This window comes from Dromiciops gliroides, chromosome 1 (genome assembly GCF_019393635.1).
Source record: "Dromiciops gliroides isolate mDroGli1 chromosome 1, mDroGli1.pri, whole genome shotgun sequence".
Lineage (NCBI taxonomy): Eukaryota > Metazoa > Chordata > Mammalia > Microbiotheria > Microbiotheriidae > Dromiciops > Dromiciops gliroides.
In genome coordinates this window covers 31,241,216-31,358,284 of record NC_057861.1, presented here as the reverse complement: position 1 = coordinate 31,358,284, position 117,069 = coordinate 31,241,216, and the positions used below count along the sequence as shown (strand labels likewise).

General features: G+C 43.6%; 1 protein-coding gene across 1 annotated transcript; it reads right to left on the bottom strand.

The window, feature by feature from the left end:
• Nucleotides 1-7,165: 7,165 nt before the first annotated feature.
• LOC122731595 (MLX interacting protein) lies at nucleotides 7,166-90,246 on the bottom strand. Its single transcript, XM_043971817.1, has 17 exons — nucleotides 89,718-90,246; nucleotides 39,378-39,484; nucleotides 38,853-38,938; nucleotides 37,841-37,930; nucleotides 37,264-37,305; nucleotides 36,524-36,695; nucleotides 35,402-35,491; nucleotides 34,707-34,798; nucleotides 33,363-33,999; nucleotides 32,884-32,990; nucleotides 32,432-32,615; nucleotides 18,488-18,612; nucleotides 17,406-17,507; nucleotides 17,171-17,298; nucleotides 16,911-17,034; nucleotides 13,530-13,659; nucleotides 7,166-13,366 (listed from the first exon to the last, which is right to left on the bottom strand). The coding sequence occupies exons 1-17, from the start codon at nucleotides 90,194-90,196 to the stop codon at nucleotides 13,236-13,238; spliced, it is 2,826 nt and encodes a 941-aa protein (XP_043827752.1). The 5' UTR covers nucleotides 90,197-90,246; the 3' UTR covers nucleotides 7,166-13,235.
• Nucleotides 90,247-117,069: the final 26,823 nt, after the last annotated feature.

The window sequence follows — 117,069 nt, the reverse complement described above, 5'->3', positions numbered from 1 at the left end:
AATGGTGGCCTTATTAAGTTATTATGAACTGACAGCCTTTTTTCTAAGGGGAGAACAAGGTTTATAGGTTAGGTTTGGGTTTTTTTTTTAATGTCATGCTTTTATTGTATTGTTATTGATCTTTATATAAAAATACTAAGGTAACGAATTTGTATTTAGAAAGGCAATGGAAAATCCAATGGACTTGGAACCCAGAAAGGTCTAGGTTTAAATCCCTTCTCTGACTTTTATTAGTTATGTGACTGTGGGCTATTCACTCATCAATCTGAGCCCATCTCCTCACTTGTAAAATAAGGATAATAATAGTGCCTACCTCCCAGGGTTATTGAGAGAATCAAGGGAGATAATGGATAGGAAGTTCTTTGCCAACTTTAAATCACTTACAAATTCCAGTTGTTATTATTATTATTATTATTAATCAACTTGCATTTCCCATATGGACCTACTATGTGAGGAAGTTTTCCACATCTGGGAATTCCCTTTATCAGTGGATTCACAGGTCCAGTTCCCTATCCCTTGTCCTACTGTGTGTCTTACAACATGGAGAGAACATTCCTTTTAATTTATTGATATTTATTTTACTTGCTGTACTTTATTTATGTATTTTATATATGTTTTACTTATTGGATGGTGAAGATTTTTGCAGAGCCCTTTGGGGATATTTAATAAATTATGACTTTTGACATGTGTGATCTATTCTGAATGGAGATACTCTGGGAATGGGTTTATGCCTCAATGGAAATCTTGGCCAGCTGGTTCCAGGGACTGAGGGAGGGGGGATGGGGAAAGACGGGACAGAAAGACCAACTAAAGGGGAAAGCCCAATCTTATCACTGTTATTCCCAACCACTGGAGACACCTTGTACCCAATTCCCTCTCCCAAATAGGGTCATGACTTCATACTCATTTGGACTCTTTTTTTCCCAATTAAATTTCCAGATTCTTCCATTCCTACAAAGCTTTGCTCCCTTGAGTTTTTCCAATTTTCTTCAAAAGCCTATTAAAGGGGCAGCTAGGTGGCACAGTGGATGAAGCACCGGCCCTGGAGTCAGGAGGACCTGAGTTCAAATCCGACCTCAGACACTTAACACTTAACTAGCTGTGTGACCCTAGGCAAGTCACTTAACCCCAATTGCCTCACCAAAAAAAAAAAAAAGCCTATTAAAATAGACCAATTTAGGGCTGGACAGTGGCTTAGAGATGTCCTAATAAATCCCTACCATTTTATAGATGAGGAAATATATAGCTAATTAGTGGTAGAGTTGAGACTAAAAGCTAAATGTGGCTGGGAATCAGGACTGGCTTTTCATCCCAAACCAAATCAAGAATTATCTGCTTTCAGGATGACTTCCAGGCCTGGAAAGACATGTATGAAATGATACATTTTGAAGTAAGCAGAACCAAGAGAACGTTGTGCACAGAGACAGCCATATTTGATGAAGAACTGTGAATGACAGATCCAAGACAATTCCAAAGGACTGATGATGAAACATACTATCCACCTCCAGAGAAAGAACTGATAGTGATGGAACAGACTGAAGCAGGCTATTTTTCACTTTCATTTTTTCTTTTATTCAAGTTTTCTTATACAAAATGACAAATATGGTAAGGTTTTAGATAATCATACATGTATAACTCATATCTGATTGCTGCCTCAGGGAGGGGGGAAGGGAAGAGAGGGATAAAAATTGGAACCCCAAACTATAAATAAAATGTCTATTATTTTAAAAAAAGAATTATCTGCTTTTACTTTTTTTTTTTAAGTGAGGCAATTGGGGTTAAGTGACTTGCCCAGGGTCACACAGCTAGTAAGTGTTAAGTGTCTGAGGCCACATTTGAACTTAAGTACTCCTGACTCCAGGGCCGGTGCTCTACCCACTGCGCCACCTAGCTACCCCTTATCTGCTTTTACTTCTATAGTCCTCCATACTATACAATACAACAGGCTGCCTTTTTCCTTATTAAGATCCAGCCTCTCTTGGCTTCCCGTGACTCTCCTCATGTCCTTTTCTTCTGTCAAATTCTCTAGGGCCCTCAGAATCCCCTCTGGCCCCACCACAGTCTTCCTCTTCATCAAGCTGGGAGAGTTCATCCATTCATTCCCAAAAGACCCAGTCACCTTCGATAAGATCATCACATTTGTCTCCTCGGGGAGAGCAACAAACCCAAACTCATATAGTTTGGTTCAGAAGCTCTCACAAGGTAGGCAGGAGCTTCTATTTCTTTCTGTGCTTAAAAACATGGTGTTCAACAGAGGCTTCCCAGAGCTCTGAAATGGAACAAAGGCATGAGGATAGATGTGTGTCCTTGAATAATCTGGTAGGTGGGCAATATGGATTCTCAAGTGGGAGTATTTTTCTGGATGCACTCAGCTTTCCCCAAAGGCAGACGGCAGCCAAATATTGGGGATTTAGGGTTGTCTTGTAGGAGTTTTAAACTTCTTTAGCATATCTTGGGATCAAGTATGCATTTAATCCAAGCTCCTAGACCCTACACTATGATGGTCAAAGGCCATGGATAGGAGACTGGGAGAGGAAGAGAAGAGGAGAAGTTGAGGGGTGAATAGAAATAAAAAGCATTTTAATCTGGTTACTTAGAGAGCGGGTTTTTTTGGGGGGGTTAGGGTTAAATTCAAAACAGCAAAACTACTCAATAAATGTAACAAATATTTAAAATATAATTCATTTAGGGAAAGCTAGATGGCGTAGTGGATAAAGCACTGGCCCTGGATTCAGGAGGACCTGAGTTCAAATCTGGTTTCAGACACTTAACACTTACTAGCTGTGTGACCCTGGGCAAGTCACTTAACCCCAACTGCCTCACCAAAAAAAAAAAATTCATTTATATGAGAGAAAGATTTATTATTATTATTTTATAAGCATCTCCCACAACAGCTGAAACAATATCCCTAAAACACAGGTCTGATCATGTGTGATTACTCTACTGGAGAATCTTCAATGGTATCACCCAAGGAGATTATAAACTACTTGAAGGCAGGGACCATAATTAAATCTTTACATCTATCTCCATCATCTTACAACAGGGGGTAGTTTTAATAAATGTTTGTTAATAGACAATTGGCTGGATAGATATATGATAGATAGAAGCTTGTTGAATTGCTTTTATGAGTACTAGTTCTCAAGCTGCACTATAAAGCAGTGATCATTAACATGATTTGATGCTGCCCCCCCCCAAAAAAAGTTGATTAGTGGAACAAGTTAAGTATACAACATACAAAAGCAAAGAAATAGTATAGCATTTGATGCACTCAATGATCCTAGTTACTGAGGGAAAGTTTCACTATCTGACAAAAACTGCTGGCAAAACTGGATAGCAGTCTGGCAGAATTTAGGTTTAGACCAAACCCACAAAAAGATTAAGTTCCAAATGGATACATGACCGATATATAAAAGCCACATCATGGGGGGCAGCTAGGTGGCGCAGTGGATAAAGCACTGGCCCTGGATTCAGGAGTTCCTGAGTTCAAATCCGGCCTCAGACACTTGACACTTACTAGCTGTGTGACCCTGGGCAAGTCACTTAACCCCCATTGCCCCACAAAACAAAAAACAAACAAACAAAAGCCACATCATAAGCAAATTTGAGGAACAAGGAAGTTATTACCTTTTGGCTCTATGGAAGAGAAAGAGTTTGTGACTAAATAAACAAAAGAGAGTATCACACAATATATAAAATTAAAAATATTTTGCACAAACAAATCTAATGTCGTCAAAACTAGAAGGGAATCAGATGACTGGGAGAAAAAAATCTTTGCAATAAGTTTCTCTGCTAAAAGTCTTGTTCCCAAGAGATATAAAGAACCGATCCAGATGTATAAGATGAAGAGGCCTTCCTCAAGAGATAGTCAACGGTAGTTTTCAAAGGAAGAGATCTAAGCTATCAACAACCATATGAAAAATGCTCTAAATCGTGAATAATTAGGGAAAATCAGATTAAAGCAACATTGCTGTTCCACCTCACATCAATCAGTTTGGAAAGATGACAAGAAGAAAATGACAAATGTCTTGGGACTGTGAGAAAATAAGATACACTCATGTACTGTTGGTGGGGCTGTGAAGTGGTCCAGATATTATAGAAAGCAATTTGGATCTATGCCCAGAAACCCTAGACCCGAGTTCAAATCCAGCCTGGGCAAGTCACTTAATCCTGTTTGCCTCAGTTTCCTCACCTGTAAAATGAGCTGGAGAAGGGAATGGCTAACTACCCCAGTATCTTTGTCACAAAAGCTCCAAATGGGGCCAAAGAGTTGGAAATGACTGAAAAATGGCTAAACAACAAAACATTATAGAGAAAACAACTTTGAGAGATTTTAGAACTCTGATTAACAATGAAAATGACATACTATAAGTCCAAAATAATGAAGAAACACTTACCCTCCTGACAGAGCGGTGATGAACTTAGAAAAAAAAATATACATTTTTGGATATGTCTAATTTGAGAATTTGTCTTTGCTGGATTATGAAACTGTGTTGAGGGACTTGTTTTTTAGTTTTAATTTTTAAAAAATTTGTTCAGTGTATTGTGAGGATGGGGGGAAGTGTGAGGGACAGAGTAATAATAACAATTAAAAATGCCTGATACTTTTTTTTAAAAAGAAATAATTTCTTTTATATATATGGTCTGACTTATGTAAATTTGATTTAATTTAAAAACTAAACATGGACTTTATAAAGGTCTTCTGTTTAAAAAAAAAATCTACCATGAATGCAAAGGTCACAGAATTCAACATTCATTAACAAACATATACATGTATATATCTATACATACATATGTGTACACATATGTATATGGGATTCATTACTACAACGACAACTGCTCAACCTATGGGAGTTAATAAGGTTACTTAGAATGTAGAGAAGAGAGTCTAGGATCAAACCTTAGGGAATTAACCATTCATTTAACAAACCTTGACTAAATACCAATATGATTCTGGGACATGAAACCCTAACCTTCTAACCCATCCATTTGTGTCCATTCTGTATGAATCTTGTCTGTGGTCTCTCTTAAATTAGCTGTGGTCACAATGTTCCCAGTTCTGCACTTCCTCCTCACATTGTGGAGAACATGAGGAGATAGATGTCCACCAGTAAATGTATGATATGAAAACAGGGGCTGGTCACATGTGGATGGTAAAGGATGATGGATGGATGGATGGGCTGAGGGCTTCCTTGGTACCTTTATTACCTCATAAGAAACTAAGATACACGTACCTCCTGCACACTGGGTGGACCCTCTGGCAAACTCCCATCCCTCTCCCACTAATGACCTCCCTGGCTTCCAACCAAAATTTCACCTCCTATGGGAAGTCTTTCACAACCCCTCCATTCCCTTTGTTAATTATTTCCTATTTATCCTGTACATAGCTGGCTTCAAATATATTTGCATGTTGTCTCCCCCATTAGACTGTAAGCTCCTTGAGTTCAGGCACTGTCTTTTGTCTCTTTTGTATCTCTAGGGATTAGCACAGTGCCTGCCACAGAGTAAGTGCCTCATAAATGTTTACTGATTGATTGACTTCTGGGAGCAAATGGACAAGAGTCCCATGGGATTGACAGGTGGAAATGAATTTCTATCTACATTCACTTCATCTTGTCCTATCCAAAGGCCATCACGTTGTATTCTCCCAGCCCTGCTGCCTGCATTCCAGCTACCCCTTAGTCTTCTCTGGGCTATGATTGGTAGCACCTTGTCCTGCCTGACCCCAGGCCCACCAGTTCACTTCCGACATTTCTGAACCAAGTTACCCCAAGCATTACCCCTCCCCCTAACTTCTTTCAGCTCTAAGGTCCCTTTACATGGTTGTCTTTCTCTGTTAGATTTTAAGCTCCCAGAGGAAGGACTGTCTCACTTACTTGTTTTTGTATCCAAGCAGTGACTAGCACATAGAAAATATTTAATAGACCTTGACTCAAAGGCAAAAAGGGCCCAGTCCTCACAGCAGAGGTACCTGCTTACAGAATGCTCTCACCTCTTCTTCCAATTTCAAGTATTTTTTCCCCACAAAGACTCCTGTTTCTTTATAGTCTCTCTGCTCTTGTTAGTCAGCTTGGGTTCATCCCATCCTTCTTCGCCCCTATCTCTCAAGAACACATTATTTTAAATTCCTCCTCTGCCCTCCTACCCCAGACTTACTATCGCTAGGTAAACTGTTGCCCCCCAATGTATCTAAACTCTCAATGACCCCCAAATTTAGTCCATTACCAAAACAAAGCCAAGAGCAGAAAGGGGCACCCAAAGGAGTCCATGATTCTTCATTTTTCTCTCTAGAGGACCATGGTCTAGACTTTTGTATGAGTGAAAACTTTTTCCACTTAAGATAAACACATTTTCCCTTGAATCAGATGAGTAGATTTGATCAGACAAGGGCCTATATTTCACCCTAGCATTCTTAGTCAACAGATTTGGATCTGACAGGACCAAGCTGTCTGATCACAGGATTGGGGGGCCCCAGAAGGGGCCTCCTCCTACTGGAGGAGCATTTCGGCATCAAGAGTGTGGGGTGAAGTTGCAGATGGCATTCTGGGAACCGTGCCTCCCTGCTTAGAGGCAACATCTCTGAATGCCAAGGGCCCAGGCGAGGATGAAAAAAAAAAAACAACCCGCACCTCTACTTTAAATGTAGAAATCCATCAAAATCGCTCTAAATCCCAGCAGTGTCCACAAGGCTAACTACTGTGTCACATGAGCAGTCACCAAAGGCAGCACCTAGAGTGACCCAGGAGTCACTTGCCCAGGTAGATTCCTGAAAGCATTGCCTCATGACAGAGGAGCAAAGTGGGGGGTGGTCAAAGCTGGGGTCAAGTGGCAAGAGCCTGGGCTCTTGACCTCTGACATGCTTGGCATCTCTTTTGCCTTTTCTGTCATGGAACAGCCTTAGCGGTGGCGAGGTGGTGTGGCGGATAGAGCATTACCCTTGGGTCTGGACGACTTCAGTTCAAATCCTGCCTGCTATCCCTACCTATCCGACCCTGGGCAAGTCGCTGACCGTTTCTCATGCGGCATTCTTGTCAGGAGAATATAGTCCAACAGACTGTTGTGAGGCTTGAAGGACAGGCTATCTGTGCAGTGCCACAGGGGTGGCAGCCTCCAGGTCAGGTCTTTCAGTGGAGTCCAGGGGACTTCTTCACAAGGCCCGTTACTGCCTCTCTCAGGATCTGGGCACCTTTATTTTCCCCTCCCCCAATCAACCACTGAAGGAGGGTTTTTCTCATTCGTTCTAGCATGCCTCTCTATTATCACCACACAGGCCGCATTTCAGAGTCACACACCTTACAGCACAGGCTCTTCCAAAAAATAAGTTTTTATTGTTTTGGCTGCAAATATAAAAAAAAAATGCATTGTAGTGTTGAATACAGCTGGTGGAAATGTGCTTTGGGAGAGCAGAAAAATGGAGGGGGTGATGAATGGTGCAGTGGGTCTTCCACACAAAGACAAAGGGATGGAAAGGTTATTTTCTGAGGTTCTATCACAAAACAAATTTACTTACTGAAATGAACCCTGAAACAAACAAAAAAACAAATGACAAAACTCACAAAACCATTTATGCAACAAACTGAAACTAGAAAAGTGACAGTTTGTCACACTGTGTGCTACAGTAAAAGCCACTGAATTCAGTTTTCCTTTTGCTGAGAAATGTAAAGAACCATCAACAGCATGGGGAGGTGTGCTGGGTAAGGCTCTGCAGTCACCAGGAGCCCTTCTCACTGCTGACAGCTGCTCATTCATCCTGGTTTATTAGCTGATAGATAGTCTACTGGTATAGATGACCCAGGTTCGGTTTTCAGGTCTGGCACTTATTGTGTAACTCTGGGTAAGTCACTTAATCTCGCTGGACCTCAGTTTCCTCAAATGTAAAATGAGGAGGTTGGACTAAAAGGCCTCTGAGGTGCCTTTTAACTATAATCTTAATATTGAAATATTTAAAACTCCAGCTTCTCCTAAGCCCCTTAAATCTCTTACATCCAGAGATGTCCTAATCTCTACTAAAAAAAAAAAACCAAGCCCAGAGGAGAATATTTCAAATTTCTCATGCTTTGATTTCAGACTCATCAATCTAAGATTAAGCTGGAGACTAAATGTTGTTGTATGGTGCTCATAGAGAGGTGAGAGTCACACAAAAATAAAATCCCATTTAGGTAAACTACACAAAAACAAAAATGAAGACATTCAAGACAAACCCCCCCCCCCCAAGTTGATTTTCGTGAGCACCAGCAAAAGCCCTATTTGGTAAGAGCTCGGTAGGGTAGCCCCTCCACGGGGCTGAGTCTTACCCACTCCCCTCATCTTTCCTCAATACAGGCAAGCACCGAAGTGGCCTAAATGCTATGAGTTTTGAGAGTTCTTGACCAGGGCTTTAACAGACACCACGTGGGCCACGTGGCTTATTCAATACTTCAAATACGCAGCCAGACTTCCTCTCTCTTCCTTTTGGATAAGGTAAAAACCGTACTCAATTAGCTGGAATCCTGAACCAATGCCACAGTGAGGAGGATCCTTCACTTTCTAAAATCAGGCCATGCCCCCAATGTCATCTGTAAAATGGGAATCATACTTGCTGGGCACTTCTGACAGGGCTGCCCTGAGGATGCAAGGAGCTCCTGGAGGTGAAGGTGCTGGCACAAGCTTAGAAAGGGCTCCTCTTCTAAGGTATAGGATTGGGACATACATATGCTGCTTTTCTCCAGGCCTTGCTGGAAAGCCCCTAACAGAAAAGCACAGGTATTTTTCTGCACACTCAAAGGAACTAAGAGCTTTTAAGGAAAAAGCCGGGGCCTCTGAGCACTCTAAAGTTGTGTCGGCCCAAGGAGAGGTAGGTCATTAGCATCGCCCTCCGTTTGCCAGTGGGTGTACATTCACAGTGGTGGTCTTGCCTGTGAAGCAAGGCCTGTCTTGGTGGCAAATGAGATACGAAAGACCAAGAGTAGTGAGACAGACAGCTTCGCAACAGCTCATGGCCTCTTCTAAAGCCAGAAAACAATTTGGCTGACAACAGAACAGGTCTACAGATATCAGTGCAAATTCAATCCGTCTTTTTTACCTTCTAGACACAGAGCTGGGCTCTAGTCACATGGAAGAAGTCTTGCTGGATCAAGGTAACACCCAAGGCAGGAAATTAAAGAAATCTGGAGTCCCTGAAGTGTGTTCTTTGGTATCTCTACCCTGTCTCCAGCCCTGCCCCTTGGAGAAGAAGGGAGGAAAGGCCTGCAGGTGATGAGCCAATGTGATCACCAGAGGTATCTTAGCCTTACAAAAGCAGGCTGCTTTCTTACCCCTGAAGCTCCCTAGCAATCCCCACAGGGCCCCATCACTAAGCAGGGAGACCACCAACTTTTTACCTGAGTCCAGAAGACTCTTATAGAGAAAACAAAGGGCTAAGTTGGCACCTTCAGAGAACAGAAAGATTTCATGACACGTGGACCAGTCTTTTTCTGGGGGCTATCTATGAGCATTGGGTATCTGAGGAAAGTAGCTGATATTCCTTTCCCTGCCCAGCTGGACACAAGACCAGCCTTGACAAAGCCCTGAATTATGGCGATTTCTAAAGGGGATCCAGAAACTCCCACATCGCTGGTCTCAGAAAGGGAGAAAATGGCTGTGGTCTCAAGGGGATGGAAGGAGCTCAGCAGAGAGAGCTCTCCTGGACAGGACTGACAACCATCCACAGCCTGGCTTGGGGGTCCGGTTGGCATTAGGCATATTTGGCACCCCTGGGCATTCCTCTCCTCAAACATGCCTTATTTTCTAGCACTTCTCTCCACCCCCAGGTTTTCTATCAGTGAAATTCTCTTCTCATGAACATTTATTTGTACTGTGGAAAACAAGAACCTGGCCACCATTCTGCAGCATGATGAAGACAATAAAACATCATTCAGGTTATGTAAACCCATGTGGAAAGGATGTGGGAAGGGGTTGGGTTGGGAGGGAGTCAGAAAAGTTAGAATGCTCAGAAAACCCCACTGGGCGCCCATCTGCTTTGGCCGACATTTTCACGCTTCCGATGCTCATCATGAAACAAGAACTGAGAATGCTGATCAAAGAGATGGCGTTAGAAAAACACTCTCTGAGATTTGTGCGGCAGAGGGGAGTTTTCTGAGCTGATTTTTTTTCCCCTCAAAAGACGCAGCAGAAAAGGAGAGAAAGGGGAAAAGTGAGTGTAAACATATCATAGATAGAAAGTTGGAGTTCCCTTCTGTCTATTTTCCTAGGCAGCTGGCTAAAATAACCCCAGATTTTCCCCAAACTTGTACTGAAGCAGATCCAAACTCTAGAACTTTCAACCATTCCCTGCCTGGCAAGTTGGCAAGAGAAGACAAATTCAGACCCAGTAAGAGATGAACTCCAAAGGAAAATCTCAGTAATCCCAGGTAGAACCCTGCTTCCCGATCACCATGGTTACGCACCAGGATAAATGAATTTAAGTAAATGGGTAAACAATGAAAACATGCACCTCAGTACACAATTTTTGAGTATTCACATACACATACACCTAGCCTACTTACTGCCTTAAATAGTTCAACAACACTGATTAACAGAAGGGAAGGGCAGACCGGAAAAGCCAGGTGCCAATTTCACAGTCTAAGAAGGTTTAAAGTCAGCTTCCCTGTCCCTCACTTCTGGAGCATTCCTGGCACTGTTCGAGAGCAAAGGTACAGAAAGGCTCAGGGCACTAGTTGGTACTGATGAGAACAACTCTGCTCAGGGTCCTTCCCCAGTAGCCCCAGAGCAGGATGAGCTGGAGAGACAAAAACCAAGGACATGATCCACTTCTCCTCTTGTTTTCTGCTGCCCCGGTGCCCAAGGCGTGTTCATTTTCACCCTGGCTAACTAGCAGTAGGCTGTGAGGCACAGGGGTCTGATCCTGTGACCTATGGGTTTAACAGCAAAAACTTCCAGGAGCAGCTCAAGTCTCACTTGTGTGCTTGTTCTGAGGGGCACAACAAAATCTGGAAAGGTGGGTGGCTGGATTCCCTTATGATCTACTGCTGACTTGAATGAAGGTTATTGGAAGAGAAACATCCCCCCCACACCCACACATAGACCCTTATCTGAGGGGTGAGCCTTCTTTCAGCACACTAAGTGTGAACTCCTCTGGGAACTGGGCTCAGTACTGTGAACAGGACCCACCTTTCAGAAAAGCCCTTTCCTTCCCCTCTGCCCCTTGCCCCTTGCAGACCCAAGGGTGGATAACTCCCAAAAAACCTTGCACCCTTGCTGCTGCTGCAGCCCACCTACAAGTTCTCAATCAGGCAGCAAGGCCAGAGATGGAGGTGTTCCTAGGCCTGGAATAGGATGCCCCATTTGTCAGAGAAACAACAGGCAGCAAGTACCTTCTACATAAACCAGGCCCCAAAATGGTGGAAATAAAAAACGCTCTCAGTTCTACCTATATTCCAATGGAAATGTAGAGGTGAGAAGAGGCTGATCCACTGTGAGCTTAGAAGACCACCCCGAACTTCTTGAGTCTATGCTTACTGCCTAATCAGTGCAGAGAGGCTGGATAGAGAGAGAAGCAGCCTCTTATCTATCACCTTCCTGACACAATTACAGCCAAGTGCTTCTGGCCTACTTTTTTTTAAAGGGGGAGAAATGGGGCACTTTCCCAGGGATGGTCAAATTGTCTTATTTACTTCTCCAGGCAAAAGGAGGGAGCAGCAGGAGCCCCATCTAGAAAGGCAGTGACTCACCACCGGAGAGCTCTGTGACCTGGATGGAAGGCCCTCCCAACCTACAGCTGCCACAGATGGAGGGGTGACCGCCTGGGAAGCCAGCTTCTGCACCTGGCACATTTCCAATCCTTTCAGTCCTAAGGAGGGCTTTTCTCTGCACTCCAAAAGACCCAATCTACCAAGCTGGGCTAGTTCACTTGCAAATGGGCCAATTTCTACAGGTGGGACCTAACATGTGCAATAAGTGCAACATTCGTTATTAAAGGACAAGGACCCCTGACCTTCCTTTCCTTGGCCCTCCCCTTCACTTGGATCAGGTACTTAGAATTATCTCCTGATCCATGGGGCCGATAAGAAATGGTTTCAGAGAACTATCCAATCTAAGAATTTCTAGTTCCCACAACCTCAATCACTTCAACAGGGGACTAGACAGGTTCCCTTTCTTCAGACTTTGCTCACAGGAATTTCTTTGGTCCAAAAATCTAGGGTTTAGGGCTCCCAGAAGATGAGTTCTGGATAGAGGCTAGGCTGAGAATGAAGACAACTGCAGTAATATTGTAACCTGGCTTTTCAAATGCTCTACTTAAGAAGAGTGGCTTCTCACAGAAACACATTTTTACGAAATGCTCTCCATCCCTTTAGGAAGTGTAGCTTGGAAACCAAGGGAGGGAAACACTGGGTCCCAGCTGCCAGGTGAGGGCCAAAGGGCCCTGTTCTTGTTCACGTCCATGATGCTACATGCATCTCTCTGTGGCATGCTGCCTCTCCCAAACCACCATCTTCCAGCCTGGTTTCGCAGCTTCTCACATCTTGTAGCTACATGTTCTTGAGGCCCAGTCTGAGAGTTCCCAAAGGCACTCCCCTCTCCCCCCACTTCCTACCAGCAACTTACGCCATTGCAGTAACAACAGGGGCCCTGCAGCAGCATCCACCTGCACATAAGTCTAAGTGTATTTACAAGCTACAGAGGAGTGTCAAAGTCACTACCTCGATGTTGCAGGCAGACAGACCTCTTCCAAATGCTACATCGGGAGAGGTGGAGTCAGAGAAGAGGAACCTTCCCTATCACCATAAACAAAGACGAGAGAAAAGCCACACCCCAAGTCTGGAAATGGGGGCGGCTGCTTTCCCTTCCGTTGTCCTGAAAATATTCCCCATCACAGCTCCTGCAGGCACCATCAGCCGTCTGGAGAAGCCAGTCTGGAGGAAGCAGGGTCAGCAGCGAGGCAAAGGCTGATCAAGAACAGACATTTCCCTTTTTCTGTGCCAGCTCTCACTGTCTGAATCCCAGGGAGGCTGACGTCTGAGGTTACTAAGCACAGGGACCCAATCATGCAGCGTTCCAGCAGATGGGCTATTGCCGTTGGCAGGACCTGCACCTGCTACAAACCTGAGCTGGGTATTTCTGCTGAAACAGCACACCGTTATCAGAGGGAAGTCCTAAGGGACGCAAAGAAGCTGGGCTTTGGGAGAAGTCGAGGACCCCTGGCTTTGAGCCAGGCACCCTCAACAGGGAGGGATCCCTGAGCTAACAGCAGGGGCACGTGCTCAAGGCTGCTGCGACTTCCCTGCCCTCTTGCCGATTCTGGAGACGGCCTCCAGTGCTTGCTCTGGTAACCGAGACGGGTCCGAGAGGATGGAGGTTGTTGTGCTCAGCTGGCGCAGGGTGAGCAAAACCACTAGGAGAGAGAGGCGGGGAATTAGCTCTGTGACCTTTCCCCCAGCACTTCTTTCTTTACCTAGGCCTATCCTGGCAAGCCCTCCCACCCAGCCTGGGGGGCAGGGCCATGGGACACCCGGGCTCTCCATTCTCTTGGGCAGAAACCAGGTCCACACACTCACTTGGCCTGAGGACAGGGAGAGAGCAGTGCTGGTCCAGCCAGGAGAGAGCGCTCTGATGGAGCTCGTGCAAGTTGGTGGTCGACACCATGCTCTTGAATGACTCAAACAATGGTTTGATGATGATGCTGAACTGCCCAGCACATGGGTTAAGGGAAAAATGAGAAAACACAAGGGTTAAGGGACCATCTATCACACTTTCTCCTATCTCCAGGTACATCTCCCTCTAATCCATTACTGAGTGCTCCTGGGATGGCAGCCAATGTTATGCAAGAGAGGGTTAGAGAGGTCTTGGGTTTGGGACCAGAGGGTTACACCCAGGACTGGAAGGGCCCTTATAGGTCAACTAGTCTTGAGTCCCTCGTTTTAAAAGTGAAAAAGCTGAGACCCGGAGAGATGAGATAGTAAGAAATAGGACTTGAACTCAGGCCCCAGAGATCCAACTTATCCCACTGTAACACACTACCTTCTATGTAAACAAAGCCAATGCTTAAGTAAAATGCCTTCCTCCATTTGGTTTCTAAACATCTTAGATTCTGTAAGTGATGAGCAGAGGCCATGAAATTAATGGAAGGTAGTTGTTGGCATAAACAAAAATAATAAAAAATGCCCCTTCTCTACTGGTACCTTGCCCACTGACTACAAAGATGCTCAGACCTTCCTTTACCTAAAACAAAAACCTTTCCCTTGATTCTGCTATTCTTTCAAGCCATCATCCCCTTCCTCTTTAACTGCTAAATTTCTAGAGTCTGCTACACCCTCTGCCTTACACCTTGCCTCAATTCTCCACTCCTTGCGATATGGCTTCGAAAGCCACCACTCCACTGAGACTGGTTTCTCTAAGGTTACCAGACTCCTCATTCTTGCCAAATCAAATGACTTTTTCTCACTCGCTGTTCTTGGCTTTCCTCCGGCCATCTGAATGCTGAGCGTTCCTTCCTTTTGGTTTTGTTTTCTTTTTGCAGGGAAATGAGGGTTAAGTGACTTGCCCAGGGTCACACAGTGAGTAAGTGTCAAGTGTCTGACTCCAGGACCAGTGCTTTATCCACTACACCACCTAGCTGCCTCCCCACCCCACCCCTTTTGGTTTTCTAAGACACTGCTCTCACCTGGTTTCTGCCTACCCAACCACTGGTCATCCTTGTCCGGTTCCTTAAATGTAGGTATCCTTGAAAGCTGTTCTCCTGGGTCCTTCTCCTCTTCTTTTTCAATACTTTCCATTATCACTTAACTCACTGCTATGGAACTAATTATGACTTCTCGGCAGGTGACGTCTGAATTCATGTATCTCGCTCCATTCTCTTCCCTCAACTCCAGTCCCGTACCTCCAAATGATGGCTGGATACCTCCACCTAGATGCCTACTGACATTGTAGACACGCTGTGCTCAGAACTGATCTTGTCATCGCTACTTTCTCTTCAGAATAATCTCGGGATCAGTCTTAATGGCCTATAGCTTCTATCTTTATCATCTTTATCCTGGGTCATCTTCTCATCGTTCACATTGCCACCGGCCCCCTAGTCCATATACTCATCATCTTCCCATGGTCTCTCCTAACAGCCTTCTAATTGGTGTCCCTGCCTCTCTCCAGCCTCTCCCCCTGGAATCCATCTTTAACATAGGTGGCCAAGAAAGCTTCTAAGGTGCAAGTGTGACAATGTCCTGACCTTGCTCCAAAATACCAAGAAGCTCCCCCCAAATCACAAAATTTTAGAATTAGAAGAGCATCCCATGTCATGTGTGTCTCAGCAGGCATGTCTAACCCACCTTAGAAAAACAGTCCCTACTCCAACATACTGTGAGTGGCTCTACTGCCTCTGCTCAGTCGTTTGCATGATGTCCCCCCATTACATGGTAAGCTCCTTGAAAGCAGGGACTGTTTCTTGACTCTTTGTATCCCCGAGTGCTTGGCACATAACAAGTGCTTAATGGATGCTTACTGATGGAACTCTGCTTAAGGAATTCCAATGAGGGAGGACTCACTACCTCCACTAGTGGTAACAGCACTTCCCTGATGTGCCCAGCTGAAAAGAAATCTTTCCTACCTCAAAGTTACCCCAAGAACTTCATTTAGATCGATTCTATTCTACTTGTATACCTATTAAAATATTTGTCAAGGGGCAGCTAGGTGGTGCACCAGCTAGGTAAAGCACCAGCCCTGGATTTAGGAGTACCTGAGTTCAAATCCAGCCTCAGACATTTGACACTTACTAGCTGTGTGACCCTGGGCAAGTCACTTATCCCTCATTGCCCCACAATTAATTAATTAATTAAATATATGTCAGAGCATCCTCCATTTGATATAAACCTCAGGATCGTGTCACCTTTTTAAAAAATTAGGCACACACACATTTGTTGATTTGAACTGAGAAAGGACAGTCAAAACTTAAGAGGACACCTGTCAACTAGTCTGACTTTTATTTCTGACACAAAATCTATCTGGGGCACTTATACCTATGAAGCTGTGTAACTAATTTTGTATGACCCCTGTAGAATGTCAGTTCTGTGAGGGGAGGGTTGGTTTTGTTTCCAACATAAGAATTTAGACTAACGAAATGTAGAAAGGCTGTGCTGGTTTACTGAAGAGAATACTGACTCATTTTGATGGCTTGATGACTAAAACAACAGCATGAGGTGCCCCATGAATAAACTAAAGTGAACTGAAGTAGTGAAACTAAAGTTGGCATTTATCTGTTCTTTCAAATTGCCTTCTGTATGTAAGTTGCCCATAAAGATGAGTACAGATTAAGTCTCTCTGGAGGCCTATCACCTCAGAGGATCAGCACCAAAAGCATTTGAAGACTGCTCTCATTACTAGTTCTGCAGACACCTTTGCAGAGCCGAAGTGGCCCCGGAGATGTCTGGTGGTCCCAGTCATCTCCCTATAGCCTGGCCCCCACCTCCCCACCCAAGCCGCAGAGTCTCTAAGTGGGGTGTGATGACTATGGCCCACCTGCCCAGAACCCTGCTCTGCCAATGGACTCAGGCAGCCCCTAGTGGGTCACCCACGCTTGTGGCTGGAGTCAGCTTGTGTGTCTCTAAAATGAAGGAGATGGACTACGTGATCCCTTTGATCCTCTAAGGTGAGCTTCGTGATGGTCAACATTCTTTAAAAAAGATGATTTCAGACTAACCCCCATCACTGAACATGGAAATCAAGGACCGTGTCACCAAACCCCAGGCCAGGCCTCTATACTCTTTGTCCAACAGGGACAATGGAAGTAACTATCTCGATAAGCTCAAGGAAAACCCAACAACCACAAACAATTCTTGGGAATGCTTCTCAAGGAAATGAATTGTCATGTTTCTGTCCCTGTTTCCTGCCTCCCCCTAAGTAGATTTATAGGGCCCGGGGCTTGGGCCCAGGATGAAAACAAAAGATACAATCCAGAACTTCCAATTCTGCAGAGTCCGGCTTTTCACATAATCGTCAAACATGTCCCGCAGATGATCATACTGGTGACGAGTAACAGGGACCCCGGTGGCCGGGAGCTGCTGTAGACAGGAGCTGAAATGACAAGATCAGAAGCACGGTAAACATTCTGAGCAGGACACCTGAGCTCAAGTGCCCTCCCAGGTGATGGAGGCGGGAAAGACCCCAGACGGTCTTCCTGCTCTCTGGTCCATCCTGCCCGGCAGCTCACACGATGGTGGCGTTGATCTCTTCAATCTCCTCCCGGAGGCGCCGAGTTTCCTCCTGCATCTGGCCCCTCTCCTGCTGAAGCTTGGCAATGTACTCCACTGTTTTCTGCAGGGTGATGGCGTGGCTGTTCTACAAAGGCCAAAGTCAGAAGGAGGGGCAAAAAGCTCACTCCTGTCCACATATGAGATTCCCCCTCTACAGGCCAAGAGCTGCCCGTATACTCTCAGTCAACTTACCAGTTTGCAGTTGTTGGAGATCAAACTGTTTAAGGTTCCAAAGCCAATCTTAATATTGCACCGTCTCTTCTGTTCAGCTGAAATGTGCTTCATCCTTCGGTTCTGATTGAAGAAGCAAATGGGTCACATCTGGCCACACTGGGCCCTCTTTGGGGCTTCAGCTTATACTTACTGCTTCATATTTGAATGTGATCAACCCTACATAGGAGTCAGTTGCAAATGTTACCAAACCCTCTTGCAAGCCCTTGGCTGGTAATAATACAGGATCTGAGAGGAAATTAGGAGAAAATGCCACCCACGGACATCAGGAGGAAGGCAGGCCGCAGTTTATAAACACTACAAGAGACTGGAGCAGGTCAGAGCTGGTCGGTGTGTGACTCTTTCCAAAAGAAAGTGTCATCAAGCAGGGCAGTTTTGGAGCATCGATGGACAGGCATTTCCTGGTTGTTTCCTGCGTGCCCGGCGCAGTGCTAAAGCGCCAAGAGGCCACAATCCAGCCCCGGCTCTCCAGCGCGAGAGAACATGAACAATGACGTACAAGGTGCACGGGAGGCAAAGCTAGAGGGAAGGAACTAACGGACGGGTGGGCAGAGAAAGGCTCTTGCAGAGACTGGGAAGCAGAGTCCTGAAGGAAGCCAGGAGGCTTAGGTGAGGGGGAGAAGCAGCCAAACCACCCAGAGAGCCAGAGGGAGGGTTAAATGGGAGCACTGCCCGGGGCCTGGGCAGAGCGGGAGAAGATTGCACGGTGAAAGCCGAGGGGGCATTTCCCATCGCACTGTGGCTCCACTGAGGCTCACACAGTAGGGGGTGACAGTCAAGCCTGCTGGTCACCACCAGTTAAGGTGGATTGGAGAACCTTCTCGAGAGTTGGCAGAAGTTCTTCTGACAGATGAAAGGGCTGGTCCAGGGACACAGGGAGGCTAGGGTGTTTTAGCTTTCAAGACTTGATGAAGTTGTTCCAGCTCTCCTCCCTAGTCTGACCCTAGTGTGCGGATCTAGGACAAGACAGTGCCTCACGGGCTCCTAGCTGCCCTGTCCCTTCCACCATCTCCAAAGGGACCCCAAAGTAGAGAAAGAGATACCTTGAATGCAGCCACATTTGGGGGGTCTGTAGTGGATTTCCCTGAGCAGTTCTGGGGAGACTGAGGACTGGGACTTTGTTCTGATGCACAAGGAGAGGCCTGACCAGAGTTCGGACAGTCTCGGCCTGAAAAGGAAGAATACAAATTCCTCTTAGAAGTGGAACCCAATATACTGATCCAACCATTCTGATCAGCAATTTGGAACTATGTCCAAAGGGCTATAAAACCATGCATACCCTTTGACCAAGCAATACCACTACTAGGTTTGTGTCCCAAAGAGATAAAAAACAAAAAGGAAAAGGACCTATATGTACTATATGTAAAAAAAATATTTATAGCAGTTCTTTTCATAGTAGCAAGGAATGGGAAATTATGGGGACGTCTAGCAATTGGGGAATAACTAAACAAGTTGTAGATGATTGTGACGGGATTCCAATGTGTTATAAGAAATGATGATCAGGATAGTCTTTTTTTTGCAGGGCAATGAGGATTAAGTGACTTGCCCAGGGTCACACAGCTAGTAAGTATCAAGTATCTGAGGTCAAATTTGAACTCAGGTCCTCCTGAATCCAGGGGCAGTGCTTCATTCACTGTGCCACCTAGCTGCCCATGATCAGGATATTTTAGAATGGGGTAAGAATGTTGCACACGGATTTCATTGTATACTCCCTGACAAGAGTATGAACATACAAGTAATAGCTAACATTTATGTACCACTTACAGTCATAAAGCAACATAGAGACATTGTCTCATTTCACGCCACAATATCCTTGAGAGGTAATAAGTATTTGTCTGTAGGAACAATTTAGGCTTTCTAGATCCTTTTCTGGCTTATACCTGAGCATTGATAACATATCATTTTGGATGTATGCTGTGGAAGGTTCTTCCTCAAATGTATTAAATTATACTCGTCCACAATGAAATCCATGTGCAACATTCTTACTCCATTTGTACAACCCTAAGAACTTTCTCCAGTTTGATTACCAGCTTGGCACTCACTACTCCAAAAGTCCCATTAGGGAAAAACACAAATATAGAAAATTAAACTCCTGGTCAAGGATAGAGTGTGCCAAGGCTGGTAAAAACACCCCCCCACCCCAAAAACGTGTGTGTGTTTTTGTCTGGAGCTTTGCAAATTAGTTAAAAGAAAGTGCTTTAGACTGAAAAAGAATGAAGGAGAAAAGAACATAAATGTATGTATGTATGTATGTGTGTGTAGGCATGAATGCATACACACACACATTTCCACTGAGCTAAATTCCAGCGAGTAGCTACAGTGTAGGAAGCAAGAACAGTAAAAGTATGAAGAAGCTGATAGGAGACCAAAACCCATAATCTCAGTTATGTGTGTGTGTGTGTGTGTGTGTGTGTGTGTGTATAAAATACACAAACATGGGGAACTAGAGATTCTAACAATAAATCTGACCTCACAGGTATCACAGAAAATTGATGGGGTAAGACTCATTATTACAACACTGGAAAGGTAGACCGCCTTCAAATAAAACAGGACACATAAAAAGAAGGGTGTATTAAGAAGATGCACTAATGTGAGGAAAGCTAGGAACCAGAGGGCGGAAGCTTGGGGGAGAGTATTTAAGTGAAGATAAAGAAAGGCACCAATAGAAATGATGTTGTCATAAGGGCACAGTGGAAACCACCTGGACAGAAAGAGGAAATAGACAAACAGATGAGTTTGGGGAAATGATGACAAGCGTAAAACAGAAGTGATATAATCATGATAGGGATTCAATTATCAGGATGCCGGGTGAGGGGCAAAAAGCAGAGGACTTTAAAATTTCTTGCTCTGCTTTAAAAATGTCAGCCTTGAAAAAATGGAGGAATGACTGAGGGGACTGCTATTTTGGATCCGAGTGTCGCCCTCAAGGAAAGCTAACTGCTTAGGTGAAATGATAGGAACATTAAGGAGATATGACTACTCCACCCTGAGATCTGTTACAGAGAAGAAGATAGACAGACCTTTAAAGTTTTTTTTCAATTATCAAGCATTTATTTTCCCCCCCTTGATACCCTCCCCTACTTAAAAAAAAAGACAAAACAAGTATAGTTAAGAAAAACACATTGGCCATATCCAAAATTGCATTTCTCACTTCGCATATTAAGTCCATCACCTTCAGACCATCAGGGGATACTCAGAATTCTTCAACAGTACTTGAAAGAAGAGACTTTGAGAGGGTCAGAGAAAGTGTAAGTAGGATTCCACAACCTAAAACCTTTCAGAGGGAAGCCAGGCCAGTGAGGGATGGTAAGCTATCAAGAATGAAATTCTGAATCAAGAACAAAATTCTGAAAAGACAAAATGAATCAACTGTGATAAGGGAGGGGGGACTTGCATAAAGAGACTGAGGGGATGATGATAACACAAAACATAGAGAAGGCAGAAATAGTCAACTTTTTTTTTTTTTTGCTTCTGTTTTATCTGTTAAGGAAAATGACTTTAGGGCTGGAAAGGTTAGAATAAGAATGACCGATTGGGAACTAAAGCCCAATACAAATACATAAAAAAAGCACACCACCAAGCTACTCTTGATTAGTCCAACCCTGAAAGAACTGGCAAATGGAAATGATGAGCTCTAAAAGACTGTGAAGAGAGCAGGGCAGGAACAAGGGAATGACAAATGTCCCAGGTCCAAAGAAGGTAAGAAAGCAGAGTCTGAAAACTATGGGCCACTGAGAGCTTTGACTTCAATTTCTGGTAAAATTCTATGATATATAAAATTAAAGAGAAAGCTAGCAGCTTCAAAAGGAAAAAGCAATTCCAAGGAGCTGGCAAGACATCACCAAGAGCAAATCTTTCCACTTTCATTGCTTTTCTGACAGGGCTACTAGACTGATAGATCAAGGGCAGTTTTGTAAATAGGTTTACCTAGATTGTAGAAAATCACTCAACAAAGTCTATTATGCTCTTGTTACGATGACAGAAATGTGGGTTAGAAAATGGTACAATTAGGTGAAATATGAGCTGGTTGAATAGCTCCCTGGATACGAGTGGGCAAAGGGACATATTTGGAGATAAAAGTGATGTAAAAATAGAAAATCCCCATAAAAATTTTTTTAAACCCAATTTGATGACACCTTGGAAGTAGGTCCCTAGTGAGTTTCCCTATGAATCTATCCTTGGCCTTCTGATATCTGTGTTAGGATTTAATATGTGCTTTTAAAAATATGCAAATCATAAATAGTAAGTTCATGTTTTCATATATAGTCATCTTATGTTGTTTATATACTGAAATGTACATGTCTGTTGATGATTAAGTTCACAATAAAAAATAAATTTTAAATAAAAAAAAATCAATCCTCTTATGACGCAAAAGTAGGAGAAAGGGCTAATATACTATTTCTTTTTCTTTTTTTTTTTTTTTCGGTAAGGCAATTGGGGTTAAGTGACTTGCCCAGGGTCACACAGCTAGTAAGTGTTAAGTGTCTGAGGCCGGATTTGAACTCAGGTACTCCTGACTCCAAGGCCGGTGCTCTATCCACTGTGCCACCTAGCTGCCCCCTAATATACTATTAAGATGATTGAATCAAGAATTTAAAACTTCTTCACAGACTAGAAGAGAGATTAAGTTAAATAAGAAGGAATTTAATAGGCACCAAGTCTTAGACTTCCAAAAATGACTTTACCCAGACAAAATGGATAAGGGACATGGGTAGATGGAGTTCATCAGAAAAAGATCTGGGAATTTTAATGGCCTACAGGATGACTGAGTTGGCTAAAAATGCCAATGCAATCTTAGGTTGCATTAAGACAAGCAGCAAAAAAAAAAAAAAAGAGAGAGGCAGCAGGAGAAAATGCTAAGACAACTTTAAGTCCCCTTGGCCAGAGGCTAATTAATTTCAGGTGAAAGTGACAAAAAGCCTTCAGAGTTACAAAGGCCGATGAATGCAGAAAAGAGAAAAGGGAAAGATCGAGGGATTCCAATTCCATTTGCTAAAAACCATAATTACAACAAATGATGCTGTAACGGAAGAGTTTAAAGAGATAGCAACTGCGGTAGGGTAGCTGTCTAAAGAAGTCAAAAAGAAAACAGACTGATCAAAGATCAAGATGATGACTCATATGTGGAAGGATATAGTAAAAGGAACCCAAAAAAGGGGTTTAGATCAGTAGTGTAAGACTCAAAGAGAAACAGATCCCTGCAGGCCACAGCAGAGCAATATAGAAAACCACCTCAAATTAGCATTATCTACATTGTATTTTAAAAAATTTATTTAAGGGGCAGCTAGGTGGCGCAGTGGATAAAGCACTGGCCTTGGATTCAGGAGGACCTGAGTTCAAATCCAGCCTCAGACACTTGACACTAGCTGTGTGACCCTGGGCAAGTCACTTAACCCTCATTACCCCACAAAACAAAACAAAAACAAACAAACAAAAAATTTATTTTAAAAAATATTTTTCAGTGACATTTTAATCTGGTTCAGGCTGCACTTTAGTTGAGTTTGACATCTCTGGTTTCCACCAACAGCAGGTACCAGGGAAAGAGCACTGGCTCTGAAGGCAGAGGAACTGGGTTCAAATCCCACCTCTGATGCCGAGTACTTGGGTGGCCAGAGAAGTGGCTCAACCAGCCCAGGCTTCAGTTTTCTCATCTGCAAGATGAGGGCGTTGGCCTCTGAAGTCTTTTCTAGCTCTGAATCTATGCTCATATGACTATTCTGTTGGGATGAATCTAAAGCTAAGGAAATAATTAAAGGCAAAATGGAAGTAAGGAAAAAGCAAAATAAAGGGTTTGGCCTGGAAATACTTTTGGGGGGGTGGTTTATTATTACATTTTTTTTCCATGAACAAAAATCAATTTTCTATAAATCCCACCCTTCCCCCAACACCGAGAGGGGGAAAAATATAAAACCCTTATAAACAGTAAGCAGAGTCAAACAAAACAAACCCCCACGTTAGCCATGTCCAAAAAAAATCTGTTTCACTTTGTTTGCAGGATCTGGAGTCAGAAGACCTGAGTTCAAATCCAGCATCAGACACTAGTAGTAGAAGTCACTTCACCTGTTTTGCCTCAGTTTTCTCATCTATAAAACAAAGATAATAAGAGCATCCTACCTCCCAGGGTTGTTGCTAGGATCAAATGAGATTCAAAATGATAAAGCACTTATCACAGTGCCTAGCACACCGTAAGTGCTACATAAATGTTAGCTGTGGTTGCTGTTGTTGCTGTCCATCACCTCTTTGTCAGGGGGTGAGAAGCACATTTCATCTTCAGTCCTCTAGACTCATGGTGAGTCATTGCATTGATGAGTGTTCTTAAGGCTTCCAAGGTTGTTTTAACAGTGTTGTTCTAATTGTTCTCCTTGTTCTCCTCACTTCTTTCTGCATCAGTTTATAAAAGTCTTCCCAAGTTTCGATGAAACTGACCCTGTCATCATTTCTTCTGGCACAATAGAATTCCATTACATTCATATGCCATAATATGCTCAGCCAGTCCCCAACTGATGCACATCTCTTTAGTTTCTAGTTCTTTGCTAAAACAAAAAAAGCTACCAATACTTTTGGACACATGGCTCCCTTTCTTCTTCAAGTCCTGGCAGACTCTTAAGAACTAGAAAAAAAACAACCGGCCATAGTCATATTTGTCAGAATATGTACTTTGAGCTGAGTGGAAAGCAGACCACCTAGTTCCAACTTATCCACTCCAACAAAACCCTGAAGTTTGCACCAGACCAAAGAGTGATCAAGAAATCTACTGAGAAACCATACTAAGTGATTTCTTCCACCCCTAAATTTCAAAAGAGGTCAGCTAGAAGTGGACATGGGAAATGGGCTCCCTAAAGCAAAGCCAGGGCCAGTATGACAGAGATAGGATATGTCAACTGAAAGGCTTTGTGTCAAGAGGCAGCAAGAATGGAAGGCTTCCAGGGGCAGCTAGGTAGCGCAGTGGAGAAAGCACCGGCCTGGATTCAGGAGGACGTGAGTTCAAATCTGGCCTCAGACACTTGACACCTATTAGCTGTGTGACCCTGGGCAAGTCACTTAACCCTCACTGCTCTGCCAAAAAAAAAAAAAAAAAAGGAAAGAAAGAATGGAGGGCTTCTGTGAGAAAACCCCAGGATGGTCCACAGAGGGGGCCCTCTGAAGCTTCAGGGAATGGAAGCAGTGCCACAATTCTCAGACTTGTAGAAACCAGGCACAGGGGCTCTGAAGTCCTTAATATTCTGTCCTGAGATGCCAAAGAGGGTTCTGAAGATCTAGAGCTCTGAATTTCAAAGATCCAGGAGACCCTAAGTACAGTAGGTAGAGGTAAGAATCAGAACCCAGGATGAGACCACTCAAGGCCAATCCTCCCACCCTGCTAAGTGTCATAAGAAGCAGAGACTGGCTCTAGCACAAAGTCTCAATTCAAGAACTAAAGAGAGAAATAAATCAAAGAGAACAGTGATAAATATAGAAAGTTATTACAAATCTGAATATCCTCCCAAAGAAGATAGCAATTCTAATATCTGTAAGCAGAGTCAAAAGGGAAAATGAATGTTCCAGAAGGGTAGTGTGAACCTTGAAGGAACAAAGGGAGAAATAAAGAAATGAAAGCTCTAAAGGAAAAAAACACACAGGAGAACAATAGCTTAGAGAGAGGGGATGAACCTTACCCCAAAAAGGTACTCACTGGAAATGAGAGTAGGCCAAACAAGCTGATGCCATAAGATGACTAGAAAGAGTGAAACAGAACCAAAAGATGAAGGTGACTAGCCCTTAAAATAGTTTAATTGTATGGGGAATAGATTATTAAGAGAGGGGTTTTTTTGGGAAAATGTTGGATGTTGGAGGGGAGGTGGGAAAGCTGGGATACTAGTCCACTGTTGCTGGAGTTGTGAAAAAATCCAACCATTCTGGAGAGCAATTTGGAACTATGCCCAAAGGGCTATAGAATTGTGCATAGCTTTGATCCAGCAATACCACTGCTAGGTTTATATCCCAAAGACATCCCCAAAAAGAGAAAAAGACCTATATGTACAAAAATATTTATAGCAGCTCTTTTTATGGTGGCTAAGAATTGGACATCAAAAGAATGTCCATCAATTGGGGAACGGCTAAACAAGCTGTGGTATGCGACGGTGATGAAATATTATTGTGCTATAAGAAATGACAAGCAGAATGACTTCAGAAATGCCTGGAGAGACATGTATGAATGGATGTATAGTGAAGTGAGCAGAACCAACAGAACATTGTGCACAGAGACAGCAATATTGTTTGATGAAGAACTGTGAATGACTTGACTAGTAGTAGGTCTCCACCAGTCATGGACAACCATGGATCAGCACCTTGAAGAGCCACAGGCCACAGTGTGGCTGTGCAATCTGATAGGGGAGCCACAGCTCCTGAGTGACTTATAACTGGTAACTGCCGCATCCCGTGTTGTATCTACCCCATGAGGAGTAGCTGGAGTGTTCTCTCCAGGGCGCTGGCCTGGGCGGATCAATTGGAAAACAAGCTGTTGCCCATGCAGCAGGTTTTCCCTCTCCGCGACACTGGTGGATCCAAAGGAGAGGCAGAGCCAATACAGTCTGGCACCAGTGCCGCAGCAGGAATTGCCAGAGGGATGTGATGTCCAACATCCAACTGCCTAAGGGACTCCAACTCCTGATTTTTCCTCGGGGTTAACTCCTGAAGCCTTTCCCATATATGGGTATAGCTGTAAGGCAACAAAGGTTTAAAATCAGAGATTCCTTCCCCTAGGCAGCTTGCCTGCCAAGGCTAACGAGCCCCACCTGCCTGAAGTGACTGATTTTAAGGCTCCAGTGACTCGCCTTTGCCCCTTCTCCTGTTAGTGGAAACAGTTCCGCCACGAGAAGGCCAGGAGTTGGGCTTCTGTTGTCAGAGGCTATTTGAGACACATGTTATTGGAGCATTTTATAGAGAGTGGGAGCTTATCCCTACTCCCACCCCAGCATGACAAACCTTGACTATTCTCAACAATACAATGATCCAAGACAGTCCCAAAGGACTAATAATGAAACATACATTCCACCTCCAAAGAAAGAACTGATGTTGATGGAACACAGACTGAAGCAGGCTATTTTTCACTTTCTTTCATTTTTTACTTTTAATCAAGTTCTCTCACAAAATGACAAATGTGGCTAATGTTTTACATAATCATACATACATAACCCATATCTGATTGCTTGCTGCATCAGGGAGGGGAGGAGGGAGGGAAGGCGGAATAAACAACTGGAACCCCAAACTATAAATAAAAATGTTTATTACATTTTAAATAAATGGATAAATTTTTTTTAAAAAAAGAGATAAGGTTTTTTGATCATCTCTAACAGAAAGGTACAAGTTGATCAGAAGCACTGAGATATCCAGAGATCCTTAGACAGGTAAACTTACAGTGTGTGATATAAAAAGCTTCCATACTCAGTTTTAGGAGAGTTCGTGGTTGAAGTAGGCTCATGGTGGAGGACTTGAGGAAGAATCCAACCAGGCTGGAACTCTAGGCTAGATAGGCCTTTTCTTAACTTTCTGAACTCCACGTGAATCCCTGCTATGCTTTAATAAATGCTTAATGCCCAAAGACTGGTGCTAAAGCTTCTACTTTAAGGTGACCACACAATTTAGATTTTAAACATCACAAGTGGAAGCACCCAGCTGTGTGCTGAGGCAGTGCTAACACAATGGGGGAGGAAGAACCCTTGGAACCTTCACCTCTTCCCCCCCCCCCCCCGGGGCAATGGGGTTTAAGTGACTTGCCCAGGGTCACACAGCTAGTAAGTGTCAAGTGTCTGAGGCCAGATTTGAACTCAGGTACTCCTGAATCCAGGGCCGGTGCTTTACCACTGCGCCACCTAGCTGCCCCGGAACCTTCACCTCTTCATAGGGGATTGGAGGAGGTAGGTCTTGGTGTTGCGGCTGGCTCTGTTTTTAGAGTTAAAAGGGAGGAAGAAATTCACTGGTGTGGAAGGGAGGAAGAAGGGGGTAGAACTTGTTATTTCTCATGATTTCAGGTGTAATAAGAGCACACAGGCATGGAGTAAGGCGGAAAAGGAGTGGGGTGGTCAGAGGAACCTCACTTTTATCTGAAATGGACACATATAAACAGGGAAACTCAAGCTCAACAGGAAAATGAGTGGAGATTGGAGGCAGGGAGGGAAAGAATGAGAACAATAACAGGGAGCCAACAACTAAAAGCCAAACAAACTACCTGATCCTGAAAAGTTGGGGATGGGGTGGGTGTGGAGGTGAGAAAAGAACTAGAATCTACGGGGGTGCCTTGGATTGCCTCTTAAAGATGGCTGGGGGAATGTCTGAACAAACTGGTAGAAGAAGGTAATAGAATGTTATTTTGTTTCTGTGAAGCTCCTGAGAGCATTGTGAAGAATGTCCAGAAACACATTTTTTGGGCAAGGCTAATGTTCTGACCATGCTTATTTGTTACAAAGATTTTTTTCCCCCTACATTTGTAAATGGGGAGAAGGGAGAAGAATGTTGAAGAGAGGGAGCTAAGGCCAAAAAATGGGACAGTAACATTTTTTAACTGCACAAAAGAGAACAAAAGGTTGTTTGGAAGGGAGAACAGAAAAAGAGCATAGTTTGAAAGTAATGTACAGAATTCACTATATTCTTTTGTTTGTTTTGGGTTGGGTTTTTGTTGTTGTCGTTGTTGTTGTTTTTTTGGTGGGGCAATGAGGGGTGACTTGTCCAGGGTCACACAGCTAATAAGTGTCAAGTGTCTGAGGCCAGATTTGAACTCAGGTCCTCCTGACTCCAGGGCTGGTGCTCTATCCACTGCACCACCTAGCTGCTCCCCGCCCCCGTGCCACCTGGCTGCCCCCCACACTATATTCTTTTAAAAAGAAAGTAAGAGGTATATGTAGGAGAGATTCACATTTTCACACAGATCTACCTTTGGTGCTCTGCTATACATACGGGAATGTTCTTTTTTGATGTTTCAGTTCAGAATCTAAGTGCCTTAGCCACTTACTTTAACTGAAACACAAATCTATATTCCCCAGGGCTTCCTTTAGGAAAGACTTCATTTTTTGTTTGTAGGAAATGAGAGAGCCAGCTGCTCTTTCATTTGATTTAGTAAATTATCAGCATTTTGTCTGTAGAATATCATTCCAAGCAGAGGAATATAGGCTTCCTGAGATTTCAAGAGGGGTACACAAAACAAAAAAAGTGTTATGAAGTCCTGGTTTAGAAGAAGGCTAACAAGATAATGAAGAGTCAGAGGATCATGCTATCTAAGGATCTGTGGAAAGAACTGGAAATGTGTAACTTAGGGAAAAGAAGACATAGGAAACAAGATGGCTGTCTTCCAAAGTACTGGAAGAGAAACAGCCCCATATCTCAGACTCACTCTGCTTGGCCCCAGAAGGCAGACTAGTCACAGAGAGTTAGGGATTTCAAAGAGGCAGATTTAGGCTTGGTATACAAAACAGCTTCCTGACAATTCAAGGTGTCCAAAAATGGAATAGACTCCTTCAGGAGGTAGCTACAGAGATCTTAAAGCCAAAGCTATATGATCACGTCAGGTACACTGTAGAGGAAATTATTCAGGATGGACAATAGCCTCCTAAAATAAAGCTTCCTCTCTCCAATAAATCAGCCAATCTACTACGTGCCACCCCTGTGCTGCTATAAGCAGTGGGGATACAAAAAGAGGCAAAGACAGGCCCTACCCTCAAGGAGCTTACAATCTCATGGGGGAAACAACATGCAAATAAATATACACAAAGCAAGCTATAGCCATGAGAAATAGGAAATATTTAACAGAGGGAAGGCACTAAAATTGAGAGGGGTTAGAAAAGGCTTTCTAGAGAAGGTAGGATTTTAGGGAGCCAAGCTGGTGGAGAGAGAAGCCAGGAAGTTGACCAAACTCTCCCAAGTTTCCCTCAAAAACAACATTAAATCAAGCCTCTAAACAGATTCTGAAATTACAGAACCTACAAAAAGACAGAGAGATACAATCTTCCAACTTGAGATAATTTAGAAGCCTTCAGGAAAAGTCAGTCTCACTCAGGCAAAAGGGAAGCGCAGCACAGCTCAGACAGCACGGCACAGCACGGAGGGTGTCTGGCCAAGTCAGCAGGAAGCTCTCAGCCACAGTGGAGCAACTGAGGCCCCTTGATCCTGACTCAACAAGGTGGTGGCGCAGCGGGCTAGTTGTGATATCCACCAGCACCAGCTGAGAGGGCCACCCAAGGGACAGGCGCAACCAGGCCTGGCCATCCCAGTGTGCTGGGAGCAAACACAGGGAACAAGCTTAGGGCGGTGAGAAATCCACAAGCCATAGAGGCCTCAGAGTAGAAAGCCAGTAACACAGCCTCTATCCCCCAGCACAAGAAACTTAAAACAGTGACCCTTGTGCCCCAGGAGCAGACCTCAACTTTAAAAAAATAAGCTGCAATATGAATAAGAAACAGAAAAGGGCTCTTACCATTGAGAGCTTCTGTGTTGACAGGAAAGAGCTAAACACAAACTCAGATGAGGACAATACTCTCAAACTGCCTATATGTGAAGCCTCAAGAGGGAAGATAAATTGGTCTCAAGACCAAAAAGCCTTCTTGGAAAAGCTCAAGAAGGATTTTAAAAATCAATTGAGGGGCAGCTAGGTGGCACAGTGGATAGAGCACCGGCCCTGGATTCAGGAGTACCTGAGTTCAAATCCAGCCTCAGACACTTATCACGTACTAGCTGTGTGACCCTGGGCAAGTCACTTAACCCCAACTGCCCTGCAAAAAAAAAAAAAAATCAATTGAGAGAGGTAGAAGAAAAAATGGGGAGAGAAATGAAAGCAACACAAGAAAATTATGAAAAAAAGAATCAGCAGCTTGGAAAAGGAAGCACAAAGAATCAGCAGCTTGAAAAAGGAAGCACAAAGATTGACCAAAGAAAACAATTCCTTAAAAAATTCATTTGGCCAAATGGCAAAGGAGGTGCAAAAGCTTACTGAAGAAAACAATGCCTTAAAAATTTGAATTGGACAGATGGAAGCTAATGACTCCACGAGACACCAGGAATCAGTCAAACAGTATCAAAAGAATGAAAAAATAGAAGAAAATATGAAATACTAGAAAATAGATCCAGGAGAGACAATTTGAGAATTATTGGACTGCCTGAAAGCCATGATCAGAAAAAGAGTTTAGACACCATATTCCAGGAAATTATCAAGGAGAACTGCCCTAATATTACAGAATCAGAGGATAAAATCATCATTGAAAGAATACACCCATCACCTCCTGAAAGAGACCCCAAAAGGAAAACTCCAAGGAATGTTGTGGCCAAATTCCAGAATTATCAGATGAAGCAGAAAATATTCCAAGCAGCCAGAAAGAAGCAATTTATATATTATGGAGCCACAATGAGGATTGTACAGGACCTGGCAGCTTCAACATTAAAAGATAAGCAAGGCTTGGAATATGATATTCTGGAAGGCAAAGGAGCTTGGATTGCAGCCAAGAATCAACTACCCAGCAAAACTGTGCATTCTCTTTCAGGGGAAAAGATGGACATTCAATGAAATGGGGGGGGCAGCTAGGTGGCACAGTGGATAGAGCACCGGTCCTGGAGTCAGGAGGACCTGAGTTAAATCTGGCTAGCTGTGTGACCCTGGACAAGTCACTTAACCCCAATTGCCTCACTAAAAAACAAACAAACAATGAAATAGGGGACTTTCAAGGTTTCCTGATAAAAAGACCAGAACTGAATAGAAAATTCGATCTTAACATACAAGACTCAAGAGAAGTTTAAAAAAGTAAACGGGGAAAAAAAGTTATCCAATAAGGTTAAACTGTTTATATCCCTACACTTTTAATTCTTAGGAACTGTATCTCTATTTGGGCAGACAGAAGGAATATACACAGAGGGTATAAATATAAATTGTCTTTGATGTGATGATATAAAGAAAATTAAGGGGTGAAAAAAAAGTTTATGAAGAGAAGAGGAAAGGGGAGGTAGAATGTGGTTAATTATATCATATGAAGAGGTGCAAAAAACCTATTACAATAGAGGAAAAGAAGGGAGGGTGAGCATGGTTTCAACCTTACTCTCATCAGATTTGGTTCAAAGAGGGAATAACACATACGTTCATTTGGATAAAGAAATTGAGCTTATTCTTTAGGGAAGGTGGGATTTTAGCTGACCTTTGAAGGAAGCGAGGGAAGCATTATAGGCATGAGGAATAACCAGAGAACCAAGAGATGAAGTGTCTTGTTCATGGAACAGCAAGGAGGTCAATGACATAGGAATAAGGACTATGTGGTGGGGTGGAAGAGTAAGACTGGAGAGATAAGAGGAGGGGCGGCACTAATCATCCTTATTCTTAGATCTGATCATTATGCCCCTGCTCAGAAGGGTCCAATGGCTCCCTATATTCTCCCCACTAACTTGCCTGGCACTGAAAGCCCTGCACAATCTAGACCCGCCTTTCCAGCCTTATTTTAGTGTCTTAAAATCAAAGATCTCAAGCTCATCAGGACCTCAGAGAACATGCAGTCCAATCCCCCTCCTTCACAAACAGAAAAGTGAAATGATTTGCCCAAGGTCACAGAGGTTTCCTGATGCACCAAGGTAGGGAACATGTGCCATCCCCTATGCCTAGAATGTCTTACTTCACTAAGGCTTCACTCGTCAGCTACCTCCTGATCCTGCCCCCTCCACCTCCACCAAGAAGGACTAACGAGGCACCATACCAGAGGTGTGGCTTTTCTTATCTCGTGGCAATTTGGCACTTCCTTTACCAGGACCCCTTAGACTTCATAAAGTACTTCTCTACCTCTCTAATGCACTGATTATATACTACTGTACTGAGTATTATTATGTATTAGGACTAAACACCTTGAGGGTAAGACTTGTATCCTCTCTCAATGTCCAGAGAAGTCAGTGTTGGACATTGTCAAGCAGAGAAACAAATGTTCGTTTCTTTTATTGATAGAAGTCTTTCCCCCTAAAGTGTCTCCTCCCCCAAACGAAATACTCACTGGAAGATGGAGAGGCAATCTGGGAACTGCTTGTATGCAGTGGGATCTTCTCACCCTTCACCAGGGACTCTTGAACAGCACTTGGGGAGAAGAGCCGGGAGGCGGGGGAGGGCTGACTACTGGCAGCATGGCTAAGGTCTGCAGCAACCAGGATGCCACTATGGAACTCAGTGACACCAGGAGCCTGGGAAAACAGGGAGATGGACGTTACTTAACTAAGGGCTTAATCTCCAGACAAGCTTTCTGCCTGCTGACAACTGCAGGCCAGAGAGGGGAAGACTGGTTAGACCTAATGGCAAGGGACCCAGTGACTCTGGAGTGGGACTGGATGGGAGGTTTCCTTGGAAAAGGGATACTTTAGAGTAACAAGGGGTCAAAAAAGGAGGGGCTCCGCTAGCATCCAATGCCCACTGCCCTCCTCTCCCATAACAAGGAGGACCTCCTTTCCTCACCCTGGCGATGACCACATTGGTCTGGGACATGGTAGAGGTCAATACCCCTTCTCTCTTCAGAGGGCCAGGGGTCACAATCACTGCTTGGGGTTGTCCTGAAAAGGCAGCTGAAGAACAAGGAGATTAGTGTGAAGGCCCTTGGAGGACAACAGGAACAGCAAGGACTAGCATGGGCAGATCACAACAGCCTCACTACCAAGTGCCACCATGCCACTTCAGTCAATGCCCATACCAAGGGCACAAAACAAACAATTCCCACCAATCCCCCACATCTGAGGGATCCCTTCCCAAGACAAAATTCAGGAAGATAGCTCCCAGGACCCTAAAATTTCTTATACCTTTACCCTGCGCTCCCACAAGCACCTCACAAACCCAAAGAACTAGAAAAGGAAGAACAAAGAAGGATCAAAACAATACTTCTCCTTGCTTCATTCATGGGGGTCAAGAATATCACACATTAGTGTATCTCCCTTACTCACCTGGGGTGATATAAGCATTCTTTAACAGCAAGGACACAGGCTCACGTTTTGGAGCAGGCACTATTTTAGGAGGTTGTTTGGCCCGCCTACTAGCCAGGGGCACAGATTTAGGGTGGACAAAAGTCAGGCGAGATGGGGTCGGCCCAACTGCTGGAGGCACTGTCAGGCTACAGGGCGGTCCTGGTGGGGCTGGCTGCTGTGCAGTTAGCACAAGGCCCTGGCTCTGGCTGAAAGTAGTTGCAGAGGCATCGTGGGTGAGTGTGGCCGAGGCTGTGTGGGTGATGACTGAGGATGACTTGCCAACTCCAAATTTCTGTGACTGCAGAAAAGTAGATGGAGCCTGGGCACTCAGAGCAGCCCCTGGAGAGGGCACTAATGGCATTGCAGGTGAAGGTGGTGTTGGTGCCGGGCTGGGGGAGAGCAGGGAACCTGGGAACACTGGGAGGAAAGTCTGGGGAGCACTCAGTGGTGGCTCAGGACTACCAAAGTCTGTGGGCTGGATGAAAGGGCCCCCAAGGCGTGGCCCACGCTCACAGCTCCGCCTTTCAGTGGGGCTTAGGGAGGCTGGCCCTGGTGGGACGATGAGGCTGTCAGGGAGGCTCACAGTGGGCAGAGTACCAGCTGACAGAACGGGACCCTGAGGAAAAAGAGGAGAGCATACCAGAGTTAAAGAACTCTTCTTCATCAGCTACTAACAGAAGTAAGTTCCAAGAACCTGAACTGACTCCCCAAAGGATCTGACTGCTGTGAGAGAGAAGGACAGTGAAGCTACCACACCCGCTACTTCCTGTCCGGAGAGAAAACAAACACACAAACCACCACCACCAACCTCCACAAATATGGAGGGTCATAAAGCTCTCAAGATCAAGAGTTTCCCCAAATCCTCCGCTTCTGTCACAAGATGGGAGAAATCAAGGTTTATAGCGACATGTGGGGTCTTCTGGGATACTGGCAAATATCTACATCTACAGATGTCACCTGTCCCCAAAGGGATTTCACAGCCCTTCTTCTAAGATAAGCTTTGCCCAGGGCTACAGTGGGATTTCTAGTTGGTGAAAAGCAAGGCAAAGAAATCAACAGAATCCGCCTCTAGTCATGAAAGACACCCTCACTCAGGTCTCCTGAGAAGTGTGGAAAAGGTATAAACAGAGGCCTGTAACAGTACTCCTTAACCTGGAAAGGATTACGCTCCACACCCCATCTCACACACTTATTCCAGGATCAGAAAGGGAGATCCATAGTTCCTTGCAATATTTAAAAGTTCTTTACTTATAAATCACAGTCATAACGGCGATGCCCCTGGCACAAGTCTGGGGACAAATTCCTGGGAATGGACATCCCTACCTGCGCTGGTGGACTACTCGAGTCTGTTGCAGTTGGAGCAGCAGGTCCAGAAAGCGTAGGGCCAAAGATGGAGCGGCTGGATGAGAACAGGTCTGAAAGACAAGACCAGGGCCCTTTGAGTCTCAAGACCCCCAGAGACCCTTTGAACAGATAAGCAAATGCCTATGGGGCCAGAAATGCTAGGCCTCCCCTCACCCAGAGTGGTAACAGGAAGCAGAAGCTGCTCACCCTTGCTGGGACTCTTCGGCTGGGACAGCTTTCTTAGCATGGAATCAGTCCCTGATGGCCAGCCAGGGCTCACTCAGAACAACTCCCACAACCCCATGGTTCAATTGCTCTTCAGGTCCAAGGATCAAGGGCTTATTTTGAGTCATCCCTGCTGGGCTAGGCCCATCACCAGTGCCCTCTGCTGCACAGATGGAGAACTGTCCACAGCCAGAGCCGAGGGTGGAGCTCAGAGAAGGGAGGACAGCAGCCAAGGCCCAGCCAAGGCCAGGCACACATCTTCTCCCCATCAGTACCATCAAGTAAGGACTGCAAAGTGTACCCACCGTCTTTCAAGAACAGCTCAAAGTCACCTCAGTTTTCACAGTGCTCTGGACTTAACCACTTGGGTGACTCCTCTGGGAATTACAAAAGAGTTGTGACTATGACTTGAATGTGGCCAGGCCCCCTTCTCTGCTCCAAGTGCTTACCCTGGAAAGGCTCAAATGTATCCATGAAGTCAAAGTTTGGTTGTAGAGGGATTAGCCCCGGCTGGATCATGTCGGCATTTCCCAAATGTGCTACAAGAAGGCAGAGAGGAGAAAGGAGCTCCATCGGCTGCTCGGTCAATGGATCAATAGAGCAGAGCAGGCTGGAGGGACCACTAGGGAGGCTAGGACACCCCTCCACAGTGCTGACCATGTTACTGAGCTCTCTTCATTGAAAAGCAAGATATCAAATCTGAACAGCTTTCTCCAAAAGAGTTTGCTTCACTCTCACTAGAGCATGAGTTACTCTTTGCATTGCTGCTGTTGTTTTGGTGTGAGGCAATTGAGGTTAAGTGACTTCCCCAGGGTCACACAGCTAGTAAGTGTGAAGTGTCTGAGGCTGGATTTGAACTCAGGTCCTCCTGAATCCAGGGCCAGTGCTCTATCCACTGTGCCACCTAGCTGCCCCGCTGCTGTTATTTTGAAGTTCAGATCTCCCTATGTCACATAGGCTGAAGGCTCACGGCCTCCAACCCTATTCTTACACACAAAGGAGCTCTGACCCTCTTAGGCAGCCTGGTGGAGCCCCCAATCCCAGGGATTCATCATATTAATACTGAACTTAGGGCAGACACCTGCCAGACTTAGGCCAGTGCAGCTGAGATCCCCCAAAATCTGATTCTTACCAGTGCCATGAGGTCTAAAGAATATAGCAAGGATTAGCTTTAGATTCTCCTGAACAAATAAAACAGCGGAATCACTGACACCTAAGCATGCTGGTTTGTAGTAGAACAGGAGCTCCCGAGAGTCAGTGACTATTCCATCTTTTCTAACAGTACCTGGCCCACAGCCAGAACTCAATAGATGTCTGATGAGCTGAACAGAACAACAGAAATGCCACTGGGTGAGTCCAACTGCCCATCGAGCTCAGGATGTAGTCTCTAGTGTTAGCACCAAACGCTGCCTAGTCTCCAAAATGCCAACTTCAAAACAGTTGGGCATGTGCCCCCACTGGAGAGACACCGGCGGAGTGAGGCAAAGTTCAGAAACTAAACTTGGAATACCAAGTGACTGGGATGGAAGGGAAACAAGTCCTTAATCACCAGGGAAACAGACTGAAGTTACCTATTTCCCGTGGGTTGGGCCAGGCCATTGGCTGATGTGATGAAAGGGTGGAAAAGAGGGTGTCACTGAATTCTGACATGAGCATGTCTGTGTCCAAGAGTGGATCCTCTTCCATGGGGACTGGGGTGTCCCACCCATCCCCACTCTTATGCCAGAAAAGCAGGTCATCATCCTACCCCATAGGAGCCAGAAAGGAAACAAAGGTGTTAAAAAGAAAAGGAAACATAGCCCTGAAATCTGAGTCACTTCGAGTCCTCTAGGCAAATTTTGATTCTCTAGGTCTTTTTTTTTTTTTTTTTGCGGGGCAACGGGAGTTAAGTGACTTGCCCGGGGTCACACAGCTAGTAAGTGTCAAGTGTCTGAGGCCGGATTTGAACTCAGGTCCTCCTGACTCCAGGGCCAGTGCTCTATCCACTGCGCTATCTAGCCGCCCCTTCTCTAGGTCATTTTCAAGAGAGAAAGTAGCCTGGCAATGATGATGATGGTGATGAAAACAATAGCCATTCATATTTATAAAATATTCTCTAATGTGTAAACCAATTTTCTCACAATTCTTCCTATTAATAAGTAGGAGTTTGTCCCTATTACAAAAATACCTCCTGCTATGGTGCCCACCGCTAAGTCACCGAATTCATTCTCTCAGAGATAAGCCCAGGCCTCAGTGAAAAGTGGCTTAAAGAGTGACTGGCCTGAACATTACCCTGTGCAGGCTCAATTCTGCCTCCCAGAGGTTCACTTACCCGGACCAAGCTGGATAGGTCCTCGTCCTTGTGTTTCTGTAGCTGTGGAGAAAGGAACACTCATGTTACCAAAGACCTTACACGGGAGGGAGTAGGGTGTTTTATTTCAGTGGTATTAAGGTTGTTTCTCTGTAGGAGCTTCAGTCACTGTCCACATACACACCTTTCTCTGGGAGAAAGGGAGCAGGGAGTCTTAGCCTCGTGCCATAGGAAAGGAGACTGAGGAACAAAAGTATGGGGCTCAGTTGGCTTGTGCTAGCCCAAGGAGATCTGAGCACTACGCATTCGGCTCTGCTTAGCCAGGGCAGTGTTTTCCAAACCAAACTATACTTTGGAAAGGTAATAATTAGATATATTGGTGACCTGTTCTTCAATGGCTCGAGGAGTAAGAACAGAAACCAAGAAGATGGGACAAGGTAGAATGAGCAGGAATCTATTTGTAAGTTTAAAGACTTTGATAAGTGTTGGGCCCACTGCCAGCTGAACTACAGTGCTTGGGAGCAGCCTTAGACACCATCCAGCCACACTTTGGGGAGAATAGCTCCACTACATTCTCTCTGGTGCCAAGGACAGTTACCCTTTTTTTGAAGTATGTTCTCCACTTGTGATATTCCCTGATCACAATCTCAATTCGACGTTTCCAGTACTTCCCTTCTGTGGTGATGGCCTGGAACGTGGGGAAGGGAAAAGAGGAGACAATGTCAGGGGCAGAAATGATTCCTTATATCAGTGTTAAACAAGACAAAATGAAGATGTTCAGTATCCTAAAAGGCCAGAAGAGGGAGGCTGAGCACCTAGCCTTTGGCCATAATATTTCACACACAACATCATTCACAAGGTACTTCCTATTCTCTCTGACCACAAAAGCCCTTAGAGTTGAAAGGTGAAGATTATGGCTTTCAGGTCTCACCAGAACCAGAGGAGCTCAGAAGGAAAGAGTTTTAAAGGCACTGGAGTGCACAGGAGATTTAATAAAATGCTCACAGGACAACAAGTGAACCTCCTGCCAACTCTTTTTTTTTAAGTGAGGCAATTGGGGTTAAGTGACTTGCCCAGGGTCACACAGCTAGTAAGTGTTAAGTGTCTGAGGCCGGATTTGAACTCAGGTACTCCTGACTCCAGGGCCAGTGCTTTACCACTATGCCATCTAGTTGCCCCCAGCGTAATATGTTTTTCTTATGTAGCTGTAGTTTTCTTGCTAATATTTTATTTAAAAGTTTTGCATCAACATTTATTAGGGGATTGGGTCTATTGTTTTGTTTTGACTCTCCCTGGTAAGATAGCTCTCTCTTTTTTTTTTTTTTAAAGTGAGGCAATGGGGGTTAAGTGACTTGCCCAGGGTCACACAGCTAGTAAGTGTTAAGTGTCTGAGGCCGCATTTGAACTCAGGTACTCCTGACTCCAGGGCCGGTGCTCTATCCACTGCACTACCTAGCTGCCCCCTCCTGCCAACTCTTAAAACCAGGTAGGTACCAAAGAAAAAATCAGGTAGGTTCTAAAAAAACTCCAGTATCAGTACCAAGATTCCCATGTACCCAGTGCTGACGAGTTCCCCCACATTCCCCACAAGGCAATCTCTCCCAAAACACCTCTGGACGGCGATGCTCATCCATTTCCACAGAGCCATCCAAGGGAGTCACAAAGTGGCACACGGGATTCTTCCGTTTCTCCAAGTCTAGGGGGAAGAAGGAAAGAAACTGTAGCCCCACTTAAGACTTCAGATGAACCCTCCTGCCCACTCCCTCCCTAGCTATCTTCCCTGTTAAACCTGAAGAGGTGTGAGAAGTAGAGACTGGAGTAAAAGTGCCTAAAAACAGAGCCTGGCCAGAGGAGGGAGCCCAGCTCAATCAAGGGGCCACTAGCATGACAAGAACGCACTGCTACGCCCTAGTCTCCAAAATATAAGTCGACTGAACCACGTGGAGACAAGCTAGTTAACAGCTCAGAAGACAGTATCTGTCCTTATATGCTCAGCCTCACCCTCTTCCCTTGGTTTTACCTGCAGGCACATGCCTGCTGGACAGACTCTGGATGAAGGATCCCCAGTACGGATCCTGGAGGATTTTTCCTGGTTTCCTAAGGAGCCCCTCAGGCCTGCTTGGGAAGTCACTTACACTGCATGTACCATGCCCGCCAGATGGCGTTATTGAGCCGGATCTTGTCTCTCCATTGCAGCTTTAGACCTTTGAAGTTCTTCCACTTTGGAGATACCAATTTCCCACTGAAAAGCAAAACCAGAAACTCAGTGGCTTCCATGAAAATGATGTAGTCACTCAGAAGACTGCCAAAAGTTGCCCCTGCAACACCTTAAACCCCAATACCCTCCATGAACATGTGGCACAGGCTCAGCCTGAACTGTGAACCTTACTGAAAGCTGCTCAGGTCTGTCTCCACTGAGGTGAGCACCCGTCTAAGGCCCAAAGTGACAGGTCTCTCCAGCCCCCTCAAGTCTGCGAGCATGGCTTTCTCAGCCCATTGATGCTTCCCTAGGTCATTCAGTTATTTATGGTTCCACTGACAAATCAAGGTGGCATAAGGCAAAAGAAAGCCCTGGGCCACAACTGTCACCTCTGAAATACAGATCTTTCTTCTAATGGCTGATGCCCGAGGAAAAGATGGGCAAGAGAAAATATCAGCAAAAATTCTTCATTGGACACCATCCATTAAATAGCACCCATGAGATCCAGAACACCCTTTCTCCAAACACATGTACTCAAAATGACTCAGGAAAGCAATTCTCAGCTGTTCTGTCTGCTAGGGCACAGCAAGGAAAAAACTGCCACTCGATGTCTGTCTGAAAAAAAGGTACTGATGAACATTAATGACACTTGAAAACTCAGCTTCTACTGTAGACCCCATATGAAAATTACTGCCTCTTCTCAAGAGAACATAAGTTAGATATACTAGAGGAAGAAACTAGGAGTAGTAAGGCCAAGTACTGTTTGAAAATTTCTACTTCTACTTGTGAGAGAACTATGTCTCAGAGCACAAGAATATTGATGGCTAGGCCCTGATGGCACTAGTACAGGCTTTCAAGCATACAGATAGTTTTGAAAATACTTATTTCCTCTTCCCTCAATGGGTGCCCAGAAGTAGTACACTTAACTCTTCATCGTTCATGAAGATATCCTCCTGAGAGAAGCATGCCTCTGGTATCCAGAGGAAAAGATTAATAGTAGCCAGGCCAGCCCCTATTTGAAAATCTTTGTTCTCCCACTCAGCTCCCTCTCCCTAGAAAAACATACCTCAAATGTACCAGATGCCTGGACCACTGATGGACCATGCCTGATAAATGTAGATAAACAACTTCTCTATTAGAACTAGAATGTAAATTTGAGAACAGAGATGGCTTTGTTTGTTTTAACATCTTAGGACCTAGCAAGTACCTGATGCGGAGGTGTTATCCTGACTGTGGCTCCACAATATTTGAATTGTTTCTTTCTGGCTGCTTACAATATTTTCTCCTTGACCTGGGAGCTCTGGAATTTGGCTGTGATATTCTTGGGAGTTTTCATTTTGGGATTCTCTTTCTGTGTGACTGTGTGGGGAAGTCCCTTCATCTCTCTAGACTCCAGAGTCTTCATCCAATGTAAAGAGGTGGTTAGGCAGGCTGAGGGTCTTTCTAGCTCAAATGTTCCAGAAATTATTTAACCCCTACACAAACCATCTCTCCGAAGTACATGCAGGAAGTGCTGAAGCCATTTCTTACTCTGGCTCCCACTGCTATTCCCAATAGTGCATTTACACCTTGGAGATGGGTAAGTACTGCAAATCAGGGCTAGATTTACTGTTTTGTTGACTATCTAGATTTAAGAAAGTAATGAAGAAAGAGATATTGCAGGGGCAGAGAACAGGCAGGCACTTGCCTAAGCTCTCCCAAATTCCCCTCCAAACAACTTTAAATAACACCTCAAAAAGAATTCTGGAGTGGCGGAACCCACAAAAGGACATGGTGAAACAATTTTCCAGCCTTGGATGACTTGAAAGGTCAGCAGGAAAGGGCACAGGTGTGAGTCGAATACGATGGAATAATTATTTTAAAAAATAAAATTAAGGGGTGAGAAAGAGAAATACACTGGGAGAAGGGGGAGAGAAGTAGAAATGGGGTAAATTATTTCCTATAAAAGAGCTTATACAGCAGAAGGAAAGATGGGGAAAGAGGGGAGGAGCACGTGAGGCTTACTCTTATCTGAATTGGCTCAAAGAGGAAATAACACACACTCAGTTGGGTATAGAAATCTATCTTAACATACAGGAAAGGAGGATGGGAATAAAAGGGGGAGGGCAGATTGGAGGGAGGTGGTAGTCATAAGCAAAACACTTGAGTGTGAAAAAAATTTATAGCAAGTTTCTCTGATAAAGGCCACATTACTCAAATATATAAAGAATGGATCAAATTTATTAAAAAAAAATAAAAGGCATTCCCTAATTGATAATCAAAAGGTTTTCAGATGAAGTAATCAAAGCTAAGTCTTGTGAAAAAATGCTCTAAATCACTATTTTGTTTTGTTTTGTTTTTTGGGTGGGGCAATGAGGGTTAAGTGACTTGTCCAAGGTCACACAGCTAGTAAGTGTCAAGTGTCTGAGGTCGGATTTGAACTCAGGTCCTCCTGAATCCAGGGCTGGTGCTTTATCCAGTGAGCCACTTAGCTGCCCCCTCTAAATCACTAATGATTGGAAAAATGCAAATTAAAACCCTGAGGTACCACCTCACACCTATCAGATCAGTTAATATAACAGAAAAGGAAAATGACAAGCGCTGGCATGTATGTGGGAAAACAGACACAAATGCCCTGGTGGTGGAATTGTGAAGTGATTCAATCATTATGTAGAGCAATTTGGAACCACGCCCAAAGGGCCATAAAACCATGCATATATCCTTTGACCCAGCAATACCACTACTATGTCTGAATCTCAAAGAGATTTTTTTAAAAGGGGTAGGAGGGCAGGGAAGGACCTTTATGTAAAAAGAAATTATAGGGTGTGGCTAGGTGGTACAGTGGATGGAGCTCCGGTCCTGGAGTCAGGAGTACCTGAGTTCAAATCCGGCCTCAGACACTTGGCACTTGCTGGCTGTGTGACCTTGGGCAGGTCACTTAACCCCAATTGCCTCACTAAAAAAAAAAAAATTATAGCAGCTCTTTTTATGGTGGCAAAGAATTGGAAATTGAGGGGATGCCCATTAATTGGGGTATGGCTAAGCAAACTGTGGTATATGATTGTGATAGAATACTTTTGTGCTATAAGAAATGATGAGCAGGATGCTCTCAGAAAAACCCAAAAAGACTTACACTAACTGATACAAAGTGAAATGAGCAAAACTAGGAAAACACTGTATACAGTAACAGCAATATTGTACAATGGTCAACTGAAGAACTGTACAATGGTAAATGTAGATGCTCTCAGCAACACAAAAATCCAAGACAATTCTGAAGGATTTATGATGAAAAATGCTATCCATCTCCAGTGAAAGAACCAATGGAATCTGAATGCATATCAAAGCACTTTTTTTAAACTTTATTTTTCTTGGGTTTTGATCTATGTTTTCTTTCACAACATGACTAAGATGGAAATATGTATTGCATGACTGCATATGTAGAACCCATATCAAATTGCTTCCTTCCTCAATGAGGGGGGAGGTGAAGGAGGAAGGGAAAGAATTTGGAATTTAAAAAATTTTAAAACAAAAGTTAAAATTGTTTTTACATATAATTGGGAAAAAATAAAATATTAACTATATACATTTGGAAAACATTTACTGGTGCATGACTGATTACAGACTACCTGGCTTCTATAAGAGTTTTGAGTACAGGGAGTTCATTACGTAGGACTTGCCTATTACACAAAGGTTCCAGTTTTTAGTCTTTTTTTTGGCGGGGGAGGGGGGGGTGTTAAGTGACTTGCCCAGGGTCACACAGCTACTAAGTGTCAAGTGTCTGAGGGCGGATTTGAACTCAGGTACTCCTGAATCCAGGGCCGGTGCTTTATCCACTGCACCATCTAGCTACCCCTAAGGTTCCAGGTTTTAAAAACCACCTGATTTTCTCTCTCTAATGCCTTTATTTTATGTTTTCCAGTATCATTCTCACCTGGCTACTCTATCAATCAGGGAAGAACAGAAACGTATCATTTTCATTTTCTGTAAGATATAGTAAACCACCCTGAGAACCACAATCAATTCCATAAACCAATATTAAGTGAACTAGGTGGAATACCAAGTTTAGTTAAAATTCTGTGCATGGCCTTGTGACGCTTATAGGAGGAGATGACACCATCAAATAACTGTACTACAAAATAATGCATTCTAAGTGCCTAAGAGAGATGCTAATAAAATGTTCAAAGAAAAGTCATTGCCAAGTGAGGACAGTAAAATTATCTTAAGGGCTTCAGGGAGCTCTGGCAGCTCATCTCTGTATCTAGCACACTGCCACACACATAACGGGCATTCAAATACTAGGTCTGGAGGCAGGAAGACCTGGTGTAAATCTAGCCTCAGAAACTCACTAGCTGGGGGGTGGCTAGGTGGTGCGGTGGATAAAGCACCGGCTCTGGATTCGGGAGTTCCTGAGTTCAAATCCGGCCTCAGACACTTGATACTTACTGGCTGTGTGACCCTGGGCAGGTCACTTAACCCCCATTGCCCCACAAAAAAGAAAAAAGAAAAAAAAAGAAACTCACTAGCTGTGCTACACTGAGTGATTTCTGCCTACTTCAGTTTCCTTAGCTGTAAAAAAAAAAAAAAAAAAAAAAAAGGAGACAAGAATAGCCCCTCCCTCCCAGAGCTGCTGTGGGGAATCGAAAGAGATACTGGTAATGTCCTTTCTAAATGCCAGCTGCTGCTATTATTACTAGATGAAGGGCCCTGAGAGGAAATATCCAGAGCATATAGTTCTAAAAATCCATGCATTTTATTTTTTAAAAAAATAACCTCCTTCCAAAACGATATTATCTCTCCTCCTTCCGGCCTCTTATTTCCACTTAACAGGGCATTTTCTCTTTAATGCATGCCCAGTAACCTTAGCTGAGCCCTCCTCATCAAAAGAAAGAGTTGAGAATAACAAAACCAGGGAGGAAAGCAGCAGGTCCTTGGGCATCAGAATGCCTGAATCCCTTCCAGGAAGAAGAGGCCAGCACTGAGACAAGAGGCACATTTGGATGACGGGCCTAAAGGCTACACCAGTGTTGGCAGAGTAATTCTACCCTTGTTGTCGCCACAGCTCAGTCTGTGTGCTTGGAGACAAGAGGGATTGTTTTTCAAAAATAGAATAAAAGAAATGGCAATGCTCCTCTTGGCAGGCCCTCATTTTACTTGAATAGCCTGAAAGAAGGCAGATTAAATTAGATTTCAGAGAAGCCAGATCACCCCCCTCGTCCCAAATGCCCTGAGCTGAAGTAGTCCTTCCTTGGGCTAATTCTGCTGGACAGTATGTGGTGACCTATGAGGTTTGTGGTTAGGGCATTACAAACTCCTTACTTCATCGCGGCAGGTTACCTGGTACCTACCAATTCTTGTACATGGTTATTTTAGATTTATAGTCTCCACAGGATCCCCCACCCCCACCCCCGTCAGAGGGTTAGATGCCCAAGGAAAATGAGGGTATCAAAGAAAACCATAATGACTAACGTTTAGAAAAGGGACCACAAGCAGAGATGGGGGGCATTGATGGGGGAGCCTATGGAAATTCTCTTTCAGGCACTGCTTGGTCTCGATGATTTGCTGAGGTTTCTTCAGACTCTAAAATTCTGGCACTGTTTGTGCAGGATGTCACTGTTATGCCCATGCCTCACAACTGAAACCCCTGGAATCCATCTCTAAAGTCAATCTAAGGAGCGGGAACTGAAATAAAACCCAAGCAAAATCGAAAGGATCACAGAGCAGTCTGAACGAACCAAGCATTCCACCTCCTGTCCACCCATACTCTGATACCACTCTAGATCAGGAGCAACTGTAGTGACCAGCAGCAACTCAGGTAAGCTGATAATGCAGCTTTCTAAAGAGCCAAGGCAAAGGCCAGGCCAGCCCCAAGGAACTCCAGAGCACTGTTCTCGACAAAAGGAACAGTGGAACCCATCTTTGCCTTTTCCTCTCCTGTTTCAGCTCACTCCTGTGAGGAGGCTGATACTCCCATGAGCCCACAAAGCACAGGAACCTTCCTGGCCCCTTAAGGCTTTGTCAAAAGCTTACAGTGAGGCCTGGCCCTCACCCCCTCACCCTCAAAGATCATCCTCAGCCCCCAAGGTCATTAATTGGTACACAAGTTCTTCCATGAAGGCAACAACTTCACATTGGTGTGACATCCCCCTACCACCCTCACACCCCCAGAAATTGCACTCCTTAAAATGTGAAATTTACAATCTAAAACGTCTTCCTCTCAGCTCTCATTGGTAGATCTAAGCATTTTACGGACTCTTTTAAAGACAAAAACATACTATTCTAGTGAAGAAGACAGATGCCACAGTACATGGGAATTAAAGTTATTAAGAAAGTAATTTTTCGAGGATTGTACACCACGGAGAATTCAACTAGGAATTGCTGGGGATTTGTAAGATGTGTTGAAATGATTTTTTAAAAAATGAACAGAGCCAGGAATAAGGTACCTGGATTCAATCAGCTCTAGACAAGGTTACAGCAACTATTAAAAGGAAAGAAAGGCAGATGGCTTTGAAGTCTGATTCTCTGGGTCCTCAAAAAGGAAGGGAGAGAGAAACATGAGGCACTATGGGGTAGTGGAAAGAGTATTTAAATGGAAATCAAAAGACTTGGGTTCAAATCCTGGCTCCACCACTTATCAGCTATAAAGAGCAAAAAACTCCACCTCTGTGGGCCTTGGTTTTCTCGACTGTACAATAAGAAGGTTAGACTAAATGAGCTATATAGAAAACAACTGTTACTAAATGGAATTCTTCCTTTACCATGATAGGCTAAGTGGGCTACTTTTAGAAGTGGAAGGGGTGAGCCTCAATGATTTTAATATCTCTTTCATGTCTAAGTCTGATCTTAGAACTCTGCAAAAGGAGGAAACTGAGACCTGGAGAGATTAAATGACTTCTCCACAGTCCCCCAGCTAAGATTCAGTCCCAGGCCCTGACTCCAAATTCATGCTCTTTCCATATATCACACTATCTCACTCTCTCAAGATTTCAAGTTCTTCCCCCTCCTGCCCCAGATGAGTTTATCTTCTTTGGCCTTTCTTCAGGATTTGGGCTGGTCCCTCCAGGCTGCTGGGAGCCAAGACTAATAGTCCACGGTCAAGACAAAGGTTCATTGAAGAGAGTTGGGATGAGGGGGAACAGCCAAAGCTGGAGAGAGCGGCCAAGTGTAACGGAATCATTGCTGTGTTTCTGGCCCTCCCCAAAACCACCTCTCACCAGCCTGCCCACACTGGCAGGCCAGGCCTCCTCCCTGCAGGCCTGTCAGCATGTCAAGGCCTTGCTCCCACACCCACACTTGAGTCCTATCTTCAGCCACATGAAGTCAATCACTTAGTGCTTTTGCTTTTTATTTGAAGGGACCTTACTGGGTCCCAGAAGTGTTGGTCTAGTGCCTGGCATCAAAACGTGAGTCAGAACTCCAAAGATCTCTCGTTGCTCTGTTGCTGAGACTGACTGGGTCTCATTTCTGCACCTATTTCATCAGGATCAGAACTTTCTGGTGCCCTCTCTCAGCTAGCCTAATCCATTCTCTCCATGAAAGCTCTATCTAGTTGCAAAAGAACTGGAGTCCATTTTAGAGACATACACTAAGTCTAGGGAAATGATTATAGCAAGAAGGAAAGCGATGGAATCCCAGAGTTCCTTGGCTCCAGTGCCGAGGTGAGCTCCTGTTCTGATCCTCTTCCAGCTATGCTCATGATTTGCTTTTTCCTGCCTTCTCTCATTCCCATTTCCTTCTCAGTCTCCTCTGTAGCACCTTGTCTGATTAAATTCTGCAATCCCACCCTTCAAACTCTGATACTGGGACTAGGCCTTCCCCACACCGAATTATCAGTGCTACATGACAATGAGCTTCATCCTTATCCAAAACCCTCAGAGGCTTTGCGACAAAGGCATGTACTCCTGCTTGCTGATCTTCGGCCTTGAACTGGTATTAAGGAAAGAGGGGGCAGACATCTAGCATGTCTTTAATGTTTGGAGGAAGGAAAACCAGCCAAAGAGGGAAAGAAAGGGCATATGTTCCTGAGCTGGATGGCCATGGTGGGTGGCTCCGATGAGGCCCTAAACAGTCGGGCACTGGCAGCAAGGAGGAGGGTAAGAAAGCATGTGTGACATCCTAGATGTTACAGCACCAAAGCTGGTAAAATTTGAACCTGGAACCCTGGTTTTTCTCTATTCCCCTGGACTAGAACCAGAATGACCCTGCTGTTGAGAGCAGAGAAAGAACCTTCTCTTATACTGTGCCATATACACATACTCTAATCAATAACTTGTGAATCCTGTTTGTTTCTAGCACAGGGGTCAGGAGGTCTCTTAAACAATCCAGAAAAAAAAGCATGCAACCAACCAAACCTTGAGTACTCACTCTCTCAGAAGAGATACTGAGTCCTAGAATCTCAGCATCCTTCCTTATACAACTACGTGTGGAGAGGAGGGATTTCCAAATAATTGACAATGGTCCAAGTGCTAAAAGGAAGTGGCCTATAGAAAGAAACATTCACAGTAAAATGTGGGGGGAGAAACTTCAACAAACACATAGCTCCTGTATTTTATACAAGTGTTTTATTACCTTTGATGTATCATTAGTTGAAGCAACTAGTGGCTCAGTGGATAGAGTCAGGAACACCTGAGTTCAAATCCAGCCTGACACATTTACTAGCTGTGTGACCCTAGGCAAGTCACTTACCTCTGTTTTCCTTAATCTACTGGAGAAGGAAATGGCAAAACACTCCATTTTCTTTGTTAAGAAAACCCCATGGACAGTATTGGTGTGCTAAAGTGGCGGGGGGGGGGGGGGGGGGGGGGGGCGGGGAGAAGGGGGGGTGGTCACAAAGAGAATCAGACCACTGAACAACAACAAAGCATGATCAGTTATGATGGAAAGCAGGTTAAGACTGATCATTTGGGTGGGCTAATTTGGATTTGTGCACACATCTGTATCTAAGAAATTCCACTTCACCTGTAAGAGATTTTCATGTACATACAAGTTTCTCATGTAATCTGCTACTTTAAAGCCTTTGTGCATTTAAAGGTTGTACTCATTCTTCCTGACTCAGAACATCAGGCTGATGCACAGGGTCTTCCTACTCAGAAAGGAAATTTGGACAAGCTGGGGGAGGGGGAAGTGAACCTACATTAGATGTCCATTAATGTCACTGGCACCGAAATGTGAAGTAGAAGATTTTCACGTGAAATGAAAAGGTGATAATTACTAGGTTCAAATATTCCTTCCAATAGCTTTATATAGGAAACAAATCCCAATTTGTCTTAGACCTCAGGTAAAGCAATGATGAATTGAGAGATCATCTGCTTTTAACAAGTACAATTTGTGACTAGAGGCAGGGCACTTTAGTCTGACTACTGGATCTCTGCAGATTTGCGAAGAAACCCTGGTTACCTCCCCCCCAATAGTTGTAGCCACACCCCCTGGTTTCCGTAGAGATCGCCTGTTTCTCAGGACCAGTGGGAGAAGAGATGGCAATTGGGCAGCAAATAACTCCAGGATCCTTTAAAGAACTATGCTAAATAAACTCCAGGCATTATTACTATTCTTAGGCAACTTAAGGCAAGGCAAGCTACTTACTCTGATTAAGGGCCAGAGAAATCTGAAGCTGCCTGGATGTTTCAGAGGATAAAATAACATTGCCACAATCCCCAACCCTAAAAATAAGCTCCTGCAGCCATTGGGATCACTTTCCAAAAGGAGCCTCTATCCTCCACTGACTGGGGAAGAAGTGTCTTCTAGAACCCCAAACCCTCACAGCTTAAAAAACAAGTCTGAATTTGTGTCGTCAAAGCATCAAGATGAATTAACTAACTTAAACTTAACTGTATGAGAGCAGTCAGCCCCATTATTTCAGGTTTAGTCCTTAAGGCTTCAAGTGGCTAAAAAAAAAAAAAAGCCCAAGTCAAATGTCATTTTGTGAATCACGAAACTGACAAAACATACCTTTATAAAACTCAGGCCAAAAGTATCTTCCAGATTTATAGATGAGATCATCCAAATGAAAAGTTCCCTAGCTTCTCACCAGACACATAAAAACAAGCCCACCAGGGCAGCTAGGTGACGCAGTGGATTAAGCACCAGCCTTGGATTCAGGAGGACCTGAGTTCAAATCTGGCCTCAGACACTTGACACTTACTAGCTGTGTGACCCTGGGCAAGTCACTTAACCCTCAATGCCCCACAGAAACAAAAATAAAAACAAACAAACAAAAAACCAAGCACACCAGATACCCTGGCCCAAATGTTACAAGGCGTAGTCATCCAGCCTTCCTCTCAACTTTTCTATAATTTAATGGTTTTTACATTAGTGTTTCTAGAAAATCCAGTGTCCTGGATTTTCAGAGGATAGTGCATGGGTCTATTTGATTCCCCAAACATGGATAATGGTGGCTTCTGGGAACAAAAAATAAATAGTCCTTGTATACTTAAGGAGCAAACTTTTTTGGGGGAATACAACACAGAGACCTAAGAGTAAGCAAACACAAACAATACACAAAGCAATACAAACGAACCTCAACAGAGGGCATTAAAAACTGAGGAGAAGTGGATAAAGCACCGGCCCTGGATTCAGGAGTACCTGAGTTCAAATCTGGCCTCAGACACTTAACACTTACTAGCAGTGTGACCCTGGGCAAGTCACTTAACCCCAATTGCCTCACTAAAACAAAACAAACAAACAAAAACAAAACAAAACAAAAAACTGAGGAGAGTGGGGAGATCCAGGAAGGCCTCTTGACAGAGGGAGCCCCTGAGCAATGCTTTGAAAAGATGTCAGGCTTCCTTCAAGGCAAAGGTGAGGAGTTAGTGCACTCCAGATGTGGAGGATCACATGATCAGAGGCCAAGAATGGGAGATGGAATATCGTGTATGGGATACCAGCTAGGAGGCCAGTTTGACTAGAGTCCAAGGAGAGTAATAGGAGAAAAAATTAGAAAGACACAGGAATCAGATTGTGGAGGGTTTCAAATGCCTTTTCATCTCAGAGGTAAGAGAAGTTGTGGAAATGTGACTTAGCAAAGGCTGTGTTTTAGGAATATCATTTGGACAGTTGTGTAGAAGATAAATTGGAAAGGAAAAAAACAGAAGCTAGAAAATCAATTAGCAAACTGGTACAGTTGACCAGGTGACAAGTGATGAGGGCCTGAACTAAAGTAGAGGTCTGTGGGAATGGAAAGAACTCAAATAACACAAGAACTATTGCAGAGATAGAATCAACCAGACTTGACAAATGGGGACGAAGTGCTTTCTCAATAGAAATAGGGAGATTTGAGAGTCAAGTTTGGGGAGAAATATGAGTTCTATTTTAAATACACTTAGCATGAGATGGCCGGGTGATGTCCAACAGGCAACTGGTAATTTGATACTATACTTGAGGGGAGAGTTTTTGGCTAGATATGTTTTTAAAAATTACTGTGGGGGGCAGCTAGGTGGTGCAGTGGATTGAGCACTGGCCCTGGAGTCAGGAGGACCTGAGTTCAAAGCCAGCCTCAGACACTTAACACTTACTAGCTGTGTGACCTTGGGCAAGTCACTTAACCCCAACTGCCTCACCAAAAAACAAAAAATTATTGTGCTAAACTATACTTTATAAATTAATTGCTATTTATATATTAATCACTATTGCACCCATTTTGGCAATGTGATAAAATAATGGGATTTGGCAGATGCCCAGAGGCCCTACCTGAAGACTGATTTGGAACTGATTGAATTGGGTGAGACTGAGAGACTGACTGAGAACCTACTTAAGGATGATTAAATTGAGACCACACCTGGCTGGCCCTGAGTGGGGTGTTGTTCTCAGAGGCTGTGGACTACGACATCAACAGACCACCCTCAACCAATCAGTTCGAAGGACCTCCCCTTTTGGGGAGGAAGACAAGAAGTAAGAAGATGGCAGGAGCAAGGAGAATAGGGAAAGTAGACAGATCTCTTTCTTGCTACACGTGTTCCTTTTACCAACCCCTAATATACTTTAATAAATGCTTGATGCCCAAAGACTGGTGCTAAAGCTTCTAATTTAAGGCGACCACACATTAGATTTTTAGACATCACAGTTAGATTTTTAAACATCACAGCAATAAGCATTTATTATTAATATCATATGTACCAATAAAGAATTGACCGCATGGCGGTTAGCACAAGCAGAAGAAAAGCCCCAGAAGACCCATGCTGTCTTTCAGAGAGCCAGCATGTGGTCTTAAGGAGAGTTCAGAAGCTCTACAAAACCTACATTGTCCTAAGAGGAAGAATGGGCACCAAGAGAAAGCATTCTGAGCCAACGGAGCAGGTCCAGGGAGTCAAGAAAGCCTGACCTGGTGTATCTAATGGTTTTATCTCCTTATAGAGGCAAGTCATTATACATTGATCAAAGCTAATTTGTTAGCATTATTAAATTCCATTGGTTAACATGACTTGAAGGTAGTCCAAATTAAAGAGATCCTCTCTGAAGGGCAAAGGCAAGTGCAGTCACTGAACTAGACAAAAGAATCAATCTCCATTTCTAGACAAGATCTGCTGAAGTTCCTGGAATTTGGAAGGGGGGGAGGAGGGGAGGGAGAAGGGACTGAAACTGATATATTGATTTGAGGGTCATGTGCACGGAAATGATAATTAAACTCATGGCAGCTGAGATCACCAAGGGAGGAAATATAAGGAGAAAAGAGGAGAGCCCACGAAAGAACTTACTTATCCATGTATAGGAAGACACTTAATAGATGCTTTGATGGTGACCACAAAGTTGGGATAATATCAGGGTGGGTACACATACAAGCTATCTCCTCCCCCCAAAGCCCTCTCTTGCATTAAAAAAAATCTTCGGGGCAGCTAGGTGGCGCAGTGGATAGAGCACCGGCCCTGGAGTCAGGAGTACCTGAGTTCAAATCCGGCCTCAGACACTTAACACTTACTAGCTGTGTGATCCTGGGCAAGTCACTTAACCCCAATTGCCTCACTAAAAAAAAAAAAAATCTTCAATAAGCAAAATCTAAAATCCTGACTTTGTAATCCAACACCTTCCAATACTAACAAATACAAATGGGTCACACTGGCCAGGCTGGCTTTTTCAATGTCCTCAATCTTTGAAGGTTCTGCTCAAATCCCTCGAGTTTTTTTTTCCCCTCTTCAAAAATTATTTTACAATTATTGATCATTTCTCCCTCCCACAATCCCACCAATAAAACAAAAACAAAACAACAACAAAACAAAACCCTCACAATAAATACAAATAGTCCAGCAAAACAAATTTCCACATTGGCCACATTCATACAATATGTATGTCTCATTCTGGATGTGAAGATCATAACTTCTCTGAAAGGAGGTAAGTGTCATGGCTCATCTTCAGTCCTCTGGGCTTGCAGCTTATCACTACATTCAGCAGACTTCAAAGTTGTTTTTCCTCTATAATGCTGTCATTGTGTAAAGTGTTCTAGTTCTTACTTTACTGCCTCCCTTCATAGAGGTCTTCCCAGTTTCCTAAGTAAGAAAGACACTGCATTTCATCATTTCTTTTGGTACAATAATATTCCATTCTGTTCATATACCAAGATTTATTTAGTCATCTCACCAACAGGTCAGCACCCCTTTAAGTTTCTAGTTTGAGGCTACTAAGGAAAGAGTAACTAAATATTTTTGTATATATGGGTGCTTTTCCTCTTTTATCTCTTTGAGATACAGTAGACTAGTGGGCCAATCACCTCTCCATCAACAACGGATCACTGCTGTCTGTTTTCCCACAGCCCCTCCAACATGTATTTTCCTCTTTTGTCATCTTTGCCAATAAAGTGGTTGTGAAGTACAGCCTCCAAGTTATTTTAATATGCATTTCTCTAAGTATTAGAAATTTAGAGTACTTTTATATGGTTATTGATAGCTTGGAATGCCTCCTTTAAAAATTGCCTATTCTAGGGGCAGCTAGGTGGCACAGTGGATAGAGCACCGGCCCTGGAGTCAGGAGGACCTGAGTTCAAATCCAGCCTCAGACACTTAACACTTACTAGTTGTGTGACCCTGGGCAAGTCACTTAACCCCAATTGCCTCACTAAAAAAAAAAAAAAATGCCTGTTCTAACTCTGAAGTATTACCCCATACCTATCAGAGTGTCAAATATAACAAAAAAGGAAAATATTGGAGATTGGAGGGCATATGGAAAAGCTGGGATAGTAACCCACTGTTGGAGGAGTTATGAATAGATCCAACCATTCTAGAGAGCAGTTTGGAATTATGGCCAAAGGGCTATAAAACTGCATATCCTTTGATCCAGCAATACCACTGCTAGGTTTATATCCCAAAGACATTCCAAAAAAGAGAAAAAGACCTACTTGTGCAAAAATATTTATAGCAGCTTTTTTTTTTTTTGCAGTGGCTAAGAATTGGAAATCAAAGGGATGCTGCTCATCAATTGCGGAATGGCTAAACAAGCTGTGGTATGGTGATGAAATATTATTGTGCTATAAGAAATGACAAGAAAGAAGACTTCAGAAAATCCTGGAAAGACATGTATGAACTGATGTATAGTGAAGTGAGCAGAACCAAGAGAACATTGTGCACAGAAATAGCAATATTGTTTGATGAAGAACTGTGAATGATTTGACTCATTCTCAACAATACAATGATCCAAGACAATCCCAAAGGACTATTGATGAAACATACTATCCACCTCCAAGGAAAGAACTGATATTGATGGAACACAGACTGAAGCAGGCTATTACTTTCTTTCATTTTTTTTCCTTTTAATCAAGTTTTCTTGTACAAAATGACAAATATGGTAATGTTTTACATAATCATACATGTATAACCCATATCTGATTGCTTGCCATTTCAGGGAGGGGGAGGGAGAGGAGGGATAAAAATTGGAACCCAAAACTATAAATAATAATGTTTATTACATTTAAAAAAAGAAAAAGAAACAAAGAAAGAAATGACAAGCAGGATGATTTCAGAAAGGCCTGGAAAGACTTCTATGAATTGATGTATAGTGAAGTAAGCAGAACCATGAGAACATTGTACACAAAGATAGCAATATTGTTTGATGAAGAACTGTGAATGACTTACTATTTTCAGCAATACAATGATCCAAGACAATATCAAAGGAATAATGATGAAGCATACTATTCACCTTCAAAGAAAGAACTGATATTGATTGAACACAGACCAAAGCATGCTATTTTTCCTTTTATTCAAGCTTTCTTATACAGAATGACTAATATGGTAATGTTTTACACAACTGCACATGTAAAACCTACATCTGATTGCTTACTCGGGGTGGGGTGGGGATAGAATTTGGAACTCGAAACTTTTAATAAAATGCTTGTTATTTTTTAAATTTCCTGTTCTTATCATTTGACCATTTATCTATTGGGAAATAGTTCAGTCTTATAAGTCTGAATCAATTCGTTATGTATCTTGGATATGAACCCATTATCAAAAAAACTTACTGCAGAGATTTCACCCCCCGGTTATCTATTTCCTTTCTAGTTATTTAACCACAATAAATTTGTTTGGGCAAAAACTTTTCAATTTTTTATAAAAATTTCCATTTTGTTTTCTGTGATTTTCTCCATTGCTTGGCCTCTTTCCCTATTCATAGATCTGAAAGGTGTGCCATGTTCCTCTAATCTGCTTATGATGTACCTTTTATGTGGAAGTCATATATCCATTTGGAGTTTATCTTGTTTATACAGTGTGAGATAATATTCTATATTATATTTCTTCTTTTTAAAAATTTATTATTTTTTTTTTAGTGAGGCAATTGGGGTTAAGTGACTTGCCCAGGATCACACAGCTAGTAAGTGTTAAGTGTCTGAGGTCGCATTTGAACTCAGGTCCTCCTGACTCCAGGGCCGGTGCTCTATCCACTGTGCCACCTAGCTGCGCCCCCATGTATTCTTCAATCCAATGATCTAGTCAAACAGGCCTTCTGGTTATTCTACAAACAAGACACCCCATCTCTTAGCTGCCAGCATTTTCTCTGGCTGGCCCCCAAGCTTGTAATGCTCTCCTTCCTCCACTCTGACTACTGACCTCCTTGGGTTCCTTTAAGTCCTAGCTAAATTGCATCTTTTACTGGAAGCCTTCCCTCCGTTAATCACTTCCTATTTATCCTGTATGTAATGTACTGTGTACATATTTGTTTGCATATATTGTCTAAACCATCAGACTATAAATTCCTTGCAAGGAGGGGATTATCTTTTGCCTCTTTTTTGCATCCCCGGTGCTGATAGCACAGTACCTGGCACATAGTAGGCACTTAATAAATGTTGATGGACTGACCAAAAAGCACTTATTTGTGTTATTTCCTTTGATCCCTATACCAACCTTGTGAGATAGATGCTATGCTCATCCTCATTTTACAGATGAAGAAACTGAGGCAGACAGAGGTAAAGTGATTTACTCAGGCTCACACAGCTGTATGCCTGAGGTTGGATTTGAATTTAGATCTTTCTGAACCCAAGTCCTGCATTCAGTCCACTAGGCCTCCATCTATCTGGTCTTGAACATCCTTCCTTGGGAATTCATTTGTAGCTTATTCAATTTCTTTTGCTGATGGGCTATTTAAATAACATTTCTTCCTGTGTTATTCTGATCATTTGATATTTTTGTTAGCATATAACTGAGTAAAATAGTTTGACAGTTTCCTCTTTAAGTGCTGTGCCTTTTTTCCATTTTTATTACAATTTTCTTTTCTTTTCTTTAAAAAAAAAAAAGTTTTCTCCCCCAAAGGCCCTCCTGCAGTTAGCAATTCTATTTTTTTCTTTCAATTTTATTAATCTCTTCATTTTCAGAATTTTCAAGTCCAGGCTTCTTTAAGATGCCTTACCTACTTATTTCAGGCCACCCTGAATCCCACTTTCTCTCCACTCATATATCACCCCCAAATCCGGAGTTTCTCACCTCTGTCTTTTATACAGTTGCCCAAAAAAATCTTCATAAAGCACAGGTCTGACCATGTTACTCTCCTGATCAAAAACCTTAAACGGATCCTCTTTGCCCTGCAACAAGACACAAACTAGTGGCCTGCCATTTTAAGACACTTCAGACTCTGGGCCCCAATCTACTTTTCTTGCCTTGTTCACTTTAGGACTCTTTGTAGATATCCCCACCACCACAACCATAGCAGCTAACATTTATACAGCATGTTAAGTTTACAAAGCACTGGACATACATTAGCTCATCTGATGTTCACAATGACCCTGAGAGGTAGGTGCTATTATTATCCTCATTTTATCATGGAGGAAACTGAGGCAGAGGTTAAATGATGTGCCCAGGGTAACATAGCTAGTGAGTGCCTGAGGCAAGATTTAAACTCAAGCCTTCCTGACTCCAAGTCCAGGGCTCTGTTTACTATACATGCACTAACCAGCTGCCTTATTAATTCTACATTCACTCTACAGCCTAGTTCCTGGAAAACATGCCATCTCTCAACCCAGCACATTTACAGAGGCCATCATCTCTAAGCCTCAAAGACACTCCTTCCTCACTTCTGCCTTTTATATTCTTTCACTTTCTCCAATGCTCAGCTCAGGTGCTACCTACTTCCTCTTAAAAACAGTAACCTTCCCTCATGCTACCAGCATTTAGTGTTCCTTCCTTCCTGAAAAAATCCCTAAAGTCCTTTCATCTTTCCTTTGCCATTCCCTTCTAATTGTCTGTGTCTGTACAGAGCTGGGTATATCACCCCGCTCCGGCCCCCCACAAGTGGAACAGAATAAATATCTGGAGGGCAAAGACTTTCATTTTTGTCTTGGAAACCCAAGGTCTAAAAGAGTGTCCTGCCCACATCGTACACTTGAGAGCTGGAACAAGGGGGGTCCTTCCTCTATATCCTCCCCAAATTCTGAGAAACAGTGTTTATATATACATAAGTCCTCTAAAAATGCATGCTCACTGGATGAAGAAATGATGTAGCCCATCTCTGACCCTTCTGGGTGGCGTTTAGTGTTCAGATATCTTCACAGAACTACACAGTGTATCATAGCAGGTCATATTGTCTGAAGTGGAACCATTCTCTAAATGTCAGGATTTTTCTTTGGGACTGCCCTTGTTGTTGTGTGTTGTTGTTGTTGTTTTTACCAGACACCTAACCTTTTCTCAGAGGGAGAAGTACTAAGGAGACTGTAAATGCAATTTACCCAAAGCAGATGTGTTCGCAGGTAATAGCTAGCTATCACTGCACTGAACCTCCAACCTACAGATGTGCCAACCATTAAGTGGGAAGTTTATATTGCCTGAATGCTACAAGCTATGTACCTCATAACTAACATGCTCATGGGAAGGATCATCCCAGCATAGGTCCTAAGGGGAAGGGAGGGTGCTGGCTAGTGGGACCTATAGATTCAACCTTACCCATCCTAGGCACCAAAATGAGGTTTCTGGTTACCTGCTTTCCATAAGGAAGCACACTGCATAGCAGAGATTTTAGGGGTGCTTCTTTATTTGTTTTTTGTTTGTCTTTTGCGGGGCAATGAGGGTTAAGTGACTTGCCCAGGGTCACAAGGCTAGTAAGTGTCAAGTGTCTGAGGCTGGATTTGAATTCAGGTGCTCCTGAATCCAGGGCTGGTGCTTTATCCACTGGGCCACCTAGCTGCCCCCAAGGCTCATTTTTAATGTACATTTTAGTACAACAGTTCTGGGGGAGTAAGAAAACCTGGAGATAAAACTAACCCATTAATCCCAAAATAAACCAGTTAACCTCAGATAGATTGGCCTCTACTTTAAAAAAACACTCTAATTTTTTTTCCCTAGAGAAGGAGTTGATCTGCAGATACCACTACATATGTTCATTTTCATACACTTACTAAGGGTTAGGCTTTTCAGAAGTTAAAAGCAACAAAAAGAGCCATTCTACATACATGAAGTCAAACTTTCAATACTACAGCTCTCCTAATGACTAAGTCAAGTGTTATTCAGGGCCTCTGAATCGCTATCATTGTGTTCTTTGGTTTATCTGTGTTAGTATGTTTTACTCCTGTGCAGGTCTTCTGTATAGCTGTTCTTCCTCTGAAAGATGTTGCTTAGGCCTTTTATCCACTTTAAATAATGAACACACTCGTTGTAGAGTATGTTTAATAAATATGTCAGGAAAGGGTACTTTAAATATTCTTATTGTTAGGATGAGAAAAGTCCAATTTTACTGTAGTAAGTTGTGCCTGGAACTTAAAAAAAAAAATCAGGCAGTAGGGACAGCTGGGTGGCACAGTGGATAGAGCACTGGCCCTGGAATCAGGAGGACTTGAGTTCAAATCCAGCCTCAAAGCACTTAACATTTACTAGCTGTGTGACCCTGGGCAAGTCACTTAACCCCAACTGCCTCACCAAAAAAAAAAAAAAAGAGGGAAAGAAAGGGCAGCTAGGTGGTACAGTGGATAAAGCACTAGACCCGGATTCAGGAGGACCTGAGTTAAAATCCAGCCTCAGACACTTGACACTTACAAGCTGTGTGACCCTGCGCAAGTCACTTAACCCTCATTGCCCTGCCCCCCCCAAAATACAGCTATCATACAAGAAGTCTGCTCATCATATCCACAGCTTTAGCTTCAGGCTTTTCGGGATGATACTATTAACCCTGAAACAAGGGCATTTTCCAGAAAGCTGCATATGTCCACAGTTTCATACATGGGTAAGCAGAGTTTCAGTTACTGTAGTTATATAAAACCAAGGTCAGGGCATCTAATCTTTCTCTTTCACTACCAGCTCAGGAGCTTTCCAAGAAAAGAAAAGGGAAAAAAAAAAAAAAAAAGAGGTTAAAAAAGAAGAAAGCCAAAGGCAGAAAAAATCTAGAAGGAAAGCTTGCTGAGTGACAAAAGGACATCATAGGAAATAATAATATTTTCTCAACAGCACAAAATCCTGAAAAGGCTTTATTCTTAATATACGTGAAACAGATAACTACCACCTTAAGGGAGTATAACTAAAGAATCAGTCAACCACCTCAATTTAGGAGTAAGGGGCAAGAGTTTTGTGAATTTTTTCTTTTCTTTGAGAGAGAAACAGCATGCAAATATGTGTACTGCATCGGGGAAAGTTAAGTGTGCAACAGAAAACCAATTCAAGTGATTTTGTATCAAGAGAGCTGAAGAGTCTGGGGTTCTCCAAGCAGCAGTTCAGATCAGCTATTAGTCTGAGATCTGCTACTCCCTCCTGGCTTGGGGATGGGTGAGAAGGACCTGGTTCCTCTGATGTCAAAGCCCTAAACTGTGCTGGAGAAATCAGATCCAGTCCACCATGCATGGCCTGATGTCAGACAAATTCTTCTTATCTATCAACAGAATCTCAGACCAGATCACCATTACAGATGGAGACACGGTGTACCACCCAATAAAGGCCTACCTTCAGGTATAAGAGCAGCACTTCTAATCAGAAAGATATTTGGCTTGCTGGCTCTTGGAGTTCACGTCCCTGTTAAATGCCAACAGTTGCAAAAAGGCCAATCTAACAGCACCTGGTTCATTTACTCTCCTCTTTTCTTCCCCAAGCACACAGAATAGGGTGCTGAGAGCTTCTTTTGAGTCTCCTCAGAGATCGGCTGATCAGCTGTACAGGGGCAGGACACAAAGAAGGCCTTCTGGACCTCACGTAGACAAACTCAGCCCACAGTCTAAGTCAGAGACAAGAAATGGGTTGGGGGCCTGAAGGACCTTGGGCCCGGGCTCTAACATCCTATTCAGCCAACGCCCACCTAGTTCTTTAAATCCATGCCAAAAGTCAGCAGAGCCCCGCCAATGTTGGCAATAGCACCTATCTTTCTAGGATATGTCCTCCTCCACTTTCCAGTCATACAAGGACATCTGCAGAAACAGTGTTTCAAATTTAGGGTGCAGTCCGAGCCCAGCAGCACCAGCACCCTTCAATCCCAGTAGCTCTCTCCGGCAGTGAAGCTGCACACAGAAAAGGCTTCCCCCCTCACACACAGGCACTCCGGCATACTTCACAGCAATTGCCCTTATCAAGTCCCACTTAGTCAGGCCAGAGAGTGGAAGCTCAGTGTGAAAGAAGAAATAGAAAACAATGGGGACTGTTTATGATCCCACCTGAGGCCAAGAGGGGTGAAGTGGGCTAGGGTGGGAGGTGACAAGGCCTGGAAGGTATGAGGGCAGAATGGGCACTGCCAGAGTGGTGCCAGGAGAGTGGGGGGGGGAGAATGATTCCTCAACCGCTGATAAGAAAGGGGGGGGGGGGGGGGAAGAAAATCAGCTGGCCTCCAGAGCTTCAAGCTTTCTCACCCGCTCTCCCCCATGAGGAGGTGTGCCTGGGAACACAATCAGGACAGGCTTTTCCCCAGAGAACACAGCTCCTGACCACAGCTCCCCTCTGTCACACCACAAATGAACCCGAGGTGGTGAAGTACTTAGAAGGGAGAAGGGGTAAGACCAACAGTCTTACAGATCAAAGTTCCAGCTTTGCCTGTGGGATGGCTGCCAGTTAGTTAGGTGAGAGACGTTTTGGGAGAAAAAATGGAATTAAGAGGGACTAAACGATTTAGTCTTCTTCTGGCCTTACTTTATATTCCCAATTTGGACTGAGTTGAACTTCTCAATTCAAAGATCTGACTAAATCAGAAGGGAAAGAGATCTTGCCACAAAAATTTTCCCACTCCTTGTTAAGTTGGAGGAAAGGCAAAGGGGAAGGAAAGCAGAGGAAAAGGGAAAAAAGGGGGCGGGGCCATCCAAGTTCAACACTAGCAAAATGAAATGGGGACCCTGCCCATCTCCAAGAACCAATCTGGGGATCCATATGACACAGGAGTCAAGGGAAGAATCACCCTAAGTAGCCACGTTTTGGTGGCTTGCACAGGCAGAAGATTTCAGAAGGGGACAGTCCAGGGATGCTTCTGTCTAATGGCTCTTCAAGTTCCTGCAAAACACAGAGGGGAGTTGGGGAACTGACTCTCAGCTGCCACTTTCTGTCTCGGGGGACCACTAGTGTATGACTGTCTCCCCTCCCCCTCTCTTCAGCTATCAGACAGCCTAGATAATGTCCCAGCATAATAATACCAGTCAGCACAAACACACACCCTCTGGCTTATCAACAGGCCTTGCAAAGGAAGGCCTATGGGCCACCCTGTTTATGTTTCTCCTTCCCAACCCAGGGCAGGGCCAGGACAAGTCTCATAGCAGATGCAGCTTTACCTCAAACCACCCCACATGGATGATTTTCCCCCCTTTTTTAAACCTAGTCAAGGAGACATAGTAACATCTTAAATATTACTGGATCCCTCATCTTTTTAAAGGAGACAGTCTAATTAGTTCAACTGTAAGGCCCAAAAAGAAAGGGAGGAAAAATATAGAGGCCTTAAAATATCCTTCTAGGAGGAGCACATTTTTGTGAAAAAGTCAAGAAGTAAAACACTTCCATATTCCTTCCAAAGTCTCCGTGAAATTTCACCTCCACAAAGAAGTCTTCCTGATTCAGGGGACATAAGGCCTAGGCATCCCATAGATCTCCCTCTGTTCTATTTCTGCCCTCTCTTGCCAGTAAGAAGAGATGATCCCTCACACAAGCCCCAACCACAGCTGTCTATCCCTATCTCCACGTCTGTGTCCTGGAGGAAGGCTACATGTGTCTAACTTTCTCAGAACAGGAGCTTCATAAAAATTTATGTACAGTTCTTAAACTTTGAAAACTTCATCTGTCAGCATTCGAGCAATGGTCTCTGACCTTCCTTCAGATACGGACTTTTGTAGCCTAATTTGTTGTTATGATAGAAGCAATCTAGGAATTGTCTATGGTCCTATGTGGGACAATGATGATAACTACTGTTTCCAGTGCCTTCTTCCTTCAGATTCTGTGGCAAATAAATAGTTACTATCAGTGAGAAGGTCAATGGTGTTCACACACCACTTTTTTATTGGCTACAGAATCCAAAAGTTGAAAAGTACAAAAGGGCTACCTAAAGGTCTTTTATAGTGCCTCTTACTTTTATTGCCCTCTATGCAGAAGAGAGCCAGCCCCTGGTACAACCGCCTGAAATAGGCAAAGCTTGTCTGCTAACTAACTACCTTCAGCTACCTGAAGTTACTCTCTAGCTGTTCTGGGCCTCCCGCTGTGGTATCTCCTCCCCAGTCTTTTTCAGATAGTGCTCCAGGCTGCAAGACTTTTCCTTAATCCTATTTCTCAAACCTTGTCTACCCTATGTCTTCGTGGACCTCCAAGGTGACTGGCCTGGTAATTTAATAAATTATTTCTATTAAAATGTTTTTGTCTATTAATTGGCTTAATTTTATCATTCCCAGATAATATCAATTTTAATAAACCAAACCATAAACAAGAACATATCTATTCTACTAGGAAGATAAGCCTGTTGGTGTTGCTCACATTTTCCCACGTAAGTGGCTAAATACTCCATGAGATGACTTTCTATTTGAACGACATAACCCACACAAACTACCCTTTAGCTTTCTTCAAAGCCCTCCTAACTCCAGCTTTTAGAATAAACACTTTAATTTAGCTGTCTAGGGCTAGAGACTAATTATGCTTTTTCAAAAACATTTCGTGCTCAGCATTTTTCAGCCTTTAGGCTTTTCATTACTACGTTACCTTTGCAGTTATAACCTTGAGAGAAACAAATTTCCCGCATGTGAGAGAGGGCCCCTGGATAGGTATCCTCTGTCTTTGCAACATGGTCACTGTGCTCACCTCTGTCTCCATCTACAATGCTGAAAAGACAAGCGTTGGATCCGACTAATTTAACTGGACTGTAACAAATGTAAACCTAAGAAGACACTGAGGTAAAATAATGTCAGCATCGGAAAAAAATAGACCATCTGCCTCCCAAGTTCCTGCTTATAGTCTCATGTTACTCAGTGGCCATGTTAGAGAAAGGTTTATTTCTCTCCCGGCTAAGTGAACTTTAGCACAAAGCACGATGGATATGAGAGGAACAAACACCAAGCCAAAAAGGTCAGCAAGGAAAATTCAGCTGTGACAGCCTTGTCAGTGATGATAGAAAGTGCAACAATGCCAGAACAGGTGGTCTCAAGTACAGGACAGACAAGAGCCAAAAGAGGCTGAAGCCATGAGCAAATGGCGTGATTAGTGGAAAACCGAATGCCCAGCAGGCATTCACCGAGAGGAAGATAACTGCATACCAGCTGGGGTCCAGAATGAACCTGGGCTGGCCACTCAGCTAGCTGAACACTCTGCCCTGGAAAAGACTGAGAGGTAAGGGAAATGCAAAGTCATTTTTTCCCCTGGGACTGGCAGTTCTCTTCCCATCCCACCTCCAAGAACAGTGTCTGAGATTAAAGGAGCCAGTTTTAGAGCCCCAGAGTGATTCAAGCCAAACCAGCCCAACCTAACCAGCACTTTGTCCCAAAACAAACATTCCTTTGGGAGAAGACTGCAACAGCACAGTAAGGCCTATCTGAAAACTCTCCCCTCCTTTCCCCAATTTCTCCCCTCACATACCCATGACTTTAGGAGATCTATTAAAAAGACAAGACACATGTGACCCAGGTCCAGAGCAAATACCCATATGACATAGAAGGTGGCCTCCTGTTGCTTTTTAGAGCCAGAGAACCAGAACTGCCCACTCCACAAGGAGAAAGCACTCCAACTGGCCCATCCAGGAACTCCAGTTCACAGGACACGTTTCCTTAAATCAACCTCCATGCCACAATTCCACTGACTCCTGCCAAAAAGAAGTCAGGTTGAACCATTGGCCTTTTCAACTAACTCCTCAGCTTCCCTTGGGACAACAATGACCTATATTCTGAAAGGTCTCATTCTGGTTCCCTTATGGGTCATGGGACTGATTCCATGCTGTCCTACCCAAGTGGAAGCGATCATGCTTTGGGTTCTATTCAGAGTGTTTAGAAACTGGACATTGGCAGGAAACAAGAAGAAATTCAATGTTAAGGGAAATCTTGAGAACAAACAGAGCTCTCCTGAAGGATTTCTTTCTAGGTTACACCTGCCCCACACATTTTATCCAACCCCTGGCAATCACATCAACACTCTACACACGCCCTTGTGCCAAGGAGCCAGCCAGCAACAAGTCCCAAACAGAGACAAGCAAACAGAAAGTTATCAGCCAGAAAGCAAGCAGCTGAGCAGACAAGCAATCAATAACCATCGGCCAACGTAGCATGGAGGAGCCCCCAGAGGAGACCATGATTTCTCAAGATAAGTATCTTCAGCTCTGCCTGCCCCATACCACAAACACCATGCAAGGACAACGCCAAGAACAAGCTAGAGGTTTCCATAACCAGGCTTATTTGCCTTTGGGAGTGTAGATTTTCCTGTGGAATAAACATTTCTCTTCCTCATCTATTACTGTCCATGGAAATAAGAAATAGCAGTGTCCCCAGGCGCATAGTAGGCACTTAAATAGATACTTAATGACAGGCTGTTGCCTGACAATCCTCAAATCTGCTAGGGACAGAGACACCCAAGTGAGAAAGAGGTTACAGGCAGCACAGAAATGAGCAGATGGATAGTTCTAAAAGCTAAACTAACTTAGGAACTAGGACCTTTGAGTCACATAGTGAAAGAAATGTGCCGTCCTCTCCATTAAATGAAGAATTGTCAAGTGGCCTCTTTTTCTGTCCTAAGCCCTAGGGCCCTGGGTGAGAAGATGTCTCATAGAAACCCAGATTATGAACCCATTTAAAAAACATCACTGAGATCCTAGATCCTAACCCTGCTTTTTCACTGCTGCTGTTCCTCATTCAAGTGCTTGAACAGCAAGGGTTAGAATTACAGAAAGCCCAGGCTGCTTACTCACAGGGACTAAAAGGGCTGTTAGTCAGAGAGACAAACGTTATTTAATTCAGTATTATTTATTGAGTTTCCTTTGCAAACAAAGATGAGCCTTCTCTCCCTCTCATCTCCCTCCTCCCTACCTTGAAAAAGAAAGAACAAGACCTCTATTACAAGCATCTGTAGTGAAGCAAAACCCAATTTCCCACTGGCCATGGGAATGTCTCAATCTGCACTGAGTGCTCTTGTCAAGATGTGGGCAGCATGTTTCATCATGAGTCCTCAGAAATTGTGGTTGGTCATTGTGCTGATGAGAGGTCCCAAGTTTTCTTTTTTAAAATGTATTTTGCGGGGCAGCTCGGTGGCACAGTGGATAAAGCAGGACCTGAGTTCAAATCCAGCCTCAGACACTTGACAATTACTAGCTGTGTGACACTGGGCAAGTCACTTCACCCTCACTGCCCCACCAAAAGGGAAAAAAAAAAGTCCTTTGCTTTAATCAGCCAAGATTCACCTGCTCATTCACCTTCTCTAATACTAACCCTTACATCCTACTCATTGTGAACTCAAGGAAAACAAAACCCATTACACACATGTATGGTCAATCAAAACAAATTTCTACATTGGAAATTTCCTAAAAAATATTTGTCTTATTCTTTATCCAGAGTCTTTCATCTCTATCAAAAGATGGGTAGCATCATTAGTTCTCTGGAATCCTGGTCAGTCATTACACTAGTAAGAGCTCACCATAATAGTCTTCTATCACATCTATATATCACAACTTGTTGGTTCATTTCCCAATAGGGGCACCCCCTCACATTCCCATTCTTTGCCACCTCAAAAAGATACATAAATATTTGTGTGTATCCTTAGAATTAGTTTTGCTTAGGACTAGATGAATCCCTCTCTTAATCCCCCCTCCCTCTAATCCCCCCTTTTCTCCTTTCCCTCCTCTATCACTTTGAGTGAAATATATTTCTGTCCCCAGCTCTCTGTGTGTACATATATTCCTCCTTCTTTGGACCAGTGCAGATGAGAGAGAGGTTCAGGTTATTGGCTGCTCCCTCCAACCCCCTCATTTGTTTAGGTGTCTACTTGTACACCCTACCTTCATTATGTCAGATAATTTTCCCTAGCTTTCCTTTCCTTGCCCCTACCAGCTAGTGCATTCCTCTTTCTCTCTTTCCATTCCTAAGATCAACACATAATGGAACCACTCCCAGGCCTTATCCAATAGGACTCCCTCTCTGAACCCAGATGATAGCAGGGATCAGAGGAGATAGTATCATCTTTGTCCTTATTTAGTCCTTTTTCATTGTTCATTCATGTTTACCTCTTTATGTTCCTCTTCACTCCTGTGTCTGTAGTTCAGTTTCTCTGCAGCTCCAGTCTTCATCAAGAATGCTTGTTATTGGTGTGGAGTTGTTTCAGTCATGTCTGACTCTGTGACCCCATTTGGGGTTTTCTTGGCAAAGATACTGGAGTGGTTTGACATTTCCTTCTCCAGCTTATTTTACAGATGAGGAAACTGAGGCCAACAGGCTTGCCCAGGGTCACACACCTAGTGTATGAAGCCAGATTTGAACTCAGGTCCTTCTGACTCCGGGCCCAATACTCTATCCACACCACCTAGCTGTCCTCAGGAATGCTTAGAAATCCTCTATTTCATTAAAAATATTTTTTCCTTGTAGGATTATGGTTATTTTTGCTGAATAAGTTGTTCTTGGTTGTAAGCACAGATCCATGATCTTCTGGAATAATATATTGTGTGATCTTCACTATGGCTTCTTGGTACTTGAAATCTTTTTCTCTATCTGCTTACAGTATTTTTTCTTTGATCTGGAAGCTCTGGATTTTGGTTATGATGTTTGAGGGAATTTTCATTGGGGGGGGTTCTTTCAGAAGGTGACTGGCGGATCCTATTACTACTTTGCCCTCTGGTTCCAAGAGATCTGGGCAATTTTCTTTCTTTTCTTTTTTTTTTTAGTGAGGCAATTGGGGTTAAGTGACTTGCCCAGGGTCACACAGCTAGTAAATGTTAAGTGTCTGAGGCCAAATTTGAAGTCAATGGCTTCTAAATGATTCATACAAATTTTCAGGGAACTTATTGCCTGGGAAAGGTTTCGCGCCTCTACTGCCAAACTGCTAACTCCCTTTCCAATTCCTCCATAGTTTTCATTTCTTTCCCAACTTTTTCCTCTAACATTCTCATTCCATTTTAAAAAACAGTTTTACTTTTAACTCTTGCTTCATCTCAACCATGAATTCTAGCTGAGTTTTTACCCAACTTGCATGTTCCTCTGAGGCACTGCTTGTAGATGTTTTAGAGTCATTCTCTTCCGGGTTTGTCTTGAGTATCTCTGCCATCGTATTAGCTCATTATGGTGGAATCTTTTTGTTTTGGGGTTTTTGGGGGTTTTTTGCCCATTCTTCCAACCTACTTCCCAACTTCAGACTTAAAGTTAGGGCTGGGTTCTGCAGTGCTTTTGAAAGGAAAATCTGAAGAAAGAATCTGAAAGGTTCCATTACTCCTTTCTCACGGTATTAAAGTGGTGTCAGTGACAGCTGGGGACCTGCAAGGTCCCAAAGAGGTCTGATTCAGAGCAAAGTCTGATTGCTTCCCCCTAGTCTGAGTTCAGCAACTTCCTAACCTGGGTTTGTGTCTGATCAAGTGTAGACTGCTGCCAGACTCTGCTTCTATCAGTCAGCTGGAAAGCTCTGCTGATTCAAAGCAGCAGAACTGTAGACTTCCCTTTGCTCTGTAATTCCTACCCTTGTTATGCCTTTACAGGCTGGGTTACATGTTGGAAGTAAAACCTTGCTTTGTGCTTGAGGTCTGAGCCACACCACGACTGCTGCTGGCTTCTGAACCTTTTTTCCTTTCTCTGGAAACAGCCCAGGGCCTCCCTACCTGGAAACCACCATCTTGTGCAGGGTACCCTTCTCAATCCACAGTGGGAGTCTGGGGATGGGGTTGGGGGGAGAGATACCCTATTGATGTGGGCTGAATTTAGGGTGGTCAAATTGATCATGAAACATCCCAAAAGAATTACAAGACTCAGTGACTCAGTTTCCCAAGTTTTATTGAAAGACTGTTGACCACAGGGAGAGAACCAAAAGGAATATAGAAAGGTATCTCTCAAATAAGGAAAGATAGGAAGTTAGATTTATAGTATGGATAAATTGATTATCAGTCTCATTATAATCTCCACCTTAGGGAGGTACAGGGGAGGGCTTATCCTAATTTAGAGTTCCTGGGGTCCTAAACCAACCCCCAGGCAGGTACCTTTTTCTCTGTGGAGGTGTGTTTTGGGGGTTTAGGAGTCATAAGGTGAATCTGGGGACAAATTTGACCTTTTCTGCACGTCTCATTCTGATTCCCATGGCTAGTTTCAAGGTATCTTCATTTTTTCATTTATTCCTATTTTGAGTTTCTATAGCCTGTCAATGTATCACTGTTGTAGTCTAAGGTCTTCATGGACTACCTCCCTATGTTCCCGTTATGGGTACTGATTTATGTGGGTAAGAGAACTTAGCATCCTGACTTGTAAGTTATCCATTAACTGGGGTCTGAATCCCTCTTAGAGCTCATATCTGAATTAGAGCTTGGGTCTTAGGTTTTTCTGTTAACCCCTTTTTGCCTCCTACATCACTATGAAAGCTCCTCTTGCCCTGTTACAGAGGGAATCTCCCTGTGGAGATTGTGACATTGTTCTATGTGTAGTATCCCTCTGGCCTGACCCTATCTCTAATGTCCTGAAACCTCCTTGTCTGGACAAAAGAATCACTGTGACCTTTTCTGGATTCCCCCATCAGGATTCAGTGTAGTGCATTTTCAAGATTAGGAGTTGTTTGTGGGAAGGAGCTCAGATACTTTGCTTTCTATCATTCCACCAACTAGGCTCTGTCTCTTGAGTTTCTACTATGTACACCGATTCCTCAAAAGTTTTAAAGTTAACCATCCTTGTATATATCAAGTCACATAATAATTACGTGGCCAGACACTCATCCTATGAAAAAATAATTATTAATAATGAGGTTCTTGGGGGGATCCAGATTCAATCCTCTCCCCCTCACCCCAGAAAGTCCAATTCTTAGGAGGAAATTCTAATCTTGTTTTTGGGACCAGCTCAAGGGTACAACAGAGATAGAGATAGATTCTTTTGTTTAGCTAGTGAACTGATGAGATTATACCATACCTGGACTTTGCCTTTGCCCCTCAGTGATGGTCTTTTGCATACATCCCCATTATGTCATGGGTAGAGTTCATTTTAATTTGGGCCACCCTCAAGTCATGTCAATCAATGGAATTGAATGATGCTACACAATTCATTTTGATCAATGTATAATGATCTGCCTCTATCAAAAGAGGATAAAAAGCCTTGACCACATGAGGACTGCCATCTTGGCTAGAGCTCTTGGCTCGGAATGAGGGTGCCTGGTGCCTGCTCTTCCTCTTAGGTCAGTCTAAGTTTTGTAGGGTTTCTGAACTCTGCTTGAGGGGCTTTTCTCCTGCCTGTGCTAACTGCCACGAGGTCAAACCTTTACTTGTATATATGATATTAATAATAAATGCTTATGGCCAAAAATGGGTGGCAATAGCCATAAACATATATAATAGCAAATAATTTTAGAAAATAGAGTAGTCACAAATAATCTAAAAAACACAATCCTTTTGACACTACACATGAATTCATTACATGAAATAATCAGTACCACAGCTAATCAGAGGTGCACAATCACAGTATTTCACAGTACTCTCTAATTTTCCCATTCCAAAAGTGCAATAAAAGCCAGGTTAAGCACTGTATGTCTGCTAATATTACTTTAGATCACTCACTGCTACAAGCTACAGCCCCAGGATTTATATCTATGCTCTTCAGCTTTACAAAATACAGTCAAAAGACCCAATACTTGACATACCCATGAAAAGCCAGGTGTTAGAGGTATATCTAGAAACTCAGATCATTGTCATGATGAATACATGCCTGAGAACCAGAACAGATTACATTTTTTGGTCATGTATCTGCTTTCCAGTCTTTTTCAGTCCAGATCCCATCAAAAGAAAGGTGAAAGGGGTTAGAATTTCTGGTTTTCCCATCCCCAAAGGGAAAAGAAAAAAAAAGCACCAATCTTTTGAAGCTACTTTGAAAGCAGCTAGCTTTTCTTTTCTTTTTAAAACTATATGTTTTCAACTTTATTATTTATTTTTGGCATTCTTTTCTTTTTAAATTTTGAGTTCAGATTCTCTCCCTCCCTTCTACCCCTCCCCCACCACCTGAGAAGGAAAGCAATGTGATATCAATTTCAATTATACATATGAAATCACGCAAAACATATTTCCAAATTAACCTTTTTAAAAAAAAACAAAGAAGAATGAAGTGAGAAAATTATACTTCAACTTGCACTTAGAATTCATCAGTTCTCTAGAAGCGGATAGCATTTTTTCATTAAGAATCCTTTGAAATTGTTTTGGATCATTTTACTGATCGGAGTCCAAGTCTTTCACAGTTGAACATCATTGGAACATTTCTATTACTCTGCACAATGATCTCCCAGTTCTTCTTACTTCACTTTGCATCAGTTTATATAAGCCTTGCCATATTTTTTCTGAAACCACCTCCCTCATCATTTCCTATAGCACAATATAACTCCATCACAATCATATACCACAACCTGTTCAGCCATTCCTCAATTGATGAGCATCCCCTTGATTTCTTTGCCACCAAAAAAAGGGGCTGCTATAAATATTTTCATACATGTAGATCCTTTTCCTTTTTCTTTGACCTCTTTGGGATACAATTTTATAGCCCTTTAAGCTAGTTCCAAAGTATTCAGCCCTGGTCTGAAGGTTGGATTAGTCACTCACAAAGTAAGTGTTAGGGATCTATGCCCTATTAATTTGGACTAATTCACTAATCCACTAACAGTTCATTAGGGTACCTATTTTTCCCTCATCCCCTCCAGCATTTGTCAATTCTGATAGGTGTAAGGTGGTACCTCAGAGTTGTTTTAATTTGCCTTTCTCTAAACAATAGTGATTTAGAGCATTTTTTCATATGACTATAGACAGCATCGATTTCTTCTGACAATTACCTATTTATTATATCCTTTGACCATCTATCAACTGAGGAATGGCTCTTATTTTTATAAATCTGACTCAGTTCTATGCTCAGTATGTACTTGAGAAAGGAGGCCTTTATTAGAGAAACTTGTAAAAATGTTTAATATTACTTCATTGTCTTACGGTACCTTTTAGCAAAATGTAGGTTCCCTAATTATCTCTTTTAATTAGGGTCTACTTTTGCTTTTGTTTGTCTGAGATCATAATTGCTACCCCTGCCTTTTTGTTGTTCAGCTGAAGCATATTAGATTCTGCTCTAGCCCTTTAACTCTGTATCTTTCTGTTTCAGGTGTGTCCCTTATAAACAATATGTTGTTGAATTCTGGTTTCCAATCCACTCTGCTATCTGCTTCCGTTTTATGGTGAGCTCATTCCACTCACATTCACAGTTTTGATACTGTACATTTCCCTCCACCCCATTCTCTGTTTCTTCTCTCTTTTTTTATCCTGTCCCTCCTCAAAAGTTTGTTTTGCTTCTAAGAGAGTGGCTAACTTTTCCACAAGGGGTTTCTGACAAGGCCTTGATTATCTTTAAGTGTTGTAATGATTTTTCAGCATTAAATGATGCTCCCACGAAGACTAAATTAAGGCAAGGGAGAATTTTGAGGAGAAAGAAGCAAAGGAAAGGCAGTTATTTGTGGCGGCAGAGGGAGAGGGAACCTAGGAATACTTTGAGAGTGAAGAAACACTGGCACATATGAAAAGGAACTAAGATAAAAATCCCAGAAAATTCAGAAAATTCTAATTCTAAAAAAAAGTTTTCTGCTTAAAATAGCTATTTCCCAAACTCTTTGGCCAATATTTCTCAGTATTACCTCCCTGACAAAGATCAAAACAGATAAAAACTATAAGATGCAAAAGCAGTCATCTCCACTCTCTGAACACTGTCATTCAAAACATTGTTATTTGCAAGCATCTCTATAAGTTCTGATCAACATGAAATAGAGAAATGGGAACCCCAAAAGTTTAAGTAGCTTATATAAAGTAGCTGCCCTATTGAAACCATATTCACTTAAGGATATAATTGAAACACAGACTTAAGTCCCCTAGTCAGGTCAACCCCCCCCCCACACACACACACACTCCTACACTCTGAGAAGGGAGATTCAGGAGAATACTCCGCCCCCAATGACAAAGCAACTTGTTACTGACCCCACAGCCCAATGACCAATTAAAGACTTGGACTAAGCAGATCAGACTGACTCCAAACAGGATAAGAAACATTATCACTTGGCATCTGTAAATGGAAAACGTTCTCACAAACCCCAAACTGATAAGTCTTCAGTCCTCAAGTAAAGGTAGAAGGGTTGTGTGTCTTCTTCCTAGAACCTCTGAAAACAGTTTTGTCCCAAAAGGCCTACAAAGATCGAGGGAAATCTACTGTTGGGGAGAGCAAAGCTGAGAGTAGATTCTAGTCTTCATCTCTCATATGGTGAAAACATCTTCCAGCTTCAAGAAAAATCAAGAGTATCTTAAAACAATCACCTCCTGCCCCTCCAAAACATCATAGATCATCGTCTTTCAGATACGCACTCATACCCTCATGCCCACACAGATTTTTGGTCAATTCAATTAAATTAAACATAATAAAATTTATGACACACTAGGACGGGGAAAATCTCACTCACACACTTCTATGTGGAACATTAAAAGAAAAACTAAATATAGCCAGAAGTTCAATGCCCTTTAGGTTGTGCGCTCATCACCAAAAGTATCCATGCCAGGGATGCATAAGAAGGGATTCCTGCATTGGTGGGTGTTGGGGCTTAATGACCTCAAAGGTTCTGAAGTTCTGATTCTAAGCTACACTAGACTAAGAGTCTCCAATTGTGGGTTTACAAGGTCACAGTTCTCTGCCCTACACAGAGGGAAGGAGGTGGGAGTCAGGAATTCCAAATTCTACTTCCTTAGCTCCACCACTGACCTGAAGAAAAGTATGTATCTTCCCAGGTCTTAATGCGCCCTTACTTCCACTTCAGACTTGGCTATCATTCACTTCACTAGGATCCTGAATTCTGTCCAATCTACAAACCCTAGGGAGGTATGCCTGAAATAGTACTCTTTATGCTGGACACTTGGAGACCATGCTTGTCCTACTGCAAGCAGTTGATAAGGCTTGAAACTCATGCAATGACACCGAGATCATTGTTTCCCAAGTATATATCTGGTTAATCTCCTTTCTGGTTCTGTTTCTGTATAGCATCACACTGACCTCTAGAAATACCATTGGCCTTTTCAGCGCTAAATAAAAACTGTATAGGTGAGAATCAATCGGCAAGCTTTTATGAAGCATTTACTACATGTCAGGGACTGACTGTACAAAGAAGTGAAGACAAAAGCCAAGCAGCTCCTTGCCCCCAATAAACTTTCTATACAAGAAACACTAAAGTATAAAACTTTAAAAATCACTGTTTTTTTTCCCTACAACTTTCAGGGCCAGGTCAGAAAAATATAAACAAAAATTCAGATCAGCCCTGGTCTGAAGGCTGGATTAGTCACTCACAAAGTAAGTGTTAGGGATCTATGCCCTATTAATTTGGAAACGTGTTCCTGTCCACTGAGATTTTTTTCCTACTTCGTGAGGAAAACATAACTGAGGGGAGTACAAGATCATGGGGTCATGACTTACTATAGAGATGTTCAAAAAACACAATATTAGCAATCTCAGGAGAGATGGGGAAGGAGGCATTGCAAAACAAACAGTAGAACTTGAAAAAGGTCTTATCACAACTGCAAAGAAAGTAGGAATAGGGAGTAGGAAAGAGGAACCCAGAGGATAAAGGAGTTGGCACAGTCTAGATATCCAAGGGGCCAAATGTGAGCTTAGAGAGGCAGGAGGGGCACCCCAGAAGCTGGGAGTGAAGGTAGCCTTGAGGTGCCCACTTCATTGGGCTGAGGCAGGTAATATGAGCCCCAGAGAACTCTGGTTTGAGGACATGATCTACCAACGCTGATGGGAAGGAGGAAGAAAAATGGAAGACAAGGAAGACAGAGTATGTGTATAGGGGAAGGTCAGCTTTAGAAAATAAAGAAGTTGGGAACCTATTAACAATCTGTCAAGTTGCTTATAAATGGCATCACTTCTCTTAGGCCTAAGAGTAAACTTACTGTGTGCCTGACACCATGCTAAGTGCTAGGGATACAAAGAAGTCTTTGTCCTCAAGGAGTGTACATCCCAACGGGTAAATAACTACGTACACATAAGACATGTACTTATAAAATGAAGGTACCCTGAAAGGGGAGGGATTCATAGTGAAAGGGGCCAGGAAAAGCCTCCTGTAGAAGGTGGGATTTGATTTGAGTTTTGAAGAATACAGGGAAACTGAAAGATGGAGGGGAAGAAACACAGAGACGGGAGGTTGGGCACCATATTTGAGGAAATGCAAGTTGATCAGCAGAGTTAGATGGGAAAGTGCACAGAGGGGAATACAGTGTCAGGGGGCTGGAAATATAGGAAGGGCTCCAAATGTTTCTTCAAGGCATTTAGAGATGTTGTGATGGTAAAAATGACAAGCTCTTGCTTGTCTGATATATCCAGATTGGATATATCAAATAAGGGAGAGTGAGGAGTTTCACAACCACAGTGGTGACTCTGGGTGACCTTCTTTCAAGACTCAACCCTCACGTTCTATGAGAAGTCTTTCCCCAATCCCCCCACAGATAGTCCCTTCCCTCTGAGATTACCTCTCACAGTACAAGTCCTGTATAGGCACAGCTGTTTGCATGTCACCTTCTCCATTAAAATGGGAACTTCCTGGGAGTAGGGATCCTGTTTTTGCCTTTCTTTGTACTCCCAGTGCTTAGCACAGTACTTGGCACACGGGAAGCCTTCATAAATGTATGTTGAATGACTGGATGATAGCCCAGCCCCATTCCAAGTACCTTATCTGGGTGTGACTATAAACAATCCCAAGAGCCTCTGTTAAAGACTCCAATTGGTATTGGATATTACATCTCACTAGGGTTTTACTTCCATCTAAGTGGAATTCTTTTTTTTTTTTGAGGCAATTGGGGTTAAGTGACTTGCCCAGGGTCACACAGTTAGTAAGTGTCAAGTGTCTGTAAGTGGAATTCTTAATTAAGAATCCAAGACTCTTTTCAACTCCAAAGCTTCCTTTATCTTATCCTGCTCCCATAAGTAGGAAAAGCAAAAGGGCAAGGTTAACAGAAATGCCTAGATAAAGATAGTGACAGATTCACAGCCAGGACAGGCAGAATTGGTCCTTAAGCACCAATCATAAACATAGGAGAATTCCTACAAGAATTGGAAACACTGCCATCTGAGATCTATGCCTGGCCTATCCACTGACATCTGAGAGAAATTTCCATTTCCTGAAGACTCTTGGGAATGACAGCTCACTCCCTACATTTTTATTAATGGACATGTTAATCTTTAAGATGCATAAAATGAATGACTGAGCTTTTCTGCAGTAAAGCCATTATCTAAAGTTGAATCCCATTACTGCAATTAGAGACCAAGGATAATCCACATGTCCCAGGCTTGCCACACTACAGTGGAAAGCACAACGAATCACAACGACTTTCTAACCCAGCAGCTTAGCACAGTTCTTGGCATCTAGTGAGCTCTTAATAAATGCTCACTGATTATTAACTGAACACCCCTTTTTACACCAACACCACGGTATAACTGCATCTAAAGCAAAGTTGTTTCTTTTTAACCGTGTGTGTGAGCCAACAAGAGGTGAACAGGAAAGGCTGCTTCTACACTTGGGGGGGTGTTAGACAAAGGTCCGAAGAGGTTTCTGAAAGGAGCCTGCACAGGCAGGCTGTAACAGAGACACACCCACAAAGCACCTCTCTGGTCCTAACCGCTGCAGACCAATATGCCCTTAATTAAACAAGCTAAAGACCAAACAAAGCTGGCCTTCTGAACAATGCTCTGCCCTCACTTTACTCCTTTCCTTTTTTCCCTTTCAGCTCCCAACCACTTCAGGGGTCCAAGGCTCCCTTCCTCCCCACCCCCTTATCAAATACAGCTTCTCTCAGGATTTGCTGACAGGTGAACTTTAATGCAAAATGAATCTGTCAAATACCTTTTCTCAGGCTATTTACAATCTGAAACTTCTCTGACTGGAGTGTAAAGCCTTCTGTAGGAACCTGAACTTGATGGTATGAGAACTCCTCCGTCAGGAAACTGTCTGCCAGTGCAGGCCAGCACTTCTGTAACTGATCATCTTAAAGGACTGCCTGGCTCACTGAAAGCTAGTGATCTGCCCAAGATAGAAGAGCCAGTATGTGTCAAAGGTGGCACTTGAACCCGGGTCTTCCTAGAGTCAGAGTTGGTTCTCTATCACCTATGCCACACTGCTTCTCAAGACCTTGGCCCTTATCATACCTACTGGGCACACAAAGACAGTGAAGTGATCCCACTATCTTGGCCTAACTACATCCTTTTTCTTCCCTTTCCTTATCTCACATCCACTCCTTAGCCCTGTTCTTCAGAAATCCAAATGCTGGGAATTTAGAACCAATTATGTTATGCCCGATCCCAAGTCAACAAGCACTGATTGTTAAGCACCTAATTAACTACATGCCAGTTACTGTGCTAAGTGCTGGGGAAACCCAAAAAGTCCCAGATCAGTGCTTGCTCTTGAGGACCTCACAGTCCAACAGAGGAGACGACATGCGAAACACCTTGTACAAACAAGCTAGAGAGAATCGATCCGAGAGAATATGGGAGATAGGCAAAGGGTTCTTACGGAAGGGGGCCTTAAGCTAACACTTGAAAGAGGCCAAGGAAGCTAGAAGGCAAAGATGAGGAGGAATAGAATCCCAGGAATGGGGACCAGTCAATGAAAATGTCCAGAGTCTGGAGATGGGGAAGCGGGGAGAGCAGAGGAGACCAACCTATGATCCAAGCACTGTGTGAAATGCTTTACAGATATTATCTCGTTTGATCAAGTATCTCGGCCTCTGATTTGGTTTGAGAAGCTGCAAGGAAGCCAGTGTCACTGAATTACAGAATACACGGAGGGGCTAAAGGGGAGAAAGAAAGGCATTAGAAGCCTGGAAGGACAGGAAGGGAAGAGGCCAGGTTATGAACAGCTTTTAAAGGCCAAACAGAGGATTTTCTATTTGATACCTGAGGCAAGAGGAAACTGCTGGAGCCTACTGAATAAGAGGGTGACACAGTCAGACCTGTGCTTAATAAGGTTCCCTTTGACAGCCTGAGTGGTGTGGGGAGACTTGAGGCTGATAAGGGGAAACTGATAGGAGAAAGCACGTGGGTCCTTAGGATTCCTCTGTAAAGAATTACACTCTCACACAAAACCTAATCAGGAATAAGAGAACGGGTTTATTGGGGTACAAGAGAAACCAGCCGGGAGGAAGGTTTTGCCAGAACAAAATGCTTTCCCCCCCAACTGACTTGTGGGGTGCCATTTTATAGAGTTTAGATGAGGGTGGGTAAGAGTCTCTTATTGGGTGAGGGGCTGGTGGTCTTCCCGCGTTGCGCTGTGGTAGGAAGAATCCCTCTTGAGAGATCTGGTGGTGGGTGTCACCTTTGTCCTGATGGGTCTAAGCAGTCTGCTGATGGGCGGTTCCAGGTGGTCTTCTCCTGGATTACCTCATCCAGATGCTTAGGAGGACTGGAATGTGGGGTGATGGTCCTGGAGCATGCTCAGTTCAATCTGTGCCGCTTATCTCCGTTAGGTGAGTGTGTGTGTCCTTGATTGTGTTCAAGGAGAGGCCTACTTGATTTCAAGGGAAAACCCCTGAGGTTTCAAGGAAAAAGTTCCTTGAACCCCCCAGAGAATTGTTGGGGTGACCGGGGCCCATAATCCTCCCATGACAAGGCCACCAGCAGGCTAATGCAATAGTCCAGGGGGTGAGGTGATGAGTGCCTGAAGTCAGGTGATGGTGTTAGAGTAGAAAAGAGAATCTATACAAGAGATGTTGTAAAGACAGGAACTATAGGACATGGAAAGTGATGGGGGGGCAGGGTGAGAAGTCAAAGGTGACACCTCGGTTGTGGGTCCAGGAGACTGGAAAGATGGTAGTCCCTTCAATGGTAACAAAGAAGTTAGAAAGAGAGGGTAGAGGCAGAAAGATAGTTTTTGTTTGGGGATATGTTGAGTTTAAGATGACAGCTGGAGATTGGGGATGTGAAACTGGAAGTCAGGTTAGGGTTAGATAAAGAGATCTGCATAGAGATCACTGAATTTGTGGAAGTTGATGAGCTCAACGAGTAAAAAGGTATAGAGGAAGAAAGGTGTTCAAAACAGGGGGGGGGGGGGGGGTGGGGGAGAATGGCATACAACATACAACCAGTTGTCAAGTGTGATCTGGATGAAGATACAACAAAGGCAGGGGGCAGCTAGGTGGTGTAGTGGATAAAGCACCAGCCCTGGATTCAGGAGGACCTGAGTTCAAATCCAGCCTCAGACACTTGACACTAGCTGTGTGACCCTGGGCAAGTCACTTAACCCTCACTGCCGCCCCCCAAAAGATACAACAAAGGAGACTGAGAAGTAACAGTCAAGACAGATTGATGGTGTCAAAGGTTGCAGAGAGATCAATAAGGATGAGAAATGAGAAAAGGGAGCAATTTCTATTGAATGATGACATCAGAAGCCAGACTGTGGAATGTTAAAAAGAGTGAGAGGAAGTGGTGACTCCCATTATAATAGCCTTCTCAAGGAGTTTAGCCACAAAAGGCAGTGAGAGATGAATCAGAGCTAGCAGGGATGGGCAGAACAGGTAAAGATTTTTTGAAGACATGGATATATTTGTACACAGTCCTGAAGCAGCCAGTAAACAGAGATTAAGCTAAGTGAGAGATGATAGAGCAATCTCCTGGAGAAGGGTTTACCCTAGGGTTTCCCATCTCCCTTCACCAGCACTGATTGTCAGATTAGAGGCTTAACCCCTCACATGTTAAAGGGACACTAAATTCTGAGCCATGGGAAAGAGCAGGTATCCAGGGAGTTCTATCCAGAAGTCTGGGTAGTCTTCTTCTGATTGTTGGAAAATTAACTGACTTTTCACAATCTTGTAAAAAATTATTAAAATGTTCACAGAGGGGGGCAGCTAGGTGTCGCAGTGGATAAAGCACCAGCCCTGGATTCAGGAGCACCTGAGTTCAGATCCAGCCTCAGACACTTGACACTTACTAGCTGTGTGACCCTGAACAAGTCAATTAACCTTTATTGCCCAGCAAAAAAACAAAAACAAAACAACATAAAATGTTCACAGAGGTAAGGAAAACTGTCCCTACATTGACAAAAGCTATACAAATCTGGGTTGGTTAATGAATCATTCTATTACTATTAACAGCTAGCATGTATACAATGCCTTAAAGGTTGTGATGCTGCTGCTGCTTTGTGTTTGTGTGCGTCCCATGTGTATAAAATGAAATCTCATTTGATTCTCAGAACAACCCTGTGAGGCAAGCACTATTATCATTCTCATTTTACAGACGAGGAAACTGAGGCTGAGGAAAGCTAAATGACTTGCCCAAGGTTACACAGCTAGTAAGTGTTTGAGGCAAGAATGGAATTCAGGTTTTCCTGCCTCCAAGTCCAACAACTATCCACTAGACCACCACCTAACTTCCTCTAAGTAACTGGTAAATAATTTATCAGTAAGATGTCATGTATGTGACCAGCTTGGGAGTTATCCCATATCACTATACAGCACAATGATTACACATTACTCAAAGTATATCAGATTACATTTTTTATAAATGGTATTTGATTAAAACACTAGACTCTATTCTATATACAAACTTCAGTCTGTTGTCATGCATCATGGTCATTTGCTTACAGCTTTAAAACAATCTGAAGGAGCTCTGGTTCAGAACATGTACTTTCTTTTACACCATCTGTTAGGGGGCAGCTAGGTGGTGCAGTGGATAAAACACTGGTCCTGGATTCAGGAGGACCTGAGTTCAAATGTGACCTCAGACATTTGGCACTTACTAGCTGTGTGACCTTGGGCAAGTTACTTAACCCTCATTGTCCTGCAAAAAATAATAGTAATAATAATAACAATGGGGCTAGGGGCAAACTCAAATTCCTGTCACATACCATCTGTTAAATCTGGTCCAGCCTCTAACTTCTTACTGTTCTTACTAACAATGAATGTGTGCTACCTAGACATGCTTTCTAAAGGATTATAGCCTAAGGAAATCTAATGGATTAAGCTTCTCTGCTCCCTTGATTTACACCTTTCTCCAATATGTAGTTGGGGGGGGGGGGGCAGCTAGGTGGTACAGTGGATAGAGCACCTGCCCTGGAGTCAGGAGGAACTGAGTTCAAATCCAGCCTCAGACACTTGACAGTTACTAGCTGTGTGACCCTGGGCAAGTCACTTAACCCTCATTGCCCCACAAAAACAAACAAAAACCCAGTATGTAGTTAGGTAGGAAACTTTTACAAATGGTTTGTCTCTAAGTAAAGAGAAAAATGAAGATCTCTTCCTGAATTTTCACATCAAGCATACAAGGCAATAAAAATTTTGACCAGAATGCTCAAAAGGGGAATGGGGGGAATTAAATTGTATGTGATTTTATTGGAATTTTTATGAGTGATAAACACACACACACACCAATGCTTAATGTGTAAATAAGGCAAGAACTAACTATGATTAATGTTTTACAGTAGAACTACTATTAAGTTTAATAAATGTTGACCCCACCCCAAATTCTATTTGGCATCTTTTAAACTAGTCTTATCTGAAATACAGGATTACAAAGCTTTAGAACAGAAGTTGGCTGAAGTGGCTTGTTACTTTGTAGACAAGTAGGCATCAGACCCTATCTGCTAACATCCTATCTAGTTTCTTACCACTACATCATGTTAAAAAGTCTTAGTGAGACAAGTCTTATTTGTCCCCATTTGTAGATAGAAAATGCAGGTATGTAAAGAATGAAAAGACCAAAGTTTACACAGCTGGTCAGTTATGGTGGGGTTCCAACCTGATATAACTATCTTCCCCAAAACTAAGGAACTCCTTTCCCACTCTATTGTCTGACATCAGGAATTCAGATTAAGCCAATTATTTTCTGCTGCTTCAAGAGATCATTTAATTCCCTGTCTCACTTACCAATGTAACCATTATGAGGTCATTTCTATGCTCAGCATTCAAAATGAAATAAGTTAGGAAAAGGGATGTATGGGAACTTGGGAAGAAGAGAAAGAAACTGACCAATTCAGGGGCTACTTTAGGTTCAAGAACCAGAGATGCAAAAATTTGCTCACGTTCCACCAGCTCCTTTGTTCTCTTCTTGCTTCTTACAGTTGGGTCCAACTTAGTTATTTAAGGAAGCTCCTAACCAGATAGTTCATCTAATCCCTGGGGGTGAGGAAAAGGAAGTTTTCACCAAAACAACGAAACATAAAATATTGCTCCTTCCTACTTCCGTTGGTGACTAAGTCACACATACATACACTCACTCTCCAGACCTCACCTAGCAATGTTAAGAAATCAGTAGTAGGGCAGGGAGCAGAGACTCTTGCCTTTTCACAAATGGACAAAATCCAGTATGCTAAAACCACTTTTCAGGAGCCAATGTTATCCTACAATTTGTTCAGCCCCAAATAAACACTTGAACCTTATGTGGAAACAGCAGCAGTTAACAGGAAATCAAACCCCAAAAGCACAGAGTGTACCAACTGGCGGGGGGGGGGGGGGGGGGGGGCCAACAATGATGTCAAGGAACAGGAAGTGAGGTAGGGAGACAGAACCTAAGCTAGGAATATTAGTGAAGAGGGAGTTAGAACCAGCTGACCCTATAATCAGCACTCGACTCTCTCTAACAGTACTGACAAAAGGCCTAAATCCTACAAGAAGGACAGAGGAGATCTTCAGTTAGAAGTCGTCAGAGTTCCAGTTTTCTAACAAGAAGTGTTCAATTCATGCTCTTGTAGGGGCCAAGTCGGCCCTCCTTCTCAGGAAGCCAGGAACCTGTCACTGTACTCTCACTTCTCCGCCAGATGCTAGAGCCCAGCCAACTGTCTTTGGGTCACGCCTCTGTCAGCTTCGGCAGTCACGGGCCTCACTGACAGTCAGGGAAGTACATCCCACTGCCAACCTCACACAAGGAAACAATGAGGGGGATGTGTAGCTTTAAAGGCCAGCAAAGGAAAACTAAAGATGGAATCAACTAAGCTCCGTGTCTTTAACAGGCAAGAGAAATATACCCAATAGCAAACTACAGAAACCGACAACAACAAAAAGAGTCACCCTAAGGCTCACTACTTCAAAAGCAATGCTCAATTTCTTCAGGAAAAATATTTCTAAAACCAATTGGGGGTGGGGGAGGGAGAAGCATTTATTGAATGTTCTTCCCTAGGCGTGTTATATGTATGGTAAGCTGTGAGCCAGGAGGCGCTCACATTTTTTCCAGTGGCAAAGCCCTTCTCTGGAAAACAAAACATAAGTGCAGCATCCGCAGGAAAATATTTTAAAATTCTGCTTGGTACTAAAATAAGGAGAGTTGCAGCACTGCTATTCAGTCCATACAAATGCTGAATTTATTCCCTAGTTAAGAAAACTGAGGGATATGCAACAAATGCAAAGTTTTACCCACAATTCTCTTTTTCTTTTCTTACTGGCTCATCTGAGTACAAATAAAGTCAATGTCAATCACTATAACAATGCCAAACACCAAGAAAGTGCAATGGTCAATCTTGGTCCTGGAAAAAAGAGGAGGAAATGCATTGACATCCTTCTGGTAAAAAGGGAGAGGCTGCACATACTCTCAGACCCAACAGGTCTCTATGATTTTTGTTTAACTGTTGTGTTTGTCTTTGGTACAAGGAAATATGATAATATCTGGAAATTATTAAGGGAAATCACAAACAATATTAATATAAATTATTTAAAAATAAAACTCCACATATATATCTTCTGATGTGGTGGTTAAGAGTCCCTAAAATTCAGAGGCTTGCAAACGTGGTAAGATTACTCACAGTTCCTTGGAGTTTTCTGTTCCATCTTGCAGGTTCATTTGTCTTATTATTTTATTTACAAGGGTATTTAAATACAATTTATATTGAAGCTTAAAATTGCACTAAGACTTTTGGCACACCCTGTATGTTTAAATTACCTGTACCTGAAGATTGAAATTAAAATACATTTTTTAAAATGTATACTACTAATGGTACCAAATACCACAAGGCTGATTTAAAAAAAAATTCAGATCCATTTTATGCCAAATCTAACAATATTATAAGCATAGGCTATCAATAAGTATTTTACAATTTCAACAACACTTGATGGCTAGTTACCCTTCTAAGAGTGTTTCACACACAAAAACAATTTACCCCCTTTACTTATATAATCAATTCTATTTAAGGGAGGACCATTTCCAGTTCTACATTTTTGCTTTTAAAATTTTGAATGCTTTTAAATTTGCTATGTCTTGTTTACAAATGCCTTTATAATTCTGTTAGAATCAGGGAGCAATTAATTAAATTTGGAAACAGCACACATTGCACAAGATCCACTAAAAGTAAACTCAAATTGTCTATCTTCATTTCCACATTCTTCTGTAGTCTGAATTTGGTATTTTAATAGGTTGCTAGCAAGTAAAAACTGTGACTCCAATAAGAGAATTAACACTTCCTCTTTTTGTACAATTATCTGTAACAGACATTGATACAAAAAAGTTTTTAAAAAAATGTATGAATTCAAATGGACATTAAATATGCATCATACATTGAACACATCCAATGATCCTATACCTGAAGAAGCCATTTTCAGTCATTATCCATTTCCATTAATCTCGCATGGTCCTCTTCATGAATACATACACCTTGAGGCAGCTAGAGCATGGCCAAAAGGTCTGCTTCATTGTGTGTGGTTGTCTGCCACCATTAAACCCAAGTTCCAAGAGCAGTTTAAGAAAACAATACATTTTAAGAAAGTATGCTTGAGGTTACACAACACCATGGACAAGGATGACTCTGTTTTTCCCCTCTTGTGGTGGAACAGCTTGGGTAAACTTAGTTTTTGGTTCTCTTCTATTGCTACTATATCATCGAGGCCCCACTGTGGCTTCCAGAAGTTTATAAAAAGAGTAAATCACAGGCTTACAAATATAGAGTTGGCAGGGAGCCTTAGGGCTCTGATCCCGTGCCTTCATTTTACAGTTAGAGAGGATGAGGCCCAGAGAGAATGTCCACTCTAATAACAGATATAGCTAATATCCAATAATATCTAATAATGAGAGCTTGTCTCTAATAATGGAATTAAGTTTCCTTAAACTGTTACTTTTCACATGTGACTTAAGAAAAAGGTTCCCCTAACATGACGAAGGGTACACTGATACCCAGAGGGGCTGTATTCCTTTTGTCTTTGCCCTGGAACTTGTCAATACAAGTTCAAAGGGCCAAAGCAATGCCACTGTTTTACTTCGTAAATAGAAAGCCCCCAGCCATCTCTGTGCTGATGCAAATAAGAAAACCCAGAACACCAGGGGAGGGACTGTGCCTTAGAAGATGGAAGTCAGGGCTAAGGGGCAGACATGTGACAAATAACTCACCAAGGAAATTCTTTTTAAAGGAAATGGAGTTGTTACCAGAACTCAGATACGTGTGTGTATGTAGCCTAATTATTTCTTCCAGAAGGAAGAACAATGCCAACCACAGCCAAGTTTCTAGTATTTTAACCATGCCTGACAATACATTAAAGCTAGACTCGCTCCTAACTGTTTAGAAAGCAACCACTAACCCTACCAAGAAGGAGAAAGACGTTCCAAAGCCCTTCCAAGAAGTTCTTTGTCCAACTTCTCTTGTTTAGAGCATACACCATTCCAGGAGAAAGGCGACTGAGATGATTTTTCTTAAGCGGCTTGCAGCCCAGCTCACCAGTGATCCTAATCCCAAACTGTGAAGGGCCAGGCACCAGCAGATCTTCCAAAGACAGCGGAAAAAACTACTTGATACGAATCCTTAATGCATGCACAGTGGAAAGGACCTTTAACCCTTCCATCCCTTCCCAGCCTCAGCACCTGTCTGGAGAGGTGGCTTGGGGATTCTTCTGGCATTGAAATCAGGCTATAAAGATGGTGTTGGGCATGGCTGCCCCAAGATCGGTGGCCTCCACATTCCTGTGTTTAAAAGCTGGTGGAACATCTCTCCAGGCTGGAAGATTCCCACTGCTCCAAGAAGGGACAGGCTACCCCTCCAACAGCTGGTGGCTCCCAACACATAAAGCTCAGCCTTAATGCGAAGCATGTACCCCACAGTTCCTTGTAAGCACGTCTATGCTTCCCAGTAACTGACACAGGGAAGAGGTGGGGCCTCAACTAAAACCAGTAAGTACTCTGCCAGAAGTACAATGGGAAAGAAAGTCTGGACCAGAAGTAGGAGACCTGAATCCTTGTCCCTAATTGTCAGCAGCTCACTATGTCCCCCTTAGACAAGGGCCTTCCTTCCCTTCTCTGGTTCTCAATTTCCTTTTCTGTATGACCTTTAAATAATACTCTGATCCTTAAGATCTTTTCCAGCTCCAACATCCTAGGATTTTTCTGAAGCAAAAAGGGGTTGGAGGATAGCAGGCAAACCCAGGTTATAAGAAGTCAATAGGGCTCCATCACCCATCTACCTACAAGAAGATATAAATTCTCCATCTAATCAGTCACCCACAGGTCCTGCCAGCTGTGATAACTGAATGCCCAATCTCTTTCTCTTTCTACTTTAAACATATTTTTTTTGGGGGGGGGGGTTGGGGGTTTTTTTTGGCGGGGCAATGGGGGCTAAGTGACTTGCCCAGGGTCACACAGCTAGTAAGTGTCAAGTGTCTTGAGGCCAGATTTGAACTTCAGGTCCTCCTGAATCCAGGGGCAGTGCTTTATCCACTGCGCCACCTAGCTGCCCCCTACTTTAAACATCTTTTAAACCACCTGCCTTGAATGTCTCAAAATCAAGTGAGGCAGGATATCAGTGGGGAACAGCCTGTGGCCAAGGATGCTGAAGAGCTGGAGTCTGCTCCTCATCCCACTACTTACTCAAGGCTTAGAGTAAGGAACAAGTCTCTCTCCCCCTCAGTTTCCTCCTATGGACAAAAATGATGGAGAGGCTGCTTTCTAAGATCGAAAGCAGCATGATGATCATTAAGATTTAAAACTAGAAGAGACCATCCAGTCCAACACATTTTACTGAGACCCAGGGAGTACTACTTACTCCTTGCACCCAGCTAAATGGCAAAGGGCACTGGACTGGCAGCCAAAAGGCCTGGCTGTTGTGACTGTGGGCAAACTACTTCAGCCTCTGAGGTAAGTCATTCACCTACAGGTCCAGTGCTCTTCCCTACACTACCTACCTCACAGAGTACTGCAAGGAAAGCCCTCTGAAAGCAAAGTGCTAAAGGAATGTGAATTATGACCTATTACAAAAGTCATCAAGTTCAGAGCTGGACTGTCCTCTCTCCAATCCATCTTCCGCACAACTGTCATCTTCCTTCTTCAAGTCCAGGTATGACCATGTCACCGCCCTCCTCAAGAAAACGACAAAGGCTCCCCACTGCATCAATTAGAAAATACGACCCCCTCTTGTTGGCATTTAAAGCCCTTCTCAACCTGGCCCCCGTCTATCTCCCCAGACACCTTATTCCATCTCCTGTCTCCTAGTCCCAAGCACAGACCTGGAATGTTCACCTCTTAACTTTGACCTCTTCCTGCCTACCTTCCTTCAAGGCTCGGGCTCAAAAGCCATGTCCTGTTAAGAGGCCTTTTCTGAGACTCCCTGTTGTTAGTTAGTGTCCCTCAACTCCCCAAAATACTTTGTATCGATATTTATTTGGGCATATATTACCTCAGCCCCTCCCTTCCACCTCAGCCCCTAGAATGTAAGATCCTTTGGGATGGGAAGTGTTTGGATTTTGCCTCGGTATTCCCAACACCTGCACGCTACACACACTCCTTAATCATTCACCCTACCCTAACCCCTTCATTTTACAAAAGAAGAAACGAAACCCAGATGGCTTACACTTAAATCAGTCAGCTCCAAAGTAAATTGGGGGGAAAGGGACATCAGGTCTATGAATTCGTTTTAAAAATATTTTGACAAATTATTTCAATAGAATTTGTTTGCCTTTATAATTTCCTATATTGTATTTTATACATTTAAAAACATGATGAGAAGGGGTCCATAAGCTTCACCAGACCGTGCCAGGGGTCTAGCACACACGAAAAGGTTAAGAAACCCTCGATGGTCCAGGGTAACTCAAAATGTGATGCTCGAATAATAAGGCATGAGAATGATCACCAACATTTCTACACTACTCCAGGTTTACAAAGCCCCTTCCTCACAACCACCCCCTGCAAACATGTCCATCCTCACTTTATACAGGAGGAGGAAACTGAGCTTTCTGCCACTTACTTAGCCATGACCAAGTCCCAACCTCCAGGAGGCTGAACTTCCTCCTTTGTAACATGAGGATTTGAAACCTGATTAACTCTACAAGTCTCTTTCAGTTCTGGCGTCCTAAGCAGGGAAGTTGGAGGGAGACTTGTCCAAGTTCCTGCTGACTCTCAAACTCCCTGGTTCTCCTTTTCTGTTGTCAGCCTGGCTGGGTGCCACAGGATACAGACGCTGGGCTGCAGAGATCCTTGGGGGAGGCGGGGAGAACCTTCCTACTGCCCATGGGGAAGTGAAGGGGCAGCTCAGAGCAGGGAGCAGAGAAAGGGAGGGGGAGTATGGCAATCTCTCCCAAGGTCTCCTCCCACACCTTGTCTCCCAGATTTCCAGGGCTAGACTGAGGGCTGAGGAAACTCCCAGACTGGGTGTGGAAGGGCCATCTCCCATGTCCCTCAGTGGCAGGAAGGAGGTTAAGGGAGAACTCCCAGGGGATATTGAGAGAAGGCAGGGCAGTTCTAGTGTGGGGTGAAGGGTGCTATTTCCTAGAGGAGGGTAGAAGGAAGAGTTTGCCATTAGAATGAGTAGCCAGCTTGAGAGGGTGTCTCCCAGATCCCTGGCTTCCTACTGTGAGGAGATACCCTTTCAGTCCTGTCTCCTCCAGATCCTTTACCCCATAGGAAAGAGCATTTCCAGTGATTTATGGATAGGAAGAGGAGCTCCCTAAAGGTATGTGTGGAAGAATCAGCTCTCAGGTTCTCAACTGGAGGTGAGGAGGTTTGTAAAACCCCTGTTGTGTTCCCCACCTTCCACGTGGGAGGGGGAATGGAACTCTGTATGTGATGAATGGAAGAGACACAGAGGTCTCAATAAAGGGGAGACGAATCTATCTATGGGTGGGCAGGGGCCTCCTCATTATATATGTGCATGCAGTGGTCACTACCAAGGCTCTTAGCAGGGTAGGGGTAGATATTTAGGTGAGGAGGAGTGAACAAATGATTGGGAAGAGAATGTTCACTGAAGTGTGGAGAGTGCGAACACCCTGTATTGTGTACAGATGCAGGGAGGAACATCCTGTGTGTTTGGGGGAACCATCTCCTAGGTTCCCCAGCCAGATGAAGTAGGTAGATCTCCATGGAGAGAAAATGGGGTGGGGGGGAGAACATGCTAGGCAATCTGTGTTCCTCCAGGTGAAGGAGTTGATCTATAGGGGAGGGTCTCCTGTATGTGGGAGGGTCCATCACCTAAGTGCCAAGGCAGCTAGGTGGCATGGCAAGTAAGAGTGCTGGAACTGGGAAGACCAGAATTCAAATCCTGCCCCAGACCTTTACTAGGTATTTAATATCTCAAAGCCTCAAGTTTCCTCATCTGGAACACTTAGCTCACAGGTTAGTTGTGAGATCAAACGAGATCATACCTAGAAACCCTGCACTTTAAAAAGCGACATAAATGTTAGCTATTATCATCATCCCCAGCTGAGGAGGAACACAGGTCTCCAAGGGGGGCAGGAATGATCACCCCTGATCTCTAGCATTCTCCAATTTGGGGGAATGGGCCAGGAACTAATGTGCCTCTGTGCGAGCAGGAGTTGATTATCCCACAGCTGGGGGGATGGGCTAGAGAAAGAGGTGTGCTTTTTTTTTTGGGGGGGGGGTGACAGCCAAATGAGCACCCTGCTTTGTAAGGGGTGGGGGACTGTCAAGGAGGAGAAATGACAACCAACAGGAAGACTAGGGAGATGAGCACTTTGTATTGAGGAAGGAGTGTCATTCCCCCCCACACCCCCGGACTGACGGGTGAGAAGATGGGTGTGTAGGAGGCAGGTCCCTCCCCAGCCAGGTGCATGTGTATGTGGGGTGAAGGGGGAGGATGGACGAGAGGGTAGAGGAGAGCACATCTTCCCCCTCCTCCCGCAGAGGAGGTGGGTGGGGTAGATAATCTGGGAGTGGGCCGTCCTCTAGAAAGGAGGGCCGCGTGGGTGTGCGCGTGTGTGCGTGGGTGGCAGAGCAGGCTGCCAGCCGATGGTACCCCGAGGTGAGGGTACTGGGAGGTTGTGGGTGCGGTCATGCCCCAGGGCCCCCCGCTGGGACAAAGGGTGAACGAGGACCCCGTGCGGGGCAGGGAGGGGCGCGCCCGGGGGTCGCGCCCGCGCCTACCTGTAGGCCAGGGTCATGCACTCGAAGAGCTTGGTGAGGGACGCGTCGATGGACAGGTGGCACGAGCTGGTCTTGCCGAAGCTGTACGTCTGGCACGTCTGCTTGTTGACCGTGTCGAAGTCATAGCCCTTCTTGGGCGGGTGCTCGCGGTGCGGGGACGACACCATGAAGTGGCCGCTGTGGATGATCTGCTGCCGGCCCCGCCGCCGCCCCCCGGGCTCCTCGGACACCGCCTCCTCGTCCTCCCCCTCGTCGTCCTCGTCCTCGTCCGGCCCGCCGGCGGCGGGGGCGGCGGCGGGGCCGGGCCGAGGCCGGGCCGGAGCGCCCGAGGGGCCGGAGCCCGCGGGGGCCGCGGCGGAGGCCGAGGGCTCGTCCGTGTCCGAGTCGTCGTCGTCGTCGGGAGCCGGCGCTTTGAGCAGCACCGGGCGGGCCCCGCCGCGAAGCCGGCGGGGAGAGCACATGAAGACGTCGGCGGCCATGAGGGCGGGCCGGCCGGGGGCATCCCCCGGGGCCGAGGCCGGGGCTGGGGCCGAGCGCGGGGCAGGGGCCGGGGCTGCGGCCAGGGCCAGGGCCAGGTTCGAACTGCCGCCGCTGCCGCCGCCTCCCGCTTGCTCCCCTGTGGAGCCTGAGGCGGGGGAGCAGACCGCCCGCATCAAGCCCCGCCTCCCCCCTACGCCACGGCGCGGCGCGGCCAATCAGCGGCCGCGGCCGGGCTCTTAAAGGCGCAAGGCCTTCACCCCGGGTGTGCGGTTTACCCGGAGCCACGGAGGACAAAAATTTTCTTTCTTTTTCTTTTTCTTTTTTTTTTTTAACCAACACAACACTCGGGCGCCCCGCCCCCCACCTCCTTCCCTCCCCTCCTCCTGGGCCTCCTTCCCTCGCTGGGCAAACAAGACGTTCCCGCCCCTCCAACGCCTCCTCCCCGCCCCTAAGCTACTTCTCTGCTGCGGGAACCTCCCCGATGCCAGGCAGTCGGGTCGGAGAACTTCTAAAGCGCCTACTGCGTGCAAGGCGCAGGGACCCCCTCCCTCCCTCCCTCCTTCCCCCCCTCCCTCCCCCCCACCGCGTGTTGCCCACCAGGCTCTTCTTTCCCCCAGACTGTTGGCAGGCGAGGCCGGAGGCCCGAGGCTCGGCGGCGGCCCCGGGATGTCTGAACTGCCAGGGATCTAATAAATGGCCAGTCCAGCCCCACCCCGGCATTCTGCAGAGGAGGAAGCCGGGGCCCTCGTAAGGGAAGTGACACGTCCCACAGCTAACACCCTCACTTTACAATCATTCCACGAGCACTTATTAGGGTCCTACCCTGTGCCACTCTCTGGGCTAGGCGCTGGGGGTACGGGTCAAAGTTAGATGCCAGCGAAGGGAGGAGGGAGGAGGCAGAGGGATGCAGAGGTAGAGAGATAAAGAGTTAAAGAGATAATAGAGACAGATGATGAAGAGGTAGGTGGATAACAGATACCGGGACAGAAATAGGGAGACAACAGAGATGGGAAAGATGGGTGACCGGGGGTAGAGATAGATCGATAAAGAAGTAGATAGATCGATAGATACAGGAAGACAGGAGGTACAGAGAATAGAAGAAGATTATAGATAGATGGCAAGTGATATAAATGAGAGAATAGATGGATGACAGGTGATAGAGATAGAAGAAATAAGAGAATAAATACAAATAAGCACTTAACAAAGTACCTGGCATATAGTATGCGCTTGCTGGCATTTACTTCTTGAAAGAAATACAAAGTAGTTAAATACAAAGCAGTTGAGAAGTGGACAGAATGGGTGCTGGAATTGAGCAGATGAGGAAAGAATGCGTTGTAGTCAAACTTTATTAAGGGCTTAATACCTACCCTGAACTGTGATAGATGCTTCAGGCTAAGAATTTTTTTAAAAAAGTAAAAAGTAAAAACATAAGGTAGTCCCTGCTTCTTTAGGAATTTATGCCTCCAGTTGAAGAAACTGGAGGCCCAGAGGTTGAATGGTGGGACCAAAGTCTCACAACAGTTAGCGGCAAGATGTGGGCTAGACCTCGGGACTCCGAGCCTTAAAGTAGCCTTAAAGTCCTATTCTGTTTTCTCCACGACACGATGATTAATCTTGCACTCCAGGCTTCAGGAAGGCAGAGACACGCTGCCTTAACACTGAAAGTTATCCCTATCCGCCTACAAAAAGCAGCTCCCCTCTCCTGGACCAGGGTAAAAAACCTCTAAATCCGGCTGTAGGGAAAATGGAAACAAGTTGTCCAAACACAGTCTTTAAAAGGTAAAAATAAAAAATACAGCCTTCAAATTCATGGCAGGGAGCAAGCAGCCCCACTGAACTTCTCAACAAAGAAAATTTGGGCAGGTGGGATCCTCCATGTTAGCTGGTTTCTTCACTGCAAAAGTGTCTTAATCTGTTTTAATTGTTTTAATCTCTCTGTCTTAATCTCTGCCCTGTAGACTTTATGGGAGATTTTCGGAAAACAACCTAGATTATGTGAATAAGAGCCTTTCTAAATCAAGAAGCTTTTCTTTCATTCATTCAACCAACGTTTATTAAGCCTCCATCTCTGCAGATCTTCGTGCTAGGCCCTGGGGGGAGAACTGGAAGGAGAGCCCGACTTGAAATCTGGAGAGACTTAATACTTAGATTGAGACAGGTACCAGCTGGGTGACCCTGGGCAAGTCACTTAACCCCAACTGCCTCACTTAAAAAACAAACAAACAAACAAAAAATGGTAGCCCTTATCTCACAAGATTCTTCTGAAGACCAAAAGAAATGATGTGTATATATAAGGGAGCGGGGTTAATCAGGGAAGAGGATATCCTACTGAATTTGATAAACTCTCCAAGCAACTTCATGAGCTTCTGCAGTGTATAATGAGCATCTACCCTTGGGAAATGTGGGCTCGACCAATGGTGCCTGGTTGAGAAAACTAACCTAATTCCCTTTTGGGAGGCAGGGTATTACTAAATTCATAGAGGAAGCAGAGGATGGAAATAGAAAGATTTATGAAGATGGTTCAGGTAGAGCTTGCACTAGAGTGGTGACAGTAGGAATATTCATTCAACAAGCATTCATAAAGCACCCACTATGTGAAAAGCACTGTCCTAGGGACTGAAAATACAAAGACAAAAATGAAATTGTCCCTGCCCTCACAGAACTTACATTCTGATTTTTAAAAAAGGCAACCCTCATGTAAATCAAAATAGATGTAGAATTGGAAGCAATTTTGGAGAATGTCGATAATTTTTTTACATATGAGGAAACTGAGGCACAGAATGGTTAAATGGCCACACACTGCCCATGAACTGCTCTTCCATCCCACCTCAGCCAAACCCAAAGATGGTCTTGCTACCACCAATAAATGTATCACCCTCTGAAATCCCTTTATCTGCTCACAACCTCTTGGCTCTTCACCTCTCTCTCAGACTTTCAGTACCAAACCTTATTCTTCATTACACTATGACCTCCAGTCCCTAAACCCTCACCTCTCTCACACCATCACTCCGGCAATATCCTACTTTCCATTTCTTGACCCCATTCTGAACCAATTCAACTCTTCTCTGTGGTCCTCTCTTGAATGTCCTTATCATATCACCAGCAGCCTAAATGCTTGCTGCTGGACAAAGGTGAAGAAAATCAAGCAACAGTTCTTATAGTGGGTCCACTATAAATCGCTGCTGGGCAATCCTCTATCTCCCTTAATCAATTCACTATCCCATTCTTCACAGTGGCTCTTCCAAATCCCTTCATCCTTCTTCAAACCTCCCAAGGCTCCCCTACCCCATCCTCTCAGCTAAGAAAGAACCTTGCCTCATATTTTACTGAAAAAAATGAAGGTCATTTGCTGTCAATTTACTTTTTTTTTTTTTGGCAGCGCAATGAGGGCTAGTAAGTGTCAAGTGTCTGATGCTGAATTTGAACTCAGGTCCTCCTGAATCCAAGGCCGGTGCTTTATCCACTGCACCACCTAGCTGCCCCATGTCAAGTTACTCTCCTCATTTTCTATCTCTGAGAGATGCCTTCTACCATGGATTTTTTTTATAATAAACATTTTTATTTATAGTTTTGAGTTCCAAATTTCATCCCTCTTCCCCTCCCTCCTTTTTCCCGTCCCTGAGGTGGCAAGCAATCAGATATGACTTCTTCCTTCACCCTATCACACATGAAGTGACCCTTCTCCTTGTCAAGGGAAACCACTCTACATGCACAAGTGATCTCATTCCATCTGGTCTCCTCCAACAGACTGTCCCTTCCATCCCCACTCTCACACTTACCTTTAATCTCTACTGGCTACTTCCCTACTGCCTATAAACATTCCCATGTCTCCTCCATCCTCAAAAAATCTCTCGAGCCTCATATCCTATTATCCCATGTATCTCTTGCCTTTTATGAGTAAACTACTGTAGAAGACTGACTGCAATAGGTGTCTCTACTTTTCCAATCTTATTTTAAACCTCCCCACCCCCAATCTTTGATCCATTGACACTGACCTTGCTGTTCCCTGAACAAGATATTCCATCTCTGAGCATTTTCACTAACTGTCCCTTATGCCCGGAATGTTCTCTTCTTATGTCTGTCTCTGGCTTCTTTCAAGTCGCAACTAAAATCCCCCCACACCCACCCTTTCACAGGAAGCCTTTCCCTCTTAATTCTAGTATCTTCCCTCAGCAGATTACTTCCTATTTGTCCTATATAGAGCTTGTTTGTACAAAGTTGTTTACATTGTTCTCTTCTCTATTAGACTGTGCCCAGGGACTGTCTTTTGCCTCTTTTTGTACCCCTAGTACTTAGCACTGTGACTGGCTTTTAGTAAGAGCTTAATAAAGACTTACTGAGTAACGATACCAAATGTAATGTGAATAAAAAGTAATTTCAAGGAAGCCTGGGTGACCAGGAATAGTCTTGTTTAGGAACTGGCACTTTAGGTTGAAGTAGGGACTCTAATGGTTAGACGCAGTCTGTTGAACCCTGGGCAATTTTGGGGTGGTCCATCCCTCAGAGGCAAGACGAGCTAACACATGAGACACTGAAAGATAAGCCCTGAGTGAATATTAATCTGTTCCCTGCACCAAGAACATGAAATCCTTTTGCTCTTCCCTAGTTAATTCTCTCTCTCTCTCTCTCTCTCTCTCTCTCTCTCTCTCTCTCTCTCTCTCTCTCTCTCTCTCTCTCTCTCTCTCTTTGGGGTGGGGGTGGGGGGTGAGGCAATGACAGTTAAGTGACTTGCACAGGGTCACACAGCTAGTAAGTGTCAAGTGTCTGAGGTCGGATTTGAACTCAGGTCCTCCTGAATTCAGGGCCAATGCTCTATCCACTGAGCCGCCTAACTGCCCCAGCAAACCAGACATCTTGAAAGATAGCTTGATGGTGTCAAGATCTCAGACTGACTCCCTTTCTTTCATTTGCATTCCTCAAAGTTATCAAAATTCCTTGAGGCCAGAAGAGATGCATTTTTAAACTGAACCCATTACAGACTGGCTCCCCTCTAAGTTCAGAGCCAAAGAACCATGACTTAAGCATTTACAGGATAAAATCAATGAATTGTAAAGAGGATGGAGAAGAAAACGACCTAAAACCAATCTTAATCTTCTCAGCCCTTTGGCATCACTCCCGCCATTTCTTCTTTTATTCCATTCTCTGACGAAGAAGAGGACCTTCTCCTCACCAAGGGTAGTCCCCTCTACACGGATCTTTGTCCTCATCCCCTCCTATCATCTCCACCAGATTGGCCACCAGTGGAGCTCCTGTGTCCTATTTCCATCCCTTTGTACTCTCAGAATCCCTGGTTTCCTTCAAGATTAAGGTTTCAAACACTACCTTCTATCTGAAACATTTCCTGATCTCACCCAGCTGCTAGTGAACTGTGAGATTGTACTTAAAAAGTAATGGATGCTTAATAAAGGCTTGTTCGCTTCCCTCCCCTCCCCAAACTGCCCTGTGTTAATTATGGCTATATTATCGTGTATATACATATATGTATTATATTCGTACACATGTACATACATACTGTGTATGTACATAATAATAGATTACATATGGACATATGGACATATATATTGTCTCCCCTTTTAGACTATAAGCTTCTTGAGGTCAGGGACTACTTTATATTTGTTGTGGGGTTGTGTTTTTTAAATTTCCAGTGCTTAGCATACTGCTGAGCATATAGTAGGAGCTTAATTAATGCTTAGTGATGGTTGACTGGTTAGAGAAGATTTTAATCTGCTAAATGGAGGAATTGAAATAGGGGGAGAAACGGATCAAATATCCTCATTTTAAAATTTCTAGAATTCACTCAGTCTTCCTTTATATTGCTCTAGTGAGTGGATCCAATGCAGTTGAGCCCAGGAATAGGGTCCCTTTAGTAGCACTAATTAACCTATGGAAAGGCAAAGTTAGGGAATGGAATGGCAGTAAAGTATGTGAGAAAGCAGTCTGGAAAGATAGGTTGGCACAGCTAGACTGTAATGGATTTGAAGTACCAGGCAGAAGAAGGAAAGAAAGAAACAATCATTTATTAGGCACTTAGATACTGTGCTAAGTGCTTTACAAATATCATCGCACCTGATCCTCCCAACAACCCTATTACTATCCTCATTTTACAGTTGAGGAAACTGAGGCAGAAAGAGGTTAAATGACTTGCCCAGGGTGGCACAGCTAGTAATTGTCTGAGGTTGGATTTTAACTCATGTCTTCATGATTCCAAGGCCAACACTCTATCCACTGTGCCATTTAGTTGTCTCTAATTTCATAAGAATTTGTATCTCTGGGAGCAGCTTGGGGGCACAGTGGATAAAGCACCAGCCCTGGATTCAGGAGGACCTGAGTTCAAATCCAACCTCAGACACTTGACACTTACTAGCTGTGTGACCCTGGGCAAGTCACTTAACCCTCACTGTCCTGCAAAAATATAAATAAATAAATAATTTTTTAAAAGAATATTAATTTAGGAGTTGTGTGGAGATTGGTTTAGAGAAGGGAGAAACTAGAAGGAAAAAACCTGTTAAGAGTCTACGATTAGGTGAAAGGTGATGACAACTTGGATCAGGGTGAGTGGAGAAAAGGAGACACAAAATTTATAAAGGTAATACCAGCCTTATAAGCCAGTAAATGTTTAACCACCAGTTCTCTAAGGGAAAAAAAACAATAAACTGTACCTATGACACACTTTAACCTTTAATCTACATCATTAAAATTTTCTCATCACTATTTTTGGGGGGTGTCTCTGTTTCTTTTTTAAATATTATTTTATTTTTAACATTCTCTTTTTTAAAAAATTTTTATCTTCTCGTTCTGCCCACTTCAATCCATATCAATTCATATAGGTTTTCCCCAGTTGTTTTTAAAAATACATTTGTTATTTATTTATTTTAACCTTCTTTCAAAAAATGTTGACTTCTAAATTTTATCCTTCCTTCCTACCCCTTCCCTACCCATTAAGAAGACAAAAATATGTGATATCACTTATACATGTGAAATAATACAAAACATATTTCCATATTAGCCATGTTGCAAAAAAGGCAAGAAAAATTGTTTCAATCCATGCTCAGACTCCATCAGTTCTCTCTCTAGAAATGAATAGCATTTTTCACCATAAGTCCTTCATAATTGTCTTAGATCTTTATATTCACAATTGATTATCATTACGCTATTTCTCTTACTGTGTAAAATGTTCTCCTGGTTCTGCTTACTTCACTTTACATCAGTTTATGTAAGTCCTTCCAAGTTTTTCTGAAACCATCTTGCTCATCATTTCTTATAGCACAATAGTATTCTATCATAATCATATACTACAACTTGTTTAGCCATTCCCCAATTGATGAGTGTTCCCTCAACATCCAATTCTTTGTGACCACAAAAAAAGCTGCTATAAATATTTTTGTAGATATAGGTCTTTTCCTTTTTCTTTGATATATTTGGGATACAGATCTAATATTTGTATTTCTGGGTCAAAAGGTATGCAACAGTTTTATAGTCCTTTGGGCATAGTTCCAAATTGTTCTTCAGAATGGTTGGGTCAGTTCACCACTTCACTAACAGTGCATTAGTGTCCCTACTTTTCCACATCCCCCCCAACATTTGTCATTTTCCTTTCCTGTCCCCCAACATTTGTCATTTTCCTTTCCTGTCATGTCAGTCAATCTGATAGGTATAAGGTGGTACCTCAGAGTTGTTTTAATTTGCATTTCTCTAATCAATAGTGGATCATAGTGTTTTTTCATATGACTGTAAATAACTTTAATTTTTTCTTCTGAAGATTTCCTGTTCATATCCTTTGACTGGTTCTTATTTTTACAATTTTGACTCACTTCCCTTTATTTTTGAGAAATGAAGCCTTTATCAGAGAAACTTGGTGTAAAGATTCTTTCCCAGTTAACTGTTCCCCACCCCCATTAATTCCTTTCATATTCTTGAATTTTGGGTCTTCCAGGTGACTCTTTCTATTATTTTTTTCTAGATCTATGAAATAATTCTGTTGTAATTTGATTAGTATAGCACTGAATAAGTAAATTAGGTAGAATTGTCATTTTTACTATATTGACTTGGCCTACTCACAAGGAATGGCTATTTCTCCAGTTGTTTAGATCTGTCTTTTTGTGTGTGAAAAAATGTTTTATAATTGTGTTCATACAGTTCCTGGGTTTGTCTTGGCAGGTAGATTCCCAACTATTTTATATTGTCTGCAATTTTCTTAAATGGAATTTCTCTTTCTATCTCTTCCTGTTGGGTTTTGTTGATAATATGTAGAAATGTTGATGATTTATGTGGGTTTATTTTATATCCTGCAATTTTGATAGTTGTTCATTGTTTCAACTAGTTTTTTAGTTTATTCTCTAGAGTATATCATCACATCTTATCTTCTGCAAAGAGTGATAACTTTGTTTCCTCATTGCCCATTCTTTTCCTTCAATTTCTTTTTCTTATAGCATTGTGATAGCTAGCATTTCCAGTACAATATTGAACAATAGTAACAATAGTAGACATCCTTGCTTCACCCCTGATCTTATTGGGAAGAGCTCTATTTTATCCCCATTAGTTTTAGATAGATACTTATCATTTTAAGAAAAGTTCCATTTATTCCCATGCTTTCTAGTGTTTTTGGTTTTGTTTTTGTTTTTTTAGTGAGGCAATTGGGGTTAAGTGACTTGCCCAGGGTCACACAGCTAGTAAGTGTTAAGTGTCTGAGGCCGGATTTGAACTCAGGTACTCCTTACTCCAGGGCCGGTGCTCTATCCACTGTGCCACCTAGCTGCCCCCACTAGTGTTTTTAATAGGAATGAGTGTTGTATTTTGTCAAAAGCTTTTTCTGAGTCCTTAGGATTCTGAGCAATGCAATAAGAAACTATGAGTCACAAAGACTGAAGATGAAATATGACACATGGCAGAGAGCTGATAGACTTAAACTGAAGAGACACACATACATTTTTGGGCATGACCAATGTGAGAATTTGTTTTGCTGGACTAAAATATCTGTTAGGAGCCTTTAATTTAATTTTGTTGTTGTTGTTGTTGCTGTTGTTGTTGTTTTTTGTTGGGGCAACAAGGGTTAAGTGACTTGCCCAGGGTCACACAGCTAGTAAGTGTCAAGTGTCTGAGGCCGGATTTGAACCCAGGTCCTCCTGACTCCAGGGCCGGTACTCTATCCACTGCGCCACCTAGCTGCCCCCCCCTTTAATTTTATTTTAATTGTTGAATGGGGGAGGAGCAGTAAAGACAGATAATAAATGCTTGTAAAAGTAAATTAACTTAAAAGAAAAAAGCGTTTTCTGAATCTATTGAGATAATCGTGATTTTTATTGTTTTTGTTATTGATATGGTCAATTGTATTGATAGTTTTCCTAATATTGAATTAGTCCTGCATTCCTGGTATAAATCCCACCTGGCCAAAGTATATATCTATGATATAATGCTATTATCTCCTTGCTAGTATTTATTTTAAAATTTTGCATCAATATTCATTAGGAAAATTGGTCCAGGGGCAGCTAGGTGGCGCTGCAGTGGATAAAGTACCAGTCCTGGATTCAAGAGGACCGGAGTTCAAATCCAGCCTCAGACACTTGACACTTACTGGCTGTGTGACCCTGGGCAAGTCACTTAACCCAACTGCCTCACCAAAAAAAATCATTATCAAACAAACAGCTTAGGGGGGGCCTTTTTATGGACTATTGCTTTCAAAAGTCTCTGCCTATTCCCCACCTAGATCTTCACTGAGGACATCCTCACTATATACGGAAATTATTCTCATAAAAAATTTATATGGATGGGAAAGTAGGCATCCGGGTAAGTGGTTATTGATGTTCTGCTATTGGACTTTTAAAAAAGAATAATGAGAACTGAGGTTGTCCCCACCCCCCCCCCCTACATCTTTGGTATCTATCAGTCAATCAGTTCCCCAGATGGTGTAGTGCACAGGACAGAGGACTTGGAATGAGAAGGACCTGAGTTGAATTCCTGATCTCTAGGTAAGTGTCTACATTTAGCTTGAGTGGGACCCCAGCTGAGCACATCACTGACAATTTGGACCTTGGTTTCCTTATCTATGAAAATGAAGGGGCTGGGCTTGCCAGCCATGGAACTGAATATGTATTCCCCACTACGCCCAGAGTACACAAAGCCAAACCTGAACTAGTCCCCCATCCTCCAGGAGTGTACATGCCACTGGAAGCAACAACATGGAAACAAACAAGTAAATGAAAACTAGAGACAGTGTCATCTTGGGTCAGGGAGGGGCGATAGAAAATGTTGGGTAGGAAGGAGACAAGGAAAACTTCCTGTAAGAGGTAGTGTCTCGGGGGCAGCTAGGTGGCACAGTGGATAAAGCACTGGCCCTGGAGTCAGGAGGACCTGAGTTCAAATCTGGTCTCAGACACTTGATACTTATGTGACTCTGGGCAAGTCACTTAACCTCAATTGCCTCACAAAAAAAAAAAAAAAAAAGAGGTAGTACCTCAACTGAGCATTGAGGAAACGTGGGGATTCCGAGAGGTAGAGATGAGGAGGGAGGTTGTTCTGGGCCTGTGGAACAACCCAGAGATGAGAGGTGTGTGAGGGACAACAAAGAAGAAGCACAAAGGGAAACAATGTGCAATAACCTGGAAATGGCAGGTTGAAGCCAGGTTTTGAAAGTACCTGTAGTAAGCAGTCAGGAAATTGCTTCATCAACACTCATCTGGGCAGCTAGGTGGCTCAGTGGATAGAGCACCGGCCCTGGAATCAGGAGTACCTGAGTTCAAATCCAGCCTCAGACACTTAACACTTACTAGCTGTGTGACCCTGGGCAAGTCACTTAACCCCAATTGCCTCACCAAAACAAAACAACAAAAAAGAAAGTGCCTGCCTCTCTGTGAGAAGCCTTGTGAACTGATCTTTTAAGGCCCTCACAAATTGCTGTTGTTGAGTTGTTTTTTTAGTCATGTATGATCTTTGTTTTGTTTTGTTTTATTTTTTTTTTGGCAGGGCAATGAGGGTTAAGTGACTTACCCAGGGTCACACAGCTAGTAAGTGTCAAATGTCTGAGACCGGATTTGAACTCAGGTCCTCTTAAATCCAGGTCTGGTGTTTTATCCGCTGTGTCACCTAGCTGTCCCCCTGTGTCTGACTCTTTGTGACCCCATTTGGGGTTTTCTTAACAGAGATACCAGAGTGCTTTGCCAATTCCTTCTCCAGCTCATTTTACAGATGAGGAAACCCATACCCAGTGTATGAGGTCAGATTTGAATTCAGGTCTTCTTGACTCCAGGCCCAGTACTCTACCCACCACACCACCTAGCTGTCCTCAGGTTTATCCAAAATTTTTCAGGCTTACATCAAATAGTAGTTTAAACTCCCTAGGAAATGTTGTTATAGTAACCTGAGCCTATCCCCAGCATCCTTGTGGGTGAATAGGTTTGTGGGTTCCTTGGTAAATCACTGTCTTCTAGGACTAAGATGGAGGGCTGGGGTGGGAGAAAGTCCTCTTTGGAGACAAAATTAGCAATTTCTATATCTAGCAGGCAGCTAGGTGACGCAGTGGATAGAGCACTGGCCCTGGAGTCAGGAGGACCTGAGTTCAAATCCGACCCCAGACACTTACTAGCTATGTGACCCTGGGCAAGTCACTTAACCCCAAATGCCTCCCCAAAAGTTCTATATCTAGAGAAAATAGTAGCAAGGCTGTGGAAGGTTCACCTGGAGGTACCAGCCTCAGGGGAAAAAAGAACCCCTAGAAATTGTCTTTCAAATTTATATTTCCCACCCTGTGGTAAAATCACTATCCATTTGTGCCCCCCCCCACCTTTACTGACCTAGGGATCAGTAGGGCCTTGGTGGGCCTCAGAGTCAGGGCAAGAGTCTACACTGAAGCCAGCAGACACAGTCAAACAGAAGTCTAAACCTGACTCCATCCCTCTGCCAAGGGCCATCCATAAAAGGAGACATCAAGCCGTGCCCATAACTGAGTCACAGGCTCCCTAGGCCTAGTTAAAGTAACACTGAAGACCACTGGCTACTTAGTCCGGGGACAGCTCTTCAGGGTCCTTCTCCCAACATTTTTTCCCGAGAGTCTGAGTCTGTCCAACATCTTCTCTGCAGTGTGAGCCGTCTGGCATGGTCCCTTCACAAATAAACAAGCCTGGAGACTTTAAAGGGCTGCTGCCACCTCGGGGAAGTTGTCTGAAAAACATTACTGTCCCAATTACCTTGGCCGGTCTTCCCGCACGTGGCCTTTCTCCCTGGGCCCCATTGTTATTTCCTAGTCTGAGAACCTAAACAGGATCTCTATTCATAAACTCAGAAATTCCTAGTTCTTGGGCCAGAAGGGAGCTGAAAGGTCATCTCATCCTAGGCTGGAAGGTCTTGAGCTGGAGGGAACTTCTGAGCAGACCTAGGTTGGTGAAGTGACTTTCCCAAGGTCACTTAGACAGCAAAGGTCAAACATGGGATTCAAACCCAGGTCTACCATTTCTTCAGGTTTCATCTCTGGCTAAGGGAATACACAGGGGCATCTAGGTGGTGCAGGGGATGGAGTGCTGGCCCTGAAAGTCAGTGGGGCCTGAGTTCAAATCCAGCCTCAGATACTTCCTAGCCATGAGACATTAGCCAAGTTACCTAACCCTGCTTGCCTCAGTTTTCCCATCTGTAAAATGAACAGGAGAAGGAAATGGCAAACCATGCCAGGATCTTTGCCAAGAAAACCCCAAATGAGGGTCAGAGAAGTCAGACAGGACTGAAGCAACTCAACAACAACAAAGCTATGTATGACTAACATGATTGCAAGTAGGAGATGAAGGGAGAAGCTTAGTACCCGGCTTTTGGATGTTGTTGAGTCATTTTTCAGCCACGTCCTACTCTTCCGACCCCATTTTTGGGGGTTTTCTTGGCAGAGATACCACTGGAATGGTTTGCCATTTCCTTCTCCGGCTCATTTTACAGATGAGTAAACTGAGGCAAACAGGGTAAAATGACTTGCCCAGGGTCACACAGCTAGTAAATGCCAGAGACCTGCATTTGAACTCAGGTCTTCTGAACCTAGACCTGGCCCTCTATCCACTGGGATCAAATCACCCCTTTCAGTCAAATTCATTCATTTAATCATTAAGTGCCTTCTAGTGCCAGACAATGTGCTAAATGCTGCCGTTACAAAAAGAGGCAAAATATAGTCCCTGCCTTCAAGGAGCTTACCTTTTATCAGAGGAGACAACATGCAAACAAATACATACAAAGTGAGCTCTATACAGGACAGGGAGGAAATAATGAGCAGAGGGAAGGTGCTGTACCTAACAGGAATTGGGGAAGGCTTCCTGTAGGAGGTGGGATTTTAGTTGAGACTTAAAGGAAGCCAGGGGGTCAGCAGTCAGAGCAGAGGAGGACACCCAGAGACAGTTCCTAGAGCCCAAGAGATGGAGTGTCTTGGTCAGTGGAGCAGCCCATGGCCAACATCACCAGATTGAAAAGGATGGGTTGGGGAGTGAGATGTAGGAAGACTGGCAAGGTAGGAGGGGGCGGCTTATGAAAGACTTTGAATGCCAAATGGAGTGTTCGTGAGTACTGATCCTGGAGGCAATAGTGAGCCACTGAAGTTTATTGAGTAGGGGAGTGACCTAGGAGGATATATGTTTAGGACAATCAGTTTGGTGGCTGAATGGAGGATGGATTGGAATGGGGAGAGACCTGAGGCTAGTAGACGCCCCCCCCCCCCAGCAGCTATGGTAATAGTCCAGCTGTGAGAGATGAGGGCCTAGGTGGGGGGGCAGTGTCAGAGGAGAGAAAGGGACACACAAAGGTGATTCAATAAGCATTTAAGTGTTGCCCACTGTAAGTCAGGGACTATGCTATACACTGGGGATCCAAAGACATATCACGGGAACCCAGCAGTGAGCAAGGGGGCCTTCCCACAAGGCACTGTGGCTAAGGGCTCGTGAGGAGCCCAGATTGATCCTGGGGAAGTGGCCTGACCCCAAAGAGAGGGGGGCAGGCTTTTCTTATTCTCTCTGGTGTATGATGCCCCCAGAAAAAAACAAAGCAAAAAATATAGCAAAAACAAAGCTTAGATGGATGTCTTCTGTCTTTCTGGCCTTGAAAATAAGAGCAGACCCTGCAAATATCTCATCATCCCCCTCTGTCTCTCCCAGGGGAGGGCAGGGCCAGGAACTCCCAAACCATCTCTCATCTGGCTGTACTGTTTCAAAGCAAGACTTCTCTGGACGGACTCCTCTGCCTGTACTCCCAACCTCCCCTTCAGCTTTCTTTTTTTTGTGTTGACTTTCCTCACTAGATTGTAAACTCTGAGAGCAGAAACTGTCTTTCCCTTTCTTCCTTCCTTCCTTCCTTCCTTTCTTCCCTTTCTTTTTCTCTTCCTTCCTTCCTTTTTTTCTTTCTTCCTTCCTTTCTTCTCCCCTCTTTCTTTCTTCTCCCTTTCTTCCTCCCTCCTTTTTTCTTTCTTCCTTCATTTCTTCTTCCCTCTTTCCTCCCTCCCTCCCTTTCTCTCTTCCTTCCTTCCTTCCTTTCTTTCTTCCTCTCTCCTCTTTCTTCTTTCCTTTCTTCCTCCCTCCCTCCCTCTTTGCTTTCTTTCTCTTTCTTTTTTTCTTATATTACCAATGCTTTGCACAAAGTCCAGCACATAGCAAAATAGAGTGATTATCTTCTTCTTCTAGAATGTCAACTCCTTGAGGGCAGAGACTGCTTGCTTGTTGGGATTGGATTCCAGCCCAAGTAAGCATTTATAAATGCTTATCTTTTTATATATTGACAATCAGTTGACATCCCCTTTCCAAACACAAATGTGCTCTTTATTAGATTATAGTGCCCAATTGTGTGTGCCCTTTGACCTGGCTGTGCCCCTAGGAGGCCTATACCCCAAAGAAATAAACAAATAAGGAAAAGGTACAGAAATATTTATAGCAGCTCTTTTCATAGCCCCAAGACTATAAACTAGGGAGGTACCTGCCTAACAAATTGTGGTATATGATTAAGGCCTAAAATTCTAGCTGTGATGTTTAAAATCTAATGAGTGATTGCCTTAAATTAGAAGTTTTAGCAAGAGTTTAGCCTTTTAAATATTTATTAAAGTGTTTTAGAAGTTAGTGAAGAGAGCGAGAGAGGAAAACCCTAGTTTGGATCTATTCAGTATAGCCAGAGAGAAAAAACTTGTCTTTCCCTAACAGCCCATGTGAAGTTTTCCCATTCTGCCTCCCTGCCGCCAAGCCAAAGTCTGGAAACAAAAAAAACCCGCTTCTCTGCGGCTTCTCCCAGAAGCCCCCTGTGAAACAGGAAACAGGGCCGTCCACACACACAGCTCCAAGCTATTGGGTGGTAGCACTGATAGGACACAACTAACAGCAGTAACTTCTGGACGCCAATCTGACCTTCTAAACACTAAGTCACATACTTTCTCCTCAGGGCGGAGCTGCACTGGTTCCCACAATGTCTTTCTCAGCAGAGGTAGTGATCCAATTCTCACAATGAGTAGAATGGAATGTTATTGTGCCATAAGAAATGGTGAATGGATGGTATCTTAGAAAGTTGGAAGACCTCTATGAACTGATTCCAGGTAAAGTGAGCAGAACTAGAAAAAGAAATGTAAATATGACATTAGGAGGAAGAAAACAAAACTTTGAAAGAGCTTTATAACTCTGATTGATACAATGATAAATCCAGAGTCCAGAGAAGTAAAGATGAAACATGGACTCCATCTCCCACCAAAGAGGTGATGAACTTACAAGAAAAGGAAGCATACAGTTTTGGACATGGTCAGTGCGGGGAATTTGTTTTGTTGCACTATGAGTATTTGTTATAAGGTTTTCTTTTCCTTTTACTTGAAGAGGGGGTCAGTAGGAAGAAAGATAATGAGGATGTTTGGGTGAGAGAGGGAGAGGGAAGGAGAAAGAGAGATGAGAGAGAGAGAGAAATATAGGGAGAGAAAGAAGGAGGGGAGAGGAGAGAGGGGAGAGATGGAAAGAAGGGAAGAGGGAGATGGAAGAAGGAGAAGAGAGAGCTAGGGAGAGGGGGAGACAGTGAGAGATGGGAGAGATAGGGAGAAAGAGATAGGGAGAGAGAGATGAAGAGAGGGGGGAGATGGCGGAGGAAAGGCAGTGAGCTCTCGAATTCATGACATGATCACTCCCAAAAAACAATCCAAATAATGCCATAGGACATTTCTTGGAGCAGCAAAATCCACAGGATAGCTTGGAAGGTTAGAAGGAGGGAACTGCTGTGCTGAGACAGGAGTGGAGCCCAACCCCCACAGTCACCCTGACACAGATCCAGTCCCAAGAAGCCTCTCCAGAGAAAGAGACCTCTAGAGCCTCTGAATCAGCTGTAGTGCCAATTGTTGTCTGGAACTAGCTCATAAGTCTGGTGAGAGGGCTGAGTCCTTGGCAGGGGGAAGATTACAGGGGTCTCTACTGGTGCTGAGGCTGAACTTGGGTTTTTCACCCTCTGGGAACCAGGAGACAGACTTGAGTAGCAATGGCCCATGTAGGGGAGGGGCACAGGCTTGTCAGAGCTGACAACCACAGCAACAAAGCTGGTTGATTAGCAAGTTGGTCTGGGGGTCATCTATGGACCAGAGAACAGGCCAGGCAAATGAAGAACCTGCTCCTCCTTAAGTCATACCACCTGGGACCTCCTGAAGCTTGGGACAGTGCAGCCTGGAAACAGTGCCCCACTTTAAGGAGCTAAAAGTCAAGTAAAAGAAAGGCAAGATGAGCCGACAGAGAAAGGTGAGGACCATAGAAAGGTTTCTTCAGTGACAAGGAAGATTCAAGGTGCACCCTCAGAGGAAGATGTCAACATCAGGGCCCCTATATATAAGCTTCCAAGAAAAACATGAATTTGGTCTCAGGCCAAAGAGGTGCTCAAAAGGACTTTGAGATAAAGTTAGAAAGGCAGAGGAAAGAGAAATGAGGGTGATGCAGGAAAGACATGAGAAAAAAGTCAACAGCTTGAAAAGCCAAATGGAAAAGCTGTCTGAAGAAAATATTTGCCTAAGAATTAGGATTTGAACAAATGGAAGCTAGTGACTTTATGAGAAACCAAGACACAATAAAGCAAATCAAGTGAAAAAAAAAAATAGAGGGCAAGTGAAATATCTTCTGGGAAAAACTACTGACCTGGAAATAGACACAGGTAGAGATAATTTGAAAATTATTGGTCTACCTGAAAATCATTATCAAGGAAAGAGCTTAGGACATTCATCTTCCAGAAATTGTCAGGGAAAATTTCCCTGATATTCTAGAAGCAGAAGGGTAAAATAGAAATTGAAAGAATCCACTGATCACCTACTAAAGAGATCCCAAAAGGAAACTCCAGGAATAATTATAGCCAAATTCCAGAGCTCCCAGGTCAAGAAGAAAATATTGCAAGCTGCCAAAAAGAAAGAATTCAAGTACTGTGGAGCCCCAGTCAGGATAGCAACAAGATCTAGCAGCTTCTACATTAAAGGACCCAGAGGGCATGGAATATGATATTCCAAAGGGCAAAGGAAATGGGATTACAACCAAGGAATCAACTACCCAGCAAAACTCAGCATTATCTTTCACGGAAAAAATGGGACTTTAATGAAAAAGAAGACTTTCAGATATTTGTGATGAAAAGACCTGAACTGAATGGCAAATTTGACTTTCAAATACAAGACCCTAGAGAACCATAAAAAAAAAAAATGGAGCTGGGGGACATACCTGGGGTCATACAGTGGGTGACTGTCTTGTGTCTGAGGCTGGGTTTTTGCGCGGGATCCCCTGGGTTCCAGAGTGGATGTTTTGTCCACTGTGTCACCTAGCTGCCCCATGATGACATCTTTTGGGTAAAATTGAGGGGTGAGAGGAATGCACTGAGGGAGGGGGGAAAGCAGAGGTAGCATGAGTGAAATCCCACATGAAAAAAACAGGAAAGGGCTTATGGATTGGGGGAAGAGATGGAAGAGGAGCAGGGAAGTAAATGAACTTTACATTAATCAAAATAGGCTTAAAGACCTTAATCTCACCAGAGTTGGCTCAAGGAGGGATTAACATAATACCATTTGGGTGTAATAATCTATTTAAACTGGCAGCAAATGAGCCTAAGACTCATCAGAATTGGCTCAAAGACCTCAATCTCACTAGAATTGGCTCAAGGAGGGAATAACATACACACTCAATTGGGGGGAGTATCTATCTAACTCTGCAGGAAAATAGAGGGGAAGGGTATAAGAGAGAGGGGGGAAAAGAAAGGGGAGGGCAGATTGGGGAAGGGGACAGACAGAAGCAAATCCCTTTTGAAGAGGGATAGGGTGAAAGAAGATAGCTAATAGACTAAATATCATGGGGGAGAGAATAGGATGGAGGGAAACAGTTACAATATAAATGTGAGAAAAGAGAGAAAAGGGGGAAAATTGCACAAAAAAAAATATTTATAGCAGCTCTTTGTTGTGGCTAAGAATTGAGAATCAAGGGAATGTCCATCAAGTGAGGAATGACTGAAGAGGCTGTGGTATATGATTGTAGTGGAATTGTATTGTGCTGTAGGAAAATGACAAGCGGATGATCCCAGAAAAACCTGAACTCAAGAACTGATGTATAGTGAAGTGAGCAGAACTGGGGAGGACATAGTACATAGTGACAGCAGCATTGTTCAATGAGTAATTGTGAATGACTTAAACCACTCTCAGCAATACAATGATCCAAGACAATCCCAAGGGACTAATGATGAAGCATACTATCCACCCCCATAGAAAGAACTGATAAAAAGAGCACTTGTGGATTGTACATATATAACCTATATCAGATTGGTTGCTGTCTTGTGGAGGGGGGGGGAGGAAAGGGAGGGAGAGAGAAAATTTTGGAACTCTAAATCTTAGGAAAATGAATGTTGAAAACTACCCTTACATGTACTAGAAAAAATAAAATAAATGTTTGTTACATTGAGAAAAAAAGAAAATATAGACTAACTTAAAAAAAAAGAGAGGGGGGGTGAGGGAGAAGAGAAAGGGAGAGGGAAAGAGAGAGGGAGAGAGAGAGAAAGAGATAGGGGAGAAAGAAAGATGAAGAGAGAAGGGAGAGGGAGAGGGGAGAGAGAAAAAAGCAAGAGAGAGAGGGAAAGAGAGGGAAAGAGAGAGAAAGAGAGAGAAAGAGAGAGAACGAGAACGAGAACACAGTACCCAGAGCAGGAGGTATAAGGCTAGTGAATAGGTAAGGGTTTAAAGGCTTAAGGTTAAAATCCTTTCTAATCCTATATCTCTGATCTGATAATCCCCATCCCAGACAGGAGGCTGCAGAGTCAGGAGACATGGGTGTTAGTCTCAACTCTTCCACCAATTCCTTGTAAAGACTGGATCAAGTCAGGATCCCTCTGTACACCTCAGTAGTGCAGGCAGTAATATGGGGACAGCCTTCTCTCAAAAGGCTCAGATGAAATCACTGGTCTGGAAGTGACTCAGTTGTAAGGGGAAAAGGCTTGTTTAGCTTCTGGATCAGATCCTGTTTTTTGCTTTTTAATCTGACTGGCATTTATCCAGGAATCAAGTCTTGGAACCTTTCTACTAAGGCTTAGAGAAGAAAAGAAATAGATTCAAAGTCACCTGGCAAAAATCAATTGCCCCATTTGGAGTCCAAACTCCCTTGACTTCTAGTTCCTGGGCCAAGCCCTTCATTTTGCAGATGCTAATCTTAAAACCTACAGAGATGTAAAGCCATTCAGTTATGCGATGGCTAAGTGGGATTTCAAAAGACAGGCCTTCGAACTCCTTGTCTAGTTGGATGGGGTGCTAAAGGACTATTATTTCTCCCATTTTACAGATAAGAGACCTGAGGCCATAGAATACTGCCTCCCTATAGTTTCATAGCAAGTCAGAGCTAAAAGAGCCCTTTCAAACCATCTGATCCAACTTGCCCATTTATTTCATAGTTGGGAAAGGTGAGGATCAGAGAGAAGTGATTCACCCAAGGTTACCCAGTCAGTGAGTTAATAGCAGAGTCAAGATCTGTACCAGTTAGTCTCCTCAGTCCCCACAGAAGCTCTGTAACATAGGGGATAGAGTGCCAGAGAGTGTCTGGAAGACCTGGATTGGTGTGACCTTGGGCAAGTCACCACTTCTTTGAGGTTAATGTGACCCTTATTTGTTATGAGAATGACATTGGCAGTGCCGATTGACTTCACGGATTATTGTGAAGCTCAAGTGGAGGAAGAAGGGGAGAGAACAAACATTAATTATGAAGTACCTACAGTGTGTTAGGTATTTAGTTAAACCTTTACACATACTGTCTCATTGGAGCCTACTACCTTTGCCGGAAAGTGTTTTGCATACTTTCAAGGGCTATAAAAATGTCCATAAATGCTCAAGGGGTCAGAAAGGGGAGAATGCTGGGGTCCTGCCTCTGATGTGGCCTGGCTTTGTTACCCCTTCCATCCTCCTGTCTCCATCCTACCAGTTTCCATGACAACATCTGCATAAAGAGCCACGGGCTCACAGGATATCTGGAGTAAAGCTCTCAATGCCACCAGGCAACTTAAAGACTAAAAGTTACAGATCTATTGCACAGCTGTATTACTAAAGGGTGTGTCCCCAGTGGTCTTCCCCTATGGCCAAGGAAATCACTCACAGTGCCCTTTTTTTTTTTTGATGGGGCAATGAGGGTTAAGTGACTTGCCCAGAGTCATACAGCTAGTAAGCGTCAAGTGTCTGAGGTCGGATTTGAACTCAAGTCCTCCTGAATCCAGGGACAATGCTTTATCCACTGCGCCACCTAGCTGCCCCCACAGTGCCTTTCTAAATAAATAAATGGCCATCATTATGGTCATTAGATTGCACAGTGGGCAGACTATCGGACATGGCATCGGGAAGACCTGAATTCAAATGCTGCCCTACTTAGTGTGACCCTTGGAGAAGTGTTTTAACCTTTCTAGGTCCCTCATTTCCTGATCTGGGTTTTCAAAACCTTAAACTGCCATATAAATGCTAGCTGTTATTATTATTTCCCCAGTGTGCCTGGAGACAGGGTCTCCTAGTACCCTGGAATTGGTCCAAGGAAAAGCCACAGGACTATAAATAAGCTGGTGAGCAGGGGACCAGTCCAATTTGTGCCAGCCCTGGGAGCCTTTCTGCAAGACCTCAACGCCTTCTCACCATCTGGACAATCATGGGCAAGTCCCAACTTCTCTTAGCCTCAGTTTCCTCATCTGTAAAACGGTGATAATAATGATGGCATCTGCTTTACAGTTTTGCTGAGAGGACCAAATGGTATCATGGATGTAAAAGCATTTGCTTACCTTACCGCGTTACATAAATGTGAACTATTTCATTGTTTGGGTTTTTTGGCTTTGCATGCCCAGAGTCTAGCATCATGCCTGGCACATAAAAGTATTGTGAGGGTGGGTAATGATTAAGCAAATGAAACGAGGCAGCTCACTTAAAGTAAGTGATATTATGCCCTGATACTTTGACAAGGTGACATCTTATCTCCTTCACTCAATCACAGACTTTAGACTGAGTGGGGGGAGGGCAGGGAGAGAGTCTAGGTCACCTGGAACTGAATAGGAAGAATGTATGGATGGGCTGTGGAATCTTGGTGGCACCATGGGCGGGGGTGCTACATAAAAATGAGGGGAGGAGGTTCAAAACCAGAGAGGACTTACGGTGTTTGGTGGTGGAGAGGAGGGCATTCTAGCTCATTTGCAGGGCAATTAGGGTTTGAGTGACTTGCCCAGAGTCAACAGCCAGTGTCAAGTGTCTGAGGCTGGATTTGAACTCAGGTCCTCCTGAATCCAGGACCGGCGCTTTATCCACTGTGCTACCTAGCTGCCCCTCTAGCTAAACCTCTGAAAAGGAACCTCATTAATGGCCTAGGAACAGAGGGCATGAACAAAACCTCAGGTCTTAGTCCAGTTCCACCCTCCTACCCTGCTAAGAAGGAGGACTTTGTGAACTTCTGAAGTTCATAGGGCTTCCCCATCTTCCTGTCACCATTCTGGCAGCTTCCATGACAATGTCAACATGAGGAGTGAAGAACGGACAGAACACGGATTTAAAACTCTATGCAGAGGGGGAAGCTAGGTGGTGCAGTGCATAAAGCACCAGCCCTGGATTCAGGAGGACCTGAGTTCAAATCCAGCCTCAGACACTTGACACTTACTAGCTGTGTGACCCTGGGCAAGTCACTTAACCCTCACTGACCAGCAAAAACAACAAAACAAAAAAAACACCTCTATGTAGAAAAGCTACCACATACCAAAGAAGAACGTCTTAAGAACTCCAACAGAAGGATGTCTAGGTGCTTTGAGTTACCCCTTTGCAACATGTGATCTCAAAGCTTGAACCTGCTTTCCCTTGGATTTATCTGTCCTTGTGGGACAGTGTGCCACAGATCTTGGGGGGAATGTTATGTACCAATTGTTCTTAGCCTTAGAAAATATCCTTTTCAGGGGCAGCTAGGTGGCGCAGTGGATAAAGCACCAACCCTGGATTCAGGTGGACCTGAGTTCAAATCCAACCTCAGACACTTGATACTTACTAGCCATGTGACCCTGGACAAGTCACTTATACACACACACACACACACACACACATCTTTTCTAAAAAGCTAAGACTGGTGAACTGATAATAATCATGGTTGGAAGCATACTGATGGGGGGCTTATCAGTTTTAATATTAGAAAGGTATTTTCCTATCCCACTGGGTTAACCTTAGAACCACAAGGGGATACATAACCATTGTTTTCTGGAAACTCAACTTGTTACAGTTAGTAAGAGTTGAGATAAGGTTCCCTTAGAATCTGTGAATTATAATAATAGTAGTATTTATATAGAGTTTTATGTAGAAGTGCTTTATTTATTTATATATATATATAAAATCTCATTTGATCTCCATAACAACCCTATGAAATTAGTGCTATTATTATCCTTATTTTACAGAGGAAGAAACTGAGGTACACAATAGCCAAATGACTTGCCCAGGGTCACATAAATAGTAACTATCTTAAGTCAAGATTTGAACTCAGGTCTTTCTAACAAAGTAGATGATAAATACTTGTTGGCTGATAGAACACTGGCTAGGTTAGAGGTGTGGACTGCTGTTTTCTTTGAATAAAGCTAGCTGGCTTTAGGAATAAAGTCACAGGTTGGTTAGGCAGGCAACCTTTAATTCTTGGCCAATAGGGAAATAGTTGTAATGATTGACTACAATGTCAAAATGTATGATACCAGGGGCAGCTAGATGGCGCAGTGGTAAAGCACCGGCCCTGGATTCAGGAGTACCTGAGTTCAAATCCAGCCTTAGACACTTAACACTTACTAGCTGTGTGACACTGGGCAAGTCACTTAACCCCAGTTGCCTCACTAAAAAAAAAAAAATGTATGATACCTACTCTGCTGGGCTATTGTGAAGAAAATTCTCTGTCAAGTTCAAGGTACTATATAAAAATTATGATAAACAGGATGCTATCAGAAAAACCTGGAAAGACCCACATGAACTGAAGCAGAGAGAAATGTAAGATGATCTGCTGGGAAGCACGTGGTTATTTTCAGCAAGGCAATGATCCAATATAACTCTGAAGAACTTAGGAAAATTGCAGTACATCTACAGAGAAAGAACTGATGGTATCTGAAAACAGACTGAAACACTTTTTTTTAATACAATTCCTTAATCTGAAGTTTTGTTTTTATCTTTTTTCACTCACAACCTAGATAAGGTAAAATTGTTTGCCATGACTACTCATGTATAATTTATGTTGAATTGCTTGAGTTCTTAGGGTGGGGGTGGGAGGGGAGGAAGGAAGAGAAGTTGGAACACAAAGTTTTTTTAAAAATCGATGTCAAAATTTGCTTTTACATGTAATTTGGAAAATAAAAGTCTAAGATTAAAAAAAAAAATTCTTGGCCAACAACAAGCTATAACCTCTCAGCTTCTATGAAGCCCAGAGGGTTCAAGAGCAAAGCCATTATGTTGTATATTGGAAAGAAGACAGATCTGAGTCAAGAGACTTCACAAGGACAAGATAGGGGAGGTGGGGTTAAACAGCAATTTGTCTGAAAAGGATCTGAGGATTTTAATGGACCACAAGTCTAATATGAGCAAATAGTATGATTTGGCAGCAAAGAGAATTAATGTGATTTTGAGTTGTACTAAGAGAGGCATAAGGAATAAAGAGGTGAGAGTCCCATAGTTCTGCCCTGGTTAGACTATATCTGGAGTGCCATGTTTAGAAAGGACTGATAATCTAGAAAGCACCTAGAATAGTACAGTCAGGAAGGTGAAGGGCCTCAAGTTCAAGTTATAGGAGTGAGTTCCCAGGAGACAGAAAGTTGTCCTGCTTGACTGGCATGTTAAGTAAATTGTCTAAAGTCCCATGCCTATTTAATAGTCAGTTTATAGGGGTAGCTAGGTGGCACAGTGGATAGAGCACCAGCCCTGGATTCAGGAGGACCTGAGTTCAAATTCAGCCTCAGACACTTGACACTTACTAGCTGTGTGACCCTGGGCAAGTCACAACCCCAATTGCCTCACAAAGAAATTAGTCTATAAGCATTTATTAAGCACCTAATACATGACAGGCACTGCGCTAAGCTCTGGGGATATGCAGGGAAATATTTTATTACATTATTTGGAAAACTTTATTTGTTAATATTGTTGAACCTAGCTTTAAAAGTTTACTGTAGAAGTCAGGTGGACCTCAGAGAGCTCTAATGAAGTCTGATGGTTATAAGTGTCATGGGGCGCAGAGCACCCCAGAATTTCTCTGGGGCACACCGAGGAATCTTCTCCTTGAGAAACTAAACCAGAGGACCGATAAGGCCTAGAGGAACCAAATCGGACTGAGCTAGCTTGGGATTCCTACCCTTCATTCCGGTCTCCCTTATCCTGGGGAGATAAGTTTGGGTGTGGCTTCGGCCTTTGTGTCCTGAAGAGGGATCCGTAGCCACCCCTCACCCAATTCCTTTAGTCACTACCAGTGGGGGATGGTCCTCCACTGCTCACCCAATTCCCCCAGCTACCACCAGTGGGGGATGGTCCTCTCTCACTAAAGGAACTTTTCACGGGCAGATGGGCCACCCCCATCAGTCCCCTATAAAAGTACCTTCCGGTCTCCTGTTCGAGGAGATTTGGTACCTCTGAGCCATGTGCTTTATGCCAAATCTCCCCATGAAAAGTCTAAGGATTTCTTTCATGGTTTCCCTCCCCCCACCCTTCCCTTCCCTTGCTCCTAAATAAACTATCACCTTGTTCTAACTAAGTTTTGTGTGCAAGAGGGTGTAATTCTTTAAAGAGGAATTCCCAAGAACCCCAACCCCAACCCGTACCCATTTCCCACTATATCATCAGGAAAGCTAAGATCCCACCAGATACTTGCGGTCGGTCGTTCAGGTCTTGTTTTGGGTCTGCCCAAAGCTGGATTTAGGGGGTGAGAAACAATGAGCAGTTGAGGATGACACTTAGGTTGTGAGCCCAGGTGACTGGGAGAATGGCGGCACCCTCAACGGAAATACAGAAGTTAGTGATATAGTGGGAAAATGGGTATGGGTTGGGGTTCTTAGGAATTCCTCTTTAAAGAATGACACCCTCTTGCACACAAAACTTAGTTAGAACAAGGTGATAGTTTATTGAGGAGCAAGGGAAGGGAAGGGTGGGGGGAGGGAAACCATGAAAGAAATCCTTGGACTTTTCATGGGGAGATTTGGCATAAAGCACATGGCTCAGAGGTACCAAATCTCCTCGAACAGGAGACCGGAAGGTACTTTTATAGGGGACTGATGGGGGTGGCCCATCTGCCCGTGAAAAGTTCCTTTAGTGAGAGAGGACCATCCCCCACTGGTGGTAGCTGGGGGAATTGGGTGAGGAGTGGAGGACCATCCCCCACTGGTAGTGACTAGAGGAATTGGGTGAGGGGTGGCTACGGATCCCTCTTCAGGACACAAAGGCCGAAGCCACACCCAAACTTATCTCCCCAGGATAAGGGAGACCAGAATGAAGGGTAGGAATGGCAAGCTAGCTCAGTCCCATTTGGTTCCTCTAGGCGTTATCTGTCCTCTGGTTTAGTTTCTCAAGGAGAAGATTCCTCGATGTGCCCCAGAGAAATTCTGGGGTGCTCTGCGCCCCATGACATTAGGAAGAAGAGAGGGTTTGAGGGGGGAAGAATGAATTCATTTCGGGACATGTTGCATTTAAGGTATCTATGGACATCTAGTTCCAGATGTTCAATAGGTAGTTGGAAGTGCAAGAATGGAGGTCAGCAGAGAGGTTAGGGTTGGATAAGCAGATCTGAGAATCTGGAAGCTGGTAAACAAATGGAAAACAAAGATATTAACATCATAAGGAAGACTATTCTCACTGAATAGTAGAGTCAATTTCCTAGGGTACAAATTTGGTTTTTATAACCTTTCTGGTGTACTTAGGAGACACAGACAATGAGTGGCTTTTTGGGTCCACTTAGGATAGATAATTAAAGCATTTTGCAGGAGAGGGAGGGGTAGAGAAAGAGGAGAATCAGTCAAGGGAGAAAAGGGAAGTATCTGGAATGCAACTGGAAGGTTTATTCTAAGGCAGGAATCAAGGGAAAGTGACCAAGTACTTTTATAATTGTTAAAGAAATCCTTTTAGACAAAGCTGCAAGGTCTCTAGTAGTTGTTATATCAGTGGCTGAGACCATCTGCTTGTATAGTTTATTACATTTTATTTCTCCTTCAAGAGCAGTTGGGGTTGTGGTAAAAAGTTTTAACAGTCGGTTAGCGACAATGGAGAGACGCCAGTTTTTTAAGGACCACCTTTTCGGGGAGGAGACCAACAGCATGAGCTATGCACACCAGTCCACCTGCTAAGCCCTCCACTTCCAGGGTGCGAGCTTAAAAGGCAAGGAGAGAACAGAAGTGGGATCTCTTTGTGTGTGTGTGTGTGTGTGTGTGTGTTTGTTTGTTTGTTTGTTTTTGG

Coding starts and splice junctions, on each gene's coding strand:
- LOC122731595 (XM_043971817.1), bottom strand. CDS start 90,196: ATGGCCGCCGACGTCTTCATGTGCTCTCCCCGCCGGCTTCGCGGCGGG. Junction 35,492..36,523: donor GCCCAACCCACGGGAAATAG/GTAACTTCAGTC, acceptor GCCTTCTTGTAG/CACATTTGGGAAATGCCGAC. Junction 32,991..33,362: donor GAATGCTTATATCACCCCAG/GTGAGTAAGGGA, acceptor CTTGTTCTTCAG/CTGCCTTTTCAGGACAACCC.